This window comes from Prionailurus viverrinus, chromosome A3 (assembly GCF_022837055.1).
Source record: "Prionailurus viverrinus isolate Anna chromosome A3, UM_Priviv_1.0, whole genome shotgun sequence".
In the NCBI taxonomy this organism is placed as follows: domain Eukaryota; kingdom Metazoa; phylum Chordata; class Mammalia; order Carnivora; family Felidae; genus Prionailurus; species Prionailurus viverrinus.
Window position 1 is genome coordinate 67,174,647 of NC_062563.1, and position 138,758 is coordinate 67,313,404.

The window sequence follows — 138,758 nt, forward strand, 5'->3', positions numbered from 1 at the left end:
ATTTAAAAAAAAATTTAAATGAATTAAATAAATAAAAAGTTTAAATAAAATAAATTCTTAAAAAGAAAATTTAACACCCATTTATGATACTCCCAGGAAACTAGAATTAAAAAAAAAAGTTTTCAACCTGAAAAAGGGCATTCATAGTAAAAAACTCACAGCCAATATAATACTTTATATCAAGCAATTGAATGCTTTCTCTCTAGGATCAGGAATAAGGCAAGAATGTCTACTTTCATCACTTCTATTCAGTGAAATAAATAATATTTAAAAGAAAGAAGTAAAACATTTTTTGAAGATAATATGATTGTGTACATATCAGAGCCTAATAAATCTACACACACAAAAAACCTGCTAGATCTATTAATGAATTTAGCAAGGTTGAAGGGTATAACGTCAATATATAAAAATACATTGTATTTATGTATACCAGTAATGAACAATTGGAAAATGAATTTACAATACAATTGTCCCTTGATAATATGGGTTTGAACAGCACAGGTCTGCTTATAAGTGGATTTTTTACAGTACTTTATTAAAAAAAAAATTTATAGTACTGTACTTTAATTGCATTTTCTCTTTCTTATGATTTTCTTAATAACATTTCTTTCCTCTAGCTTGCTTTATTGTAAAAATATAGTATCTAATACATATAATTATTATAGTACATAACATAAAATTTTGTTAATCAACTGTTTATGTTACTGATAAGGCTTCCCATCAACAGTATGCTATTAGTAGTTAGGTTTTGGGGGAGTCAAAAGTTACACTGGGCATTTTTTTTTCTTTTTAAAAAACATTTTTTTTTTAATTTATTATTGAGAGACAGAGCGAGACAGAGCACGAGCATGGGAGGGGCAGCGAGAGGTGGAGACACAGAATCTGAAGCAGGCTCCAGGCTCTGAGCTGTCAGCGCAGAGCCCGACGTGGGGCTCCAACTCACAAACTGAGATCACGACCTGGGCCAAAGTCTGTTGCCCAACCAACTAAGCCACCCAGGCGCCCCTACACTGAGGATTTTTGACTGTTGAGGGTCAGCACCCCTAAACCTTGTGTTGTTCAAGGGTCAGCTATAATATCAACAGATGAAATGCTTATGGTTAAATTTAACAAACTATGCATAAGATCTTTACACTGAAAACGACAAAACATTTTGAGAGAAACTAAAGTGAATTCTAAATAAATGGATAGACCTTGACATAGACTAGAAAACTCAATATTACTAAAACGTTAATTCTCCCCCAAATTTGATATACAGATTTAATGTGATCCCAATAAAAATCCCAGCAGGCTTTTTCATAGAAATTGACAAGCGTAGTCTAAGATGTATATGGAAATTCAAAGGACCAAGAATAGCTGAAACAACATTGAAAAAGAACCACAACATTGGAGGGCTTCTGCTCCTTGATGTCAAGACTATCTTAACCAAGCTGGCAGAGTCCTAGAGCAAGGACAGGCACGTACGTCAACAAAACCAGAGAGTTCAGACATCGACCCCACACACATATGGTTAACTGAGTTTTGACAGGTGGCAAGGATAGTTTTTTCACTGTATGGTGCTGGAACAACTAGCCAGACATGTGAGTTAAAAAACAAAACAAAATGAAAAAAAAAATACGCACACAAAAACCTTGACTTTTAAAAAAAAATTTTTTTTAATGTTTAGTTATTTCTGAGACAGAGAGAGACAGAGCATGAGTGGGGGAGGGACAGAGAGAGAGGGAGACACAGAATCAGAAGCAGGCTCCAGGCTCTGAGCTGTCAGCACAGAGCCAGACGCAGGGCTCGAACTCGCAAATCGTGAGATCATGACCTGAGCCGAAGTGGGCCGCTCAACTGAGTTAGCCACCGAGGCGCCCCTTGACATTTTTTTTTAACATAAATTAACGTATTTATTATAGGCTATCAGTGTTTCAAATGGTGGAGCTTCTACTGGTCTTTCAATTTCTTCAGTCTCCTGATGGCAGATTTTCCTTGTGACGGCAGAAATGGTGTTTGTTATAGATCCAGGCTCCACCAGCCACCGTTTTCATGAAGGAACCACAGTGCCAGATCCCCACAGCTCATCTTTTCATCTTGGTTTTGCCACAGAGGGAGCAGGTGTACTCGTGCTGGCTTATTTCAATTTTCTTCACCATTTTCCTGAACGAGGCACTTGAACAGTTTCCTGGTGCAGTTAGCCATGTTGCCGCAGATGAGATCCCAGCCCAGTCAAAAACTTTGACTCTTATATCATACATAAAAATTGACTTGAAGTAGATCATAGATCTAAACTTAAAAGCTAAAACTATGAAAGTTCTAGAATAAAATGTTGAGAAGACAACAAAAAGTTGGATGATTTCCGCATAAATAATAATGGAGAGACGCGTGTGAGAGAACTTTGTAAGAGAGAACTGTCTTGTACAGTAGGATAGGAACATGTACCATGTGAAGGTGGGGAGAAAAAGCAGCTGACTGCCTCTAGTGGAACAGGAATCAGGGTGGGGAAGGGAGCTCCTGGTTTTTATTTTAGCGCTTGTAGTACGATTTGACTTTTATACTATGTACATGCATTTATTTGATAAAAGTAAAAATCTGTATTATTTTTAATTACAATAGATTTCACCTAATGAGTATCTACATATTAATGTAGGAAATAGTGTACTAAATAATTATTATGTAGCACTTTACATTTTATGAAAAAATTTCAAGGGCCAAAATATATAAAAAACAGTTTTTTCATGGTTAGGGGCTAGAAGTTTTGATTTGGAGACAAAGTTAACTTTTTTAATTACAGACAAAATGACACTTGATAAAAATTATACACATACATAGGTGTATATATTAAGGTGGGGCCCGAATATACAAATGCAAACTAGTTTTATAAACCTAAACCAAACTGAGTAATATGCCCATTTTATCAAGAGTACATCCAATGAGGGGTGCCTGGGTGGCTCATTCGATTAAGCACCCGTCTTCAGCTCAGGTTATGATCTCACAGTCCGTGAGTTTGAGCCCCGTGTCAGGCTCTGTGCTGACAGCCTAGAGCCTGCTTCTGATTCTGTGTCTCCCTCTCCCTCTGCCCCTCCCTCACTTGCACTCTGTCTCTCTCTGTCTCAAAAACAAACACAAAAACAATTAAAAAAAAAAAAGAGTACATCCAATGAAACCCGGTTCTTTAGAATTAATGAATACATGGCATCAAACTGTTTGACAATGATTATCTAGGAGAGAGAGAGGTTTGCTGGGTAGTGGTCAAGAAGAACTTTAATTCTTCAATCTTTTTTTTAAAGATTTTATTTTCATATAACCTCTGTAGCCAATGTGGGGCTCAAGTTCACAACCCCCAGATCAAGAATTGCATGGGCTACTGACTGAGCCAGCCAGGTGCTCCTCATTCTTCCCTCTATATAATGTACCTTTGTTTTCTACTAATATATTATTACCCATGAAATATCAAAAATTTTAAGAACTAATAGCCCATTATAGTAAACGTTTACACATTACACTTCCTTTTAGCCATCTGCAAGAATAACATTTATCCTATTTAAGGTTTCATTAAGTTCATATATTATGTGTGTGTGCAGGAGTGTGCACACACACACACACAGACATATACTCTAAACCTATGTGAAGAAACTAGTATAGGATATTAACTAGGTAATGTTCTTTTTTTTTTAATTTTTTTTCAACGTTTATTTATTTTTGAGACAGAGAGAGACAGAGCATGAACAGGGGAGGAGCAGAGAGAGAGGGAGACACAGAATCGGAAACAGGCTGCAGGCTCTGAGCGGTCAGCACAGAGCCCGACCGCGGGGCTTGAACTCACGGGCCGTGAGATCATGACCTGAGCCAAAGTCTCAGGTCATGATCTCCCAGTTCATGGGTTCGAGCCCCGTGTCGGGCTCTGTGCTGACCGCTCAGAGCCTGGAGCCTGCTTCACATTCTGTGTCTCCCTCTCTCTCTGCCCCTCCCCCCACTCATGTTCTCTCTCTCTCTCTCTCTCTCTCTCTCTCCTTCAAGAGTAAATAACATAAAAAATTTTTTTCAATGTTTAAATAAAAAGTACATAATACCTTGGATGTGTATTTAGATACAGTGAGTTAGAGATTAATGTGGTATTTTGTCAATTAATAATCATTGACTCAATTCTCTTAATTTTGATGAACAATTTAATAAACAGCCTTCAAGTTATAAGAAGATGAGGTAACAGAGTTAGATCTGGCAATGAAACATTTTGCAAATAAAGCCACAAAAATTAGTGAGATTATTCTTGGGAATAGTATGTATAGTTTGGGGGTTGGCAGTGTGCAACTTCCTGAAAATACCCAAAATGCAAAAGCAACAAAAATCAGGTTGATAAATTGTTCTTGATTTGATACTATTCATTTCACTTAAATTGCTGAACAGATCATAAAGTTCCAAAACCAGGTCTAGCAACTCAGATTTACAGATTTAAAAGACTGATAAGATTTCCTTATGAAGTCAATAATCAAATAGTTTTTTTAATTTTTTTTCAACGTTTTTTATTTATTTTTGGGACAGAGAGAGACAGAGCACGAATGGGGGAGGGGCAGAGAGAGAGAGGGAGACACAGAATCGGAAACAGGCTCCAGGCTCTGAGCCATCAGCCCAGAGCCTGACGCGGGGCTCGAACTCACGGACCGGGAGATCGTGACCTGGCTGAAGTCGGACGCTTAACCGACTGCGCCACCCAGGCGCCCCTCAAATAGTTTTTTTTAATGTCCTAGTAAAATTCAAATTATACAGGTAGCCATTGTAACACAGTGACTATTTACATTAATCAACTGACAATAATAGGAAGGTACAACTTAAATTATTGCTCAATAAAAGCATAAATTTTTACTTGATATATACTCGAAAAATCAAATTTAGTTGAATCTTAAAATTGCTTTTTCACCTTTCCTCTTTTGCACTTATTCTGATGATATCTAAAACAGAAAAAAAAAAAAAAAAGCCAGAAAAAAAAAGCCTCCCCCCCGCCAAAAAAAAGCCTTTTAAAAACAGGCTGTCATATTACAGCTAGTCCAGATAACATTAAAAACACTCGAGTCATTACAATTATTTTAAGACTGTAATAATAGCGTGTTGTAATTTGAATTCATTTGCAATGAAATTATTGTCCTTCGTTTCTCTTTCTCTGTATTTTGAAAGGACTATCGACATTGTTCTCCAATATTAATCAAAGCTGGAATCATCTCAGTTCTCAGCATTTGGCTCTTTGGGAACATATTTTCTTACATCTTCAGGTGCTAAAAATGCTTATAAAAATGGGGAAAGAATGAGAATAATTATAAAGAACACACGGATTTGTCATCTCCTGACAGCCAGGGAGAGTTTTCTTTTCTAGCTTAAAAGAGTAAACGGCCAGGTAAAGTTCAAAGGTCGACTTTTTTATTGTTGTTCCGACGGTTCTCCAGTTTCCCTTTACATTCCATTTTAGCTTCCGCCTTCCCAGACCCCTCACTCTTTCGTTCAGACCTCATTTCTTCAAGGTTTCAGAGTCGTGCTCCTTCTGGTAAAGGGAAGCCTCAGTTTTTTCAAATTTTCTCCGTAGCTACCAAGGCTCCCTGCCGGCTGTCAAGGTCATAGCCCACGGCCCCTCCAGCCCCATCAGCAGCCACTGCAGGAAGCACCTGCTGGCGGCGTGGGGCGGGGCGCCGCCCACGTACACCTGGGGACGGGGTGGCGCCCACCCCCACCCCCACCCCCGACGGCCTCGCCAGGGGTGGGGGAGGGGAGCTTACTCTTTCTCTCTCCCCCGCCTCCAGGCGGTGACTCATCGCCGGAGACCTGCGGCTGAGGTGTGCAGCCCGGGGCAGGGCCCGGGAGGCGGGGCCGCCAGGTCCCGCAGGTCTGCTCCGCCCCGCCGCGCGCTCAGAGTGAGCAGTTCCTCGGGGAGCTCGCACCGTCGGTGCGGTGCGGGTATAGCTCTCCGCCGTCCTCCCGACGCTGACCCGCGCAACCCACGCCCGTCCGCCGGCTCCCAGCGCCCCGCTTCCTCCGCACGCCCTCCCGCGAGACCCTAGCCCGCCTCGCGCCTCTGTCGCACAGTATGGCGCTCCCCCAAGTTCTCGCGTTCGGGCTCCTGCTCGCGGCGGCCACCGCGGCGGTGGCCGCGGCTCAGAAAGGTAAGGAGCAGAGTTGTGGGCTGCGGCCGGGTGGGGACGTCCCACGGCATCCGAGACGGAGATGGTGGGGAAGGGGCGGCCGGCCGCGCTTTCCCGTCTGGAGCGGATGGCGCGGGGCTGCAGCAACCCAGGCCCTCTGCGCTCTGCAGGCAGTGGGAAGGCTCCCGCTCGCACGGCGAGGAGGAAACCTCCTCACTATGCTGCTTTGCACCGCTCTCTAGGGAAATGGCCCGGAGCAGGGGCGGGGAGTCAGTGAACGAAGTGGCCTCGTTCGGTAACTCCTTGGCTTCGGAGTGGGCCAGGAGGGCTTGGGGAGGCGCGGCGGCCGCGCCACGTCTGGGCGCGCCCACCTACTCCCGCCGAGGCGAGCGCTTGGGGTCCTAGTGTGGCGGAACCAGCCGCGGCCGGGAGGGGAGTCGGTGGCGAAGATGGCCCTGCCCCTCCTCCCCCGGGCACCTGAGGCTGGCCCCGGATGTGGGTCTCGGGCGGGGGCAGGTGGCTGCGGAGAGGCCGTGGGGCCCGCTGCGCATCTGCGCGGGTAGCAAGTCGTCCTGGGCCTCGACTACCTGGGGTGTGAGAGTGGGTGTTTCCACTTCTTTAAGGATCGTGTAGGTAATGCCAAGTTTATTGTAGGAACCCAGAAATATCGGTAATTGTAAAGAGTAAAAAGAAAAACTCACAATCTGACCGCTTCAAGAGAATCTCCTAATAACCGACTATACTTTTTAGACATTGCTTTAAACGTTGCTGTAAACCGAAACACAGTTTTATATCTTGGGGTGTGTGTGTGTGTGTGTGTGTGTGTGTGTGTGTGTGTGTGTTTACTCCCACATAACATCCAGATTTTCCTTTTCTTTTAATCTTGGAAACCACAATTTAAGTGGTGAAGGAACAGTCTCTGGTGTGGAAGGTCACGCCATTATCCGAACATTGGACATATGGTTTGATTACATTTTTCTTTGTTATAAACATCTTGGCTGCCATCTCTTGATGGTAAGATGGTGGCCAGAAGTAAAGTGGCAGTTGGCGGACGCTTTCTGGAAAGGTCTTTAGACCTTCACCAACAGGGCCTGGGCTTAATTCATTACACTTTCAAACTATGCAGTTTAATTAACTCATGTTTTTCTAGCTCCAGTCTAAGGCTAAGTACTTAAATTGTTTTAAAGTGGTGATAGTTGCTATAGAGTATGTTCAGAAAGCCTGTACATGATTGGTCTGTTCTAAATTTCCACATCCCTTGGGCATGAAAATGGGCTTTGGAGCAGGTATAGTAGAGTGCTGCATAAGACTTTAACTCCTGGAGGACAGCCACTATCTCCTTTTGTGATCCCAATACGGAGTTTAGTGCTGGACCGATTATATAGGTGGTTCATATTAATTATCATTTAAACAGGGAATAATTAAAGCCACCTTGAGATGAAGGATCAATATAAAAATTCTTTGGTTTGTCACAGTAATTTTTGTTAATGATTGTATTCTCTTAGCTAGACAAATAAACGGAATTAGAGGGGCTTGCCAATTTGAAATTAAAATGAGGTTTTGAGATAGTGAAAGATAATGACTATTAAACTGGCACTAATACCCAGGATAAGCTGCTTAATATCACCTTCAAAATTGGGAACTTAGAATTCAGTTTAGTTAGGAAGCCCACAAACAAAAGTGACCCCTAAATTCACCGAAAGTATAATTTTTCTAAGATATAAAGTTGTCCAAGGGCTGAATATATTCCCACTAAGCTTAAATCTTTAAAGTTCAGATTTTAAGAAAATGGGCTGGGAGGAGGGAGGAAATGTGAGTTACTTACAGATCCTAGAATTGCAATTGTTGATTTTCGGGAAATGAGTCAGTAGCTGACAAGCAAGGGTTTATCTAACAGAACAGGAGGAGGGAAGGATCTGAGACTGAGAGTATCATCATGGAGATAAGGCTGAATATGATGTTTGGAGGGCTGTATTCTTGGTTTAAAAAAATCAAAATGGGAATGCATGCAAATTAGACTATGTGTCTGTATAATATATACAAACTATTCACCATGATATCAGCCACTCAAATTACAGCTGAAAAATAAAACATTCAGGACCATTTTTTAAGGCTTTGTGGCCCTATAACTTAAGCGTTATTATTAGAACATAATTTAGCTGGGACACTAGAGTTCATAGTTGGATCCACATTTTAAAGTGGGATTTTGTTTTGTAATTTATCTAGGATGTGTCTGTGAAAACTACAAACTGACCACAAACTGCTCTTTGAACACACATGGTCAGTGCGAGTGTACTTCAATTGGTGCACAAAATTCTGTCATTTGCTCAAAACGTGAGTAGAATATCCTCATTGCCTTTAAACTGTATTTTGGTTTAGCCTTCCTTAATCAATGTGTCTTGAGTTGGGAAGTGTGTTGTGTTTGTTTGTTTGTTTGTTTTTGTTCAAATTTGAATTATGTTATTTTGTCAAAATTATCTCCTGTAGCTGAACCATCTGAAAACTTAGAAAGTGAATATGGAACCATGTAAGTCTGCAATAATCTTTGGCTCTGGGAGTTTGGAGTTAAATTAAAATGTTTTTCCTTATGCATAAAACTGCAGTTACTTTTCAGTATGACATGAAGCTTTCTTTTCAGTGGCAACCAAATGTCTGGTGATGAAAGCAGAAATGACTGGCACAAAGTCTGGGAGAAGAGCGAGACCTGAGGGGGCTTTCCAAAATAATGATGGGCTCTATGATCCCGACTGTGATGAGAAGGGGCTCTTTAAAGCCAAGCAGTGCAATGGCACCACCACATGCTGGTGTGTAAACACTGCTGGGGTCAGAAGAACTGATAAGGACACGGAAATATCCTGCTCCGAACGCGTGAGGACCTAGTGAGTTGAGCTGTCAAATGTTCCTTGTTTTCATGCTTTTCAGATTCGTTTAATGACATTTATCTTTGAGTGTGTAATGTGATTTGGTGGTTTAGAATTCAAAAGGTAGAAAAGGGTATACAGTGAAAAGCTTCCATTTTTTTTCTCAAACCTCCGCCCCCCGCAGCTACCCAGTTTACTTCCACAGAACCGATGTCACCAGCTTATTATATAACTTTCCAGAGATACTTTTATGAATTCACTAGCAATATATTTTTGTTATTTTAAGAATTGTTTCTTATAGTAGCCTACTAAACAAGGATTTTCCTCTTACATTTTTACTTAACACTGTTCAGATTTTAAAGTTGGATTAGTGTTAAATGTATATGAAAAATTTAAGCTGTTTATGTATTTGCCTATTTATTGCGTTTTAAAACAAGGTGTGGTTGTCTCGGGCTCATGCAATAAAAAGGAGCGGAAGCATACTCAAGCTAGCTTAAGGAAAAAAATTAAATAAAAAAATTATTTAAAAAGTGACTAGAGCTGGAAAGTTATCAAGACCAAGGCAGGCACTCTCTCCTTTGGTGTTCTGAAGCCTCATGGTCACTTTTCTCTGTTTCACTCGGTGCCTTTTTGTCTGTTCCCTTGAACGTGACCCAGCGTGAGCAGCTAAGCCTTGGCTTTACGTGACCTTGAGTATAGTGGCCCAGCGCCAGAGGTTGACCTGTTGGAAGGGTGTTCTCTCCTGGATGAGTGCTTTATGAGCAACGTGTGAAGGCCAAGGAAGAAATTAAGGGCATACCTATTGCATAAACCCTTTTCTGTTAATTATACTGTAATTTCACTTGGGAATTTTCCTATTAGTCAATCAATAAATACTGTCTTTTTACTTTACAGCTGGATCATCATTGAACTAAAACACAAAACAAGAGAAACACCTTATGATATTAAAAGTTTACAGACGTACGTACTATTAAGTGCATTCTATTTGCACAGTTAATACTCAGATCTTCGTTCTACACCATTAGAAAAAGGAAAACAAGTCTTAATGCTTTTTCATATTTATGAAAAATAAGATACTATAAGTAATATTTTAACCTTATTTTGGAAATAGAGTTGCAAGAATAATACAGATTCCTATAGGAGTCTTCACTCAGATTCACCAGTCACCAATGAACATTTTGCCCCACTTTCTTTTTAAATGTGTATGTGTGTGTGTGCTTTTTATATCTATCTAAACACGTATAGATGTTTTTTTTCTGGAAGCATTTGAGAGCAAGTTGTAGATATCATGCCCCTTTACCCCTAAATACTTTAATGTATCTTTTCCTAGGAACAAAAGGCACTCTTTTAGTTTCTTTCTCTTTCTTGTAATCTCTACGTGCAATGAGGGAATCAAACTCACAACCTCAAGAGGAGAGTCGCATGCTCTACTGACTGAGCCAGCCAGGCGCCCCAAAAGGCACTTTTTTCTATAACCACTCTACAGTTACCAAATTCGGGAAATTTAATGTTACACCAAATTGTGCCACTTTTCCCAGTGTTGATCTTTATGGCAGTTGTTTCCCCCTTTGACCCAGAATGCAATCTGAGATCATGCATTGTATTTAGTTATGATTCTTCAGTCCTTTTTGATATGGAACACTGTCTTGGCCTTCGTTGGTCCCTCATTACATTGATATTTGTGAAGAGTATAGGCAAATTAGTTCATAGAATGTCCCTCAGATTAGGATTTATCTGTGCAAGCTAAACATTTTTGACAGAAAAACTGCATAAGTGATCTTATGTCCTTTTCAGTACTTCACATTAGGAAGCACCTGATGTCTTGTCCCTTTATTAGCGATGTTAACTGTAGTTAAGGGGATATATATATATTAGGTTTGTAAGGTAGAGTTACTGTTTACTTCTTTGTAATTAATAAATATAATATATGGGCAGATACTTGGGTACTGTGTAAATATCCCATTTCTAATCAAACTAGAACTCAATTATTTTAGCATCAATGGATGATTCTAGCCTGAATCAATTATTAGTAGTTGCAAAATGGCACAAAATTTTTAAAACAAGTTTGGTTAATGACAGTTCTAGAGCTTAAGCTACCTGCTTAGTTAAAAAGTAATGCTTCTTAATGTTGTGTAGTACACTTTTTTTAAAACACAGGTTTTTAATTATTTACAGTGCACTTAAGGAGGTAATCACAACTCGTTATCAACTAGATCCAAAATATATCACAAACATTCTGGTAAGATTTTTGTTTTTTTTTAAATGAGCTTTTGCAGAAAGTTGGTGGGATAGTATGGTTTGGGTATGAATTTTGATAGTGGTTAAACTGCACTTGAATACCAGTTTAAACCCTGGACGCTTAATTCAAATTTCCTGTTCTTTTCCTTCCATAGCCTTTGAAAACCTCAAGTTTACCCTTAAGGAAAATGTAGTATCTCTAATTTCCGTCATGCATGCCAGTCATTTTAGCCTGGGAAACCTCTCTCAATGATTGCTTTTGGTACATTTTCTTTAGGATGCCACCTAGCTCCCATCTTCTTTGGTTTAAGGAGCTAATTCTTAACCAGGTTACCCCTTCCTTGACTCTTTGAACTCTAGTTGAAAAATACTTGAATAGTGTAATGGAACTTTTTCAAGGCAGAAAAGTGATGTCATTTTTAAGGACAGGAAGGAATATACTTTTTTGCTCCTTAAAAGCAGAATGTGGTAAATGCATACTGCATTTTGGATTGTATTTCTTTAGTATTTTATTTTAAAAGTAGTTCTAACCAAATAAGGTGCTTTATTTTTTTATTTTGTTTTTATTTAAAGTTTACTTATTTATCCTGGGGGAGAGAGAGAGAGAGAGGTCAAGTAGCGGAAGGACAGAGAGAGAGGGAGAAGCAGAGAATCCCAACCAGGCTCCATACTGTCGGCACAGAGCCCAGTGCAGGGCTTGACCTGTGAGACCATGACTGAGTGGAAATCAAGAGTCAGAAACCTTTTTTTTTTAAAAATTTTTTTTTTTAATGTTTATTTTTGAGAGAGACGAGACAGAATGCAAGTGGGTTGGGGCAGAGAGAGAGGGAGACACAGAATCCGAAGCAGGCTTCAGGCTCCGAGCTGTCAGCACCAGAGCCCGACGCGGGGCACGAACTCACGAGCTGTGAGATCATGACCTGAGCTGAAGTCGGATGCTCAACCGACTGAGCCACCCAGGCACCCCCCAAGAGTCAGAAACTTAACTGACTGAGCCATCCGGGTGCCCCTTTGCTTTTTTAAAAGTAAGCTCTGTGCCCAATGTGAGGCTTGAACTCATGACCCTAAGATCAAGAGTCACATGCTCTATTGACTGAGCCAGCCAGGTGCCACCCAACTAAGATACTTTAAGATCTTGTTTGAAATCTTTTGGGCAGAAGAAAATTCTCTTTTAGAAACAAAATACGCATCATAATTATTTTTAGTTGTGTAGCTGTCTTACTTCCCTTGGATAGATTTTAAAACTTCCAAAGAGTTTTACATTATTAGTTATAAATTCAGTTACCCGCTAATGGAAAGGAACACTGACACATTTAGATTATAGAAAATAAAAAACTAAATATTCTGATTATTGACAGTAATATTTTTACATGATTTTGGTTGTGTTGGTATTAATTTGTATTTTTCATATTTTCCCCCAGTATGAGAATGATCTTATCACTATTGATCTGGTGCAAAATTCATCTCAGAAAACTCAGAATGATGTGGACATAGCTGATGTGGCTTATTATTTTGAAAAAGATGTGAGTATAATCTTCCTCATTTAATTCCTGTGTTTAGAAATGCAATGCTAGGGGCGCCTGGGTGGCTTAGTCGGCTGAGCATCCGACTTTGGCTCAGGTCATGATCTCGCGGTTTGCGAGTTCGAGCCCCACATCAGGCACTGTGCTGACTCAGAGCCTGGAGCCTGCTTCAGATTCTGTGTCTCCCTCTCTCTATGTTCCTCCCCTGCTCACACCCTGTCTCTCTGTCAAGAATAAATAAAGAAAAAAAAATTTTAAAAACTGCTTTATAAATGCAATGTTGTATGCCATGCTTCAATGGATTCAGGATCTTTCATCATCTTTTTTTTCTTTTTTAAGTTTATTTATTTATTTTGGAGAGCACGCAAGCTGGGGAGGGGCAGAGAGAGAGGGGGAGAGAGAGAATCTTAAAGCAGGCTCCACTCTCAGCACAGAGACTGACATAGGGCTCAATCTTACAAACTGGAGCTCATGGCCTGAGCTAAAATTAAGTCAGACACTTAACTGACTGAGCCACCCACCCAGGTGCCCCTTCTTTCGTTATCTTTTTCTTCACTTACATATATCAACCACACCTCTGTTCTCCACATGATTCTTGTGCTGCAATTAATAACATCCTCATCTCTGCCTTGCACCTTCTGCAAACGCCTTTCTGACCTGTTTGTTGTGTATGAGAGAATATCTTCTCTCATAATTCTTACCTGTTGTATCTTTGGTGGTTACTTAGTTTATGTAGATAGCCTCTTCTCCATTATAATGTCTATGAACAAGAGGTGATATAAGAAGTGCTATGTAACTAGTGTGATTAAAATAGTTTGTTTTGACTTTAATGTGTTATCAAAAAAATAAATTAACATAGTGAGCTATGTTTTTTTATTAAAAAATATTTTTTAATATTTATTTCTTTTTGAGAGAGAGACAGAGCATGAGCATGGGAGGAGCTGAGAGAGAGGGGGACACAGAATCTGAAGCAGGCTCCAGACTCTGAGCTCTCGGCACAGAGTCCAACTAGGGGCTCGAACTCACAAACTGTGAGATCATGACCTGAGCCGAAGCAGATGCTTAACCTACTGAGCCACCCAGGCACCCCTACACTGAGCCATTTTCTGATGAAACCTGGGATTTGCTTCAAAGTAATCTGGCCCAGGGGGAGGGGGAAGGGAGGAAAGAGAGAAGGAAGAATGGATTAAGTAAGGTTGGCCATTTGTTTATATTGTTGACTCCAGATGATAGGTACATGGGATTTCGTTATGTTGTTCTTTCTACTTTCATGTGTGTTTGAAAATTTGCCACAATAAAAAGTTTTTTTGAAGTTTCAGCATACGCGATTGTTACCGCTGAAACCAAAAAGACCCTTGACAGCAGTTCTTTCCATGTATAATTGGCATCTAATTCTATGTGGCCATGGTAGGTTTTCTTAAATATTTTAAATTGCTTTTCTCCTTCTAAATATAGGTTAAAGATGAATCCTTGTTCCATTCCAATAAAATGGATCTGAGAGTAAACGGGGAGCAATTGGATCTGGATCCCGGGCGAACTGCAATTTACTATGTTGATGAAAAACCACCTGAATTTTCAATGCAGGGTCTGCAAGCTGGTATTATTGCTGTCATTGTAGTTGTGACACTTGCAATTATTGCTGGAATCGTTGTGCTGGTGAGTGTAGAACAAGTCCACTTTCTTTTTTTCTTTTTTTCTTTATTTTATTTTAATTTTTTTTTTTCAACGTTTATTTTTGGGACAGAGAGAGACAGAGCATGAACGGGGGAGGGGCAGAGAGAGAGGGAGACACAGAATTGGAAACAGGCTCCAGGCTCTGAGCCATCAGCCCAGAGCCCGACGCGGGGCTCGAACTCACGGACCGCGAGATCGTGACCTGACTGAAGTCGGACGCTTAACCGACTGCGCCACCCAGGCGCCCCATATTTTATTTTATTTTAGAGAGAGAGAGAATGTGCAGGAGTGGGGAAGAGAGAGAGGGGGGCAGAAAGAGAGAATCCTGAGCAGGCTTTGCACTGTCAGTGAAGAGCCCAGTGCAGGCCTTGATCCCATGACCCTGGATGATGACCTGAGCCAAAATCAAGAGTCAGAGACTCAACCAACTGAGCCACCCAGCCATTTGAAGGCATATTTTTTCAAGAAAAGGTGACAACGTGAGAGAACTATCTCCATATTTTAGAACATATTAATGAAGCAAAATTTTCAGTTTTTATAATGCTCTATAGTGAATGAATCTCTTGCATCTGGCCCTTTTTTATAAAACGGTCACTTTATGAAGTAAGAAAGGATACTAATCTGAGAAAAGCTCATAGCTGAGCACCGCACGGGTCAGTTACGTTGCCATCAAGCAGCAAATGTCCTTTAGTTCTCTTGCTACAAACAGTCCAACAGCCCTGCCAGCATCAGTGCAAAATACCTGAACTCCCAAACCGTTCAATGAAATGAAACAACAGAACACCAATTATTAAAGTTAGCATGGAAAGGGTTAAAAGTGGTAAATATGAGGAACGATTCTAAACAAAAGATTAGCAAATTTAATTTAGCAGTGCCTCAGCAGAAGAAGGTACCACCTGGACAGGATTTATTCTAGAAATACAAGGATGCTCAGCATTAAGAAATCTTAACAACATAGCATAATTCAGAAATAGATTTGAGGGTATGTGAAAACTTAAATTTTCAGTTCAGTGGAATCATCATACTTGGCTATCCATCTGGACGAAAACAAAAGTTGAATTTCTATTTCACCCTCCCAGGGCAGGCCATATTGCCCAACACTGGGAATGGTACATTATGGAGCAGGGTGCCCATGTTCAAACAAATTCCCAATGGATTATAGTAACAAATGTTGAAAAATAGAACAAGCCTCAAAATTAATTTAGGAAATGTTTGTACAACCTTGTGGTAAAGGAAACCAAGCAAGGCAAGAAATCTAGAGTCCATGAATGAAAAGTTACATATTTGACTAAGTTGAAATTAAACATTTTTTATGGCAAAGATATTATAAAGTGAAAAATAGCCATGATATGCTGGGGGGAAATATCCATGATGCATAAAACAAAAAAGATAGTTATGCATAATATATGAATTCTTAGAGGAGAAAATTAAATCAAGAATAGCAAACGGCACAGATAGATGATTCACAGAAGAAATCCAGATGGGAAATAAACACGAGAGAATCCTAGAAATCAAATTGTCCTATAGAAATGAAAGCACAGGTACATAGGAAGGACAGTATAGGTTATGTATTGCACTGTTGCTCGTAAGGGTGAATCTGGAAACAATTTGAGTGCACCCCTGTAGGAAAATGGATGAGGAGATTGTGGAACATCTATGTTATGGAATAAAGCTGTTAAAAAGAATGAGTGCAATTTATAGCTTTTGCTCATCGGAAGGTTCCTATGATGTTGATATAGGCTGTGCAAAGAGGGAAATGATACTGTATGATCCCATTTTTTTAGACTGCCCCCTTTCCCAAAACTCATGTATGGTTTTGTGTATGTTTGTATTAGGATGGAGCAAAATGTGGAAGAATGCGTAACAGGCCGTTAGATTTTATTATTAAAGATTGTTGTTTTCTCAATGCGTTTTTTTGTTTTGTTTTGTTTGTTTTGTTTTGGTTTGTTTAACTGGTTGTTGTAGGCTTTTTGTTATTGTTCCAGAAGATTTTGGTGGGGGCTGGGCTCAAAGTTTTTTTTTTTTTTAATTGAAGTATAATAAACAGTGTTATATTAGTTTCTGGTATATAAAATAATGATGCAACAATTCTGTATATTAGGGGCACCTGAGTGGCTCAGTCAGTTAAGTGTCTGACTTCGGCTTGGATCATGATCTCACAGTTTGTGAGTTCAAGCCATGCATAGGGCTCTGCACTGACAGCATAGAGCCTACTTGGGATTCTCTGTCTCCCTCTTTCTCTTCGCCCCTTCTCTGCTCGTGTGCACATAGTATACTGTCCTTCTCTCAAAAATAAATAAACATTTTTTAAAAACCTCTTTAATTCTGTATATTACTTACGTCTCGTCATGGTAAGTATAGGCTTTTGTTTTTTTTAGTTTAGTAGGGAAATTTTAATTTAAGAAATAATATCTGTAGATTTTAAAATTAAATTTGTTCAGATAGGAATAATGTTCATTAAAAACATTTTATGTGTCAATTTTTCTTCCATTCAGGTTATCTCCAGAAAGAACAGAATGGCAAAGTATGAGAAGGCTGAGGTAAATGGATTACTTAATAAAAAGGCCCCTTTTTAAATCTCTTACTCCTGATAATCACTATACCTACCTAGACACTGATAGGACTCCATTATACTGGAGCCCCTTCATAGTATAGTCCTTAAGGGACAGTCTTTCCATGTTTCCTTAAATTCTCCTTCATGAGTTCCATGGCAGACCAGCTGATATTGAATTCTGCCTCAATGCATAGTGGGATAGGAAACCTGCAATTTTTCTTTGACAAAGTGTCAACTTTTTTTTTTTTTAAGGGTGGGGCCTACACATGAATATTTATTTTTTTATTTTTTTATTTTTTTCAACGTTTATTTATTTTTGGGACAGAGAGAGACAGAGCATGAATGGGGGAAGGGTAGAGAGAGAGGGAGATACAGAATCGGAAACAGGCTCCAGGCTCTGAGCCATCAGCCCAGAGCCTGATGCGGGGCTCAAACTCACGGACCGCGAGATCGTGACCTGGCTGAAGTCGGACGCTTAACCGACTGCGCCACCCAGGCGCCCCTAAAGTGTCAACTTTTAATGGAATCTTTCAGAGGCGTACTCTGTGGATTCACATTACAGAAACTTAATGTGGCTGATGACCTGAGTTGTTGCTTTTATTCCAGTGAAATAATTATTAAAAAAGAGCTTAATACATGTCCTAATGAGTCTCTTCCATGCTAACTAGTCACCTACATTAGTGTGAAGACAAAGTGTGAGATTGTTAGCGTGTCAGTTGCTTGGAGTCAGATGTGAACCACACTTGTTCCTGAACTCTGTCAATAACATTTTCAGTATACCCACTGATTTTTATATATTTATGCATTTATTTGTAATTGTGTATGTGCATTTTACTAATCTTCTACCAAGAAACACAGAAATGTAAAAGAGTATTGAAAAAAAATTGAATAAAACTAGAAAGTTGCAGCTTTTTTTTTTTCCTAAACCATAGTTGACCATCTGGCTTACCTGGTTTGGTGACCACAGGTCTGGGGGACAGACTCTCCCTGAACTGAAGCATAACAAAGTTGGAATGACAATGTAGTGTTGTGGTCAAGAGCAATATAGATGTGGGTTTGATTACTTGTTAGCTGGGCAAGTTATTTAACTTCTTTAAGCGTCCATGTTTCCTTATCTGTAAAATGAGGATATACATACAGACCCATTGTAGGATTAAACACAGTAGTCTGTATACAGTGTTGGTCCACTGCTTGGCACACAGCAGAATGTTTGCCAGTGGTCGTAGTTTCCATTCATCTTGTCTCAGTTCTGCTTGTAACTAATTGTGTGATCTGTGACAAGTCAATTCTGAGCTTCAATTTCCTCGTAAAAAGAAAATATATTGTTTCTTACTGGATGTAAAAATGGCATCCATTTAATAAAGACCTTATCCATTCTTAAAGATCTAACTCACCTGCTACTTCCCCATCACTTTGGCCGTCTTACCTCCAAATAGTAGTTTGGGTCGTGCATTCAGTGCATGCTTCCTTGTAGTACATTTTTTCTTTTTCCAAATGGAGCTCATAAACGTGGAGAGAATCATCTTGCTTTCCTCTTTTTTTTTTTTTTTTGTAACTATTTTAAGGATGAACAAAAGACTGGAAAATTATTTAAATTTGTTTTCTCTTTTTTTCCTCTATTTCAGATAAAGGAGATGGGTGAGATGCATAGGGAACTCAATGCATAATGACTATAATTTGAAGAGTAACTACAAGAAGGGAAGTTAGCAAACATTACAAATGTACAGACATGGGACAAAGAGATCTTTGAGGACTATTGTTTTGTTAGTTAACATCTGTTTGTAATAGTGAAACCTGTACTCAATATATAAGCAGCTTCAAATTGACTTTACTAATCTTAAAATTTGACCACAAGTGTCTTATTTATGCAGATCTGATACAAAACTCAGAACTTGGACTGCAGAGTTAAAATTGTTTCTGCCTAACATTGAAGTGTGTACCTTAAATATGCTTCACAGTAGAGATTTAATGACTAGTGTCTCATCCATTTGTGATTGAACGCTGCCTTTCTGTTTACTTTGAGTCTTGTACATACAAATTTTTTTTTTTACAAACTGAAATAAAACATTTTAAACTAAATTTCCTAACTTTGTTTGAATCATACAGAATCAAATTTCATAGTATACAAATAAGATAACAGGTTAAGAAATGCTCAGAATGCTAACTGCAAATTGGAGTTTTATAGGAGTATTTATAATTATGTGTATTCAGTATAAAGTGTATAATCTCTGTGTAACTTCTACACAGAAAAATCAGTTTTATTCTGAATGAATCTAAGTTTCTGTTTTAAACAAATTGGCATTTTGACAAACACACCTTAGGGCAGAATTGGTGGATAAATGTTGTGAACCATGAATGCTATGGTTGGTTGCGTTAAAGCACCAGACATTCAACATCTTACATGACAAATAATTACAGTAAGACACATTTTGTGTGAGTTAAGAGTATCCTGAAATTTTGCTTTTGATAGGAAATTTTTAAAAACACTATGAAGAGAACAGCATTAAAGAAAATGTAAAAGCTAGATTGAACATTTACCAACGATTTTTATCCCTTCTGTAGTAGGCAGACTTCTAGGATGGCCCCCAAGATTACTTATCCCTGATGTACATGCCCAAATAATCCTCTCCCCTAGAGTGTGGGCGGGGCCTGTGAATATGATGAGCAGTCACTCCCAAGATTAAGTTACATTTTATGGCAAAGGTGAGGGGATTTTAGATGTAGATGTGATTGAGATCCCTAAAGCTTGACTGTATTGAAAGAGAGATTACAAAAGAGTGCCTGAAGGTAGGAGACAAGAAGTAGAAACTACAGATGAGCTCTCCCATTAGCCTTAAAGCAAACTGCCATGTGGTGGAGAGGGTCACCTATCAGGAAACAGCGGGCTGAGAGGAGGGCCTCAGTCCCACAACCACAAGAACTGAATTCTGCCAACAATCACTGAGCTTGGAAGAGGACCCCAGCTCCAGATGAGATCACAGCCCTGGCCAACATTACCGCAGTCTTGAGACCGAGAAAAGGACCCACTTATGTGATGCCTAAACTCCTGACCCGTGGAAACTGATAATGTGTTTATTGTCTTAAAATGCTAAATTTGTGGTAATGTATTATGCAGCAATAGAAATTGATACAGTGAGTAGCAAGAAGGGAATAGATAATAAGGAGCAGCCATTACCGCCAGGCCTGAGACAGAGCACCCAAAGAAGAGAATCTCTACTTCACCTAAGCCCCACTCCCCGGGCTGAGATCTGGACCCTGTGGGAGAGGGCAGTGCAGCTCACTGAAGAGCAGGGAAGTTGCTATGATGCTACCCTGGAGGGACTTACTGAAAATCTGCCCCATGGAACTTGCTGGAAATAATGCCCTCTAGGACAGGAGTCCTCAGGAACTTGCTGGAAATAATGCCCTCTAGGACAGGAGTCCTCAAACCAGCCTGCAGCCTGGCCTACCACCTGTTTTTATATAGCCTGGGAAATAAGAATGGCTTCTGCATTTTTAAAGGATTGAATATTTCCTAGTATGTGAAAGTTACATGGTAAAAATGTCAGTGTCTGTAAATAAAGTTCTATTGGAGCACAGCTATGTTCATTTATTGTGTGTGGCTGTTTTGTACTACGGCAGAAGAGTAGCGTTGGACCCACTGGCTGGCAAAGCTTAAAATATTCATTCTGGCCCTTAACAAAAAGTTTGCTGAACCCCTGCTTTAGGGTGCTGGGGAAAAACTGTTCATAGGAACATGTCCTATTAGACACCAAAGGCACTCCGTAAAGCTGCCTCCCCCCGCCCCCTGCCCCCCGAAAGAGCACAAGCAGTAGAGAGGGAGAGAATTTTAAGCAGGCCCCATGCCCAGCTCGGAGACAGGGCTCAATCTCACAATCATGAGATCATGACCTGAGCCAAAATCAAGAGTCCAACGCTTAACCGACTGAGCCACCTGTGTGCCCTTAAAGCTGCTTTTTGTCATTTGGGTGTGGGAGCAGGTGCTCAGGGAAGCTGAGGAGCTGGAGAAGCCCTGGGCTCTGCAAACTGGGGAAACAGCAGGTGTTGCAAGGGGAACGCACTCCCCCTTTTTCTTGCACTGTGTGTCCTGCACCCTGTACTGACAAAGCTTCAGGTGCATTTTTACACAGAAGGCAAAAGGGTGAATTTGCATGGAAGAGGCAGTAATCAAGGCATATTCTTCAATCCCATGCCTTCAAGTGTCCTCTTTTGAAGCTACATTTCTAAAGACAACACTGACTACTAATTGCCAATGGCCTTTTTTCCCCAGTGTTTAATCATGCGATTCCTCCACAGCTTATCACTATGACTGTCCCATTTCCTACCTCAGTATGTTGCTTACAGATTTTCTTCTTTGGCAGAACTGGCATGAGTCTCCCCTGGTTGTTTTCATCTTCTACTGACTCTGAAGTACTGATCCAGGATTTAGCCTTAGTATTTTCTACTCTGGATGTGATCTATTTAAAAACTGTGCCCTTTCTTCTGTTAATCTGCCTTCTGTCGATTTAATTCACACACTCCCAAGAACTGAACCTAACAGGGTAGAGGAAAGTTTCTCCTCAACAAATATAACAGTTAATAATAGATACAACATGGGGCGCCTGGGTGGCGCCGTCGGTTAAGCGTCCGACTTCAGCCAGGTCACGATCTCGCGGTCCGGGAGTTCGAGCCCCGCGTCAGGCTCTGGGCTGATGGCTCAGAGCCTGGAGCCTGTTTCCGATTCTGTGTCTCCCTCTCTCTCTGCCCCTCCCCCGTTCATGCTCTGTCTCTCTCTGTCCCAAAAATAAATAAAAAACGTTGAAAAAAAAATAATAGATACAACATAATTTCACAACTCTTTTCTGTCATCCTGAAACATGGCCCCCAAGCCCTCTAAACATTCCCACTGACCTCCCTAAAAAGCTACCATTCCTTCTCTCTTTCATATCAAACTTCTAATTTTTTTTAATGTTTTAAAATTTTAATTTCAGTATAGTCAACGTACAACTTTATATTAGTTTCAGGTGTAAAATAATCCTATTACTCAGTGCTCACCACAATAAGTGTACTCTTTATTTTTAGGTTATCTCCATACCCAGCATGGGGCTCAAACTCAGGACCCCGACATCAAGAGTTACATGCTCCTCCAACTGAGCCAGCCAGGCACCCCACAATAAGTGTACTCTTAATCCCTGTCACCTATTTCATTCATCCCCCCACTCCCTCCCCTCTGGTAACCATCTGTTTGTGATCTAAAGTTAAGAGTCTGTTTTTTGGCTTGTTTCTTTTTTTCTGCTTTGATCATTTGTTTTGTTTATGAAATTTCACACTTAAGTGAAATCATAGGGTATTTGTCTTTCTCTGATTGACTTATTTCACCTAGCATACTCTGGATCCATCCGTGTTGTTGCAAATGGCAAGATTTTATTCTTTTGTATTGCTAATATTCCATTGTGTGTGTGTGTGTGTGTGTGTGTGTGTGTGTGTGTATACATACATATACATACCCACCATTTCTTTATCCATTCATCAGTTGATGGACACTTGGGCTGTTTCCATAATTTGGCTATTGTTGGTAATGTGATAAACATAAGGGTGTATACATCCTTTTGAATAGTGTTTTTGTATTTTGAGGGTAGTAGTGTGATTACTGGATTGTAGGGTAGTTCTATTTCTCCTATCCAAGTACTAACCAGGCCCAACCCTGCTTACCTTCTGAGATCAGATGAGATTGGGCATGTTCAGGGTGGTATGGCCATAGACCGGGTACTTCTATTTCTAATTTTTTGAAAAACCATAACTGTCTTCCACAGTATTTGCACCAGTTTGCAGTCCCACCAACAGTGCTTATGGGTTCCTTTCTTCTTCACATCCTTGCTAACACTTGTTTCTTGTGTTTTTGATTTGAGCCATTCTGACAGGTGTGAGGTGATATCTCACTGTTTTGATTTGCATTTCCCTGATGATGAGTGATGTTGAACATCTTTTCCTATGTCTGTTGGCCATCTGAATGTCTTCTTTGGAGAAATGTCTGTTCATGTCTTCTGCCCAATTTTAAATTGGATTCTTTGGGTTTTTTGGTGTTGAGTTATTTAAGTTGTTTATATATTTTGGATACTAACCTTTTATTGGATATCATTTGCATCTTCTCCTATTCAGTAGATTGTCTTTTAGTTTTGTTGGTAGTTTCCTTTGCTGTGCAGAAGCTTTTTAGTTTGATGTAGTCCTGATAGTTTATTTTTGCTTTTGTTTTCCTTGGCTGAGGAGACATATCTAGAAAAATGCTGTTACAGCCCATGTCAGAGAAATTACTGTCTATACTCTCTTCTAGGATTTTTGTGGTTTCAGGTGTCACATTTAGGTCCTTAATCCATCTTGAGTTTATTTTGTGTATGGTGTAAGGTATTGGTCCAGTTTCATTCTTTTGCATCTCCAGTTTTCCCAACACCATTTGTTGAAGAGACTTTTTCCCATTGCATATTCTTGCCTCTTTATCGAAGAGTGACCATACAATCATGGGTTCATTTCTGGACTTTCTATTCTGTTCCAATGATCAATGTGTATTTTGTGCAAATGCCATACCGTTTTGATTACTATAGCTTTGTAGTATAACTTGAAATCTGGAATTGTGATACCTCCAGCTTTGTTTTTCTTTTTCAAGATTGCTTTGGCTATTCAGGGTCTTTTGTGGTTCTATACAAATTTCATGATTGTTTGTTCTAGTTCTGAAAAAAATGCTGTTGATATTTTGATAGGGATTGCATTAAATTTGTTAATTGCTTTGGGTAATAGTAGATTACTTGTATTTGTCTTCTTTCCAGATTTTTTCTTGTGGTTGATTTCTAGTTTCATTTTGTGGTTGATTTCTAGTGTTGTGGTTAGAAAAGATGCATGGTATGGCTTCAATCTTGAATTTGTTCAGGTTTGTTTTGTGGCCTAAAATGTGATCCATTCTAGAGAATGTTCCATGTGCACTTGAAAAGAATGTGTATTCTGCTGTTTTAGGATGGGGTGTTCTGAATATATCTTGAAATCCATCTGTCCAATGTGTCATTCAAAGCCACTGTTTCCTTGTTGATTTTCTGTTTGGATGAGCTGTCTATTGATGTAAGTGGGGTGTTAAAGCCCCCACTATTGTTGTATTACTATCAATTACTTTATGTTCATTATTAACTGCTTTCTGTATTTGGGTGCTTTCAAGTTGGGTGCATAAATGTGTACAGTTTTGTATCTTTTTGTTGGATTGTTCTGTTTATGATTATATAGTATTCTTTGTCTCTTGTTACAGTCTTTGTTTTACAGTCTATTTTGTCTGATATAAATATTGCTACCCTGGTTTTCTTTTCACTTCTGGTTGCATAACAAATGCTTCTCCATCCCTTCACTTTCAATGTACATGTGCCTTATGTCTGAAATGAGTTTTATAGGCAGCATATAGATAGGTCTTATTATTATTATTTTTAAATCTATTCTGTTGCCTTATGTCTTTTGATTGGAGCATTTAGTCCATTTACATTCAAAGTAATCATTGATTAAGTATGGATTTATTGCCATTTTGTTACTTGTTTTATGGTTGTTTTTGTAGTTCTTCTCTGTTCCTTTCTTCAGTTGCTCTCTTCTCATGATTAATTGGCTTTCTTTAGTGATATACTTGGATTCCTTTCTCTTTATTTTTTTGAAGATCTATAACTGGGTTTTTGGTTTTTTAACTTTTTTTTAACACTTATTCATCTTTGAAAGACAGAGAGAGAGAGAGAGAGAGAGAGAGAATGATTGGGGGAGAGGCAGAGAGAGAGGGAAACTCATAATCTGAAGCAGGTTCCAGGCTCTGAGCTGTCAGCACAGAGCTGGACACAGGACTCAAACCTACAGACTGTGAGATTATGACCTGAGCTGAAGTCGGATGCCTAACCAACTGAGCCACCCTATAACTGGGTTTTTGATTGATTAGGTTTATATGTAACATCTTCTGCATAGAGCAGTCTATATTAAGTTGATGGTAGCTTAAGTTTGAACCCATTCTTTACTCCTCTTCTCCCCACCTTTTGGGTATATGGTGTCATATTTTATATCCTTTTATGTTGTGAGATGGATATGCTTATTTTTACTGCTTTTGTGCTCCCTACTTTTCTTACTTTTACTTATGGTCTTTCCACTCAAAGAGTCCCCTTTAATATTTCTTGTAGAGCTAGTTTAGTGGTCCTGAATTTCTTTAATTTTTCTTCCTCTGGAAAACTCTTTATCTCTCCTTCTATGTGAATGATAGCGCTGCTGAATACAGTATTCTTGCCTGCAGATTTTTTTTTTTTGAGAGAGAGAGAGATAGAGAAAGACAGCATGAGTCAGGGAGGGGCAGAGAGAGAGAGAGAGAGAGAGAGAGAGAATCCCAAGCAAGCCCAAGAATCCTCTGTCAGCACAGAGCCCGATGTGGGGCTGGAATTCACAAACCATGACATAATGACCCAAGACAAAATCAAGAGTAGGACACTTAATTGGCTGAGCCAGACAGGCACCCCTTGGCTGCAGAATTTTTTTTCCTTCAACACTTTGAATATATCATGCCACTCCTGGCCTGCAAAGTTTCTGCTGAAAACTCAGCTGACAGCGTTATGGGTCATGTATGTAACTGTTTTCTTTTCTCTTGCTGCTTTTTAACGTTTATTTATTTTTGAGAGAGAGAGAGAGAGAATGAGGGGGGGGGGAGCAACTGGGACAGAGGATTCGAAGTGGGCTCTTTGTTGACAGCAGAGAGCCTAATGTGGAGCTCAAACCCACAAACTGTGAGATCATGACCTGAGCCAAAGTCAGACCAACTGACTGAACCACCAAGGTGCCCCTGCTCTTGCTGCTTTTAAAATTCTCTGTTTACCATTAATTTTTGCTACTTTAATTACTATGTGTCTTAGTTTGGACCTCCTTGCGTTGATTTTGTTAGGGGTTCTCTGTGCCTCCTGGTTCTGGATTTCTGTTTCCTTCCCCAGTTTTGAGAAGTTTTCAGCTATTATTTCTTCAAGTAAGTTTTCTGCCCCATTTTCTTTCTTTTCTTCTGGGATCTCTATAATGCAAATGTTATTACACTTGATGGTGTCACTGAGTTCCTTAAGTCTATTCTCATATTGCTTAATTTTTTTTTTTCTCTCACCTACTTAACTTGATTACTTTTCATTACTCTGTCCTCCAGGTCTCATTCTTCTGCTTCTTCTAGTTTATTATTTATTCTATTAGTGTATTTTTTACTTCATTTATTGTGTTCTTCATCTCTGATTTGTTCTTTTTATCTCTTTGTTAAGGATGTCATTGAAGTCCCTCTTAAATCCAGTGAGTATCTTTATGATCATTACTTTAAATTTTCTATCAGGCATTATTACTTGTTTTCATTTCACTTAGGTCTCTTGCTGTTACTTGGTACTGTTTTTTCATTTGGGATATATGCCTCTGTGTCCTCATTTTGTCTAACTCTTTGTGTCTGTTTTTTATCAAACTTTTTAAAAGATTTTATTTTTGGGGCGCCTGGGTGGCGCAGTCGGTTGAGCGCCCGACTTCAGCCAGGTCACGATCTCGCGGTCCATGAGTTCGAGCCCCGCGTCGGGCTCTGGGCTGATGGCTCAGAGCCTGGAGCCTGTTTCCGATTCTGTGTCTCCCTCTCTCTCTGCCCCTCCCCCGTTCATGCTCTGTCTCTCTCTGTCCCAAAAATAAACGTTGAAAAAAAAAAATAAATAAATAAAAGATTTTATTTTTAAGTAATCTCTACACAAAATGTGGGGCTTGAACTCACAACTCCACAATCAAGAGTCACATGCCCTACTGACTGAGCCAGCCAGATACCCCATCAAACTTCTTAAAAACAACAAGCACATCTTGCTTTCAGAATGAACTCTTCAATCCATAGAGCTTCTGTTCTCCACAGGAACTAACCAAAGAGCTTTCTCCAAAACCAGTGACTTCTTTGGGTTCTTTGTCCACTTTTAAATTGGTTTATTTATCATTTTATTATTGAAATGTAAGATTTCTTTATATATTCTGGATACAAGTCCCTTTGGATATATGATCTGCAAATGTTTTCTCAGAAGAACATTCAGAAAACATGAAAAGGTGCTTAATATCGGTAGTCATTAGGGGAATGAAAATCTAAATCACAACCACAATAAGATACCATTTTTTTTTTAAAGATATTCACTGAATTTGTTTTTTTTTTAATTTTTTTTTTAACGTTTATTTATTTTTTGAGACAGAGAGAGACAGCGCATGAACGGGGGAGGGGCAGAGAGAGAGGGAGACACAGAATCGGAAGCAGGCTCCAGGCTCTGAGCCATCAGCCCAGAGCCCAACGCAGCTCGAACTCACGGAGCGCGAGATCGTGACCTGAGCTGAAGTCGGATGCTCAACCGACTGAGCCACCCAGGCGCCCCGATACCATTTTTTTTTTGAAGCAACAAAACGTTCTAAAGTTAGATTGTGGTGATGGTTATACAACTCCTGATAATATAATCATATGCTTTATCATTATTTTTTAAATAGGTTCCACACACAATGTGAGGCTTGAACTCATGATCTTGATATCAAGAGTCCCATGCTCCAGGGGCACCTGGGTGGCTCAGTTGGTTGAGTGGCCAACTTCGGCTCAGGTCATGATCTCCAATTCATGGGTTTGAGCCCTGCAATAGCGAATTACATGGCTATACCATATTTTACATATACATTCATCAGTTGCTCCGAAGCAGTCACTACTTTTATTACCAAATAATATCGAGTTGCATGGCTATGCCATATTTATTCATTCATCAGACTGCTCTGAAGATGTCTCCCTCTCTCTGTGTCTCCCTCTCTCTCTCAATTGTTAAATTAACAATAATAATTTACTTTTAAGGTTAAAGCACCTTAACGTACACAATACTTTTCTATACTTGGTTGTTTTAAAATAGTAATTATTATTTCTTTAATGAGCCTCTTTGTTAGTACATGCTTTTTTACCCAACACTTATTCTGACTGTAAAAAGAAAATAGTCATTATTGTGAATTTGGAAAATATATGAGAAAATTAAAAAAACATGTTGGGGTCATGATTTTTTGCGCCCTATCAGTCATGTCATGTCTTCCAGTTATATTTGTGTGAAAGTTCTCTTACCAGTTATTTTTAGAAATGCATAGTTTCCTATGTAGGACTGGAAAACATGAAATTTCTGTAAGATGCCACTATTTGACATAACTTTAGAAATTTATCATAAATATTGTTGGGGAGAAGGAAATTACTTCCTTTATTCTCAGAAGTTCTTCTGGTCGGATTAATAATTGACACAGATTAACAGAAGAAAAAAACAAAATTACATGGGCACAGAGGTTCAATAAAAAAACTGAGACCAAAGGAAATGACAAATGTATGCAGTGTTTATACATTTTAGACAAAGAAACATAAATCTGTGAGGAATTGACAGGACAAAGAAAACATGTTTGGGAGTTTCAATTAGTAAAGGAATTCTAACCAGAATTTGGGCTGGGGAAGTAAATTAGTAAAAACGACAAGATTTGTTTATATAGGCTTCTTCAGCCCTGAATTCCCACCTCTGGTGATACGGATGCTACTCTCAGTCTCCAGGTGATGTGGGGGGCACCTTTCACATGGGAGACTTATTTCCTGCATTCAGGGAGATAAAGGGTCAAGAGGCCCTTCTTGCATTGCTGCTTTTTCAGTAACTTCAATTTAAAGCAATCAACATTCCACTGTGGCATATCTTGGGGCAGACTGCACTGAGCTCCAACAACATTGAATCCATGCACATGACTTAAAAAAAAAAAAGATGCTCTTGGGGCGCCTGGGTGGTTCAGTTGGCTAAGCGTCCAACTTTAACTTTGGCTCAGGTCATGATTTCAGGGTTCGTGAGTTTGAGCCCCACGTCGGGCTCCGTGCTGACAGCTCAGAGCCTGGAGCCTGCTTGAGATTCTGTGTCTCCTCTCCCTGCCCCTCCCATTTGCAGCCTCTCAAAAGTAAATAATAAACATTAAAAACAAGATTAAAAAAATAAATAAAAATATGCTTTTAAGACAAACTCTTAGACAAATTCATTACAAGTGCATGTCCAAGTTTTATTTCAAGCTTGTGTTTAAACAGGTTAATTTAAAGAACCCACTTCTTGGGGCACCTGGCTGGCTCAGTGGGAAGAACATGCAACTCTTGATCTCGGGGTTGTGAGTCTGAGCTCGATCCTCTTCTCAAAGACATTTTGTAGGGGAATGTCTGGGTGGCTCAGTCGGTTAAACATTTAACTTTGGCTTAGGTCATGGTCTCTCAGTCAGTGGGTTCAAGCCCCACATCTGGCTCTCTTCTGTCAGCACAGGACCTGCTTCGGATCCTCTGTCCCCCTCTATCTCTGCCCCTCCCCTGGTGTATGCTCTCTCTCTCTCTCTCAAAAATAAATAAAGTTTTAAAAAAAAAAGACATTTTGTAGGAAAAAAGCATGTTAGGATCATTGTTATTAGCCTGGATACAAAGCAAAGGATCATTAGGTATCTTCTATGTTTTGTTAAAAGTCACTGTCCTCTGCCGAGGCTGATAGTCCTCTGGAGGAATTTTCTGGACTTTATGCCCATTATAGTCTCTCAGAAATGGTTTTAATGGGTGCCTGGGTGGCTCAGTCAGTTGAATGTCCAACTTCAGCTCAGGTCATGAGTTTACAGTTCATGAGTTAAAGCCCCACATAGGACTCTGTGCTGACAGTGCAGACCCTGCTTGGGATTCTCTCTGTCTCCCTCTCTCTCTCTCTACTCTACCTGAACTTTCTTTCTCTCAAAATAAATAAATACACTTAAAAAAGAAACAAAGAAATGCTAATAATGTCTCAAAAAGAATGGCTAAAGACATCAGATTACAAAACTCAGGTTTCAAACACATTATCTTTTTCAGAACTGCTGGTAAAACTTCCCCTGCCCAGGAGCAACCACCACAGTTATGGTGTTTAGAAGGCTCACGCTTTGGAGATCCATCTTGATTAGCATGGTGCTTCACCCCTAAACTGTACAAATATTCTGAAATAGGGCTTTAGCTCACAATCTAGAGTGGATTTTTTCAATTTTTATTTTTTTCAATTTTATTTTTTAAAATTTATATCCAAATTAGTTAGCATGTAGTGCAACAATGATTTCAGGAGTAGATTCCTTAATGCCCCTTACCCATTTAGCCCATCCCCCCTCCCACACCCCCTTCCAGTAACCCTCTGTTTGTCCTCCATATTTATGAGTCTCTTCTGTTTTATCCCCCTCCCTGTTTTTATATTATTTTTGTTTCCCTTCCCTTATGGTCATCTGTTTTGTCTCTTAAAGTCCTCATATGAGTGAAGTCATATGACATTTGTCTTTCTCTAATTTCACTTAGCATAATACCCTCCAGTTCCATCCACGTAGTTGCAAATGGCAAGATTTCATTCTTTTTGATTGCCGAGTAATACTCCGTTGTATCTATATACCACATCTTCTTTATCCATTCATCCATCGATGGACATTCAGGCTCTTTCCATACTTTGGCTATTGTTGACAGTGCATACCCAATAGGTGCCAGGCCTTATGGCACACAGACGGTTAAGCATACAGAATTTGGAACAAGACAGAACTGTATTACTACCAGCTCTGTAATCTTGGGCCAGATACTTCACATCTCCAAGTTTCCATTGCTTCATTGTAAAATAAGAATAACAATAGTACCTAATACCTTGTGTTTCAAAGATTAAAAGAGTTAACACATGTAAAAATAAGAAAACACCTGTCAGTGAATGGTGATGAACATTAGTCGTTATCATTAACTATAAAAACTCATTGGTGTCCTTTCCAGGTGTTTAGTAAAAGAAGTGAACAGGTATTATAAAACAATGCAGAAAATATTGTTATAATATGAATAAGGTGGTAGGTACTCCAGAAAATAACGCAACTGACGACACCTGCAGAAACTGGGCAGGTTGGACTGAGGAGACATTTGGGATCGAAGACAAAATGATGACTGGGAGTTTGCTACACGGACAGGAAAGGGCCATTCTGGAGCAGAGAGAAAAATTTGTGTTGAAGCCACAACCCTTGAAAGGTAAAGGAAATTTAATTATTAAGTAAACTCTGTGCCCAACGTGGGGCTTGAACTCAGGACCCAGAGGTCAAGAGTCTCGGGCTCTACGGACTGTGCCAGCCAGGCGCCCTGGAAGAGGAATTTACTGGCCCAGATAACAGACCTGGGGTGAGAGGCGAGAGCACTGCAGGCTGAGGGAGATGTTAAGTCTGTGGGAAAATTAGTCAGCAGAGGATCCAAACTTTTTCTGTTTTCCAAGATATTTGAATTTTAACTGTAGGCCACTGGTTTCAAAACTGATTGTCGGGAATACCCAAGGATGTTTTTAAAAGGATCCGAAAACCCACCTTCATAAATTCCAAGCTTTTGTATGTGGGTGTGGCCCAGCTATATCTTTGAAAAGCCTCTGGAGTAATTCTGCAGTTGAATCAGGGTTGGAGCTGCTTCCTTGGGTAAAGAGTGAGCCAAACAGGAGAGCAGGATACCTTTCCTAAAGCAGGTAACTGTGCAGGATGCGTTCTGACCTCCTTCAGATCTTTGCTCAACATTAAAAAAAATTTCACCCTATCTTTATTTTCCACCTATACAGTTATCTTCTAATAATTTTCTTACTATACATTTACTTAATATATCATCTGAATTCATTCATGAGAATACAAACTGAACAAAGGCAGTGGTTTTTCTCTTTCCATTTCTAGTGATCCTCAGATTCTAGAAGAGGCTGGCACATAGAAGGCCACATAAATATGTTTTTAAATGAATGAATCAGTCAAGGAGAAACGAGAAAGAATATGGCTAATAAAGAACAATAAGGAGGTTGCGGAAGAAACCTGTAATCTTGATGTTGGCAGTTTGCTTAAAAAGGAAAAGGGAGACAGGGAAAGGGGGTGATTTTATTTTTTAATTTCAGTATAACTCCAGTGTTACGTTAGTTACAAGTGTACAATATAATGATTCAACGATTCTAAGCATTACTCCCTGCTCAGAGAGGGGTGCAGTTAAAAAAAATATATATTAGGACGGGAAGAAAGGCTAGTTTTTCCTTGTTTTCAAGTTTCTTTCTGATCTCACTCATACTTCCGGGTTCATAATAAACTCAAGAGAGCCAAAACGTCCCACCCGGCCGCCTTCCCTAGTTATCTATCCCCCTGGATTCCTTTCGGATGCAGCAGAAAAAGTCTCGAGGACCTAAAATCTTTTAACGATGGCTGTCTGCCAGGGTCGGCGCGCGACCTAGGCTCAAGCATGCGCAGTAGACAGTTGCCAGCGTGCGCGGGAAGCTGGGCCGCGTCCGTTTGTGATTGGCTGCCGCGGCGGACTCCCGCCCACCGAAATGCAGCGCTCGGTGCTGATTGGGTGACTCCGCAGAGGCCGGACGTCGCACGGGAGGGAGGGAAGGGAGGCGGGAAACAGCTTAGCGGGTGCGGGGTCGCGCAGTTTTTTTCTGGCAGGCGGTGGAGCGGCTCCGAAATGGCGGTGCTGCCGAAGGAGACGCTGCAGCTGGAGAGCGCGGCCGAGATCGGCTTCGTGCGCTTCTTCCAGACCATGCCGGAGAAGCCGACCACCACGGTGCGCCTCTTCGACCGGGGCGACTTCTACACGGCGCACCACGAGGACGCGCTGCTGGCCGCCCGAGAAGTGTTCAAGACCCAGGGGGTGGTCAAGTACATAGGGCCGCCAGGTGAGGGCGGGGACGGTGCGGGCCCGGGGGACCCCGCGGAGGGGGCTCCTCTCAGGCAATGGGCGGCGTGCGACTCTTGGGCGAGGAGGCACGGGGGCGGAGACGTCGGTGCTTCCCGGGGATGGCGCTTTCTGCGGCCGCTGCTTGGCCAAGTGGGGCGCCACCCGCCCCTGCCCTGCCTCCGTCCTGAGTCTGTCCCTCTGCAGCGGCCCTAGACCTGAACTAACAACGGACACAGGGAGAACGGACACGGAGAGAGCGTCCCGCCTGCCAGGCGTTGGGCGAGGCGTTTTAATACATTGTTCTTTCTTGATCCCCTGCAGTCGCGTGGGTGTCTGCCCCCCGCCCCGCCTTGGCCCTGTGGATCTTCTCGCAACTCCCGACCAGGAGTGAGATTTAAAATAGAAGGTGGTCTGGGAAACCGTTTTATGTCACCAGTGTGATTTTGCCCACACGCAGTGCAGGGATCTGGAATGGGTTACTGTTGATGGGCAGTAACTGTTGCCAAGTGGTCAGAACCTCGCTTCGCGCCAGATTGCCTGGATTCAAGTCGCGATCCTCCACTTAATAGCTGTGTGACCTTGGGCTAGTTACGTATGTCTGGGCCTCAGTTCGTCACTCCATGTCCTCTGTAATCCCAGCCCCATCTCTCCAGCATCATCTCTCCCTCTAAGGCTACATACAAACTTCACACCCTATGTGAGCTATATGTTCTAGATGTTGTGTGTTGATCTTTGCTGCCTGGCTCCATTCTGATGATGGAAAGAGCATTCTGGCAGGAGTGAGGAGTCGTAGCTTCTAGTGCTACTTTTGTCACATGCAGATGGGATGTTATTGACAAAAAGGATGTTTTATTCCTTAGACAAAAATTTGTTGAGTGCTGCTGTATCACGCAGGGTTATGGACACTGGGAAAGACGGCATCCCTGCCTTCACAGAGATCTTTCTGGTGGAGAGCAAGGCAGAAATAACAATTCACTGAGAAAAATTGTGGAGGTGTGCTCCGTAGCAAGTTGAAGAAACAAAGAGGCAGGAATGCCAAAGATTGGAGACCTCAGAAGCACTGCATGAGAAGCTGAATTTCACTTGAGTCTTGAAGGACCGGGTGTTTGCAGCAGAGAGGATCTGAAAAGAGGCAGATTGCTGTTGCTAGAGCAGAAAACCCTGAGGAGGGTGGCTCAGGTGGATGGGATCAGATGATGAAAGGCTCTTTATGTTGTACTGAGTTGTTGGAATTTTATGCTGTAGGTCCCTGAGAAGTTGGATGACTTACGTAAAAGGTGAAGTGATATGTTGGATCATTTGGCTGTAGGGTGGGGGTTGTTAGAAGGGGCAAGAGTAGAGGTGTTGGGATCAATGAAGACCAGCCAGAGATCATTATGGATGGCTTCATAGTTAACGGTGGTCTAAGTTGCTTTCCAGTTTTAAAGTTTTTCCAGGCTAGTGCACTTAACTCTCTTATTTTTGTATTATGCAGTGGAGAATAGTTTAAGCATTTAAAATGATGTAAAAAGTTCTAAACATACTTGTATGTTTGTCTACATTGAATCACTGATTTTTCTATGCACCTGTTAATGATTCTAATAGTTTTTCTATTTTAGATTATGAAAGGAATAATGGATATTAAGCATTATACCCATTTATTGGGAAGGAAGTTTAGTATAAATATCCAGGAATCTTTTATACTGGAGTGTAGGCTTTTAAAAAACAAAAATTTTCCTTTTATTGCTCTTGAAGGTTGAAATGTGTTTACTGGGCACATTTCTAAGAATAGAGTAACCTAGACTGTCATCTCCTCTTAGTCATGCTGAGAATGGCATTAAGGGTGAATTTAACTTGGGGCCCCTGGGTGGCTCAGTTTGGTTAAGTGTCTGACTCTTGGTTTCTGCTCAGGTCATGATCCCATGCCATGGGTTTTTGGGATTGAGCCCCGCATCTGGTTCTGCACTGACAGCATGGAGCCTGCTTGGGATTCTCTCCCTCCTTCTCTCTGACCTCTCCTGATTGTGTGCCTGTGCATGGTCTCTCTCTAAATAAATAAACAAACTTTAAAAACAGGTGAATTTCACTTTTCAGAGATTAGCAAGTAAATGTGTTATTCCTAAGGATCTAGTTCTTATGTTAGACATTTATGCCAAATATACATTTTAGGTAAATGATTGTCCTAATATATGTTTGTGTAGGATAATAGTTACAAAAAGATCAATCATTTGTTACTAGAAATCGGCTGAAATAACTGGAAGAGGGAGGGACTCAAAAGCAAAAATGTACTGTAGATCTTCAAAGCTGATGTCTTGCAGTTTTCACTATGCAGGATGCAGTGTAACTGAAGATCTTTTTAAATAATGTTTTATTTATTATTAAAAATTTTTTTGAAGTTTATTTATTTTGAGGCTCTCTGGGTCTCAAAATAAACTTCAAAAAAAATTTTTTTAATAATTTTTTGGGGGGAGAGGCAGAGAGAATCCCAAACAGACTCCATACTGTCAGCCCAGAGCCCAAAATGGGGCTCGGACTCATGAACTGTGAGATCATGACCTGAGCCTAAACCAAGAGTCAGATAATTAACTGACTGAGCCACCCAGATGCCCCTTGATTTTTTTTTTTTTTTAAAGTTTATTTATTTATTTTGAGAGAGAGAGAGAGAGAGAGAGAGAGCATGCATGTAAGCAAGGGAGGGGCAGAAAGAGGAGAGAGAATACCAAGCAGGCTCTGCACTGCCAGCACAGAGCCTGATGTGGGGCTCGAACTCATGAACTGTGAGATCATGACCTGAGCCAAAATCTAGAGTCAGATGCTTAACTGACTGAGCCACATAGGCCTCCCAATAATGTGTCATCGTTGGTGTAAGGCTGCCAATACTTGTTTCTTAGGAGGAATTTTCCTTCAATTTAATACTATGCATAATGTTAAAGGGTTAAAAAAAACCTTTTTCTTTGTTTCTCTGTTCCACCTGGAAACCTGATCAAGTTAAGGTTAGTTATGTTTCTAGGCATTATTGCTTATTGCAGAACTGTAAGGCATGATGAGGACCACGTGTACTTGCACTCTACAAATCTTGGACCCTGTGACCTTTTCCCATATTATTGAGCAGTTGAACTTGTTTCTGACTAGAGAAAATAGAAATCCTTAGACGAGAAGTCCCTCAATTTCCTGCCCTTAAACCTATACTTTAGGTAAAACAGATTTGTTGAGATATTATTAATATACAATATGATTTACACACTTAAAGTAAACGGTTCAGAGTGCTTTTATTTTTACAAATCTGTGGTTTTTGTAATAAGCCATTACACATGGCACGTTTTATGTATTTATATTTACTTTCTAAAGTAATGTATGGACCCAACATGGGACTCGAACTCAAGACCCTGAAATCAAGAGTCGTCTGCTCTACTGACTGAGCCAGCCAGGTGCTTCCATAGTAAATTTTAAAACATTTTTTGGGGGTGCCTGGGTGGCTCGGTCGGTTAAGCATCTGATTTCGGCTAAGGTCATGATCTCACGGTCCATGAGTTCGAGCCCCGCGTCGGGCTCTGTGCTGACAGCTCAGAGCCTGGAGCCTGTTTCAGATTCTGTGTCTCCCTCTCTCTCTGCCCCTCCCCTGTTCATGCTCTATCTCTCTCTGTCTCAAAAATAAAAACGTTAAAAAAAAATAAATAAATAAAAATTAAAAAAAAATAAAACATTTTTTGTCAGCCCCCAAAATAAACCTGTACCTATTAGCAGTCACTCCCCACCCCTTCCACCCTCTCCTGTTCTCCCAAACCTAGGCAACCACTAACCTGCATTCTCTCTAGATTCGCTTATTCTGCACATTTCATAAAAATGGAACCATAAAATATGTAGTCTTTCATGACTGGCTTCTTTCCCTTAGAAATATTTTCAAGATTCATCACTGCTATTAGTACTTCATTTCTTTTTATTGCCAAATAATAATCCATTGTATGGATATACTGTATCTTGTTTTTATCCATTTGCTAGTTCACAGACATTTGGGTTATTTCCTGAACCTATACTTTTTTAAAAATTTTATTCATTTTTGAGAGAGTGAACACACATGAGTGAGTTAGGTGCAGAGAGAGGGAGACAGAGAATCCTACTGACAGTGCAGAGCCCAATGTCGGGCTCGGACCCACAAACCACAAGATCATGACCTGAACCTAAATCAAGAGTTGGATGCTTAAGCTACTGAGCCACCCAGGCATCCCTTGAACCTATACTTTTTAATGTCATCTGTACCTTCTTTCCTTCCCTGTTGTGTCAGTGAGGAGGTGGCCTTTTGCTATGGTCTGGATCCCATCCCCACTTCTCAGATGTGGCTTTCTGTTGATCCTTTCTTTCTTCTGTCTGGTTCATTCTATTAGCATTTAGACTTAGTTGCATCTTCTTAGCTACTTTTAATTTTCAACATCTAGTGATAACATTATCGTAATAAAGCCCTGTGAGATGGGTTAGTACCTAGCTCCCAATTTGTAGATTAGGAATCTGAATCACTGAAAAAGAAAATTACTTAGCCTTTTGCCTCTTTTGTTGTCAGATCTCAGCTTAGAAAGCGTCTCCTTTTGGAAGTCTTTTTTGATTCCCACGTTAAGATGGTCTGGTTAGCTGTGCCTCTTAGGTGTTCCCTGACCTGAGGCTTTCTTCCTACCCTAGACACGACAGGTATTCTACCATATTGCCCATCTATCCCAGTAGACTGAAAGCTCCTAGAGGGCAGGAACTGTGTTTTAACCAGTGTCTTCCTCTGAACCCCAGCACCTGGCACAGTGCCCACGTGTAGCAGACACATGGTAATTGTCAGCTGAATGAGGTTGGGGGCTCCAAATTATTCCTGAAGAGAAGAATCTTGTATGAACATGACGCTGTTCCTTCTGCTGTATCCCAGGTGGAGGCTGGGTAGCTTTCTGTCCCTTATTTCATGCAAGGAGGTCAGTTTTACCTCCCATCTGATTAGTTGTGTTTATTTTATTTTTTTACAATGTTTATTTGTTTATTTTGAGAGAGAGAAAGCAAAAGCGTGAGCAGGGGAGGGGCAGAGAGAGAGAGGGAGACACAGAATCCGAAGCAGGCATCAGGCTCTGAGCTGTCAGCACAGAGCCTGACACGGGATTCAAACTCACGAACTAGGAGATCATGACCTGAGCTGAAGTCAGATGTTTAACCGAGTGAGCCACCCAGGCACCCCAAGTAGCTGTATTTTAGATGCCTGTCAGTAAATAAGACTTAAAATGCACTGCCACCCAGTATGTCACAAAAACTCCTTTGAGAGAAATAGTAAGTATCTTTGGAGGATAACCTTGGCAGTTGGGCAGCCCTTCTGTACCTTAGCAATGGGGGTAGGGGAGGCCATGGGGGGAGGGGAATTACCTCATTTGTCTCTTCACCCCACCCACTCTTAAGAAATTACCACTGTTGTGAACCTGTGTTCTGTTGAATTTGTCGGTTGAAAGAGGTTGAAAGACTTGACCGGATTCCTTCTACCCAGAGCCAAGTAGATAACATTGATGTGCAAAGTAGTTGAATGTAATAGGGAGTGGTGGGGCTTGTGGATCTGAGAGTGCTTGTTCATCTGGTGATAGCATTCAATTTCAGATGCTTTAAAAACCCTGTACTGGCCAGACAGTTCTGCTGACACATCGTACTGGGTTGATGATTTAAGAGCTGTTTCAGAATTTTGTCAGACTGATGATTTTTTTTCCCTCTCTTAGAATTATTTTTGCTGAGTTAGACTTTACATTTTGCCTTCTAAAATGTAAAGGAAGATTTGAAAAGCAGTATTTTTTAAATTCATTGTATTTATTGGAAGTTGCTGATAATCTTCACAGTGGTGTTTATAAGTGTCTTTGGGAGAAATTCCTCTGTGATTTTTATGTCAGTGCTTTCCTTGAGCAAAATTTTTTTCCTTATTTTAATGATGTTTCATCATGAATAATATTACTCATGTGGAATTCAACTGGATGGGTTGGTAGGGTGACCAATCATTCTAGTTTTCTTGGGATTGAGAGGGCTCCTGGAACATGGGACTTTTAGTATTAAAAATGAGAGGGGGGGCACCTGGGTGGCTCAGTCAGTTAAGGGTCTGGCTCTTGATTTTGGCTCAGCTCATTGTCTTCTGGTTGGTGGGATTGAGCCCCATGGTTGGGCTCTGTTGACAGCATGGAGCCTGCTTGGGATTCTCTCTCTCTCTCTCTCTCTCTCTCTCTCTCTCTCTGCCCTCCCCCCACTCATTCTCTCTCTCTCAAAATAAACAAACTTAAAAAAAAAAAGAGAGGGGTGCTTGGGTGGCTCAGTCAGTTAAGTGTCCTTCAGCTTGTGTCATGATCTCACGGGTCCGTGAGTTCGAGCCCCACATCGGGCTCTGTGCTGACAGCCTGGAGCCTGGAGCCCGCTTCTGATTCTGTGTCTCCCTCTCTCTCTGCCCCTCCGCCACCTGCATTCTGTCTCTCTCTGTCTCTCAAAAACGAATAAATGTTAAAAAGAAAATTAAAAAAACAAAACACCAGAGAGTTTTGGGCAAAGTGGAATGAGTGCTAGGCAAAACCAGGAAATAATTTAAATGGGACCTACCATTCCACTCAGGTTCTCATCGTGAGTGAGTGTTAGTTGGGAGATGTGAGTCTGTTGCAGGCTGGAGGCCTTCATTTTGGAGGATGCCTCTGGGAAGTGTGAGTACAGGCGTTGTTGAATGGGAGTATAGAGTAAACATAATTTTCATGCAACTTGCTTTCTAAATGCAAGCTAGAGAAACAGCAATCTATTCAAGTCTAAGAAAAATGTGACTGAGTTGAAGACTGGTGGCCTAAATAGTGTTTTGCTGTACGTTTGAACTGATTGCCTGTATTTTAAACATTGGGACATTTCATGAAAAAAAATCATATTTTGAGCTGCTTTTGAAAAGTCTGCCCAGTTGAAAACTCTGAGTGTGAATATCCCCGCTGCAAAGCAATGGGTTTGGAGCTGAGTGGCTGCTCTCTGATGTGTTCCAGATTCCTCCTTTACTCTCATGTGCTTTCCTTGTTTTGTCACTGTTCCCACCACTCTGTATGATCTCTTTTGAAGCCACTTGTCATGTCAGCTCCGTTGTTCTCTTCCTTTGGCTTCCTTTGCTCATTTGATACCTGGCCTGGTCCCTGTAAATACTTGTTTGTCAGTCCTGGATGAGATCACGAGGAATGTTCTAGGGAAGAACCTTAGGCAAGATTTGAACCCTTTTTGAGGGTGGCAGACAGTGGGGATTCTTATACTAATAACATAACTAATACTAGTACTTACAACTAATGAAGAAATGTTGGGAATATTAGCTGTGTTTAGGTGTACAAAACAGTTGAATTATGTCATTTAATCTTCATGCTTAATTATATTTGATATTTATACTTGACATGATCTATTATTTAAAAGAAATTTTAAAAAATGTTTATTTAGGGGCGCCTGGGTGGCGCAGTCGGTTAAGCGTCCGACTTCAGCCAGGTCACGATCTCGCGGTCTGTGAGTTCGAGCCCGCATCGGGCTCTGGGCTGATGGCTCGGAGCCTGGAGCCTGTTTCCGATTCTGTGTCTCCCTCTCTCTCTGCCCCTCCCCCGTTCATGCTCTGTCTCTCTCTGTCCCAAAAATAAATTAAAAAAAAAAAAAAAAAACAGCAATCCTTTAAATAAAAAAAAAAAATGTTTATTTATTTTTGATAGAGACAGAGTGTGAGCTGGGGAGGGACAGAGAGAGAGAGAGGGAGACACAGAAACCCGAAGCAGGCTTCAGGCTCTGAGCTGTCAGCACAGAGCCCAACATGGGGCTTGAACCCAGGAACTGTGAGATCATGACCTGAGCAGAAGTCGGATGCTTAACTGACTGAGCCACGCATGCATCCCTATTATTTTTTAAAAATACTTCTTTTTAAGAGAGGGAGGGAGGGGCGCCTGGGTGGCGCAGTCGGTTAAGCATCCGACTTCAGCCAGGTCACGATCTCGCGGTCCTTGAGTTCGAGCCCCGCATCAGGCTCTGGGCTGATGGCTCAGAGCCTGGAGCCTGTTTCCGATTCTGTGTCTCCCTCTCTCTCTGCCCCTCCCCCGTTCATGCTCTGTCTCTCTCTGTCCCAAAAATAAATAAACGTTGAAAAAAAAAATTAAAAAAAAAAAAAGAGAGAGGGAGGGAGAGACAGCACAAGTTGGGGGGGGGGCAGGGGGGGTACAGAAGATCTGAAGTGGGCTCTGCTAAGAACTGAGTGCTAGATGCAGGGGTCGAACTCATGAACCGTGAGATCATGACCTGAACCTAAATTAAGAGTTGGATGTTCAACTGACTGAGCCACCCAGGCATCCCTATTCTGAATTACTTACTTTTTAGTTTTTATTTGAGAGAGAGAGAGAGAGAGCAGGGGAGGGAGCAAAGGGAGAGGGAGAGAATTTTAAGCAGGCTCCATGCTCAGTGTGGAGCTTAATGCAGGGTTTGATCCCTCTGGGGCCTCTGGGATATTGACCTGAGCTGGAATCAAGAATCGGATGCTCAACTGACTAAGCCACCCAGGGGGTCCCTTAAATACTTTTAAGTGGTATTATCACTGGTATTACCTGTTATTATAAGAAAATTGAATTTTTATTCAATTTGATGGTGTGAGTGATTTTATTAATTTTGTAAGAAATTGACAATTGCAAATCAAAACTAAGGTGGGACACTTTTCTAGTAAGAGTTCTTAACCTTGGCACTATTGGTATTTTGGACTGAGTATTTATTGTTGTGAGGCGCTATCCTGTGCATGTTAAAATTTTTTAAAAAATATTTTTATTTTTGAGAGAGAGACCTAGTGTGAACAGGGGAGGGGCAGAGAGAGACAGAGGGAGACACAGAACCGGAAGTAGGCTCCAGGCTCTTACCTGTCGGTGCAGATCATGGGAGATCATGACCTGAGCTGAGGTTGGATGCCTAACCAACTGAGCCACCCAGGTGCCCCTGTATCCTGTGCAAGTTTAACAGCACCCCTGCCTTACCCATGCGATTCCATTAGTACTCTGCTGTCCTCCCTCCCTCAGTTGACAACCCAAATGTCCCCAGGCTTTGGCAAATGTCTGCTAGAGAAGCAAGATTATTCCTAGCTCAGAACCAGTAATCTGAGATGAAGACCAGAAAGTTTGAAAACTCTGTGTTGCTTGGATAGGGGAAATAAAGGCACTCATACTTTATGGATGATAGTGTTAATTTACACAGCCAACCAAAGGGAATAGTCTGGCAATATTTATCAAAATCACTGTATTCTTTGATAAAATCCAGTTTTGGGGCTTTACCTTACAGATGTACTCATATTGGAGAGTGAAGCATGTACAAGATTATTCATACAGCATTGTAATAGAGACTGGAAACAACCTATATGTTCATCAGTAAGAGACTAAATTATAGTACATCCTCAGAGTCAATGGAATGTTTGTAGCTATAAACAGAAAGAAGCGGATTATGTAGTGATGGAACAATCTCCAAAATAGGTTAAAAAAAAAGGCCAAGATACAGAGCACTGTTTGTAGTTTGCAACCATTGATGTAAGAGAGGAACAAAGTAATGTTTGTGTATGCATGGCCTGTGTTTGGAAATATATTAAAAAAAATTTAATGTTTATTTTTGAGAGAGACAGTGTGAACGGGGAGGCACAGAGAGAGGGAGACACAGAATCTGAAGCAGGCTCTAGGCTCTGAGCTGTCAGCACAGAGCCTGACGCGGGGCTCAAACCCACAAACCATGAGATCATGACCTGAGCTGAAACTGGACTCTTTTTTTTTTTTTTTTTTTTAAATTTTGAGACTCTCTTCATATATATATATATATATTTTTTACGTTTATTTATTTTTGAGAGAAGGAGAGAGACAGAGCATGAGTGGGGGAGGGACAGAGAAAGAGGGAGACACAGAATCGGAAGCAGGCTCCAGGCTCTGAGCGCTCAGCTCAGAGCCCGACGCGGGGCTTGAACTCACAGACTGTGAGATCATGACCTGAGCCGAAGTCGGATGCTTAACCGACGGAGCCACCCAGGCGCCCCTGAAACTGGACTCTTAACCCACTGAGTCACCCAGGCACACTGGGAATATATTTTATAAACTGATGGTACTTGGCTGAACTCTATGTGTAGGGGATCAGTGTGAAAGGGAAGTCTCCTTTTTGCTGTACTTTTTTTTCCTTTTTTTAAAATTTAAACCAAGTTAGTTAAAATAGTGTAATAATGATTTCAGGAATAGAATTTAGTAATTCATCACTTACGTCTAACACTCAGTGCTCATCCCAGGTGCCCTCCTTAATGCCCATTTAGCCCATCCCCTCACCCAACACCCCTCAAGCAACCCTCACTTCTCTGTATTTAAGAGTCTGTTATGGTTTGTCTCCCTCTCTGTTTTTTATATTATTTTTGCCTCCCTTTTCTTATGTTCATCCGTTTTGTATCTTAAATTCCACACATTAGTGAAATCATATGATTTTTGTCTTTCTCTGACTGGCTTATTTCACTTAGCAAAACTCTACTTCCATCCACATTGTTGCCAATGTCAAGATTTCCTACTTTTTGATTGCCGAGTAGTACTCCATTGTGTACGTATACCACGTTATCTTTGTCCATTCATCAGTTGATGGACATTTGGGCCCTTTTCCATACTTAGGCTGTTGTCGATAGTGCTTCTATAAATATTGGGGGTGTGTGTGCCCCTTTGAATTAGCATTCCTGTATCCTTTGGGTAAATACCTAGTAGTGCAATTGTTGGGTCAAAGAGTAGTTCTATTCTTAATTTTTTGAGGAACCACCATACTGTTTTCCAGAATGACTGCACCAGTTTGCATTCCCACCTTGCTGTACTTTTTCGAACCTTTGAGTTTTGATCTGTGTTACCTAGAACATTTTGCAATGAATAATGACTAATTTGTTTTTATGGACCTTTTCGGAAAAGTTTAATTTCATACAAATACGATATAGTTATAAGACTCTTTGTTTTTAATGTTTATTTATTTTGAGAGAAAGAGAGCTAGTGGGGGAGGGACACAGAAGGAGAATCCCAAGCACGCTCTGTACTATCAGCACACAGAGCACAACGCGGGGCTCAAACCCACAAACCACGAGACCACGATCTGAGCCCAAACCAAGAATTGGCTGCTCAACCAGCTGAGCCACCCAGGCACCCCATGTAATTATAGAACTCTATTCAGACCTCTGAGAAACTAATTATAAGAAAGGACAAGTAAGTTTATCTATATATGTATTTACTTATTCTTTTATCTTTCTTAATTTTTTATTTTGATGTGTAGGTTCCATGAAAGCAGAAGAGCCATATCTGTTCATTTTATACCCTTCAACTACCAAAGTCCTTCAGATATGTAATAAGGGCTTGATAAACAGTTTATTGAAGAAATGAATTACTGAGAGAAGAATGTGGCTTGGGGGAACCATTGTGTTACTATTTAAATCCTTAAATCTGTAACATGTATTTTTAATATTTTTCTTTAGGAACAAAGACTCTGGAGAGTGTTGTGCTTAGTAAAATGAATTTTGAGTCTTTTGTAAAAGATCTTCTTCTAGTTCGTCAGTATAGAGTTGAAGTTTATAAGAATAGAGCTGGAAATAAGGCCTCGAAGGAGAATGACTGGTATTTGGCATTTAAGGTAATTATCTTCCTTTTTAATTTGGTTATTTTTAAGAGTAGAAAAAATAAAGATGTGAGGGAATTCTGTGTGCTTTAATATTTTAACCAGGTTGTGATAATAAAATATTTGAGAAACTAATATTCTTTAGCATATGGTTTTTAAAATCACAGTTTAATAGCAACTTTGAAATTCACATTATGAGTATGACTACTCTGAGCATTGTCAGTATTCCTGAAACCTAAATAATAAAATAGATTTTACATAAAGTTGAGTGCCAGCATTAGACAGATTTGATTTTACTGTTTTTAAAGTAATAACGTCCAGATTTACTGTATCCCATATATCTCCTACACATCTGTAACATGTTTGTATCTTTGTATGTGCCTTTCTCTTCCATTAAGTTTATAATTTTTGTAAGTCAGGGACTTTGTTTAATGATGATCATTTTTTGGTGTCCCTGGAAAGGCTTATTTCTTTTTTTTTTTTTTCCTGGAAAGGACTATTGACATGCATGCTTCTGTGCCTTCGTGGAGATAGCACTATTTTATTTTATATAATGACTGTCTTCATTGCCATTCTGTAAGGTCCTGTTTTTGGTTGTTCAACTGCAGGTTCTGTAACCTGCAGAGTAGGTTCTCAATAAATACTGCAACGAATGGTTAAAATGTTGGGGAGTTACAATTTATTCTTGAAAGGGAATAAATGTGTGGTAAGGGAGACAGTGCTTTGGGCTTATAGTCAGCATATTTCATTTCTTTTCTCCTCTGCCCTTCTGGGTGTCCATGGTGTATTTCCCAACCATCTCCTGTATCTGTTTCTCCATAAACAGTAAAATTAGAAGGTTTTTAATGATGTTTTCCAACTTGAAAGTCCTGTGAGTTTTTTCTTGTGAGGTTTAATAGAATATCTAAACATCTGATCTTGGTACTACCTCAAATATAACATTCAGTCTATGTTCCATACTGTGTCCTCCTTCCCCCACCTGCCTTTGTAAGTATGTCTGTATTTACTGAAGATTATATCTGGGAGAATTTAGCATTCTACATTATGGAGTTTTCTGGGAATTTTCATTTTTGTTTTACTGAGAAAAGTAGGGCTTTTACTAAGAGTTTTAGTCTGTGTCTTGAAAGATTTTAGTAGAAAATTGAGGTACCACAAAGTGATGTTTTTTCATTTTTCACAGAACTCAATTAGTAATAACACCAAAATGTAGAATCCTAAATTTAAGAGGTTACCATGATTATCATCCCATCATACCTCACTCCTCTGTGTCCTGTCAGAATCCTTCAAGATGAATTCACTTTAATTCCTACCTTTTAAGTCAGGGGGAGATTTTTTCAAATATATGTCTATCAGGTTAAAAAGGTGGTATCTTAATCCTGACATTTTAAGAAGTTCAGATCTAAAGCTGCAAAAACTGATTTATCATGACATTTTTTAGCTTTAAAAAAATTTTTTTTAAATGTTTTTATTTATTTTTGAGACAGAGAGTGACAGAGCATGAGCAGGGGAGGGGCAGAAAGAGAGGGAGACACAGAATCTGAAGCAGGCTCCAGGCTCTGAGCTGTCAGCACAGAGCTCGACGCAGGGCTCGAACCTATGGATTGTGAGATCATGACCTGAGCTGAGGTCGGACACCTAACCGACTGAACCACTCAGTTGCCCCAGACATTTTTTAGCTTTTTGATTCTATTGTAAATATTAGTGATATTTAAAGTAGTTGGTCTCTTATGATTGATTTCTTTCCCATGTTCTCAATGGTATGTACAGAGTGGGAAACGATCTTGGATACAATCTAGTTTATAGATTAACAGTCTTATGTTGAAGGACCCTTAAGAACCCAATTTTATTAGCTACTATTCCCTTTTGAAAGTTTAAAGGTGTGCTTTGTAACCTGTATGTGCAAATCTGAAAAATGTATGTAAAAATATGATGTTTACATTTACAATTGAATCAGTGCTTTTAAAATTTGAATGCAAGATAACACTGTTTTTCCATTTCATTTTTAAAAAAATTAAACATTTTATTTTAAAGTAATCTCTACACCCAATATGGGGCTCAAACCACAACCCCAAGATCAAGAATCACATGCTCTACTCACCGAGCTAGGCAGGCACCCAGCCCTCCATTTCATTTTTTTTAATTGATTTTTTTTTTTTTTATTTTAGAGAGTGAGGGAGAGAGAGTGCTAGCAGGGGAGGAGGCAGAGATAGAGAGAGAAAGAATCCCAAGCAGTCTCCACACTCAGCATGGCTCCCGATATGGGGCTTGATCTTGACCTTGTGATCATGACCTAAGCCAAAATCAAGAGTCAAATGTTCAACCGACTGAGCCACCCAGGCATCCCCTTCCTTTTCATTTTTGATCCAGATTTTAATCAACAATCCATAGTTACAGGATATTTAGAGTCATTTTATGGAAAAATCAATGATTATCATGATTATGATGCTAAAGTCCTTCAAGAACTGTTGGGGCATCTGAGTGGCTCAGTTGGTTAAGTGTCCGGCTTCAGCTCAGGTCCTGATCTCATGGTTCGTGACTTTGAGCCCCACATCAGGCTCTGTGCTGACAGCTCAGAGCATGGAGCCTGCTTCAGATCCTGTGTCTCCCTTTCTCTCTGCCCCTCTTCTGCTCGTGCTCTCTATCTCTCAAAAATGAATAAATGTTTAAAAAAAAAACAAACTATTGAACTATTGAAGGCTATTGGTTGCTTAAGTTTGGTTGTCACCGTGGTCCTTGGACTCTTGGTGACTCTCCTGTTTAATACCATGGGTGGTCAGTTGTCTCAGAAAATGCCTCATGTTAACGGCTTCCTATCAGCTTCTGATCAGGTTGAAATATGTAGTGTCACCCACTGACTTGACACAAAAGTGAAGAAACTTGACCCTTTAGTTGACTTGTGCAGTCTTACAGAGAGATTTCTAATCTTTTTGAAATATTGAAAATAGGCCAAGGATCCTTTATTTTGAAATGACTGATGTAGAACAGTCTCTACATTTTACAGATAAATATATTGATAGAGAATTAACTTTCCAAGGTCAGTATTTGTAGCTAATAATACTGCTCTCCTATGTGGTATAGCTAGTCAGAGAAAATACAATGTGCAACCAATAGGTAGGCATTTTGGCAGGATGTAGAAATTTAAGTTTACAATTGACAGGATTATCAATTTGGATATCTTAATTATTGTGTGTGTATAAATCCAGCTGCCAAATTTCAAATAGGCTTCATACCTGGTGCAGAGCCCAATGTGGGGCTTGAACTCAAAACCCTGAGCTTAAGACCTGAGCAGAGATTAAGAGTTGGATGCCTAACTGACTGAATGACTTAGGCGCCCCTCCAGCTGTCAGATTTCAAACTGAAAGTCTTTTTTGCCCAAGTGTCCTGAAAATAATTGGAAAACTAGGGAGGATACTTTATAGAAAATAAGGTAATAGTAATTGGAATATATTGTTATAAGCAATTTTTTTTCCAACAGTAATTGGAATATATTATTAGGAACAATTTTTTTGGGTAACTCTTGTTTGCTATGAAATTTTTTAAGTGCATTCAACAATTCTTCAAATTTTTGTTTATTTTTGTTAAGGCTTCTCCAGGTAATCTTTCTCAGTTTGAAGACATTCTCTTTGGTAACAACGATATGTCAGCTTCCATTGGTGTTGTGGGTGTTAAAATATCTACAGTTGATGGCCAAAGACAGGTCGGTGTTGGGTATGTTGACTCCATACAGAGGAAGCTAGGACTTTGTGAGTTCCCTGATAACGATCAGTTCTCCAATCTGGAGGCTCTCCTAATTCAGATTGGACCAAAGGAATGTGTTTTACCAGGAGGAGAGACTGCTGGAGACATGGGAAAGCTGAGGCAGGTAAGGGAATCAAGTCTAGTGATGGAGAACCTAAGCTTAGGAAAGGTTCTAATTAACATGCTATTTTATTTAAGAAAAAAAATAATTTTAAAGTCAAATATTTTTGTATTTAATTACAGTAATGTTTTATATTGAGGATTATCTTGATGTTTATCTTTCACAGAAACTTTGTATATTTAAGAGGATTGTAGGACAAGTTGTTTCTTGTTTTACTTCAGATCCTTCCTCCCTCCCTCCCTCCCTCCCTGAAAGAGTAACAGAATGCCATCTTGAAGGGATCACAGCTGATGAAAGGAATGCTTTCACAGTTGTGAGGGGAGGTGATTGAGGTCCACTTAAAAAAAACCAATTTATTACTGTATTTAGCATGGATTTATCAAATAAATAAGATGCAGATCTTCAGTTTAAGATAGTTTAAGTGGGACCTTTAGCCTCTTATTTCATTGAGTCTTTTTAGAAAATTCTGATTATACTGTTTGATTATACTGTTTGTGTAAGTATATGATTTATTTAGGTATTTAAGGGATATTGTATCCTTGAAGGATTCTTTTCTTTTTGTGGGCTTCAGATACCATAAGAACTGCTTGGGAAATAGGAAATATATAATGGGCATTGTTAGCATAGATAGTATCTAAACAACTTTCCACAAGTATTATTCTGTTAAGAGGTTTTTACTATTGGGACTATTTTTGGGGTGGGGGTGCTATTTTTAAAAACCTTTATATGAACATACTTTTAAATTACATGACAACTTAGTTTATAGATTTTAAAAATATGTGTTAGTATGTATGTCTTCCCAGTGTCTTGCACATTGTATAGAAACTTAATGTGGGTCAATAATTTAAGTTGTTCTTACTATACTTGTCAGTGATATGATTTTTTCTCATTTCTTTTTTTATTTTCCTCAAAGTAATTTAAATTATTTTTTGTAAAATAGGTTATTCAGAGAGGAGGAATTCTGATCACAGAAAGAAAAAGAGGTGACTTTTTTACAAAAGATATTTATCAGGACCTCAACCGGTTGTTGAAAGGCAAAAAGGGAGAGCAGATGAATAGTGCTGTCTTGCCAGAAATGGAGAATCAGGTATGTGGATTATAATGTGAATTTACTCTTAAATTATAATCATGGCTTTTGGAAAGCTACTTCTTTCATATCTCTCCAAAGTGTTAACTGTGAATCACTGATATTAATTAAGCTTATTTTTACTGTGATTAAACTTTTTTTTAAAAAAAAATTTTTTTTTTTCCAACGTTTATTTATTTTTGGGACAGAGAGAGACAGAGCATGAACGGGGGAGGGGCAGAGAGAGAGGGAGACACAGAATCAGAAACAGGCTCCAGGCTCTGAGCCATCAGCCCAGAGCCCGACGCGGGGCTCGAACTCACGAACCGCGAGATCGTGACCTGAGCCGAAGTCGGACGCTCAACCGACTGAGCCACCCAGGTGCCCCATAAACTTTTGAAAAACTTGAGGAAATGACTAGAAAAACTGAAACATAACCTTAAATATAATTGCATTATATTTACATAACGTATATCCTTGGACCAAGAAAGAGTTTTATTGATTTCACAGGAAAGAGCCTGATTAATGTCATTTAAGTGGATGAGATAGCATAGTGGTTGTAGGGGGGAAAAAGACCTTTCAGAGCTTTATAATGTACAAGTTGTAGAGTCTTTAATAAATTACTTCATCTTTCTTTTTTTTTAAGTTTTTTAAATGTTTATTCATTTTTGAGAGACAGAGACAGAACATAAGCAGGAGTGGGGCAGAGAGAGAGGGAGACACAGAATCGGAAGCAGGCTCCAGGCTCTGAGCTGTCAGCACAGAGCCTGACACGTGGCTCAAACCCATGAACCATGAGATCATGACCTGAGCTGAAGCCTAATCAACTGAGCCACCCAGGAGCCTCAATTACTTTATCTTTCTGAGAGGCAGTTTCATTATTTGTTAAATACATAATAGGTCTTATAGGATTGTTGGGGAGATCAGGAATAAGAGTGAAAGTATATATATGTATATAGCACATAATGCATAATAAATACTACATTTAAACAGTTTGGCTAAAAAATCGGCAGATTATATATGTGTAGTGGTAGAAATGAATATGGAAACAATGTAACTTTTATGGGATTTTCAGTGGTTGATGTGTTTCTTTGTTCAAATTTTCAAGGTCGGTGTGGCTTGAGATGTATTTTTATGGTAAAATATTGGAAGCTCTTCACAGGATATTTGTGGGTCACTGATAAGTAACATGGAAAATTCTGTTGTATACTTAAAAAGACAGGACAAGCTATTAAACTTAGAATTCCCAAAGTAGATTTCAAACTAGAATGAACTGGGACTGTTAATGACTGTCATGATTTTGTGGTTATTGCTTATCATGTAATAGTTTAATTCCTATAAACTCCGTAATTCTTTTACTTTTTGTGTGTGTAACATAATCAAAAGCCAGTATGTATGAGCAGTAACACTGGTATTAGAAACTTACCTCTTGAAAATGTGAAGACGCTTTTAGGGCTACAAAAAGTTTTTATCTGTGCTTCCTGATGACACTGCAGGAAGTGCAGTGCTGGAGTTTGTCAAGGACAGGTAGATGACTGTTTTCAGTTAGGGAAAGCAGGTACATTTCACAAGTCTAGTATCAAATACATTTTAATATGTAGGATTTGTCGTTGGGCTATTGGTTTGATGTCCTGAACTACTTATGTTACAATAATAACAGATTATTTAAATTTTTTATTATTTAAATATACATGTAGGAAAGTGCATATATCCTAAGTGTATAACTGAATTTTCATGAATTGCAGATCCCCAGATAACCAGCACCCGTGAAGCAGAATAGAGTATCAGGACCTCAGACCTTTTTTAGGCTTCCTTTCAGTCATTACCCCAAGGGTAACCATCGTTCTTACCTCTGCTAGCATAGACTAGTTTGGCCTGTTTTTGTAGTTTACATTAGTGGAATCATATGGTTTATATTCTTTTGTGCCTGGTTTCTTTTGTTCAGTATTGTTTGTAAGTTTTACCCATATTGTCATGTGTCACGGTTGATTGTGCTTATATCTTTGGTTGTGTAGTATTCCATAGGGGTGAACATGCCAAACTTCATTCATTTTACTCTTGATAGGCATTTCAGTCATTTCTACTTTTGGCTATTATAAATAATACTATTCTAACAGTAAATTTTCACTTTCTAAAACTCATTTTTTAACCTTAAGAGATTTATTTAAACTTTGTCTGATTTTCTTGGTTTGGATTGAGAAGGAACACAAAGGGAAATGATAGTGTTCAGAATTTATTTTCATTTTGCCATTTGTTTTTTAAATACCTCTAGGATTTGTTTATATATGTTTTTATATATACTCTAGAGAGTGAGGGAGACAGAATCCAAAGCAGGCTCTAGGCTCTAAGCTGTCAGCACAGAGCCCGGTGCAGGGCTCAAATCCACAAACTGTGGGATCATAACCTGAGCCGAAGTTGGGACACTCAACCAGCTGCACCCCTAGAATCTTTAATTAAAAAAATTTTTTTTTTTAATTCTTAATCTTAGGTTGCAGCTTCATCATTGTCTGCAGTAATCAAGTTTTTAGAACTCTTATCAGATGATTCAAACTTTGGACAGTTTGAACTGACTACTTTTGACTTCAGTCAGTACATGAGGTTGGATATTGCAGCAGTCAGAGCCCTTAACCTTTTCCAGGTAAAAAATAACATGTCTTAAAAAACTTAATGCTTAAAAAATGTTTCCTTTATTCTATGCTGAGGAATATTATTAAGGAGCTTAAATATTTTGAAATATTATATGTAGACATGCAGCTTTAAATTACTATATTTTTCTAGGTACAAGCTATATAAATAGTATTTGTCCTGGCTTTATGAATAATTTTATTATATTAATAGCAGTTCTTAAAAAATTAATTTTAGGAAGTTTTATGTCTAAAACTACAGTAATTACAAAGTAATTTTGGTTTGGGGGAAAATACACAGCAGAAAATCTAGATTAATAGGTTGAAAGTTTGATTTTAGGAAGAGGAGCTTTTTTTTTTTATTTTTTTTATTTATTTTTATTTTTTACGTTTATTTATTTTTGAGACAGAGAGAGACAGACCTGCATGAACGGGGGAGGGTCAGAGAGAGAGGGAGACACAGAATCTGATACAGGCTCCAGGCTCTGAGCTGTCAGCACAGAGCCCGACGCGGGGCTCGAACTCACGGACTGTGAGATCATGACCTGAGCCGAAGTCAGTCGCCCAACCGACTGAGCCACCCAGGCGCCCCGAGGAGCTTTTTGTTTTAAGAAAAAATTATTTTATACACATTTTACTTAAATAAATTAAAAAATATATTTTTTTAAGTTTATTTTGAAAGAGAGAGGCAAGAGAGCATGAGTTGGATAGGGGCGGGGGTTGGGAGGTGAGAATCCCAAGCAGGCTCCACACTGTGCAGAGCCTGATGTGGGGTTCTAACTGTGAGATCATGACTTGAGCCTAAACCAAGAGTTGCACGCTTAACTGACTGAGCCCCCCAGGCGCTCCCCAGAAACCTTGTTATTAAGTTTATTTATTTTGAGAGAGAGGGAGAATGTACACAAACGGGGAGGAGGGGAGAGGGAATCCCAAACAGGCTCTGCACTGGCAGCGCAGAGCCTGATATGAGGCTCAAACTCACGAACCATGAGCTCGTGACCTGAGCTGAAACCCAGAGTCAGATGTCCAACTGACTGAGCCACCCAGACGCTCCTGCACATCTTACTTTAATAGCCACCAAGACAACTGTTTCATTTCCTCTAATGGACTCTGTCTACCAATTATGTTGACCTTCAACATATGGCCATAGCAATACATATGAGTATGTATCATGCATTTATACACACATGCACACATTCTAAAGCACCATGAGACACAGGCTACAGTTTCACACAACTGGGGGCCTCTCATGTGCAATTGATCACTGGTTTGCTTTACTCAAGACTTTAATGGGCTTGGTCTGGCCGTTAGTTCCAGTTCTCCAGAGAGGAGTTAGGATGACATAATGAGTCACAACACTTTGGACATCATAAAAGAATGGAAATAGGCTAAATGTGAGATGGCATCTTGAAGCCTCCACTTTGACCATGTGGATTCAAAATACTCAGGTGCTGTAGTATAGACTGACCCCCAGCCTGACAGTAAGCCGGCTGAGGAAGAGGAACTTCTGTGCAAATTTCTCATTTAATATCTGAAGAATATAAGTGTTCTTGTTCCCAAAATTATTTAATTATTTTTCGTAGCACAGTAAAGTTTTCACTAATGAGCATGCTATTCTTTTTTGTTTTTTGTTTACTAGGGTTCTGTTGAAGATACCACTGGCTCTCAGTCTCTGGCTGCATTGCTAAATAAATGCAAAACCCCTCAAGGACAAAGACTGGTTAACCAGTGGATTAAGCAGCCTCTCATGGATAAGAACAGAATAGAAGAGAGGTATATTACTAATGTACACTTCTGTAAGCTTTGGGTAACTTCTAATTACTCCACAGGATTATGCCATTTACTCTAATATGCAAATTTGCTCCTGTATTTTTGCATGTGACTGCACAGAGAGCTAGCTACATAGTGATAAGAGTAGTAATGATTTAGATTGATTTGATAACTTATTTTACTATTTTTTTTTTCACTATAAAAAAGTAAAGTTTTATCAGAGAGATGGATGGATAGTGTTTCAGAACATAAACTTAGGAGCGTGAGTACCTTGATGCAAGTTATGTCTCTAGCGCTTATTAGCTGTGTTATCTTGGGACAGTTACTCAACCTCTGTGTTGCAGTTTCTTCCCTTTTAAAATGACAGTAATGACACACCTATTTTGTAGGGTTGTTATGAAGATTGGATAATTTAGTATATATAAAGTGCTTTGATGAGGGTGTAGCACATAGGAAGCACTTCCTCTTAATTATTTTGGAAAGGGTTTTAAGGCAACCTAAACATTTATTTCAGAAAGTCACTTTAATTGAAAAAATGAAAGGTTCTATAATTCTGCTACTTGAATATGATTAACATTTGGGTATATTTTATTTTTATCTTTTGTTTTATATGTGGGTTATAAGACTTTAAAAGAAGTATACATAAGAATATAAATGCTAAGTGTTGCAGCTTGGTGGATTTTCACAAAGTGAACACATCAGTGTAACAACAGTCAAATCAAGAAACAACATAAGTAGCATCCTAGTGACTCTCCTGGAATCTCCTGCTAGTTACTACCCCTCCTCACTTCGAAGTAATCACTGTCCTTCTAACATCATAGATTAATTCGTTTTGCCTGTTTTTTGAACTTTATATAAATGGAGACATTTTAAATGACTTTTTTTTTTTAATGTTTATTTTTTGAGAGAGACAGAGCACAAGGGGGGTGGCGGCAGAGAGAGAGAGGGAAACACTGAATCTGAAGCAGGCTCCAGGCTTGGAGCTATCAGCCTAGAGTCCGACGTGAGGCTCGAACTCACAAACCGCGAGATCATGATCTGAGCTGAAGTCAGATACTTAACCAACTGAGCCACCCAGGCACCCCTAAATGGAGTCATTTTAGATGATGCACTCTTGTATTAATCTTTTTTTTTAAACATAGTTGTAAATCTTAATATAGTTATGTGCCCCAATTTTTCCCACTTATACGTCAATTTTCATAAGCATTTTTTACTGTTGCTGTTTTATCTTCTCATTCAACATTTTTTTTTTTTTTTGAAGTTTATTTATTTACTTTGAGAGAGGAGAGAGTGTGAGCGGGGAGGGGCAGAGAGAGGAGGAGAGAGAATCCGAAGCAGGCTCATACTGTCAGTGCATAGCACAGTACTGGGCTAGATCTTGTGAACTGTGAGATCAACCTGAGCCAAAACCAAGAGTCGGTTGCTTAACTGACTGAGCCACCCAGACACCCCTCATTCAATCAACATTTTTAGTTTTTACTAAGTACACAATATTTTATTGACAAGATGTACTTTATTTTACCTTTATCCATAATTAAGTTCTTTTTTTTAATGCATTTATTTTTATTTTTTTAGAGAGAGTCAGCAGGGGAAATTGGCAGAGGGAGGGAGAGAGAGAATCTCAAGCAGGCTCCACACTCAGCACAGAGCCTGATGGCAGGGCTGATCCCATGACCCTGGGATCATGACCTGAGATGAAATCAAGAGCTGGATGCTCAACTGACTGGGCCACCCAGATGTCCCAATAGTTAGGTTATTTCTAATGGCCTTATTTTGTACCTAATGTTTTCCATTTGGCAAATTAAGTGACACTGCCAGAATGGGTAAAAGATTCAATTTTTTTATGGCTACGATGTCAAATCATTCAAGAATTTGTTGAATACCTACTGAATGCTGATAATATACAAAAGCATAATGATCTTTTGACTATTTGGGACATTGCCAGACATACATAAAATAGTTGATCGGTATCATAAGACACCCTGTAAATAATTACCAAACTGAGTGTTAATCCTGTGGATTCAAAGAGCATTACAATAAAAATAACTCAGGAGGTTAGTGGTTTGTGGACGTGCTGGTATTTTATTGAAAATGCCAAAGTTGAGGGGTATCTGGCTGGTTCAGTTGGTAGAACATGTGACTCTTGATTTCAGGGTTGTGAGTTCAGGCCCCACACTGGGCATGGAGACTGCTTAAAAAACAGACAGACAAAAAACAAGGAAATGCAGAAGTTGAGATGCTATGGTGACTTTCTGAAGTCAGGTTTACTGGGAAGAAGAGTGGGATTTAGTAACTTAAAATAAGAAATAGGAAGGATTAGATAATTGCAAGTAATTAAAGCGGTTTACAGTTTTTAATTTTAATTATTTGTGAATAAGTAATAACATGTATACGTTTCAAGATTCAAACAGAACAGAAGGTTACACAGTGGTAATTCTTCTCCTCTTGTCCCCCAGTTCCCTGGGATCTCTTTCTCAGGGCCTCGATGTTCGACAGCTCAAGGGACACATTTCTTACTGTACTGTATGTGAGTTGCCATCGTTGCCCTGGGAGCAATCAGTCTTAATCAGCTTTTGAGTATCATTTAATGGAGAGTCTTTCTATAAACAAGCAAAATTTTATGCTATTATCTCTCATCTTTTAGTGTTTTGTTTTTTTAGAAAAATTAGGTAATTTAACTCTCAAGCGCTAGGTCATTGGTTATATTTTTAACCTTGGTCTCCTGTGAACAGAGCAAGTGACACTTGTCCCCTTCTGGCTTAACAACTAGAGCACGTATGTATTAAGACTCTTCTGAAACCTGAGATGTCATTTTTATATTATTTACCACAGTAACAAATTACTTTAGAAGATATGAAAATTAGATTTTTTTAGAGGATAAAGGTTTCTTCACAGCACATAGCAATAATTTCCAAAATCTGGTAGTCTATAAGGCTTATTAATTAGAAATAGGAGGGGCGCTTGGGTGGCGCAGTCGGTTAAGCGTCCGACTTCAGCCAGGTCACGATCTTGCGGTCCGTGAGTTCGAGCCCTGCGTCAGGCTCTGGGCTGATGGCTCAGAGCCTGGAGCCCGTTTCCGATTCTGTGTCTCCCTCTCTCTCTGACCCTCCCCCGTTCATGCTCTGTCTCTCTCTGTCCCAAAAATAAATAAACGTTGAAAAAAAAAATTAAAAAAAAAAAAAGAAATAGGATTTGCAAGGATGCCTTTATGAGTCAGAATATGATCTATTTTTCTGCACCTGTAAGGTGAGAAGAAATATTTTCTCCTTTTCATCTTGGTGAGAAATTTTTTGTTTGCCAGCAAGTATAAAAGCCCTTGGTTTTCAAGACCAAATGCTGAAATTCACAGATTAGGAGGAGAAAGTTATACTCCTTATACAGGTTCTTATTTGGACAGTCCCCTTGTTTTATTTCCCTTTCTCAGTTCTGTCTGCTGCGATACCTCTGGCTTCCTAGTTTACACCTTCAGGGTTCTCAGGGCGAATTCATTACCCCCTTCTCTGAGCATGTAGGATTGATCTCTTCAGGGTAACAGTAAAATCAAATTTTCTGTTTCTTACTGTCAACATTGTTATGGGATGATTCACAAAAGAGTAAGTAGTGGAAGTCTGTAAGTGAAGAGTTTATTTAATTTTCTTTTTTCAATACATTTTATTTTATTTTTTAATAAACTCTACCCCCATCATGGGGCTTGAACTCATGACCCTGAGATCAAGAGTTGTATGCTCTACTGATTGAGCCAGCCAGGCGCCCCAAGAGTTCATTTTAGGGGCACCTGGGTGGCTCAGTTGGTTGAGCGTCTGACTGTGGCTCGGATTATGATCTCGGGGTTGTTGGGTTTGAGCTCTGCATTGGGCTCTGCTGATAGGTCAGAGTCTGGAGCCTGCTTTGGATTCTGTGTCTCCTTCTCTCCCTGCCCCTCTCCTGCTCATGTTCTGTCTCTCAAAAATAAATAAACGTTAAAAATTTTTTAAAATTTTGTTGCTGTTGGGTGAATTCTGTTAAGGAAGGAAAAGTTTTCATTTTTCTTTTTTCATTAGAGGAGAGGTAGGGACAGATGTGATAAGATCTGAGTTTGGTGCATACATCTTATCAAGGACAGTAGTCCAGTTGATAGGTTCAGGAATAATGATGAAAATGGGATTACTTTTAGGTTATTACCAAGCTCTTAGGAGAAGGAGGATGATAAGACTGGTATCTGCTTTGTGTCTGGCACTTTGCTAAGCATCTGCTATTCATCAGCTCTGATGTGGTGGGATTGGTTTTAAAGCCAGGCTGGCCTGACTCCAGAGCCCTTGCACTTAATTGCTATACTGTATTTATTGCTTCTATCAATGGTATTTAATTTGATCCAAATTGGATTTTAACACCAGAAAGGAAGCATATTATTTTGGTTTTTATTTAAATTAAATCCATGGAATTGCTTTATATGTTGTCATGCTCATGTTTCCATTCACTAAAACCTACTTGCACAGAGACTACAAATGCTGCTTATTTTTAGCTAATGGCTTAAATACTTTTTATCTCCAGTGAGAATGATAAGTTATTACTTTTTAGGAGTGAGTATCTAGGTGTTTCTTCTTTTTTGTACTTTATCTAACAAATTAGGAATTATAGTAACTGCCATCTTTTGCCTTGTTGCTTCTGAGAGAGCAAGAAGGGTCATCCTACTGGAGTCATCTAAAAAAAATTGGCCAGGGATGCCTAGCTGGCTCAGTTGGTAGAGTGTTCAACTCTTGATCTCAGAGTAGTGAGTACTAGCCCCACATTATGGACAGAATTTACTTTATAAAAACACAGAAGTGTATATATAGAAAAAATTCAGCCAGGATTCTCCTTGCCACATTTGCATAAACCTGCCTGATACAGTCCAGAAATACGGCCTCAATATGTGCCAGTAGTGTTTCCATCAGTATGTAAAGGATACTGGCTTCATTAAGTTGGGTTAAGTGAACTTCCTTGAGTGTGTCATCCAAGGTACCCATCTTACTGCAGATGTTCAGGATACCTACCCTAGTGCTAGCTAGCTCTTTGTACATAAATTAAAAATACTTGAATTAAAAAAAGAACTATTCATATTACTATTTTTTCCACTTGTTTTCTTTCTTTTCTTTTTTTTTTTTTTTTAAGTTTATTTTGACAGAGAGAGGGCATGTATGTGTACAGGGGAAAGGCAGAGAGGAGAGAGAATCCTAAGCAGGCTCTGCACTGCACTGATAGTGCAGAGCCTGACCCGGGGCTTGATCTCAAGAACTGTGAGATCATGACCTGAGCCAAGATCAAAAGTTCGGATGCTTAACTGACTGAGCCACCCAGGTGTCCCATCACTTGTTTTCTGATATGTCCCAGAGTCCTCACGTTTGCTCATATACTAGGACTGTTGCTCTTAATCTTCTAGGTTTTTGGTTTTTGTCTTTCCATAGATTCATATGAAGTCTTGGTAGTTTTCAAGTTAGAATTCTCTAAAGAACATTGAATACATGATAGTGAGCATATGAAATAGTTCACTCCTAAGAAATTGCTGATGGGGGAACCTGGGTGGCTCAGTCCGTTAAGCATCTGACTCTTGGTTTCAGTTCGCATCCTGATCTCAAGGTTGGTGAATTCCAGGCCTGCATTGGGCTCCATACTGATGGTGCAGAGCCTGCTTGGGATTCTCTCTCTCCCCCTCTTTACTCCTCCCCTGCTTGTGCTTTCTCTCTCTCTCAAATAAACTTAAAAAAAAATTAAATTGCTGATGAAAAATTTTGTTTATATTAAATATGGTATTCTTACTGCCTTCTAATTTAAAATTGAATTACTTCTTTTTATATAAAATTTAGTATGATTAATGTAACAGTCTTATTAGAAACCTAAGTCTCTGAATAAAAGTATTGGTCCTGTAAATTTAGATAAGCCGTGGGGATGCTTAGGTGATAGTATATCATGCTTTTTGAGACAGTGTACTCCTAAGGTCCCTAGACTTCTTTCCAGGTTATATTTTTGTGCCAGGGCAAACTAGTTAATAGTCCATATTTTGTGGAAACAGTGGTTTGGAGGTCATACAGTGAGTGTAGTTTCGTTATAACGGTGAAGCATTGCTCTAACCTCTAAGGAAGAGCCGGAAAGCTTACATTCCATTGCTTTCCCACCATTATTTTCTTTGCTTCTAAATCAGGTTTAGTGGCAAGGCTTTATTCTGCTCTGAGCTGATCTGCTCAGCCCTTTGAAGTTCATTTGCCTCCAATTCAGCCTGCACCACAAAGGCACTGCCTTTCCAGTGCTTTCAAAGGCACCATAGAATTTCTTGTGCTCCATTGGCCCTTTGTCATGCTGGCCTCTCTCCTTAGCTGTCTTTCTCAATTAAGAGTTGCTGGCTTTCATTGCTACTCAATTCTTACTTTTTTTCTTCCTCTGACCAGATTTATTAAACATATCAAAATTCTGTGTACAAAGTGACTTGGACCTCCTGCTTTAAAACATGATCCTTTCTTACTAATATCTTGATAAGTCAGTCCATTGAGTGTCAAAAAGCAGCTTAAAATTCTAAAATTAATAGAAAAGTGCCTAATGCACACCAAATAAATGGTCTAACTACTGGAACTTGAATAGTTCTACAAGATCATTAACGTAGGTAGAATCGAGCCTCTATGACAGTCTGCTGGAAAACTGACGTGAGATGTCAAGAGGCCATTTTGTGACTGCCACTGTGATCCTGTCCTGTTTTTGGATCATAATGTTCCCATTATCTGATTCTAGACGCACCACAGGAGTATCAGTGGGGTCTGAGGTTAGCTCGCTACTTGTTGGGCTAAAATAGATAGCACCCCAGCATGCTCATCTGACAGGGTCCCATGGCAGCCCAGATTAAGTCCTTGTGAACCTGTGCACAGGACTCCCAACAGTGGATGGATTCTTCACTGTTTCCTTGAAGTGCTGCTCCAAGGTCACTTCTATCCCATCCATGGTCCACCTGGCCCAGGGTCCCGTAGCATTTTGCGTTGTCCTCTGGCCCAGACCTGGAGCATGTCTCCTCTTATTTTACTACATGACAAGTTACAGTGACCAACCCCCAATTTTTTACTTTCCTTGAAAGCCTTCAGCTGCCTTCTGCCTCTGAACAGATGATCTCCTCCTTAATCCTTGTAATCTCAAAATATATCTGTATTTTCAGTCTTTAGTCCATGGCTCTTAAAAGAAGAGATAGTGCTTTTTCCTTTCCAAAGCCAACCTTTTCATTTTACCTCTGGACATAGTTTTTTCCTATTTCTTCTCTGCTTCAGTTTTCCAGTGCATCCTGTACTTTTCTTCCTTCAAGTCTCTGCTGTGGCCTCCCATCCCAAGTCGTCTCCCCCAAGTCTTAGCTCTGTAAATCCCAACTTTTCAAAATACAGGCAAATGAAATACCCCAAAGTGAAGTTTCCTAGCTCCCATAGGAATCCTTACTTACTTATCCGCATCACATTGCATTGCATTTTGTATCTCAGTTGTTACTCAGCACTAACTGTAAGATGGAGCATGTCCTTCTCCACTAGATTGAATATTCCTTAAAAGCATTTCCTCTCTTTATATCTTGCCATACTCTTTCTTTTTTAATCTTCTCAGGCCTACCAGAATATGCATCAGATGAGTGGCTCTCGCTGCATTTAACCATACCAAATTTGTTCTCAGCCATATAAATATGCTGTCGTGAAATTCTAGTCGACTATTTTTACAACGAAAGATCAGAAATGCTAGTTTTAAAGAAAGGACAGAATGTGGATTTTAACATACGAAAACATTTCATGATTAATTTCATGATTTATTCTGTCCGAATTTTACCCTAAAAAATTGTCTTTATTCCAGTCAGTTTGCAAATTAATGTGTCAAATTGTGTATAGCTGAGTAATTTTATTGAGGATTGACAGGTATACTATGTTATGCCAACAGTAACTTTGGAGCTTCTAAAATCGTGATTCTCTAAGAGTGGCATTGTCATAGAAACAGTTAGCAGAGCAGTCCTTTTTAAAAACTTTATTAGCCAGAACATAAACTGACACTGTAATTATTTCTGAAATGGTGTACTGAACAGACTTGTGAAACTAGTAATTTATTGGGCTTTTAATGATACCTGGGCCAGAAACTGAGGGGGTGGTGTATATTGCCTGTACTATATGTTTCAGAAGTGGTTTCATTCCTGTACTGTTCAACTTCTTAATATTCTTACTGAAATTTAATGTTCTTAAACTGTTATTTATTTTTTAAGGACACAAAGGTTGCTTTAAATATTTCTTTGGAGGAGGGGATACCACACTTATACTCAATGAAGAGAAACATTTTTACAGTCTAGAGGGTGGTCTGTCTTTCTTTCTCTTCCTTCCTTCCTTCCTTCCTTCCTTCCTTCCTTCCTTCCTTCCTTTCTTTCTTTCTTGATTCTTCTGTCATACCATGAATTCATAGGGAATGGGTTCCAGCAGTTCAGGCTCTTTTCCATTAGTTCTTACAAACGTTTCTGTGCAGCAGGTTGGTGCTTCATTTGGACCCATGTATCTTTCTCTTGGCTTCCTTTTTTCCTCTGATCATTTTATTTCACAGGCTTCAGGAAGCTGAATGCTTAATATGCTCAATATGTACACTAGTTGTCTTGGCAAGAATCTTGCCCCTGTTTGTTTACAACATTGTTAACAGCATGCTGGATGACACTGGAGACTCTTCCAGTTTTGCGATGGTAACATTTGTGGGGCGTTCCTTTTTGAACAGTGACATTCCCTTGATGTCTGCAGTGTCATTATCATCTCTTGTACATGTGCATGTATGTGGCTAAAGGACCATCTCTGTTTTCTAAAAGGCCTACAGAACATAGCAGGTGCCCCTCTTGCCCTTTGTGTTGGTCATTTTGGCAGATTACTGGAAGATGGTGGTATGGGCCAAAAGGTGGTGTTGATGACGTAAGACCCATTCCCTGGTGAGTTTGAGAGGAAACAGTGATAAAATAGTTGGAATAAGGAAGAAGCATGGGAAAACTCTTTTTTTCTTTTTTTATGTTGATTTTTGAGAGAGAGAGTGAGCAGGAGAGGGGCAGACAGAGAGTGGGAGACACAGAATCTGAAGCAGGCTCCAGGCTCTAAATTGCCAGCACAGAGTCCTGATGCAGGGCTCGAACTCATGAACCGTGAGATCATGACCTGAGCCGAAGTCTGTCGCTTAACCGACTGAACCACCTAGGTGCCCCAGCATGGGACGATTCTTAATCAGAAATATCTTCTCTGTGGATTCTTAACATTTACCTGAGAGTAGCCTAAGAGTCTTGGGAAAACAAAAGAAAAAGAAAGATGAAGGGTGGGTCAGCCAAGCATCAGGTTTCTTTTATCCTTTCCTCACCCTCTTAACACTGCTTTCCCTGCTTTATCATGAGAACTCAGAGATTTCTTGTGATTGTTAAAACTGAGGCTTTATCAAACTGTTGGTGCATAAGAAGCTCGTAGAAATTTCACTGCTGAGTCCCACCCCCAGGAATATTGTACTATCCACCTCTAAGTAACTTCCATGCTGGTGATCTTAGACCAGCCTTGGAGATGCTCAGTTAGAGCCAGAGGCTTAGGTAGGAAGGCCCATGTTTGTTTCATTGGATTATGGGACTTGACTGTTCAAATTCTGGTTTGTCTTTTAAATTTAGAGTACAACCATAGAAATCTTTTCTGGAGTAGTAAGTACTTAGAGCCCCAGTGACTAGTACACAGTATAATACCGGCTTGGTAGCAGATTTTTCCCCCCACTAATTTGACATTTGCCAATTTACCATAGCACGTATATCTGCTGCCAGCTGCCTAGATATTATCTTGGCATTCTATAGAGTTTCAGTTATTTTTCTGTTAATTTTCATCTTTTAAAAAGTGAACTTTTATTCAAGTTTAAACCAGTGGTTCTCAACCTGGGGCACTTTCCCCACAAGGGAACATGTGGCAGTGCCTGGAGACATTTTGGGTTGTCACTGGAGAGTGTAGTGTGTAGAACTCAGAGATGCTATTAAAGAGCTCAGAAGAGCCCTCTCACAACAAGGAATTGTCTAGCTTAAATGTCAGTATTGTTGATGTTCAGAAATCTTGCTTTAAATATATGTTGTCATCATGTGATTACTGTGGGGGCAGGATAATTTTCCCCTCATATAATATGCTGGATGAGCATTTTGGTGGTAGAGGAATTATAAATGCTGATGGAGAGTTAAGTAAATACTTAAGAAATTTAGAAAGCTGATTTGTTTCCTTTCTCTGTCCTTATGTAATTTGAGGGTTAATTTACTGCTCATATAGTTTACAAATATAAGGAAAATGGTTGCTCATTGATAGCCTTCTGCACCTAGGACCATCTGTTATACCCATGGCTATTTTCCTTACCTTTTTTTGTAGGCTCCACATCGAATGTGGGGCTTGAATTCACCACCCTGATATCAAGAGTTGCATGTTCTACCGACTGAGCCAGGCAGGTGCCCCTTCTCTACCTTTGATTACTCAAATTTACCTTTTGGCTATACTGAAATATGTGTTGTTGCAATAACCTCTACAACATAGTTTTTCAAACTGCACGTTGTGACCCAGTGGTGGGTTATGAAATTAGTGCATTGGGTGAAAACTAGTATTTTTGACAAATTAAATATAAGAGAAAAATGAGTCCATTACATATAGTAGGAGTAAGTATTATTTGTGAAACCTGTTTATGTATTTATTTTTAATAGTTTATTTATTTTTGAGAGAGACAGAGACAGTGTGAGCGGGAGGGGGCAGAGAGAGAGAATCCCAATCAGGCTCCCTGCCATCAGTACAGAGCTTGATGTGGAGCTCTAACTTATGAAACTGTGAGATCATGACCTGAGCCAAGAGCCAACCAAGAGTTGGACACTTAACCAACTGAGCCACCCAGGCATGCCTGTTTATTTATTTGTTTATTTTAATGTTTATTTATTTTTGAGAGAGAGAGAGGGAAGAGACAGCGCATGAGCAGAGGAGCAGAGACAGGGAGACAAAGAATCTGAAGCAGGGTCCAGGCTCTGAGCTGTCAGCACAGAGCCCAGTGTGGGTCTCCAACTCTCAAACCATGAGATCATGACCTAAGCCAAAGTCAGACACTTAACTGACTGAGCCACCCAGGCATCCCAGACCTATTTTAATTATATATTGTAGGTAAGGAAAATTTCTTTTTTCCTACTACCCTCTAGGTTCTCTGGCAGAGACCCTATAAATTAGACTGACAAAAGACAGATTAACAAGAGAAAAACACACTGAAATTTATGCTTATACGCAGGAGCACTCAGATGAGTGACTCGGGGTTGATTAGAACTTGGGCATATATAGCATCTTAGCAAAAAGGAACAATAAATTTTCAAAGAGACTAGACAGAGGAGAAGAATTTTGAGTTCCTAAGGCGAAGTGATGGGAAACTAATGATAGATAAAGGCTAGTAAGTAAAATTTGGTGTGTGGATTCCTCGGTACCGTTTCCAGGCTGATAAGGATCTAAAGTTGTGGTTAACTTTTGTCCTTTCTGGTAAAGAGAGAAGAGAGGACATCTGTAAATTATGTCCTGCTTTTAGGCAAATGGGGAGAAGGCAGAGAGCTTTTCTTTCTGCTTCTTAATTGTTGTCAGCTCAAAACAGTCCTTAAGGACACTAAAGTAGCATGTTTTGAGGTGGCGTGTTATGCCTCCTACGATATCTATGCATGCATATGCTGGATCATGATGTAAAAACATTTCTTGCTGTGAGTTACAGGGAAGAAAATGGAAAGCCACGGATTACAATACATTGCAAAAGTAATATGAGCTGCATGTTTTATAGTTCTTAGAACACACCAAGATTTTATTTATTGACTTGGGGAAGCAATAAACTTATTTGCTTTTTAATTAGAAATTTGGGGCTTTGTACTGTCAAAAGGTAATTTTAGAATGCATTCTGAAAATTTATAAGACCTTCTGATAGAATAAGTATTGGATTTGGCAACATTCTTGAATTGTAATTCTGTTTTATTGAAGATTATTGTTTACATGTTCACTGATGTGTCAGTAACAACGATATCCCAATAATGAAATTCTTCTGCTTAAAAAATGGCAATTCGATGAAAGGCAAATGAAATGGGTATGTGTTATATCTTCTGATACTAGTACTTAACTAAACATTAATTTGGTTATTAACTAATCAGAAACTGCTTACATTTTCTATTATGGAGCTTTCCATCCTAGGAAGTTTACATTTCAGAATAGATTCAAGCTTCCTGTGTGGAATTTTTGAGTTAATTTAGTTGATTCTTATGTACATAGTAGACAGATTTTAATTTTAAGCCAAAATATTTAACATTAATTCTAATGTAATTTATTTCAGACTAAATTTAGTGGAAGCTTTTGTAGAAGATGCAGAATTGAGGCAGAGTTTACAAGAGGATTTACTTCGTCGATTTCCAGATCTTAACCGACTTGCCAAGAAATTTCAAAGACAGGCAGCAAACTTACAAGATTGTTACCGACTCTATCAGGGTATAAATCAACTCCCTAATGTTATTCGGGCTCTGGAAAAATATGAAGGTAACAATGATTTTGTTATTGTTTTCCTTCACTCTCAATATACTTAGCAAATGTACTGTCCTTACAAAGTTGGGTCTGGTAACTCACTTCAGGTTTTTCTAGTAACAGGTTTGTATTGACCTGTAGCTATGTTGTAGAAGTCCGGAATCATGAGACAACTTATAATTTTTGCTTTTTACAAGTGAATGTCAGAGTAAGTGGGTTTATTGGACTAGCAGGGCTCAGTTGCCATAGAAGACTCAAGGGCCCAAAATGACATTGCTTTCAAATCTACAGTTTATTGAAGGAAAGGGGTGCAGTCTAGCAGCAGCACTAACGTAAGGATAATGTATCACAGCCAAAGTTTCACAGCAGGGGTCCAGGGAGGTCAGTTGTAGGCTCCTATTGTCCTTCCTTTTCAAAGGTCCTTGGTGAGGTGCACTTTTCTCTCACATTAGGAACCACCAATGTATGCAGAACACCTTGGAGCTAGGGAGCTTAAAATGGAGTCTTGCTAGACTTTTTTTTTTTTTTTTAAGTTTATTCTGAGAGAGAGAGAGAGAGAGAGAGAGAGTACAAATGGGGGAGGGGTGGAGAGAGAGGGAGAATCTCAAGCAGACTCCGAACTGTCAGTGCAGAGCCATATGTGGGGCTCAAACTCATGAAACTGAGATCATGACCTGAGCTGAAACCAAGAGCCAGGTTGCCTCTTGCTGGACTTTTCATATATTTTCCTGATCTTGTGGGCATTTTCCTGTTCTATAACTAGCCTGTATAGCAGAACCTTCTAGTGCAAGGAGGCCTCATTGAGACTCTTGCAAATCATCAATCAAAAACAGTGCTGACAAGCTGAACAAACAATCTTGAATTTCCTCAGATCTATGATTACAGAACAACAGGATATGTTTGATGCCTTGACCAGGGAACGTTGCCATAAAGAAACTTTAAGAAAACCGTTCAGGCTAATTCCAGGCTTGCTGGAGTGAACCTTTCCAGCATACCTATAAAATCAAGTTAAGACGAAAAGTTTTGATGATCTCTAACAGGTGATGTCACAGTGAAGTTACCAGAATGAAGTGAGCAAAGTTTTACATACTGATATAGTATGGATAAAATCATTTTGCTCTTACAAGTGTAGTTTTTAACTTTTAAGTGAATCCTAAATTTCTACAACAGTTCAGTGATTATGAAGTTATATGTCTCATACATAAAGCATTTTAAATTTTAGAGTTAAAAATCACCATCCCTTAGAACTGTTAAACTATTCAGTATTATGAGAAAGCTTTTTCTGCAGACAGACTTGAAAAATTCAACTCTATGATGACAAGCTATAAAATAAGCATAGATTTAATTTAAATTTCATGATGACCTTTTCCCTTAAAGTGTAGAAGATACCTAAGTGCTGCTTATTTTAAAGTACCACTGTGGAAGAAGCATTCCCACTCAAGCCAAGGCTCCTCCGCAGACTGATGAGACTTAAATGCTCTTGCATTTTGTTCCACTAATGTGGAATTAAAGGAAATGGGTCTTTATCTTTCCTGTTTCTGCATTCCTTTAGTGTGGCTTAGGCAGCCATTTACCTTCCCTGTGTTTCAGTTTCCTCGTCCATTAAAAGAATATCTTTTATAGTGCTGTGCTTTTCTGATTCCATATCCTCTGGCCCCATTCCAGTAGGATCCATTGGAAGCACAAGGGGATTGACCAGTATTAGGGCTATGATAATCAGATTATCATGGGGGTAGGCTCTGTAAACAGTTAATTCACTCTTAACCACTTGTAGCTATTTTGAACCTTACATCTTTTCCTTCCCATAGTAAAAAAAAATAAAAATAAAAAAAATCCTTATTCCTGTACTCTTCTTGTACCTACACCTCTTTTTTGCTTTCCATTCCTAGTCAAGATTCTGAAAGCCTACATTTCCATCTTCCATTTACTCAGCTGCCTTTCAGCCCTGACCACAGCACTGAAATGGCATTTGCTAAGTTACTTACTATTGCTAAATCCAGCCAGCACAGTCCAGTCCTTATCACACCAGCTTTAAATGCTGAGTTTGACAATTTTTTTCCTTCTAGTTTTATTGAGCTGTAACTGACATATAACACTTTATAGGCTTAGGTGTGCAACATGATTTGATATACGTACGTATTGGAAAGTAGTTACCACAGTAAGTTTAGTTAATATCTGTCACCTCACATAGTTACAATTCTTTTCTTGCAATGAGAACTTTTAAGATCTAATCTCTTAGCAGCTTTCAAATATACAGTACAGTATTTTTAACTGTAAGTCACCATGATGTACTTACATCTCCAGAACTTAAATCTTACAACTGGAAGTTTGTACCTTTAGACCCCCTTCCCCCTTTTCCCCACCCCAGCTGCTGGCAACCACCATTCTTTTCTTTTCTTTTCTTTTCTTTCTTTCTTTCTTTCTTTCTTTCTTTCTTTCTTTCTTTCATTTTTATTATTTATTTATTTATTTTTGAAGGAGAAAAAGAGTGTGAACAGTGAAAGGGCAGAGAGAGAGGGATACACAGAATCTGAAGTAGGCTCCAGGCTCTGAGCTGTCAGCACAGAGCCTGACACAGGGCTCAAACCCACGAGCTGTGAGATCATGACCTGAGCCGAAGTTGGACGCTTAACTGATTGAGACACCCAGGCACTCCTCTTTCTTTCTTTCTTTCACTTTTAAATGTTTATTTTTGAGAGAGAGCACACATGAGTGGGGGAGGGGCAGAAAGTGGGGGCGGACAGAGGATCTGTCTGATGCAGAGCTTGAACTCATGAACCGTGAGATCATAACCTGAGCTGAAGTCGGATGCTTAACTGACCAAGCCACTTAGATGCCCCTCTTTTTTTCTTTTCTAAGTTTATTTTGAGAGAGAGTAGGGGGGGAGGAGCAGAGAGAGAGGGAGAAAGAGAATCCCAAGCAGGTTCTGTGTTGTCACTGCAGAGCCCAACACAGGGCTTGATCTCACAAACGAGATCATGACCTAAGCTGCAACCAAGAGTCAGATGCCTACTATTTTCTGTTTCTGAGTTCAGTTTTAATTAGATTCCACATATAAGTGAGATCATACAGTATTTGACTTTCTCTGTCTGACTTACTTCACTTAGCAAAGTGCCCACCATGTTATTACAAGTGGCAGGATTTCTTTTATTTTTTAAAAAAATTTAAAACATTTTAAAAGTATTTTTATTTACTTTGAGAGAGTGCAAGTGAGCAGGGTAGGGCAGAGAGAGAAGGGGAGAGAGATTCTCCAAGCAGGCTCTGTCAGCATGGAGCCCAGTATGGGGCTCGAACTCATGAACTGTGAGATCATGACCTGAGCTGAAATCAAGAGTTGGTCGCTTAACCAACTGAGCCACCCAGGCCCCCCAGTATTTCCTTTTTTTTTAATGGCTGAGTAATATTCCATTGTATATATACACCACATTTTCTTTATCCATTAAAAAAATTATTTTTAACGTTTATCCATTTTTGAGAGACAGAACTTGAGTTGGGGGAAGGGCAGAGAGAGAGGGAGACACAGAATTTGAAGCAGACTCTAAGGCTCTGAGCTGTCAGCACAGAGCCTGACCCGGGGCTAGAACTCACACACGGTGAGATCATGACCTGAGCTGGTCAGATGCTTAACCGACTGAGCCACACAGGTGCCCCATTCTTTATACGTTTATCCATCAGTAGAGCCTTAGATTATTTCTGTATCTTGTTAGTTGTAAGTCTACTGCAGTGAACAAGGAAGTGCAGATATCTCTTTCAGATAATGATTTTGTTACTTTTGGATATATACGCAGCAGTAGAATTGCTGGGTCCTTCTATGTTTTGCCTTTCCCTTAAGACTCCTCCCACCCCAGTTCGGTTTTTGGCACTTTTTTCGTTCAATACCAGGAACTTTAAAGCTGGGAGTTTTGAATGAATTCTTAGAAGTGTCTTGACATTTCATACAAGATTTTGTGTATGTGTCTTTTCTGGGAAAAGATCTGTAATTTTCATCAGGTATTCAAAAGCATATATAAACTACTCCTCCCCCTCCAAGAGAAAGGGTAAGAAATACTCTTGTGCCCATTCTTTGGTGAATCTTTTTCATTGCCTGGGATAAGCACAGAAGTTAGGAATTGGTCTTGAGAGTAGCTTGGCTCTCTTCCTCCTGCATATATGGGGCTTCATGTAGTCAAGGAGAGTTTTGCAACAGGTCAGTAATTTCCTACTTTTTTGGGGCTACACTTAAGTTATATAGACCTTTGAGAGATCGTAACATTATCTAAATCAAATGCTTCACATTATCCACTTTGGCAACTGATGTCTGCTTTAAAGTATTTAAGTCACCTAGCCTAGAGAATATTAGGGGAGGAAGACTATTCCAGATATTGTGGTACCAAGGGCCACGTTCTTTTCTTTCTATAACATGGAATATTGGATACTCCAGGTGTGCCCTAGTCATTAGGAACTTAACTAATCTGAGTTTTCTCTAAAAAAAAACCCCCAACAGAATGGAGGTGCCTGGTTGGGTCAGTCGGTGGAGCATGCAACTATTGATCTTGGGGTTATGGTTTGAGCCGATTGTTGGGTATAGAGATTGCTTAAAAATAAAATCTTACAAAACAAAATAACAGAATGACATTTTGATGAGTTTAACATAGGTCCTAGTTTACTGATTTCATGGAGAGAGCCAAAACTGAGGCCAACTTATGAGTAAAATGAACCAAATTCACTATTTTTAAAAGCAGAGTCATGACTTAAAAAATTTTTTTAAGTATGTGAGTATATTGCTAGAAATTGAGTATGTTCTCCTATCACCTTGTGATGTTTTTGTTTTTGATTAAGTCTAGGTTTAAAGTTATATTAATGTTATTCCTAAAAAAAAAATAAAAGTAAATTCTGAGACAGCAGAGGGCAGCAACAGTCTACAAAGCTGACTTGGATTGAGTGATAGAAGCTCTACTCTAAATCATCTTTCTCCTGTAAGAAATAGTTATTTGAAAAATATACTTGGCTTCCCTTCTTCCTTGTATCTTTTTTTTTTTTTTTAAATGTTTAAGTTTTGAGAGAAAGGGAGGGGGAGAGACAGAGCATGGTCAGGGGAGGGGCAGAGAGAGAGAGAAGAGAGGGAGACAAAGAATCTGAAACAGGCTCCAGGCTCTGAGCTGTCAGCATAGAGCCTAACATGGGGCTTGAACTCACAAACCATGAGATCATGACCTGAGCCAACATCAGACAGTTAACCAACTGAGCCACCCATGTGCCCCCTTGTATCTTTTAAAATTAAAAAGTTGAGGCAAAATCTAAATAATATTGTGCATTTAGGGCAAATTTCTGATAGTGCTTAAAGCAGCTCCTATAAGTATCCAGATGATTTTATTGATAAATTTTATTGTAACAGCACTCATGCTGAGGTGCATAACTTTTCCCTCTTCCTGTATCCAATTAATCATCTGTTTCTGTTTAATATACTTCTTAAAATTTTCACATTTGCTATTTTTCCTCCCCTGCTCTGTGCATCCTCCTCAATGAAACCATAGTTACCTTTTCTAGCTCATCTCATTTGATCATGTCATTTCTTCCCCTTCAGAACACGTTAATTGCTTCCTGTAACCTATAGGAAGAAGTCCTCTGGTCTGCCTTTTAACAGCAAGTAATTCTATACTGACAGATTACTTTTCCAAGAAGGTAGTACTCATTTATGGTTCCAGTCACAGGATTTAGAAGAAAACTTCTTTGCATCCTCACCAACACTGTTTGCTTTCTGTTACGGTGATTAGTTAGTGTATTTTAGTGGTTAGTATATTTTGTTGCAAATGTTTAGTGGGATCTGGGTGGAAGTAATTTGATGGAGGGACAGAAATACAAGGGTAATATGACTCTTAACCCAAGAATAGATACCAAAAGATTAAATGAGAAAATTGCTATAATAAGTGATGGGTGAGAGAAAGGAAAAATAATCTTATGAAGTTGGGACTGTAAAGGGAAACTCAGTTTTTCTCCTGTGAGTCGTTTTCCTATATCTCTCCTTTGCTCTCATACAGAACAGTGCACTTCTAGTCACCAGATGTTTGGAACTTTTCCCTCCACACCAAACAATTTTTTGTGACACCAGCTGTGTGTCCTACAGTGTAACTCAGCTCTGATATTGTCTCCCTGGAAATAACACCAGATTCCAAGGTTAAGGGTATAGTCCCACAAGACACCAGACCAACTGACTATAGATTAAAGATTCCTGTGATAACCTCCTTGGATTTTTTTTTTTTTAATGTTCATTTATTTTTGAGAGAGTGAGTACGAGTGTGCAAGGGGCAGAGAGAGGGAGACAGAGGACCCAAAGTAGGCTCCCCCTGACAGAAGGGAGCCTGGTGTAGGGCTTGAACTCATGAACTGTGAGATCATGACCTGGACCAAAGTCAGACACTTAACCGACCGAGCCACCCAGGGGCTCCTGATTTGCTAGAGCAGCTCACAGAAATCAGGGAACCATATTTACCAGTTTCATTAGAGGATACAGATGAACATCTAGAGCTTTAGTCATGGTTTGGTCTGTCTGGTAACCAGCCTTCATCCAGGAGCCCACCTTTATTTTTATTTTTATTTTTATTTATTTTTTTTAAGTAAACTTTACCCCAATGTGAGGCTCAAACTCATGACCCTGATAGGTGCCCCTAGAGTCACCCTTTTAGAACAAGAGATGCTCCTAGTGCTCTTAACACTTAGGAAATTATGGGGGCTCCTGGGTGATTCCATTGGTTGTCTGACTCTTGATTTTGCCCCATATGATGATCTCATGGTTTGTAAGTTCGAGCCCCAAATGAGATTCTCTGTCTCCCTCCTCTCTGCCCCGTGATCACCTGCTCTCTTTCTCTCTCAAAAATAAACAAATATTAAAAAAAAAAAAACCACTTAGGAAATTACAAGGTTTATAGGAGCTCTGTGCCAGGAACTGGGGGCAGAGACCAATAGGTTTCTTTTGATCTCATAGGGACTAGCACAAGTATAAAATGATACTCATAAATAATCCATGAAATCAGAAGAAAAAAATATAGAAAAGTACTATTTTGTCAAAATGACAGTAGTCATAAAGGAGAATGAGGATGGTGTCAGAGAAGGTATTACTTGCATGTGGGGGGACTGAGACAGGTGGCTGTGCTTAAACAAAAGGGATGACGTGGCTGGAGAAGCTGACAAGAGAAGATGAGTGAAGGAAGGGGGTGGGGCATGAGGAAGGATGAGAGGCCCGTACTGTAGAGTGCTGACCAGTGCTGATAGCAGTGAAAGAAGAGCGGGAATGGCCATGTGCCAGAGGTCGTCATTCAGAGCTATCTGATTACTTAGACATTTTACCATGATTCACCTGCGCTTGGCTTTTTTGTTTAATTTGGTAATTTATTGGCTCCAGCCTTATATTTGTGTGAATACTTAAACTTTCATTAGCAGTATCTTACTAGTATTTATTCCACTTACCTGGACTTTTAAATCTATTTCATAAATCTATTAAAGGGATCAGGTAAAGTTTAATTATGCTTAATAAAACTTCTAGTTTAGAATTGATAATACAAAGAATTTGTGTACAATTAGTCAAGGAAATGTAGGCATAGAATAAATTGTTTAAATCTTTGTTAATCAAAACTCAGGTCTTTTTATTACCATTTACCAAAATATTTGATAGAATAGGCTAACTTCATAATTAATATAGATTTTGGGTTGAGTTTCTCAGTCATGGACTATTTGAACAGTCTGATTTAGATGACCTGTGACTAGGGCCAGGCATGGATCTGAGGATAGTGTCACAAGGGCATGTGTAAGGAGGGAGGTACCTCCTATGTGCTGTCCAGAACTGTCCTGTAGTTTGTTTTGATTTTTAGTGTTATTTGCTCATTTAACTTGAGATTAGATAGTCTTTCTTTATTTCACTTAAAATTTTTTTGAGTACAGTTGACACAATGTTACATGAGTTTCAGGTATACAGCATAGTAATTCAACAACTCTGTATGTTATGCTATACTCAAAAGTGTAGCTGCCGCCTGTCATCGTAAATACTATTGTAATACCGTCGACTATATTCCGTATGCTGTACATTTCATCCCTGTGACTTATACATTCCATAACTGGAACCCTGTATCTCCTAATCCCCTTCACCCATTTTACCCATTTCTCTACCCCTTACCCTTCTGGCAGCTATCAGTTTTCTGTATTTATGTGTCTGTTTCTCCTTTTTGCTTATTTGTTTGTTTTGTTTTTTAGATCCCAAATATAAGTGAAATCATAAAATACTTGTCTTTCTCAGTCTGACTTATTTCACTTAACATGATACCCTCTAGATCCATCCATGTTGTCACAAATGGCAAGATCTCATCCCTTTTTTTTTTTTTTTTTACGACTGATACTCCAGTGTTTGTGTGTGTGTGTGTGTGTGTGTGTGTGTGTGTGTGTGTGTGTACATCATACCACATCTTCATTCATTCATCTATCAGTGGACACTTAACATTGCTTCCATATCTTGGCTATTGTAAATAATGCTGTACGGGTGCCTGGGTTGCTCAAGTCGGTTGAGTGGCCTTCAGCTCACGTCATGATCTCAAATTTGTGCGTTCAGGCCCTGCATCGGGCTCGGTGCTGACAGCTAGGAGCCAGGACCCTGCTTCAGATTCTGTATCTCCTTTTCTCTCTCTTTTTCTCTGCCCCTCCCCTGCTGTGTGCTTGCTCTCTCTCTCTCTCTCTCTCTCTCTCTCAAAAATAAATAAATAAAACTTAAAATAATGTTGCAGTAAACATAGGGATGGGTATATCTTTTCAAATTAGTGTTTTTGTTTTCTTTGGGTAAAAAATGACCAGTAGTGGAATTACTGAACCATACAATATTTGTTTTTAATTTTTTAAGGAACCTCCATACTGTTTTCCACAGTGGCTGCACCAGTTTGCATTCCCACCGATAATGCATGAAGATTCCTTTTTCTCCATATCCTTGCCAACATTTATTTTTTATCTTTTTTATTCTAGCTATTCAGCAGGTGTAAGGTGATTTCTCATTGTGGTTTTGATTTGTATTTCCCTGATGATTAATAATGTTGAGTATCATTTCATGTGTCTCTTGACCATCTGTCTCCTTTGGAAAAATGTCTATTCAGATCCTCTGACCAGTTTAATCTGATTGTTTATTTGGTCTTGAGTTGTGTAAGTTCTTTATATATTTTGGATATTATTCCCTTAACGAATATATCATTTGCAAATATTTTGTCTCATTCAGTAGGTTGCCATTTTGTTTTGTTGATGGTTTTCTTCACTGCAAAAGCTTTTTATTTTGGTGTAGCCCTAATAGTTGATTTTTGCTTTTGTTTTCCTTGTCTTAGGAGACATATCTAGGAAAAAGTTGCTATGGCCAGTGTCACAAATTACTGCCTATGTTTTCTTCTAGGAATTTTCTTGTTTCATGTCTCACAGTTAGGTCTTTAATCCATTTTGAGTTTATTTTTGTGTATGGTGTCAGCAACTCCAAGAAATTAAAATCTTTTGGTGGCTGGCAGCAAATCTAGTGTTCCTACAGAAATTATTTAATGATGTAATTTCTTAAATATTTCACATTTTGATGTACTTACGAAGCTAACAGTTATTTCTTTGTGTCATCTCTGGTATCCTTGCTAGATGAGTGTTGTGTGTATCAAAACTAATGACCAGGGGCACCTAGGTGTCTCAGTTGGTTAAGCGTCTGACTCTTGTTTTCGGCTCAGGTCGTAATCTTGCGGTTTGTGAGTTTGAGCCCCTTGTGGGGTTCTGTGCTGTCAGTGCAGAGCCTGCTTGGGATTCTCTCTCTCCCTCTTTCTGCCCCTCCCTTGCTCACTCAGTCTAAATAAATAAATCAATAACCAACCAGTGATTGATTGCCTTATCAGGCCCTTCCTTCCTTCAGTAAGTCATTCAACAGATGATTAATTTGTGCCAGGCCTTATCCTAGGAGGTACAATAGTAGATATGGCAGATAAGATCCCTGTTCTTATGGAGGGTCAGTAATAGTGGAAGATTAGAGGGAGATAGACAATAAATCAACGAGCAAGAATTTAAATAGTAATAATACAATAAAGAAAGCACAATATATTGATAGGATAGAGTGACTTGGCTGGGTCCAGGGGAAACACTAGGTCTTTTGGTCAAGGATAACCTCTCGAATTGCTTCTAAGGTGGAACTTGTATGATAAGAAGTTGCCAGCTGGTAAGATATAGGGGGAGGCTAGTGGGACCAGCCAGTACAAGTGTCTAAGGCTTGAATTGTTGATGGAGTGAAGGAGAGCTAGAGTGGTCAAGCACAGAGATAGAGAATAAGGGCCTTGTTAGGAGTAGATGCCAGAGAGGTAAGATCTAGCTGAGGTTTTTAATTTTTTTGTGCTGTGGACCCTAAATAAAGCCTATGAACCCTTCTTCAAAATAATGTTTTTAAATGCATTAAATGAAACACATAGAGTTGCAAAAGAAACCCAGTTATGTTGAAATATTGTCATCCAAATATAAAACAAAAATTTTTAACTTTAATTTGAGAGCTAGAGTAAGAGAGAGAGCATGCACTAGTGAGGAGGGGGCAGAGAGGGAGGGAGAGAATCCCAAGCAGGCTGTGTGCTATCAGTGCAGAGCCAAATGCAGGATTTAATCCATGAGATAATGACCCAAGCCAAAATCAAGAGTCAGTTGCTTAACCAGCTGAGCCACCTAGGCACCCCTAAAACAAATTCCTGACAAAGAAATAAGTCCTTTTTATTAATGCATTAAATAACATGATTGGAGTGAAGTTCTAACATCTTTAATGGTGGTTTATTGCCTACATTAGTAATGAAAGTTAATGCCAGATACCAGTTAGACGTTAGAGAAAATAAAGGTGGAATTTATTTCTTTTCTATGTTTATGTAGTATTTTATTTCAAGGGTCTGTAGTCCTTGTGTTAAGACCCTAGAATATTGTATAGGGCTTTCTAGACTGTGGTAACTAGTGAAAAATGGAGGTTATAAAAAACCAATTGATGCCCATCACTAGATGAATGGATAAATAAAATGTGCTATTTTTATGTAATGGAATATATTTGTCAATAAAAAGGAATGAAGTACTGATGCATGGTGCAGCATGGATGAACCTTGAAAACTAACTGAAAAAAAGGCAGTCACAATATCATATCCATTTATGTGAAATAGCCAGAATAGGCAAATCTATATACCAAAAGTGGATTGCCTGGACTTGGAGGAGTGGCAGGAGGTTGGAGGGGAACTGAAAGTTACTGCTAATGGGTATGGGTTCCCAGTGTTTTGGAGGGCAGTGACAGAGTTCAAAAATCAATTGGCAGTGGTCCCACAAATCTGTGAATAAATAAAAACCATTGATTGTACCCTTTAAAATGGAGAATTGCTTGCTATGTGAATTATAGCTTAGTAAATTTAATTAATTTAATTAAAATATAACCAGTTGGGGGGGGGGGGAAACTCAGTTGGAAATCAGTGCCTGGGGCTTAGTACAAAATATAGGTAGGGGAAAGAATTCAAGATGTTAGTGAAAGTTTGCAGGATAGGGAGCCAGTGAGCTCAGAAGGGGCCTATTGACTCTGAGAAGAGCTGCAGTAAGGTGGGCCTATATGCTTGAGGGACTAGATGACATGTTGAGAATGACAGGTTCTGAAGTTTATACAGATATTTCTGTAATAATACCACATGTTTATTCTTGGCATATTTTATTTCAAAGTCGTATTAGAAAACATAACAGAACTTATAGAAAAAATAGAGTTAAGGTGGACCTCAAAATACATGAAAAAAATTTTAATATTACTAATTGGGCATCTGGGTGGCTCAGTTGGTTAAGCGTCCAACTCTTGAATTGGGCTCAGGTCATGACCTTGTGGTTCATGGGATCGAGCCCCGCATCAGGCTCTGCAGTGACAGCATGGAGCCTGTTTGTCATTCTCCCTCTCCCCATCTCTGCCCCTCCCCTATTTGTGCACATGCATGCTTTCAAATAAATAAACATAAAAAAATTGTTAACAGAAGCAGTAGTAAACTTTAATAAAACAGTTGCCTACAGAAGTCTCCATTGCATTTGTACCCAGCAGCAGCATCATGTGACTCTTTGCAGCGTTAAAGTCTAGCGTTCTTGTTACCTCCTTTGAGATGCCCTGTGAGGGCATTTGCTTCTAATAAAGGTCATTTTCACAAAAGTTAAAAATCTGAACCAGGGTAAAGAATTAATAAAAATTCTAGTAAACACCAGCAGATGTTTTTGTGCTTCTCGTGTATTCTCTGCTTTTCCGTGTATCTTAGCATAATGACAAGTACACTGGCCATTAAGCCAGCTACTCTGAGGTCTTCATAGGTTGCTAAGTTTACTCTTCCATTGTGTGACGCTTGCCTTGATCACTTCAAAACATTAATGGGATGGGAAAAAGATGATTTGTGAACCAGTGCCACCTCCACACTTTGCTTCCATCATTCCCCTATTTACCAATAGCATATGAGCTAATTCAGAATAAAGAACCAGGCGTTGAAGCACAACAGACATTATGTGGGCAAAGTGTTGGTTATAGACTGTCTAAATAATGTTTCACACATAGGTACTATTTTCTAAATGTGTGTAGATGCTGTTGTGATTAATAAAACATGAATTCTTAAAACAATTTTGCTGACTTCATAGTAACTTTTCATCATTTTCTCAATCAAGAGCTACTGATATTTCTAGAAAAGGTTGAAGCAAAATGCAGTATGCTAGAGATCACTTGCAGAATTCTTGTAAAAGAATTTATTGGAGATCAGAAAAAAAAAATCCTTGCAAGGTAACCAATTATAGCTGGGCTTCTGTTAAGTGTCAAGCATTATGTTAAGTGTTGTGTAGCCTTATCTCATTTATTCCTCTTCTGGGTAGCTATTGTCATTACTCCTATCATAATAGATAAGGGAAAGGGGCTCAGAGAACATGCTGTAGATCACAGAGCCAGGAGATAACAGAGTTGGGATTGGCACCCAGGTCTGTACTCAGGCCTTTCACACTATACACTTTGTTGCTTCACTTACTCCTTCTGTAATTCCCCAGCATGTGCTCTTAAATAGCATCAAGTAAAGTGCCAGTGTAAATACTTGACCTGATTTAACCTCTGTTAATTGGAACACTGTATTATTAATGGAAATTAGGGATATAAGGTAAGTTAGAGACATTTTTAACGACTTTGGCTTTGGGTTATTAAATCTACGAAGAAATGCAATTCATTTAGTTGTAATTAATGTCATGTTTCTGCATCTCTAGTGCTCTTGATGAAGGAGATTACAGACAGGCAGGGAAGGTAGTGTTTTATTAGTAGGAAGCTTAGAGAGCCAGATCATTTCCCTTTCTATAAAATAAATACTTAACACATTTGACTTAAATTTACAGGAGTAAATAGTAACTTTGGAGACCCGCTGCACTATTTGCGCTTTTTGGATCAAATGCTGTTTGTTATCTTAGACGAAGTTTTAAAAATGGGACCATTTTGGGGCGCCTGGGTGGCTCATTCGGTTAGCCATGTGACTTCAGCTCGGGTCATTATTTCGTGGTTCGTGGGTTCTAGCCCTGTGTTGGGCTCTGCTGACAGCTTAGCCTAGAGCCTGCTTTGCCTTCTGTGTCTCCCTCTCTCTTTTTCTCAAAAATAAATAAACATTAAAAAATTTGTAGATAAGAACGTTTTATTATTTTTTGCTTTCTTTTAGGAAAACACCAGAGATTACTCTTGGCAGTTTTTGTGACTCCTCTTATTGATCTTCGTTCTGATTTCTCCAAGTTTCAGGAAATGATAGAAACAACATTAGATATGGATCAGGTATGTAATGTACTCTTTTTTTTTTTTTTAATGTTTGTTTCTTTTTGAAGGAGAGAGAGACAGATTGTGAGCGGGTGAGGGGCAGAGAGAGAGAGAGGGAGACACAGAATCCAAAGCAAGCTCCAGGCTCTGAGCTGTCAGCACAGAGCCTGATGCAGGGCTCGAAACTCACAAGCTGTGAGATCATGACCTGAGCCGAAGTCGGATGCTTACCGACTGAGCCACCCAGGTGCCTTTGTAAGGCACCTTTGAGACAGTGGATGTAAGATTAAGTGATGAGGAAAGTTTGTTTTTGTTTTTGTTTTTTTTAAGAATTGTTTTAGTGGACGAAGAAAGATTAACAGAGGCAATGAATATTGGGCACAACTGGCTTTGTTAAAGGAAATCTCACAAATAAAAGATTTCACATATGCAATCTAAATTTTGCTTTAATTTCAAGAGAGAAGGGAGATAGTCTCTGGAAAAGAGAAGAGGATAAATGTAGATGTGGAACATAAGAGAAGGCAACTTCTCTTTTGTTTATTTTCCATGTAGGAAAGTCTTTGGGAGAAGAGGTTAGATTATACGTGTGTCTCCTGAGTAGCTGTTGATATAACTAAAAAGTTAACTGTAGTTTAAATACTGTTTAGTTCCAAATTTCTAATTAGTTGAGGAGAGCTTTTAGATTATAAGTGACCTGTACCTCGGGTCTTTAACAATGTTAAATAGTAATTTATATATATAAGTATAAAATAGGAATAGTTTTTGAAGTAGTTGAAGATACCTTTTATGAAAATGAATTTGAAAGCAAAATTTATGAAATGGTAATTTTTACTGTTAAAAGTTTATTTATAGAACAAATTTATTATGGGGCCACTGAATGTAGTGTTTTCCAATTTTGTGACATTAAAAATAATATTTAAAATATTTTCTACACTACATTTCCTGTCAAAAATGATCATGCAGGGAATATGTGCTCTGATATTATTCATATTAAGGTAACAGTTCGGTTTGCAAATTGTTAGATTCTTTGCGTTCTTAATAACTGGATTTGAGTTGTTTGTCCCATGTGATGTCGATTTATTTTGTTTTTATTGAATTGTTAACTGAGGTTTAAAGAAGTTAAACCTCATTTACTCTGTGTTCTTTGGATTTTAGAAGTACATGAATATGTATATATAGGTGTAAATGCTTCACTTTTCTGGGACTGTTTTGTCAGTGATGGGCCTAAACAGCCAAAAGACTTGCATTGTTTACCCCTCATTTGGGAAAATTTGCATTTTAGCTATTGTTACCTCTGTAATGTTGCTGTGAGTGGAATGATTTAAGGTGTGCAACTTTCAGATCAATGGGAGGCAGAAATACTGCTAAGAAACATCTAATCCCGAAATACCACTGCCTCCCAAGCGGAAGATGTGGCCTTCCCGGTGATTGGGTGGGGTTGGATATTTGTAAACGATGTTTAAATGAAAGCTTGTAGAGGCATAGTTCTTGGAGGTTAACAAAAACTCTTACTAGCTTAGGGATGTGGGGAGGCAGGAATCTAGAGCCCCTCATTGTCACCACAGCTTAGTTCTGATGAAATGCTGCCGTTGATTTTGCCCTTTGTGGCCAGCTTTATTCTTCTAAAAGTTGCCATGCTTTAATATTGTGGGTCTCAAGCTTAAGCATGTATCAGAACCACTTGGTGGGTTTGTTGAAACAGGTTGCTGAGCTTCATCCCCAGAATCAGATTCTTTTGGTTCAGGGTGGGGTGAAAAATTCACATTTCTCTTTTTTCTTTTTCTTTCTCTTTTTCTTTTTTCCCTTTCTTTTTCGTTTTCTTTTTAAATACAAGTTAGTTAACATAAAGTGTAGTAATGGTTTCAGGAGTAGAATTTAGTGATTTGTCACTTACATATATCACCCAGTGCTCATCCCAACAGGTGCCCTCCTTAATGCCTATCATTCATTTAGCTCATCCCCCCCGCCCCTCAACATCCCTCCAGCCACCCTCAGTTTGTTCTCTGTACTTAACAGTCTCTTATGGTTGGCTTCCTTCTCTGCTTTTATTTTGTTTTTCTTGTTTCCTACTCTTTTTTTTTTAAATTTTTTTAACGTTTATTTATTTTTGAGACAGAGACAGAGCATGAATGGGGGAGAGTCAGAGAGAGGGAGACACAGAATCTGAAACAGGCTCCAGGCTCTGAGCTGTCAGCACAGAGCCCGACGCGCGGCTCGAACTCATGGACCGTGAGATCATGACCTGAGCCAAAGTCGGCCACTTAACCGACTGAGCCACCCAGGCACCCCATCTTGTTTCCTACTCTTGTGTTCATCTGTTTTGTTTCTTAAATTCCACATATGAGTGAAATCCTATGATATTTGTCTTTCTCTGACTGACTTACTTTGCTTAGCATAATACACTCCAGTTCCATCCACGTTGTTGCAAGTGGAAAATTTTCATTCTTTAAAAAAAATATTTTTAATGTTTATTTTTGAGAGAAAGAGAGAGTGAGAAGGGGAGGGGCAGAGAGAGAGAGGGAGACACAGAATCTGAAGTAGGCTCTAGGCTTTGAGCTGTCAGCAACAGGGCCTGATGCAGGGCTCGAACTCACGAACCGTGAGATCATGACCTGAGCTGAAGTCGGATGCTTAACCAACTGAGACACCAGGTGTCCCAAGATTTCATTTTTTTTTTATGGCTGAGTAATACTCTAGTGTATATACATATCACATCTTCTTTAACCATTCATCAGTCAATGGACATTTGGGCTCTTTCTATACTTTGGCTATTGTTGATAGTGCTATTATAAAATTGGGATGCATGTGCCCCTTTGAATCAGCATTTTTGTGTCCTTTGAATAAATGTCTAGTAGTGCAATTGCTGGGTCGTAGGTAGGGCAGCTCTAATTTTAATTTTTTGGAGGAACCTATACAGTTCTTCAGAGTAGCTGTATCAGTTTGCATTCCTGAAAATTTGCATTTCTAACATGTACCCAAATGATGCTGCCTGTCTGGGGATCACACTTTGAGAACTACTTGCTAATAAAATAAATTACTCCTAATAAATTAGGAGTGTAATCTCATCTCAAAGTGAGATAAGTGTGCGATTTCCTTTCACCAATTTGCATCCTACTGCAAAGGCTGCGCTCTTGGGCAATCACTGGGCATTATCTGGCCAAAAGTTGGTGTATATAAATTGAGAATGTTCGAGTTTCTTAAAATTTGTAGCCCCTCTGTCAAAGTACAGATCTTCTATTGAAAACCCTGTGCAGCTATCTTTTTATCTGGGTCATCACACTGACAACCTGTCCAGTAGATGTGGAGGCCTGCCTTTTAGGACCTGTCTTCCTCTCCTGCTCTTGGACAGTTTTAAAAGCTGTCTCTGGCAATGAGCTGTTTGTTTTCCTTATACTCAAGATGTGGGCCACTACTATGATAATTACAAGAAGCAGCAGGATGATAAAATGTTGGATACTTTTGGGGCACCTGGGTGGCTCATTCAGTTGAGCATCTGACTTTAGCTCAGGTCATGACCTGATCTTGCTGTCTGTGAGTTTGAGCCCCACGTCAGGCTCTGTGCTGACAGCTCAGAGCCTGGAGCCTGCTTCGGATTCTGTCTCCTTCTCTCTCTGTCCCTCTGCTGATTGTGCTCTGTCTCTCTGTCTCTCAAAAATGAATAAATGTTATTTAAAAAAATTTTTTTAAATGTTGGATACTTTTGGTTCATATTTTGCCTTTTGATTTATTCCCTCTCTCCCTCCCTCTCCTCTTTCTTGCTCTCCTTCCCTCCCTTCATACAATATTCTGACTGCATAGGTCCAGCCCTTGAGATACATAGCTGCTTGACAGCAAATAAGCCAAAACATTCCCTCACAAATGATGATGTACCAAAATACCAAGATGTAAATTTTTAAAGTATTTTGTTTATTTGAAGCTTTTCTACTTAATAAAGATAACACATCTGTTAGACAAGTGGAACGGGGCGCCTGGGTGGCTCAGTCGGTTAAGTGTCCAAGTCTTGATTTCAGCCCAGGTCATGATCTCAGAGTTGTGAGATCAAGCCCTGATTAGGGCTCTGCACTAGGCATGCAGACTGCATAGGATTCTGTCCCATTCACTCCATCTCCCTCTCTTTCTCTCTCTCAAAAAAACACCAAAAAATCAAAAGCAAGCGAAACAAAACTATACGAAGAAGTATAGAGGCGAAAGTGACCATTCTTCCCTCTTCAGATGAACAGTGTTAACAGCCTAATGTGCTTCTTCCAGCTCCATCTTCCTTATTGTGGGTTAAGATGTACTTTTATCTGAAACACTTGATACATATCTGTTAATTTAGACCTTACTGTGATTGTATAAAATAGTTTTTTAGATTTTTTTTTTTTTTTTTTAAGAGAGAGAGAAGGAAAGAGAGAATCTTAAGCAGACTCCACTCCCAACGTGGAGCCTGACCTCAACTCGGGGCTCAGTCCCACGACCCTGGGATCATGACTTAAGCCAAATTAAGAGTTGGACCCTTAACTGGTTAGGCCACCCAGGCGCCACTTTTTAGTGTCAATTTTTGAATGGTGCTATGGGATTAGAGTGTTGTAAGATTTTGTGTCTGGGAAGAGGAGATTTTAGGAAGGCAAGCAGTGTAATTATATTGATAAACCCTGGGAAAGGAGAGGTCCTTTGTCCTAATTTTATTGCTGTCACTTAAGATTATGACAAAACTTGATTTCTTAATCTGAAAGTAGTTAATTTTATGGGGGAGAAAAAACTTTTTTTTTTTCTGCTTTCTTTGGTTCATTGTTTGGAAGTCTGCTAGTTAAACTGATAAACAGATTATTAGCAAGAGAACAGATTTTTGGGTTCACAGAAAAATGTGACTCAAGGAGGCTATTAGAATTTGGGGCTTATGTATTATCTTAGTAGGGGAATGGGAGAGGGAGAAAGGGTACTTCCAGGAAAACAAATGACTTTTACAAGTGATTAATGAGCCCTTGAGAGAATAGATTGAGGATATGATAATTTTTACTTCCTTGGTTATGAAACTCCCTGGGAGGGGATTTAACAACAAATTAGTTCTTTTGGGAGCCTCTGTTTTTAGGGAGATAAGAGAGTGCAGAAACAAAAGTCTATTCTCAGATGCTTTCATCTTAGAATAATTTTTATGCCACTATAACATATTCTGAACCCCCCTTCACTGTTAAGTACTGTGTCAATAAGTGAGCTGTGGATTTCCTCCCTGCCCCCAGTAGATTATCTGAGGTTAAACTTAGTATTAGTTAGGACTCTTTATTTTTCACATAACCTAAAACTCACTACACCCTGGCTCATGAAATTAAAAGTCTAGAGATAGGGTAGGCTTTAATTTAGAGTTGCTTATCCACCAGCTCAATAATACCATGCAAAGGACCTAATTTCTTGATCTCGTCTATCTTTTGTGATTTTAATACCAACCTAACGCAAGTTCCTCTTTTGGCCCTGCGTTGTAGTATCTACCAGTAGTAATTCACATAACATTCCTAGGAAGAGTCCTGCAGTTTGTTCTGATGGGACCATTTAAGCAGTGCTTTTGGCCAGAGATCCTAAAATGTGACGATGGGCCTAAGATAGCTAGGGGTGGGTTATCCCTCTGTTGCAGGTAAACAAAATGAAAGCTCTACTGGGAAGGGGAAGGAGGGAATGAATGACTGTTGTGTAGACAACCAGCCTTGTCTGCTAAGATAGGGTCCTGTAACTGAAGGCTTTCATGTTTTATGGTGTGATGCTGTCTTTTAAATAAATACAATTCCTACTTAAAACCTTCTCTGGATTCTCTAGGGAATTGACCTGATACAATATCTTCTTTATTCTCAGTTACAAACCTTTAAACTTAGCTCGGGGTTATAAAGTGAATTCAACCCTTCACTGTCATTGTGGATATTTGTAGTGAATTTAGGCATTTAAATTACGTGACTCAGAACTACTTTGAGCAAACCTCAGAGGATAGCAATCATTTCATGTATGATTCCTGAAAGCTTTCCTCATGTTTTCCAGCTGTGCACTTAGGAGCTCATGTGATGAAGGGAACAGTCATTTATTTATTTATTTATTTATTTATTTATTTATTTATTTATTTATTTAAAAAAAATTTTTTTTTAACATTTATTTATTTTTGAGAACCAGAGTGAGACAAAGCGTGAATGGGGGAGGAGCAGAGAGAGTAGGAGACACAGAATCTGAAGCAGGCTCCAGGCTCTGAGCAAGCGGTCAGCACAGAGCCTGATGTGGGGGTCAAACCCACGAACTGTGAGATCATGACCTGAGCCAAAGTCGGACACTCAACCGACTGAGCCACCCAGGCGCCCCGAAGGGAACAGTCATTTATATGAGTAGTTGCATTATTTCTCTTTTTTTTCTAGGCTTAGCTTCGTATGTAATACTTAAGGTATTTTTGTGTCTACTTTCCATATATCTTATGGAAAGATTTTCTATTTCTGAAGTACATATAAATGTATCTCTACCACCCCCAGGACAAGGTTCAAAATGGCAATGATTTTTCACAAAAAAGTAAACAATTTCAGTTAGATTGGATGATTCAATGAAATGTATTAAATTTTAAAATTCATTTTATACTATATTTGAGTATTTCATCTTTGAATATTAGTTTTCTTTTTTTAAAATATAATTTATTGTCAAGTTAGCTAACTTATAGAGTATACAGTGTGCTCTTGGCTTTCAGAATAGATTCCCATGATTCATCACTTACATACAACACCCAGTGCTCATCCCAACACATGCCCTCCTCAGTGCCCATCACCCATTTTCCCCTTTCCGCCACCTTCCCCCACCTCCAGTCAACCCTCAGTTTCTTCTCTGGGGAAGAAACTCTATGTAAGAGTGTCTTATGGTTTGCCTCCCTCTCTGTTTGTAACTATTGTTTTTCCTTCCCTTCCCCCATGGTCTTCTGTTAAGTTTCTCAAATTCCACATATCAATGAATGAAAACATGATATCTGTCTTCTCTGACTGACTTACTTCACTTAGCATAATACCCTCCAGTTCCATCCATGTTGTTGCAAATGGCAAGATTTCATTCTTTTTCATTGTTGAGTCGTATTCCATTGTTTACATATACCACATCTTCTTTATCCATCAGTTGATGGACATTTGGGCTCTTTCCATAATTGACAGCACTGCTGTCAACATTGGGGTACATGTGCCCCTGTGAATTAGCACTCCTGTATCCTTTAGATAAATTCTTAGTACTGCTATTGCTGAGTCATAGGGTAATTCTGTTTTTAATTTTTTGAGGAACCTCCACACTGTTTTCCAGGGTGGCTATACCAGTTTGCATTGCTACTGACAGTGCAAGAGGGTTCCCCTTTTTCCACATCCTTACGAACATCTGTAGTTTCCTGAGTTGTTAATTTTAGCCACTGTGACCAGTGTGAGGTAGTATCTCATTGTGGTTTTGATTTATATTTCCCTGATGATGAGTGATGTTGAGTGTCTTTTCATGTGTCTGTTGGCCATCTGGATGTCTTCTTTTGAAAAGTGTCTATTCATGTCCTCTGCCCATTTCTTCCCTATTTTTTTTTTTTTTTTTTTTTTTGCATGTTGAGTTTGGTGTTCTTCATAGATTTTAGATACTGACCCTTTATCTGATATGTCATTTGCAAATATCTTCTCCCATTCCATTGGTTGCCTTATAATTTTGCTGATTGTTTTCCTTTGCAATGCAGAAGCTTCTTATCTTGATGAGGTCCCAATAGTTCATTTTTGCTTTTATTTTCCTTGCTTTCCGGCATTTGCTGTGGCCAAGGTCAAAGAGGTTGCTGCCTGTTTTCTCCCCTAGGATTTTACTGTTCCCTGTCTCACATTTAGGTCTGTCATCCATTTCGAGTTTATTTTTGTATATGGTGTAAGAAAGTGGTCAGTTTCATTCTTTTGCATGTTGCTGTCCAGTTCTCCCAGCACCATTTGCTAAAGAGAGTATCTTTTTTCCACTGAATACTCTTTCCTGTTTTGTCAGAGATTAGTTGGCCATATATTTGTATGTGGGCCCAATTCTGCATTCTGTATTCTGGTCCATTGGTCTATGTGTCTTTTTTTGTGCCAGTACCACGCTGTCTTGATGATTATAGCTTTGTAGTATGGGCTAAAGCTCAGGATTGTGATGCTTCCAGCTTTGGTTTTTTTTTCAACATTACTTTGGCTATTCGGGTCTTTTGTGGTTCCATACAAATTTAGGTTTGTTTGTTCTAGCTCTAAGAATGCTGGTACTACTTTGATTAGGATTGCATTGAATGTGTAGATTGCTTTGGGTAGTATTGACATTTTAACAATATTTGTTCTTCCAATCCATGAGCATGGAATGTTTTTCCATTTCTTTGTGTCCTTTTCAATTTCTTTCATAAGTTTTCTATAGTTTTCAGCATACAGATCTTTAACTTCCTTGGTTAGGTTTATTCCTAGGTATTTTATGGTTTTCGGTGCAATTGTAAATGGTATTGATTCCTTGATATCTTTTTCTTTTTTAAATGATTATTTATTTTGAGAGAGACAGAGACCCAGCATGAGTCAGGGAGGGGCAAAGAGAGGGAGACACAGAATCCCAAGCAGCCTCCAGGCTCTGAGCTGTCAGCACAGAGCCAGACGTAGGGCTTGAACTCAAAAACTGCGAGATCATGACCTGAGCAGAAGTCAAACACTTAACCGACTGAGCCACCCAGGCGCCCCTCTTGATATCTTTTTATGTTGCTTCATTATTGGTGTATAGAAATGCAGCCAGTTTTTGTACATTGATTTTATATCCTGCGGCTTTGCTGAATTCATGGATCAGTTCTAGCAGTTTTTTGGTGGAGTCTTTTGGGTTTTCTATGTAGAGTATCATGTCATCTGCAAAAAGTGAAAGTTTTGACTTCTTTGCCACTTTGGATACCTTTTATTTCATTTTGTTTGATTGCTGAGGTTAAGACTTCCAAAACTATGTTAAACAACAGTGGTGTGAGTTGAATATTAGTTTTCACATACACTTACTATTGGTATATCTTCTATTATTGGAAAAGTAGTAATATTAGATAACTTTTTTAAAGTGTATTTATTTATTTTAAGAGGATAGAGAGAATCCCAAGCAGGTTCTGTGCTGCCAGCACAGAGCCCGACATGTGGCTTGAACTCATGAACTGTGAGATCATGACCTGAGCTGAAATCAAGAGTCAGATGCTTAACCGACTGAGCCACCCTGGCACCCCTAGATAAATTTTTATTGACAATACTGGGACAGAAAAAATTGAAATAGTTTTTAAAAAGCCACAGTTCCATGATCATACTACAACTAAATGATTATTGTATATGTAAGCTGTAAAGATACTAATAGTATATAAGTGATTCAATATTTTTGTTCTTGGAAATAAATATACATGTAATATATATATAAAGGAAGTATTCATGGGGCGCCTGGGTGGCTCAGTTGGTTGAGCATCCAACTTCGGCTCAGGTCATGATCTCACGGTCCATGAGTTTGAGCCCCATGTTGGGCTCTGTACTGGCAGCTCAGAGCCTGGAGCCTGCTTCTGATTTTCTCCCTGCACCTCCCCTGCTTGCTCTTGCTCTCTCTCAAAAATAAATAAAACAGTAAACAAAATTTTTTTAAAGGGAAGTATTCATATTCTCCTACCTAGATTTAATTCTAAATACGTGTTGACATTTTTTGCTTATAGTTATCCTTGTTTTCTGTTTTCTATTTTTATATTTTGATTAAACTATAGTTGACACACTATGTTAATATTAATTTCAAGCATACAACTCAGTGGGTAATGCTATGCTTACCATACAGTGCTATTACAATACCATTAACTGTATTTCCTAAGCTGCACTTTTTGTCATCCCTGTGAGTTATTCGTTCCATAACTGGAAGCCTATACCTCCTACTCCCCTCTACTCATTTTGCCCATCCCAGACACCCCTCCTTTCTGGCAGTTATCAGTTCTTTGTAGTTATGGGTCTGTTTCTGCTTTTTGTTTGTTGGTGGACCTTTAAGTTGTTTTTAACTCTTGGCTATTATGATTAGGACTTTCATGAGCAGTCATGTACGAGTATTTGAGTATCTGTTTTCAGTTCTTTTAGGTATATATTTAGGAATAGAAATGCTGAGTCATATGGTAATTTTATGTTTAACTTTTTGGGAATCACTAAATTGTTTTCTAAAGTGTCTGCACCATTTAACATTCCCATCAGCAATATAGGAGGAATCCAGTTTCTTCACGTTGCTGCTAATAATTATTATTTTCTGTTTTTTGGGGTGTTGTCTTAATAGTGGGTGTGAATGGGGCGCCTGGGTGGCGCAGTCAGTTAAGCGTCCGACTTCAGCCAGGTCATGATCTCGCGGTCTGTGAGTTCGAGCCCCGCGTCAGGCTCTGGGCTGATGGCTCAGAGCCTGGAGCCTGCTTCCGATTCTGTGTCTCCCTCTCTCTCTGCCCCTCCCCCGTTCATGCTCTGTCTCTCTCTGTCCCAAAAATAAATAAAAAACATTGAAAAAAAAATTAAAAAAAAATAAAAAAGTGGGTGTGAAGTGATACTGTTTTTGTTTTTTAAGGTTTATTTATTTTTGAGAGAGAGAGAGAGACAGAGACAGAGACAGAGTGGGAGTAGGGGAGGGGCAGAGAGAGAAGAAGACACAGAATCCAAAGCAGGGTCTAGGCTCCGAACTGTGTCAGCATAGAGCCTGACGTGGGCCACAAACCCATGAACCAAGAGATCGTGACCCAAGGTGAAGCCGGACACTCAACCAACTGAGCCACCCAGGTGCTGCCATTATGGTTTTGATTTTCATTTCCCTGGTGGCTAATGATGTCGGGCATCTTTTCATATGTTTGGTGCCCATTTATTTGTAATCTTTAGGAAAATGTCTGATCAGATCCTTTGCTCAATTTGAAATTGGGTTGTCTTTTTGTGTTTGAGTTGTAAGAGTTCTATATATATTCTGGACACTAGACCCTTTTTCTAGGAAATAAATACTTCTTTCTGTGTTTTCTACTTGCCACAAGTTGTTTGTAGTGATTTGCTTTTTTTTTTTTTAATTTTTTTTTTAACGTTTATTTATTTTTGAGACAGAGAGAGACAGAGCATGAACGGGGGAGGGTCAGAGAGAGGGAGACACAGAATCCGAAACAGGCTCCAGGCTCCGAGCTGTCAGCACAGAGCCCCACGCGGGGCTCAAACTCACGGACTGCGAGATCATGACCTGAGCCGAAGACAGATGCTTAACCGACTGAGCCACCCAGGCACTCCATTCCCTGTTTATTTTTAATATAATTTGTGCCTCCCCCAACATTTCCTCCCTTCCATAGTTTGTTTTTTAAGAGAATCATCTTATGACTTTTAATTTTTATTTTGTATTAATTTTTTTAAAGTAGGCTTCACTCCCTGTGTGTAGCCCAATGACCCTAAGATCAAGACCTGCTCAGAAATAAAGAATCTGTCTCTTAACTGACTCAGCCACTCAAGCACCCAACTTGTGATTTTTTTTAAATCCCCTTTTGTGTCATTGCTTTTTTTGTTTCATTAATTTCAGTTCTTATGCATTTTTTCTATCTACTTTTTTTACTTTAATTTAGTGTTCACTGTTTTTCCAGACTTTTTCAGTAAGCATTTAAGATTACACTTTTTTTTCTATATATTTAGCTGAATGTATCCCATAAATTTTAAAGGTAAAATCTCTTACTCAGTTTTAAGAATTTTATTCCCATTATCATTTTTTTAGGAATATATGTTTTTTAATTTGTAAGCTTTTAGTACATATCAGTTTCATAAAAGTTCTCAGTGTACTTGAGGATCACTTGTGCTCCCTAATTTTGGTTGCAGAGTTTTCTATATGTCTATTAGGTTAGATAGAGCTTTAGTTGTTTTGTTCACATTGTCTGTATGCTTGCTAATTTTTGATCTGCTGAGTTACTAAGAGAAGTGTGGATTTCTTATAGTTCAGTCCATTTTTGCTTCATATGTTTTTAAGACACAAAGCTATAGTTTCTTTGTGGTGAACTGAACCTTCATCATTCTTTAGAGACAGTATCCTTAGTAATGCTTTTTGCCTTAGATATAGTTTGTCTGATAGTAAAGGGCTATGCCAGAGTCCTCCTTTTTAGTTTTTTTACATGGTATATATTTTTCTGTCCTTTGTGAGTCTTTATGGTTAGAAAGCTTATAGCTGGATTTTATTTATTTTAAATTTATTTTCATCTTAAACAATTTTTTAATGTTTATTTTTGAGAGAGGGAGAGACAGAGCACAAGTGGGGGAGGGGCAGAGAGAGGGGGGGAGACAGAATCCGAAGTGGGCTCCATGCTCCGAGCTGTCAGCACAGAGCCTGATGCGAGGCTTGAACTCACAAACTGCAAGATCATGACCTGAGCTGAAGTCAGATACTCAACTGACTGAGCCACCCAGGCACACATTTCATGATCTTTTTTTTTTTTTTTTTTCAACGTATATTTATTTTTGGGACAGAGAGAGACAGAGCATGAACGGGGGAGGGGCAGAGAGAGTGGGAGACACAGAATGGGAAACGGGCTCCAGGCTCTGAGCCATCAGCCCAGAGCCTGACGCGGGGCTGGAACTCACGGACCGCGAGATCATGACCTGGCTGAAGTCGGACGCTTAACCGACTGCGCCACCCACGCGCCCCTCATGATCTTTTTTAAGTGGCAACCTGGATTTATTTCTACATTATTTTGTGATTCCTATTCTTCCTGGTTCTCCTTATTGCTCTTTCTTTTTTGTATATTGATTGGGCTTTTAAAATTCCATTTTGCCTTTCCTTGTAGCCCCTCCCCCATCCTACCACACATGCACTGGTTTGGAATTTATTCACAAATTTTTACAAAATGTGTATACATAACTCAAACTCTGTCAGTATCTTCTCACTTAACCCCCCAAATACTAGGACCTTAGGATATCTGAGATCAGAATATATTTTTCTTCATTATTGGCTGGTATTTTAGTTCTGTCTTTTCCCCCCCTTAAATTTCCATTCTATACAGTCAGTGTTAAATTTAGATTTGCCCATATGCTTACCAGTTTCTTAGCTATTGATTCCTTCTTCCTGAATATTCTTTAGGAGTTCTTTTATTGGCAGTCTGTTAGTCAGGTTTTGTTTGTTTGAAAATGTGTATTTCACCCATGTTCTTGAAGGATATTTTTTGTGGGTATACATTCCAGGTTGAAGATTAACAGTTATTTTTCCTTAATATCTATGAGATTGTATTGTGCTGTCCTTTGGCTTGCATTATTATTGTTTAGAAGTCTTGGTTCCAGATACTGATTCCTTTAACTGCTCCGTGTCCAAAAGTGGATTTCTTTTTCTTTTTCCTGTTTGGATTTACTGTGTTTTCTTAATCAGAGAATTCATGTCTTTTATCAATTTTGGGAAATTATCAATCATTACCTCTTTGAATGTTGTGCTCCTTCATTCTCTTCTCCTAAAACTGTGTTTGGACATATGTTACACTTTCACATTTTTTTTTTTCTGCCATGTGTCTGTGCTGCTCTCTTTGTGATTATTTCAGATGTTCCAATTCACTGAGTGTCTCTTCAGCTCTGATATGATGTTTAACCAGTCCATAGGGTTTTTTTTTTCAGTGATTACATTTTTTATTTATAAAAGTTATTTGGTTCATTTCTAACTCTGCCTAGACCTTTTTTTTTTTTTTAAATATTTTGTTCTTTGCTCATGTGTTCCATTCTCTATTATATTACTTTAAACACTTTAATATACTTAAAAACATTTTTTTAATGTTTATTTATTTTTTAGAGTGAGAGAGAGAGCGCACAAGTTGGGGAAGGGGAGAGAGGGAGACACAGAATCCGAAGCAAGCTCCAAGCTTTGAGCTGTTCGCACAGAGCCCGATGTGGGGCTCGAATCCATGAACCCACGAGATCATGACCTGGGCCGAAGTCGGTCGCTTAACTGAGCCACCCAAGCGCCCCAACATTTTAATATACTTAACATTCCGTGTCAAAAATTTCTTGGTTTAAATCTGCTCCTTGTTTCTGCAGAGGTTTTTTTTGTTTGTTTTGTTTTGTTTTTTGTGTTTTTACTCTCACTGTTGGTGGCTTCTCTCCTTGTCCATTGTTTATTTTAAATGTTTATTTATTTATTTAGAGAGAGTGGGGGAGGGGCAGAGAAAGAGAGGAAAGAGAAAGAATATGAAGCAGGCTCAGTGCTGTCAGTATAGAGCCCAGCGTGGGGCTCAATCCCCTGAACCTTGAGATCATGACCTGAGCTGAAATCAACAGTCAGACTCTTATGCCCCTGTTATGTATATTTAGATTACGAATTCTCATCTATTTGCGTTCTGTCTGTGGAGATTATACACCACCCCCCATATAAAATTTGCCCTTTTGCTTTTGCCATATGTCCCACATTGTAATTAAGCCAGGAACACTTTTCTTTTTTAAGTGTATTTATTAATTTTGAGAGAGAGTGCAAGCAGGGGAGGGATGGAGAGAGAGGGAGAGAATCCCAAGCAGGCTCCATGTTGTCAGTGCAGACCCTGACACTGGGCTCAAACTTCAGAACCGGGAGATCATGACCTGAACCAAAATCAAGAGTCGGATGCTTAACAGATGCTTAACTGACTGAGCCACCCAGGTGCCCCTGGTACAGGTAATTTGATTCAAAGGTATCTCTTCTCTTCTCTGGTATATTGTTTATTCATATTTAAATGATAATATGAGGATCTTTCTTTCTTTGTTCTTTGATCTTTTTTCTGAATTTCATCTTCCCATTTTGGAGTTCCAAGCCTGGGTTTCTTTTCCTCCATCTTTTTTGTGTAGTCTGATGTAATGAGTGTGTGGGTTTTCCTGGTGATAGGTGGGTGATGTTGTTGGAAAGACAACTAGAGACTAAAGGTCATATGTCTTGGTTCTGGGTTAGAATACTGAGTTTGGTGGTATATTTTAATATCCCAGATTGTTTGGGAGGGGTGATGTCTTGCTGAAGGGTACCCTGTTTGGAGTGTGGGCCTAGAGTGTTTTAGTGCATTAGGACCCGGTCATTCACTTACCCTGTTTCACTCCAGTCTCCTCAGCAGTGCTTTCACAACAGTATTTCCCCTTCCCGAGGAAGGAAAATGGAAGGATACCCATTCAACTTTCTTCTCTCCAGATTTGGGATTACTAGTGATGATTCTCATGGTTAATTTACCAATGAATGGGCTTCTGGAAGGTGGGGGTGAGGAAAGGAATATGATTTGGCTCTGCGTCACTTCTTTTTAAGTTCATTGGAAGAGGCAAATTCTTTAGCTATGTCAATCCACCCTTGTTGCATTATTTTCCCTGAAATTATCCTCTTAGTTCTTGTTTCTGCATCATCTTCACTGTCTGTTTGAATAAACTGTATAATATTACTGAGGTACCATTGTGCAAATATTGTGATGTTTTATCATTTCTGGGTTCTGCTGTAACAGATAAATCTGCAGAGATCTTATTCATCCCTGTGTGGCTTTGCATCTGTTGCATTATTCCTTAGGTTGAATTCCTGGGAGTAGAATTGCTGTGTCAAAGGGTGTAACAAATATCTCTGAATCTTGTTGAATATTGCTTTTTTTCTAAAGGTTATAACAACTTAGGTTCTCACCAGAAATGAATGAGTACACTAATTTCACTGTAGCCTCATTAGTATTTGATGGTAATATTTTTCTTTAAAAAAAAAATAGCTGTAGAATAAGATCTTAAGGTTGCTTAAATATTCATATCTTTTACTGTTGAGCTTTAGCATTTTCCTGTGGTTTAGTTTACTACTTATTTTACTACTTACTTTCTCATTTGTGAGTTGTATGTTTTCATATTTGCCCATTGAATGACCTTGATATTTTTCTCATACATGCAAAACCAAGTTCCTTTATAAAAGAAAGTGTTTAACCTTTCTATTTTTACATTTTTTTACAAATATAATTAAATCTCTTATCAGTTTCAATTGAGAAATTTATGTGAATTTATGTGATAAACTGAGAAATTAAGCTAACTTTTTTGGTTAGCTTTTTGTAATTTTAATTCCTTTTTCTTGTGTTTGCCTTTGGTATGTGAGGAAGGCGTGTTCTCATTAATTGGAAAGAAATTATATTAACCCCATGTACTAAGGTGTTTTGTTTTTTAGAGAGAGAGAGAATGTGGGGAAGAGGGTCAGTGGGAGAGAGAGGGACAGAGAGAGAATCTTAAGTAGGCTCCACACTTTGTACTGAGCCTGACAACCCACGGTTCTGATGCCAGGACCCTGGGATCATGACCTGAGTCAAAATCAAGAGTTGGATGCTCAACCAACTGAGCCACCCAGGCACTCCGCCAACCCCGCACCCAATTTGTTTGCTAAATTAAAATAAATCTCCTTGGGACACCTGGGTGACTCAGTTGGTTAAGCAGCCGACCCTTGATTTCGTCTCAGGTCATGATCTCATGGTTCATGAGTTCCAGCTCTGCACTCACAGCGCCTGCTTTGGATCCTCTGTCTCCCTCTCTCTGCCACTCCCCCATGTGTGTGCCTACTCTGTCTGTCAAATATAAATAAATGTTAAAAAAAAAAAAAAAGAATATCTCCTTGTCTTCAAGTAGGCTCTATACCCATTGTGGGGCTTGAATAGGAGTCGCATGCTGTACTGACCAAGCCAGTCAAGCGCCCCTAAATTTTTTTTTTAAGATTTTATTTTTAAGTAATGTCTATAGCCAACGTGGGGCTTGAATTTACAACCCAGAGATCAGGAGTTGCATGCTTCCCCAACTGAGCCAGCCACACACTCCTCCCCTAATCCTTTTTAATAGTTCTTAATGGCTGTAAGGATATGCTTCATTCATTTTTAAAAATATTCTAATTGTCTCTGGTTTTTAGTCATTTAGTTTCAAAAAGGGATTCCTATTGGACTGTCACTAGGAATGAGGAAATGCTAATGTTTGATTTAGTTTCCTCTTTTCATAGTTTACCTTTTTGCTTACCAATCGTTTTAAATATTCCAATAAGCAGTTTATATATATATAAGTCCTCTATAGTGGGGTGTGTGGGTGGCTCAGTGGGTTAAGTGTACAACTTTTGATTTCGGCTTAGGTCATGATCTTGAGGTTGGTTGGTTTGGGCCCCATGTCGGGCTTTGCGCTGATTGTGCAAGGTCTGCTTGGGATTCTCTCCCTCCCTCCCTCTCTGCCCCTCCCCGCTTGCTCTCCCTCTCTCTCAAAACTAAATAAACAAAAATAAAAAAATAAAAGTCCTATATAGGGCACCTGGGTGGCTCAGTCCATTGAATGTTGGACTCTTTATTTCGACTCAGGTCATGATCTTATGGTCGTGAGATCATAGCCCGAAGTCAGACTCTGTGCTGGGCATGGAGCCTGCTTAAGATTCTCTCTCCCCCTGCCCTTCCCCAACTTGTGAATCTGCATGGGTGTCCTTGCTCGCGAGCTCTCTCTCTCTCTCCCTCCCTCCCTCCCTCCCTCAAAAATATATAAATAAGTAAATTATGAGTTTAACATAAAAGTCTTATATAATTAAGACTTTGTTTCTAAATACCTTGTGTATACATTTGCCATTGTAAGTGAGATCTGTCTTTCATTATGATTTCTTGCTGGCTGTTATTGATAAGAATTTAGGGGAAACAAAGTACTTGAGAGATTTTGATGAACTTACCATTTTAAGAAATAAAATTCTATAGTTTTTTTTGTAAACTTTGAGATCTTAAGATGCATCCTTGGTTTGGGTAAAAACTACACATTCTGTTATAGGCTATGAACATTGAACATTGTTTAGTAATGTTTAGGAAGAATGTAGTGAACATTGTTTAGGGGGAACTGTAATTAAAAATACTGAATGCTGCTAGTGAAAGAAGCACTGCATTTTTTCATCCAAGTAACTTTTGGACATCTAGAGCTCTATAAGCTCCTTATAAACAGGATTTTACATCTCCTAATAAATAGAAACTCTTTAAAGTATTGGCTGAGTAACTTAAAACATAAGTTTAACTCAAAACACAGTGACATTTAAATGAAAGAAAAGAAAATACATTGGGATTCTTTACCCATCATTTATAAAGTGTAGCTATTCTTGGGGCTATTCTCGGGGCGCCTAGATAGCGCCTAGATAGCTTAGTTGGTTAAGCTTCCAACTTCAGCTAAGGTCATGATCCCACATTTGGTTTGTGAGTTCCAGTCCCGCGTCGGCCTCTGTGCTGACAGCTCAGTCTGGAGCCTGCTTCAGATTCTGTCTCTCTCTCTCTCTGCTTCTCTGTCTCAAAGAATAAACAAACATTAAAAAAAAATGCTGCTCTTTGTTCTGTCCGTAGGTGGAAAACCATGAATTCCTTGTAAAACCTTCATTTGATCCTAATCTGAGTGAATTAAGAGAAATAATGGATGAGTTGGAAAAGAAGATGCAGTCAACATTAGTAAGTGCAGCAAGAGATCTAGGTAAGAAGGGTTCATTGGAGGTTTTTGTCTATACAGTATCCACACTGGTGCCGGAATTACTTCCCAGGAGGACACAGTGGATCTTGCCAGTTCCTTGTTTAAATTGCCAGGCCTTTCTTCTGCACAGTAAAATTACAAACACTTCAGGTTAACATACAGGAATACTTTGCATTCAGAGCCACACCCTCTTCCAGACTTCTCTCTTACTAACTCGCTAACCCAAGGATGATCCCACATTCCTTCCAGACAGTTCAACCAAGAGTCCCTTGCATCATTTCCTTTAAACAGGATCTGCATTAAACGTCACCTCCACTACAAGCCTAATTCTACTAGGAATAGTTCGTTGATTTGGCTTTGAGGTTCCCTACTACTTCAGTAACTTCAGCTTTTTTTTTTTTTTAATGGCTGCCTTTCCTACCAGATTATTAATTCCCCCAATTAGTCTCAGACTATTCACACAGATTTGTTCTGAATTTGTAAACCTCTTTGCTTTGAGCATCTCTCACATGTATGTTAAATGAATAAATAAATCTTAGCATATTAGAAGACCCCTTGAGCAGTAGTACTTAAACTTTTGAAGAATCTGATGAAAGTTATGAATCCTCTTTCCTGAAATATGTCCATACCTACATATACAAAAAGTTTTGCAAATAGTTTCCATGGATAATTCATGTATGGACTAGACCCTAGGTAAAGAATCTTTGCCTTACTTTACTTCTCGTTTCATAGCGCTGTCTACATTTTTTCTACAGTCTCTTTCCTCTCCAGGACAGTGATTTCCTCCCCAGTCCAGTGAGGTCTGTCTTTAGTTGTTTGCTGCTACTGATATTTCATAGCCATGCTTTAGCAGTTAAATTTGTAGGTATGATCTCTCTTCTGGTTTGTACTCTTAAGATCACATCGATGTGCAAGATGATGAGGACAGACTTAGAGAAACTTAAAAATCTTAGGTGTACAAACTCTAGCTGATTGATAATTGCTTACTTTGTGAAGTTTCCTACCCTTAACAGAAAATACATGTTATAGTTTTTCTAGAGTTTCATTGTCAAGAGTCTTAAGTTTTTGTTTGGAAAGTGTATTTGTTCACTTTAATCATCCTTTATAATAGTTCCAGAGAAATGCTTTAGTGAAGTAAAGAACCCTGGTGCAGAACTCTCCAAGGGAAGGGGCCATATCTTAGCCCACTGCTGTACTCTGCACCTTCGGATGGGTATACCCAGAAAGCGCTTCGACATCAGAAGCTAATAACATTAATGCAAGAGTTTAAGGATTTTATAGACAGCCTTCATTCATGTAGTTTTTGAATGAAGTGAAGTTTGACTCTTTCCCAGTTAATCTTAATAATTTCCGCTATACTGTCTTGCCATAAAAGTATGTTTTTCACCATTTAGAGTTAATTATTTTAAACATTTTTTTAAAAAATGGCTCTAGACGTCTGTAACATACTTTTTCTTTATTTCCTTATCCTGAAGGCTTGGATCCTGGCAAACAGATTAAACTGGATTCCAGTGCACAGTTTGGTTATTACTTCCGTGTAACGTGTAAGGAAGAAAAAGTCCTTCGTAACAATAAAAACTTCAGTACAGTAGATATCCAGAAGAATGGTGTTAAATTTACCAACAGGTTTGTATTTATATTACTTAATATTAAGTCTTCAGTAGTTCCATGGAACTAAATTGTTCTGTGAAACGTGAATGCTGTATGATAAGGAGGTTTTACCTTATTAATTGATACAAGGCATAAGGTAAGAGTGAAACATTATTTTCTTATAAGTGCCTAGTCAGGTGTTCCAACACCCCCGTGTTAAATAACTCTTCTCTTCCTCATTGACTGAAGGGACACTTTGGATCTGTTTTTAAGATTCTTTCACATGTCTGTCCCATAATTCTGTTGTCAATATGAAATAGATTAATTATATTACAGTTATTTATACTATACTTCCATATCTGTTAGAGTTAGTTCCCCATCATATCTCTGCTTTATAGTTATTTTCATGTTTGGTTTTTCTAAGAAAACTTTGCTATAATTTACCAATTAAAAAAAATTCTGCTATATCAATTGGATCTATAAATTAGTTTAGGGAGATGCCTACCAGCCTTAGCAAGGTCACTCATTAGATTATTGCTTTTTAAAAAATTTCTCTTTCTGGGGACGCCTGGGTGGCTCAGGCAGTTAAGCGTTTGACTTAGGCTCAGGTCATGATCTTGTGGTTCGTGGCTTCGGGCCCCACGTCAGGTTCTGTGCTAATAGCTCAGATCCTGGAGCCTGCTTCAGATTCTGTGTCTCCCTCTCTCTCTGCTCCTCCCCTGCTCGTTCTCTCTGTCTCTCTCTCTCTTAAAAATAAACATGGACAAAAGATTTTGCGAGTTTTTCTTTTCCTTCACTGATGTTAAGTTTCTGAGGCAAATTATGTATGGGTGAAAAAAGAATTATTTTAAAATAAATCTTCTGTGGAGCTCCTGGATAGATCAGTCGGTTAAGTGTCCAACTCTTGGTTTCAGCTCAGGTCATGATCTCACGGTTTGTGAGTTTGAGCCCCGTGTTGGGCTCTGTGCTAACAGGGCATAGCCTGCTCTGGATTCTTTCTCTCTCCGTCTCTCTCTGCCCCTCCCCCACGCTTGCTCTCTGTGTCTCTCTCTCAAAAATAAACTTAAAAAAATTTGTTTTCATAAAGAAAATAAATCTTCCATTACTTGGGTGGGGGCATTTATCTTTTTCCTTCTGTACTATATTAGAATTTATGGCAGCCTAACACCCACCCCTCTTCAATAGTCCCTGTACTTTACAAGTAGTTTTTGTATATGTGATCCCCTTTTATCCATTTATTTAGCAAGTCTTTGAGTGCCTCTTATGTGCAGACATTATTCTAGGTGTTCAGACACCCCAGGAATGAAAACAATCCATCTGTTAGATTTCTCATTACAATTCTGAAATAAATAGGTTTATTTCTCTCATTTTTTACATGAAGCTGAAACTCCCAATTTCCCAGGGTTAGACAGCTAGCAACATTAGATACTCACTCCTAGATCTCCTGTCGCTAAATTTAGTAGTAGTTGTTTTTCCAGTAAACTATCCCTGACTCAAGAAATATATATGTATATTTTGGCTTAGATAAGGCAGAACTTGTGGGGTGTTATAACCGTCTTTGAAGCACACCATTGATTAATTTATAATATATGTAGAAGAGATAGAACTGATTGCATTTATTCCAAAAGTTGTGGAAAATTTATTAATTCATTTTGGTCAACAAATGAAACGTTGCTGTGTATCTGAGTCTTTGATCATATAATTTTCCTTCTTCCTTTTTTTTGTAATGTTTATTTATTTTTGAGAGAGAGAGAGTGAATGTGGGGGAGGTACAGAGAGAGAGGGAGACCGAGGATCTGAAGCCGGCTCTGCGCTGACAACTCACAAACCACAAGATCATGACCTGAGCTGAAGTCCAACTGAGCCACCCAGGCGCCTCTATGATTTTCCTTCTTAAAAACTTCCAGTGTCTGTCTGCCATCCAGAAAAATCTGGAACTTGTATTGTAACCTGCACAGTCTTGTCCCTGGCCCCCTCCACTTTCCTCTCTTGCTACTCTTCCTTCACATAGTGGTCTCACTTTTATAATATCTTTGCCTCTTGATTTTCTTCCTTTAATTCTTTCTCTTTGCCTGTTTCATGGTCTGCTGCTGCTCCTTGCCTGTGCACTGTTCTTGAGCTGTGTATGTGTATTATGCCATTGGCTAATCCATCAACTTCACAATTATTGCCTTGGTTGATGCCCTCCTTCATCTAGTGAATGCTTCCCCCTTTTTGTCTTTTCTGTGCCCCCCATCTTGTTTTTTTGTTTTTAAGTTTATTTATTTGTTTGTTTTGAGAGAGAGGCAGCATGAGTAGGGATGGGGCGCAGAGAGAGAGAGAGAGAGAGAGAGAGAAAGGATCTCAAACAGGCTCTGTGCTTTCAGCACAGAGGCCAATGTGGGGCTTGAACTCACGTAACTGTGAGATCATGACCTGAACCGAAACTGAGAGTCTGATGCTTAACCGACTGAGCCCCTCAGGCACCTCATTGTCTTTTTGTTTTCAATGTCCTTCCCTTCCTTTGACATTAGTGAATGTTTTTCCTTCACTTTATTATCTTTCTTCACTTTATTTCAACCTATAGTTTCATTTTTTCTTAACTCAATGAGATCTGGTTTTCAAAACATTTTCCTTACTTTGACAGCCTTCAGTATCAAAAGAAGGGCTCTTCTAAACAGCGTAAATGTTAACATAGTGAATTCCAGCCACATCTTCTCCTAATGAGTTGCCCATTTTCTACTCACATTTTCATTTTAATTATTGTTTTGGTTCTTTAGAGGATAGATACTCTGTATATATTTTATGTAGTACGTATTACCTCCAGTAGATGTTTTGATATTTTTAATAATATCATTATCTTGATTTGCAGTAAACTGACTTCTCTCAATGAAGAGTATACCAAAAATAAAACTGAGTATGAGGAAGCCCAGGATGCAATTGTTAAAGAAATTGTCAATATTTCTTCAGGTAAATTGAATAGACCAGTACATTAACTGTTCTGAATATAATCTGGTTTTTAGTAATAGAAACATCAGGATGTTTGAAAAGTGGTTTTTTAACAGCTGTTAAATGTTGTGACTGTATTATGTTAGACTGCGTATAAGTATTTTATAGGTATTGTGGTGGGACAAGTAGCTGGAAGTTACTCTTGTAAGTAGAAAGATAAGTTAGTGCAGGCTAAGGAATGCAATGGGAACAGCCTGAAAAACAGATATACATAAAAGTGCAATTTATTGTTTTGTTTGTTTTTTTGTTTTTAAAGCACAAATTTATTGTAACAAGGAAAAGAAACACCAAGGCTACAAGGCACTAATAATGTTAGATTATCTATGGGTTCATGCTCTAAGTTTTGGAAATAAGTACCACTGAAAAACAAATAGAAATTACACATGAGGCAAGAAACCTTCTTTTGGGTTTTGTGTGCCGTTTTGCAGATTTCCAGAGTTTATTCTAGAGGGCACTGTTGAGCAGACTGCATGACGTGACACTGGTATTGCCTGTAGTACGGAATGAATGTGTGGTTAGCACAGGGTAGGGCTGATATGTTAAACTGGAAGGCTTTGCCTGTCATCACGGACACCTTTATCGTACCTTTCAAAAAGATAACCAAAGAACTGCTTCAAACAAGTGATCAAAGTTGGCATCATCAATAATGGGACAAATGACATCATAAATAATGCTTCCTGATGTGATGTAGAGGGAAGAGCACGGTACTGCCCATGAGGTATTCTTGACAAAAATGTTTAACGTGATAATGAATGAGAAGGGAAAAACTTAGATAAATTTCGATTTGTGAGACACTACTTTTAAGGCCTGTACTCTTTAAAAATGTGTGTGTCGTGGAAGCAAAAAAGGAATGGGCAGGATCTGTTCTATCTAGATTAAAGAGACACGGCAAGCAAATGCAGTAGACAGTCCTTGATTGGACCCAGGACTAGGAGTTGGAGGTAGGGAATAGCTATCAAGAACCTTGAGACAAATTGGCGAAGTTTAAAAGGAAATAATACGGTATTGGTGTCCTATTTCTTGGGTGTGTATTCTGAGTAAGTAGGAGGATGTCCTTGTTTTCATGCTGAATTATTTAGGAGTAAACAGTCATTTGAAAACTGTGTGTTTATATAATTCTGTAAATTATTTTACTATTAGCAATTTTCATAGTAAATCAGAAATATAAAACTTAAAGGGTTCTAATACACTTTATATATTGGTGTTGAGGTGAGTGAGATTTGTAAAGATTACATTTTTGCTTGGCAGTATCAGATAATCGTGGCATGACAGTCTCAGTTGAATTACATTCCTGAGTCTAGATTGCGTTTTTAAGGATGCTGTAAATACTATATATTCACACTTCCTTAAAAAAAAAAAAAAAAAAATTACTAGCTCCTATTCATCAAGCACCTACTAGGTTAAAGCTGCTAGCTTTAAACATTTAAATGGAAGGTTTTTTTTATTTAGAGTTACCTTGAATTTAAATGAAGCCTTTTCTTGTCTAATATATGCATTATTTTTATTTTAAAATGTAATGGATCATTTTTGTAGTTTTCTATCTTGGCTATTACACCAGAAAAGGTAATGCTGTTAAGAGCCAGATGATGTAAGATACCAAGTATAGGCTTAAATAAGAGGCTTCGGTTTTCCTTTTTTAAAGTAATTACAGTAAGTACTCCATTAATATTTAAGTAATTTCACAGGTTCTTGTTCCTACATTATAGAATAGTGTGAGCTGTTTCTTTTTTTAAAAGAAGTACATGTTAGGTAAAACGGAATAAATTTGAAAATGGTGAAACAGTAAGAGTTATTTGTATTCAACCATTCATAAGTTAATTTTTATTTTCAAAACATTTTATCACTTTTATGGGAAACAAGGGAATCAAAGATGAATTATATATCCTGCCATTTGATTAAACTCATAAATGTTTTTCTAAAACACTATTCTCTTGAATGTCCTTTGAAGCTTTTGACACACCGATGCCCGTGTGATAGTTCTACATAATGTGTGTGTGTTATGTTACACCAACTCCTCCAAGCTATTAAAATTTAGAACCTATTCTATAAGTTTTGACCATTTTTATTGCTTAAACATGCATTGCCTGGCATGTGTCAGGGACTTTTTAGTGTACATAATAGCTTTTAGTATTAATGTTCTTGGAGAGGAGAATCTCATTGAAAGTGTTTTAAGTGACAATTAGGGATCTAAATTATGCTAAATTTCAACTGCATGTGGTACTGGTGGGAAGAAAAAACTCAAGTAACAGTTATATGGTCAAGTTTATACATGCACAGGCCTTGATGGTCACATTATTATATTTTAAACCTAGTATTTGTATGTTTCCTAAGATAAGAAGCTGTGTGCTTTTTAATTTTAATGGATTTCGGTACGGGAAGGCATCACATTCTATTTTTGAAATCCGTTCATACTAGGGGAAGATGTAGTAATACATTTTAAACTCGTGAGGTTTTAGGTATTCCTTTCAAATTTAGCATGGCAAACTTCTGTTAATATTTTAAGTATATAAATTAGAAAATGGATTTTAAGTTCCCAAATAGGGAAGTTAAACATATTTCTGTGGCTGTTTATGTGTATTTTTTTTTCAGTATTCCTATGCTCATTTTCTGTTTTTATACAGGTTATGTAGAACCAATGCAGACACTCAATGATGTATTAGCTCAGCTAGATGCTGTTGTCAGCTTTGCACATGTGTCAAATGGAGCACCTGTTCCATATGTACGACCAGTCATTCTGGAGAAAGGACAAGGAAGAATTACGTTGAAAGCATCCAGACATGCTTGTGTTGAAGTTCAAGATGAAGTTGCATTTATTCCTAATGATGTTCACTTTGAAAAAGATAAACAGATGTTCCACATCATTACTGGTAAAACAAAAAAAACCCCCAAAAACATCTAATTTATGGGCTTTTTGGGGGTGGGGTGGGTAATGTTTCCTTTTTTTTATTTTGGAGTAGAAATATTTAAGACTGATGAAGCAAATTCTAATCCTTGATGTTAGAAAGACAACATTAATCATACTGGTTAGTAATATATTCACATTTGGGTTACAGGGAAGATTTGGAAGGAGGGGGAGGCCCGTATGAGAGAATGTCATCTTTATATAAAACTTTTGTTCCAAGGGGTTTATTAGTGTATTTAAAAATGAATTTTCTGGAGTGCCTAGGTGTCTCAGTCAGTTAAGCGTCTGACTCTTGATCTCAGCTCAGGTCTTGATCTCACAGTTATGCCTTCAAGCCCCACATTAGACTCCACTCTGGGCGTGAAGCCTACTTAAAAAAAAGAACATCCCTTCAACCTAAAGATTACCGTTAGCCAGAGGTCATTGAAGGTCAAGTAGAATGGACTGCTGAATGACCTCAGCTTAAGGTAGCAGTTCTTTTAAAGACATGGGACTATATTCATGTGAAATTTGAGAAAAGTTTGCTTATAGACTAATGTAGCATGTTTCAAACTAAAGTGTTTTTACATCTTAACCAGATTCTAGAAAACAGAAGTGGAGGATGGGTGGGAGTCTTTGGACAAATATATTGGGGGAATAGTCAGTGATAATATTCTAGTTCCCCAAACAGATTTTCAAGTTGTTAATACAATCTAACCCAAACAAAGAAATTGTACTTTTGCAGAAAATGGGGTTGTTTCTTAGGGCTTTATTGTGGAGTTTAAGTAATTTGAAAGATTTGACCATACTAATCCATTCACTAATAGCCTTGTTTATTAATGAGTTATAGTGTTTAGTTAATCATTTAGGTGTGTACTACTTCTCTGGATGACATCAAATTATCAGGTAGGCGGTTCTGTGAGCTGTGAGAAAATCTATGGTTTTTCTAGGCAAATTACAGGTAAGGTATATTTTTCATGGGTCCTCTTGATGAAGGGTGCAGTGTAGGTTTGACTGAAGAGAAAATACCATTACTTAGGTAGTTGGTGGTTCTGCTGCTTATATGCCATGTCATATGACCTAGGTGATTAGTCATAAATGTGCAGTTGAATACTAAAAATTTATTCGCAGAAATAAATTTAATGATCTTGCTTTTCAATGTAATTTATTTTATAGGCCCTAATATGGGAGGTAAATCAACATATATTCGCCAAACTGGGGTGATAGTTCTCATGGCCCAGATTGGGTGTTTTGTGCCATGTGAGTCAGCAGAAGTGTCCATTGTGGACTGCATCTTAGCCCGAGTAGGGGCTGGCGACAGTCAGTTGAAAGGAGTCTCCACATTCATGGCTGAAATGCTAGAAACTGCTTCTATTCTCAGGTGAGTGAATTTCCCAGTCCCCTCAAAATGAAAATGAATGTCCCTGTCCTGTGAGAAGTGCATCTGTAGATTCATCTATAAAACATCTGAGAACCTTCATTTAGTTTAATAGTTTTCTTGTGAACTTTTGTCTTAAAGGGTGATTGGTAATAGTTGGGGAAAGCTTTGATTTTTAAATTTGTCTTCTTAAGATTTCTGGCAGTTGTTCACCTTATAACCTCCGCCACTACTATGCTTTTGCTTGTGCTGTTCAAAATTATGTGGAGTGTTTACCCATGTCCTTTCCAATCTTTAAAGGCCTTAGTGACAGACATTCTACTTCTCTGATGTCTTTCCTTGTCACATAAGCCTCAGGTCATGGATATTTCTTCTGTGAACTCTTCAACATGTCTTTAACTTTATTAGATTTTTTATTTTAGAGGTTACTAAAATCTCTTTGTTTCACTTTTAGGTGCTTCTTTAAAGGTAGGGAAGCTGTGCCTTCTGTTTCTTAGTATCTTCTAAAGTACATCACATATAGTAGATCCCTAGTAAATTACTATTGATGATTAGAGAGGTGGTACAAATATTTGGTATAGTAATTAGTCAATAAGCTAATATTTGTAATTTAAAAATTAAAGAAATAAGCAAAAGATGCCAGTGGCAATTCACAGAAAAATAAATGACCAGTAAGCACATGAAGAACTGTTACATTCTCTGATTGAGGGAAAAAAATTCCCCTCCTTACATCTAGTTAAAAATGAGAAAAGAAAGAATGCTAATGTCTGATTGGTAGGGCTGCAGCAGGCACAGGAATTTACATGACCACCAGCTGTGCGTACATGCAGGTGTCCATATGCTGACAGCCTTTTCCCATCCTCTTGTGGTATTAATCTCTAAAATCTTGGTTGATTTGATTGGCAAGAAATGAATGATAGCTGATTTATTTGGAAATTGATTACTGCTAGTGAGATTGGTAATTTAAAAAATATTCACTGTTTCCTTTTCCATAGTTGTTTATTTATGGCCATGCCCATTTTTTTAAGTTTCAGTGCTTTTTATTCACTGTTAAATTTTTTATATATTAAGATAATCTGTTATGTGTGTGGCGCATCTTTCCTATTACATTGCCTTAATTTTTTTTTTTTTTTTTTTTGGAATTACCACATATTATATAACGGGGAGTTTTCATTAATTATGTGTTTCAGGTCTGCAACCAAAGATTCTTTAATAATCATAGATGAACTGGGAAGAGGAACCTCTACTTACGATGGATTTGGATTAGCCTGGGCTATATCAGAGTACATTGCAACAAAGATTGGTGCTTTTTGCATGTTTGCAACACATTTTCATGAACTTACTGCCTTGGCCAATCAGATACCAACTGTTAATAACCTACATGTCACAGCACTAACTACTGATGAGACCTTAACTATGCTGTATCAGGTGAAGAAAGGTGAGTGTGTACTGCTAGTGTACCGTAGATTCAGGTGTGACAGTGAGAAACTTACTACCCTTGACATCATCAGTGATTGCCTTATTCTAAGTATGAATTGTTGATATTTGTACAGAACACATTTACCTTTGAATTCATAATCTGGGTACAAGGATGTGGTACATTATTTATATTTCTGTGTCTCATAGTAGACATTCATCATAACACAGTTGCAGAAAGAATAACTCTTCAACATTATCACAGAGGGTTTTGTACTATCTCTATCATGGCAGCATGATTTCTTATCGGATTACCTACGGCTAATGACAATAATAAGCTTTGAAGTTCCAAGGCTTTTTAACAAACTATTTATTATATTATAATTATCTAATTGTATTTTTTTTTTTTTTTAAGTTTATTTCTTCACTTTGAGAGATGGGGGCGGGAGCGGGGGGAGAGGAACAGAGAGGTAGAGAGAATCCCAAGCAGGCTCTGTGCTGTCAGCACAGAACCCTACTCGGGGCTTAATCTCACCAGCTGTGAGATCATGACCTGAACCAAGATCAAGCATTGGACGCTTAACCAACTGAGCCACCCAGGTGCCCCTAAAGAGTGTGTTACATGAACAGGTTCATTTAAAGGTAGGGTTTCCACAAATCCTGAAATTGTTGGTAGTTCTCACATACAAAATGACTTATTTGTTAGCATTTCATCCTTTCAGAAGAGTTTGTCATTTGTGGGTCTGGCAGCTAATGAGCTTACAGGGTTGATGAGATTAACATGCTGCCTAAACATTTCACCAATCATTGGAATAGTTTTTTCAGATGACTTTCTGATTTTCCAGGAACACATTTTCCTGCATCAGTGGGTTGCACATAAGTGAGATATATTTTTGGTTCTTTTATTCTTTGTTGCTTATGCTTCATTGGGAATCCTTTTGAGTTATTATTGATAAAAAATAAAGATACTTTTAGTTGGACCTGGAATTTAGCATGAAATTGAGGTTTCGTTTTGTGTTTTGTGTGATAAAGAAAGGGGTTCAGAATTTTAAAAGACCAGATGATGTGAGGAGATGATAGGAATAAACCCATCCAATCCATCTCCAGCCCCAGAACGTCAGAGATAATGTAACTAGGCAAAAAAATTTTATAGTTGAGGCAAAAATGGAATCTCCATCTTAACTGTCTGCGAGCATCACTTGTATTAAACGTCTGGAAGGAATGTCTTAAGTCAGTTTATTTTCTGCAAATGGGGATGAAGATAAGCTACCTAATCAATAAATTTACTAGTGACTTGGGTCAAAAATTCCGTTTTTTGGAATTTTTGCAGTAGTTTAGAATCAGTAGTCATGTGTTTGCAGTAGTTTAGAATCAGAATAAGACTATGTAAGAATGGTAAGTAACTTTTCTAAGACCAGTATTGTAAATATTTATATTTATCTAGCCAATTTTCTGAAGTCCTTATCTCTAGAAAATGATGTAGGGAGATCTAGAGGATAGACCATTGAGTAATAAGTCTGTATATTTTAAATTAAATGCTCTTAATTAGTGACGCACATTTATCTTTTTTTTTTCTTAATACTTTATTTAGTTCCTCACTTATGAAATGAGAAGACCTCAGGAAGATTGAATTGATTAATTTTTCTTCAGAATCTGATATTTGTGTAGACCTTTGAGGGTTCTTACCAACCTTTTTTTCCCTGAAATTTTTCCTACTACATTTGTTAAGGATAGAATATAACATTTTGTGACAAGTCCTAGTTACTTTCCATTAAGACCTAATTAAAATTCCTTCATCTAAGTTACTCTGAAACATTTGGCTAATGTATTTGAAATACAAAATTAAGCTTCCTAATTACAGGGTGAGATGGATAAGTTCTCTTTACATTAATTGCTGTCTTTTTCTACCCTGTTCCTCACGATCCCCAAATTTCATAGGTGTCTGTGACCAAAGTTTCGGGATTCATGTTGCAGAGCTTGCAAATTTCCCTAGGCATGTAATAGAGTGTGCTAAACAAAAAGCCCTGGAACTAGAGGAGTTTCAGAATATTGGAAAATCACAAGACTATGGTGAAATGGAACCAGCAGCAAAGAGGTGCTATCTGGAAAGAGAGGTTTGTCAGATTGTTTTTGTAATTATTTAATCCTGTATTATATCTGTCAGGTCACCAAGATGAGTTATTTCTTCCCTATGTGATTCTAATATTTATTTGTTGATCATTCACTTAGATTTCTTTGCATGGCAAAGACTTCATTCATCTCTATTATTTTTCTTTCTACACTATGTGCATGACCAAAGGAGAGCATTTCAAAGTACCAGATTTAAAACCTATGACGACAGGAGTATTAGTCTAGGTGTGTGTTTGTTTAGAGAGAGAGAGAGTGCACCTGTATGCACAAGCTGGGGAGGGGCAGAGGGAGAGGGAAAGAGAATCTCAAGCAGGCTCCAGCCCAGTGCGGAGCCCAACACAGGCTCGTCTCAGGACCCTGAGATCATAACCTGAGCTGAAATCAAGAGTTGGATGCTTAACAAGACTCAGCCACCCAGGCGCCCCCTTTAAAAGTTTGTTGTGTGTGTGTGTGTGTGTGTGCTTGCTTGAACTTATGATCCTGACTGAGATCAAGAGTTGGAGGCTTAACTGACTGAGCCACCCCTAGTCTAGGTTTGAAGTAAGTAATTCAAAGGAGTAAAAGATGTCTGAGCACTTTTTTGATTACTTCATAAACAAATAGATCAAATCCAGTTATTTGCATATTTACTCAGTGCTTAGTTAAGATGATAACAAAGAAAGAAACATAGTTCCTGCCTTCCAATTGTTTAGAATCTGGCTGGGGAGATAAGAATAATGAATATGTCATAGGGTTCCTGGCTGGCTCAGTTGGTAGAGAATGTGAGTCTTGATCTCAGGTTTGTAAGTTCAGGCCCTATGTTGGGTGTAGAGATTACTTAAAAATAAAATCTTAGGGGTGCCCAGGTGGCTCAGTCAGTTGAGCATCCGACTTTGGTTCAGATCATGATCTCATGGTTTGCAAGTTTGAGCCCTGTGTCCAGCTCTGTGCTGACAGCTCGGAGTCTGGAGCCTGCTTCAGGTTCTGTCTTCCTCTCTCTCTGCCTCTCCCCCACTCATGCTCGTGTGCTCTCGCGCTCTCTCTCTCTCTCTCTCTCTCTCATAAACATGAAAAAAATTTTTTTTAATCTTAAAAAGAAAAATATGTCATAGAGATTAATTAAGTGGTATATGACAAATGTTTATTCTGGAAAGCTCTTTGTGGGCAGAATGTTTCAGTTCTCATGGGAGAAGTTCATCTTAAGTTAGGCCTTATCTCTAAGTGATGGGTGAAATTTAGATACTAGCACAGGAAGGTACAAGTATGTGCCCAGTGTATTTTTTAGACGTTAAAGGATTCTCTGCAGTAATGAAAATAAAAGAATCTTAATTCACTGCTAGGTCCTGGCAGCATTTACTGTACTTATACATTGTGAACTTCTTGTCATGTCTTTAGCTTTAACCAGTGAGTTTTTGGTGGTGTTCTTTATTGAAGCATAGATAATTGTTACAGTAGATTATTGTGTATGACTTTTAAGCGTTGAAAAGGCCTAGTTTCATCTGTTGTACCTATACTGGCAAGAGAAACGTATTCTATCTCGTTGCCAGTTTTAAGTGTGGAAGGTTGCTGTGAAATGGTCTTGGTGTCACCAGCACACCTAGTGGTGATCTGGGGTTACATAGGTTCCTTTATGTAATTCCTGGTTTCCAATTAGAACAGAAACCATGTACTTTTGATAATATTAATTACACTTTTTTGAAAAAATTTTAAGCTAAAGAAGATGCTCAGTCTAGATTTTATCTTTACTTGAAAAAGTGCACTTGTTATTTAATAGAGAAATATTTCTTCATTTCTTACCATTTGAATATCTACCTTTCAACCCTTAAGGTACTTATCACCAACTAGCTCCCTGTATGAAAAACAGGCTTTTTAGTTCTGCTTCATATGTGATGATAAACATTTATATAGTACTTACCTTTGCCAGGCATTGTTCTAGGCACTTCTAAGCACGCATATTCACTCTCCATTTCTCCTAACAGCCCTGTGGAGGTTGGTAATATTATCATCCCATTTTATGGATGAGGAATGTGGGTTAAGGGATTTGCCCACAAATGACATGGCAAGTAACAGCCATGTTTTTTAGAATGGCAATAAATGGCCAGTAAAATAATACTGATTTTAAAATTCTGTATGTGTATGAGTACTGAATTTTCAGTGACTATTTATGCCTTACAGTATTTATAAACCTTGAGTTCTTTTTCTCCCAGAAGACTGTTTATGCATCGATTATAAAAGGTGAGGGATTTGGAAACTATTAAAATATTCAGCCCCTTTCATTAGCAGCTGAAAAGATATTTATAAATGTCTTTTAATAACTTGCTATTAAGAAATATGCTCAACTAAGGCCTTTGTGTGTATTCTAGATAGTGCACACTTGTAGTTTAAAGAATATTCTTTGAATATCGGGTGGTGTGTTTAGATTGAAATTTAAAGAAACAATTCATTACAGTTCAATGTGACTTTTTAAAAAGACATTTTAAAGACTAATGGATCATTCATATGTCTTTCAGCAAGGTGAAAAAATTATTCAAGAATTTTTATCCAAGGTGAAGCAAGTGCCTTTTACTGAAATGTCAGAAGAAAACATCACAAAAAAGTTAAAACAGCTGAAAGCTGAGGTAATAGCAAAGAATAATAGTTTTGTAAATGAAATCATTTCACGAATCAAAGTTACTACATGAGGAAATCCCATCAAAGGAACGAAGATAATATTGATAAGCTATGGTCTGTAATACTTTTGTATTGTTTTTATACTAACCCTTTTTTTCATAGTGTTGGCAATTTGATGCCCATGGGATATCACCTTAATAAAATATTTAGTAATACTTTGAGTACAATTTCAAAGATCTTTATTTTGAAGAATGAGAGCTGTAACTGAGGAATACATAAATGGACATGGGCAATAGTAGTCAGTGTGTGGAATTTTATAAATAAAATCATGTAGTTTGTGAAATTTGATATGTGTTATATTTCTTTGTAATAAGACTTTCTATTTAAACATTTATGTTTTTGAGAGAGAGAGTGAGAGTGTGGGGGGGGTCAGAGAGAGAGAGACCCATGTAGGCTCCACACTGTCAGCGCAGAGCCCCACACAGGGCTTGAACTCACAAACTGTGAGATCATGACCTGAGCCAAGATCAAGAGTCTGATGTTTAACCAACTGAGTCACACAGGCGCCCCTGTAATAGGGCTTCTATATGTGTTTATTCCCAAATGGTATGGAAGAAACAAGTAGCACCCAAAGACTTTGTAAAAGTAAAGGATCTTCAAACTAGAAGGAACCATGGAAATTATTTCCCTTGATTCTCCAGAGTGTCTGTTTGTTGGCAGGAGCTAGGGTAGCTGGATACACATTAGCCAAGGAATTTGTTACAAATTCCTTATTTCCTTATTTTACAGGAAAGAGGTGGAGTGGTTAAGAGTCAGTGGCTAGCTTGCTGAATATAGGTGGGGGGGATGGGAGGACCATCTTTTCAATAAATAGTGATTGGATGATGGGGTATCCATATAAAGAACAAAGTGAAACTGGATCTCTACTCCATATATGAAAATAAACTCCAGTGAATTTTTTTATCTAAATGTACAAGCAAAACTGCAAAGCTTTTAGTGTTTAGTTTTGTAGTTCTACAGAAAATAATATAGGGAAGTATATTTTCATGATCTTGGCTTTGGGAAAGATTTCTTAAGTCACAACACCACCCACTCAGCTGTATTGAAACTAAGCACTTTTTTTCATTAAAAGTCATCACAAAGTGAAAAGACTTAGATCCATGATGGGAGAATATGTTGGTACTACATAAGATATCAAAAGATTTATTACCAGAATATATAAAGCACTACTATACGGTTACTAAGAACATGAGCACTTAAGAGTCTTATTACAGAGTCGGTCGTGCAGGAGCCATCGCTCAGGGGCAGGTCCGGTCTTGGGGCTGGCAGGCTGAGTGGAAGAAAGATGGCAGCAGCAGTGGTGGCTGGTGGGGCTCCTGGGCTGCCGGGTCCAGTGGCACAAGGATTGAAGGAGGCATTGGTGGCTACGCTCACCTGGATCCTATCCCCAGTGCAGGAGGTGCAGTTTAAGTTGCTCGAGGTGACAGGGATAGCATAAGCACGGTCACCTGCAAAGGTTGCTCCTCAAGGATTCAGACACATCATGTGTCAGGCACTGAGCTGAGTGGAAGGCGGCCACACTTGGAAAAAAGCCAGTGGTGGAGTTTTCTTTTTTTCCTTTTAGCTGTGGTTTTTGTGGTTCTTACCAACCCCCATGAGGTAAGGGGGGCTTCTTCAGAGCTCTACTCAGAACTACCTCCTTTCCCAACCAAATTCTATTCGCAGTTCTCCCTAGTAGTGGTTTCCATGACTATCAAAGCACTGCCAAGTCTCCTGTCTCTCTAGTAGACACTTAAGATGGTAGTGTATGTTTCTTAACTTATCCTTTGTCCTCCGTGCTCTCCTGTGGATCTTTCCTGCTAAGCCAGGTTTTAGATGGATAATGTTTTTGCACAGTGGGATGAAAGAGAAAGGGGAACAAGGATAATGAGAGAGAGGAGCAAAAGACTAAAACACCAGAGAATGAGTTAGGGAAGGAGGGCAAAAGCTTTCTTAGAAAGGAAGTCCGAGGATACCATTTTGGACTGGATAAAGGTATGCTCAAGAACCTACAGTCAGGGTGAAAACCCAGATTGACAGAATGGGTCTGTCTTACTTCACCTAAAAACGTCTTAATACATCTCAATAACAAAAAGATAATCCAGTTAAAAGCCAAAGGATCTGAAGAGATATTTTTTCCAACTAAGTTATGCACATGGCCAATAAGCACATGAAAAGATGCAGGGTATCATCAGAAAAATGCAAATCAAAGCCACAGTGTGCTACCACTTCCCACCCATTAGGATAGCTAAAATCAAAAGTCATATAGCACACTTTGATGAGGGAGTGGAATTCTCACACACTGAGAAAGTGTAAATGGTGCGGTCCCTTTGGAAAACAGTCTGGCATTTTCTCAGTTACTGTATGACTCAGCATTTTAACATCCCTAGGTATATATACAATAGAAATAAACATGTCCACACAAAAACTTGTACACAAAGTTTATTAGCAGGGATTGTTCATAATAGCCAAAAAGTAGAAGCACCCCAATTAGCCAGGGCCAATGGATGAATTAATAAACATAAAAAATGTGGGATATCTATACAGTGGAATATTATTTGGCCATAAAAGGAATGAAAATGATACATGTTACAACTTGGATGAGCCTTGGATGGATATGAGTTGATGAAGCCAGGCACAAGAGTTTATGTATTACATCATTCCATTCATATGAATGTATAATACCACGGAAAGAGGGGTTTAGCAGTTACACAGGGCTGGTGCGCAGAAAATGGGTAGCTAGGGAGGTGATATGATAGCTAAAGGGTATAGTTTCCTTTTGAAGTGAAAATGTTCTACAATTGGTGGTGGTTGCACATATCTGACTATACCAAAAGCCATTGAATCGTATACTTCAAATGGGTGCATTGTATGCTTTGTGAATTTTACCTCCATAAAACTTGGTTTAAAAAAAATCCAGACACTTCACCCAAGAGAAATATAAATGGTCCATACATGAAAGGTTCTTCATTCACCATGTAGAAAAATGAAAACTGCTGTATTCCCCCTTCCTGTCTACCAGATTGACAGTCATTCAAAGTGTGACAGTGCCAACTGTTGGTGAGGATGTGGGACAACGCTGCTGGTGGGAATAATTCTCTAGTACAGCTGAAAATATGCATGTGACCCAGCAGTTCTCCTCCTAGGTGAATACTCTAGAAATGCTTGTGCGTGTACTATGATGAATATACAAGAATGTTTGTGATGGACCCTAACTGGAAACAACCCAGCTATGGGAATGACATGGACGGAATCTTAACAGTAAGCAAAATAATGAGAGATAAGGAATAATAGTTTTTCCCCATTCATATGGAGGTGAAAAATAGGTAAAATACTGTCTATTCATAGAGGCTGAGAACATTGAATATGTAAGTTGGGAGAGTAGTTGTCTCTGGAGACCCAGGTGCCGATGGGAAGACAGCTCCTATAGGGCTTCCAGAGTGCTATGCCGTTCTGTCACCTGGGTGGTGGTTATACAGGTGCTTGCTTTAGAATTCTTGTTAAACTGCCATTACGTTTGGTGTGAGAACAAATGAAAATTTAAGGCCAGTGGGCCCTTTAAAATGCTCATTTTTATTTACCATGCTCTTTTTCATCATCGATAGTTTAGAATGAGTTCTATCAGTTTTCTTTTTTTTTTTTTTCTGGATCCCAGAAGCTTAGAAAGAAGGTGAACTTAGAGGAAAAATTTAAACGTGGAAATTTTTATTGGTGACAAAAGCATTTAGTCATTTCCAAGTGGAAGACTTTTATATAATTCAAAAGCAATTCTAAAATTCCAGTGAAATATTTCACCCCCTAGTTAGCCCTGAAAGTGTTTTTAGGTTGCTACACAGAAACATGCATAAAATGGAAATCAGCCCATGGTTTTAGTTGTTAGCCCTACAAGAAATGGAGGGAGGGGGGGTGTTGATGCTACGAAAACGGAGTCTATTGAACTCCGATAAATCAGGCTGCTTTCATTTCTCTAAAAGAGATTTAGTGTTTAGTTGTAAGATGTTTTTGAAAATGAAAACACATAATAGAGCCCTTTAAGATATTTCAGACTTAAGCTGAGCTTATTACATGAATATGCTAATGAAGCAACCAGGCCTTCTAGTAGAGTCCCCTTCCTTTTGGAATGGTGGATGTAAAGCAAAAGAGAGTTGCACTTAAAATTTTTAATTGTAATGTGGTTTGGTTTTTCCTCCCTCAGACATGAACTTGGATAATACCAGAGTAAAGCCGAATATATATTTTCCAAGATTTAGAACTCAGCCATACTGTTACCAAATGAAATCTGTTGGCCACATAACCACGTTTCTGAGAAAATCCATGATTTTTGCATTTTTTAAAAGTTAGCACTAAGAATCCATCCAAGATGCAATTGTTTTTGTAATTAATTTGATTTCTTTCCCTAAAATACTGTTTTGAGGATAAAAATTGTAACAGAACAGAAGAAAGATGTTTTAGGATAGATATATTTAAAGAATAACTTTTTCCCCTTAAAATCTCAATGTTCCACATACTAAGCACATCCTGTTAGACTCCTTAAGTATTAAATGCATCTTCTATCCTTGGTCTTTCTGCATTTAGCTTTTTTGGGAAGTATGTTTTTACCCACAGCATATGGTATGAGCTGCTGATTCAGTATTGAGTGGCTCTTTTAAGCTCGTTAGCTACATTCTGTTGATCAAAATGGTGCGCCGAACAGTCAGAAGAAAAACCAGTTCCTGATCTGAAATAAATTAAACACCGCTAATCAGCTTATGAAGAAGAAGAAATGAGTAAAGAAGATTTTGTAAGGAAATGTATCATTGCCTTCCTAGGCGGGTGTGTTTGGGTTAAGGGGGTAGGGTGTGGCTGGGGACGGGGGATGAAAATGCCCAGAATGGTACGTATAGTTTTAGGCTAAAACTGGAAGTGGAGCCCAAATTAAAATAATAGTTTTCTGCCTGATGTTCTCCCCACTCCACTTTTCCTTGATAGATAGAGCTGCTGCTTTCTCTTAATTCTGCTTCAGAATTTACCCATTTTGCCTTCAGATGTCTGTGATAATTCTCTTGCTTGGGTGTCACGGAGAAAGTAGTCCCTTGTAGAAAACGTCACATTGCTGGTAGCGATGCCTCCCTTTCTCTGAAGAGGGAAATGGGGAGCCCTCGCCTTGCCTTTGACACAACAGCTTCCCCGCGTCCCTGGAAGCAGTGTTTCATGGTGTCAGACAACATTCAGAACATGGTCCAAATTCAATGTATGTTAGCATATTTTTGCTTTGGCTTGTGGTTTGTCCAACAGAAGTGCCCACACACATCTTTCATCCAGCTATGTGGGAAATTCAGCAGTGGCATGAACAATATGAGATGTTGGACAGCCTTCACTGGACCATCCTGATCTTATTTCTAGACTTGGTGAATAGAAGACCTGCTGTTTCCTTTGGTTCACCTCAAAGAGGTAAAGAGAAACTATAAACTCCTTTAAATGGTTAAATTTAGAAGGAAGGAATATTCTGTCAGTGGACACTTAATTAGTTCTAAAGAAAGAACAATGGCAGTGAATTCCTTGGTGTTCAGAACCAACCAGTAAATGTAACCATAGCAATTAACCTGTATTATCATACTATTACTAGTGTGTTTATTTCCTAGAATTTTGGTGACACGTAACTAGCAGTTAGTTTGATTTTACAAATAGTCTTGAATGGAAGTAGTTTAAGACCAAATCAAGCATAGTTAAATCTAAGACAGTGCAACTATTTTCAGTTCAGCCGCTGATCTGAAAACTTAATATGCACTGTCCAACCAGTGAGTTGTATTTTATCCATCCTCTCTTCACATAATGATCAGGACTTGCTATTTAGTATCAATTTTCATGGGATATTTTATTGTTAAACATTGTGTGGCTCAGCCAAATCAATCATGAAAGTGACCTTACACATTGAATCCTTAGTATTACAACATGGATGAACAATTTGGCCACATTGAATACTTCGTGAGTATCTGAAAAGGACAAGGTACTGTGCTGGGTTCCTCTCAAAGCTCTTAAAGGTCAACACTTCAGTCTGCGCTCCACAGAGGACACCTAGGCTCGGAGATATGGTGACTTGTCTCGGTCACACAGCCAGTAAGTGGCAGAGCCGGGATTTGCACCCCAGGAGTACACGTGTCTCCAAAATCTGTGCTTTTCCCCCTTTCCATTTAGAGCCTTAAAATATAGTTAGGAATCTGAAAGGCACACATGTGATAAATTTAATCTTTCTAAATATTATTTAGTGTCAAAATGAGTGGTGTAGGCAATGGAACAGGAGTTAAGGAAAATAGAGGGAGGTGTGGTGCAGATGTTAGGTATTTCTAATTCTGTTGTGGAAGCTGACATTCCTGTGGAAGGCTTCTCTCTGGGCTGCTGCAGACACAATAAGAGGTGTCCAAGCACTGAGGCCCTGCTGCCCACCTGGTTTCTGGCTACTACAAGGTGACTCTCAGGGGCTTATTAACCCAAAGGATGCCGAGAAGCTAAGAAGCTACATTCTTTCAGAAGTTTACCAGTCACCAAATACTGACATCTAATTAAGTGATTGCATTGTACTCTGGACAAAAGATTGTTTGAAAAGAGATGATCAGCCAGAAGCTTGCAAAATGGGAGGATGAAATGAAAAGTCAGCAGTGTTTATAGCAGGACACTGAAGCTGGTGCCCTCAAATGTTCTGATCACTTGACTTGGAGGTTATGTATGTTCCTTCTTGAGCCAGGAATGTTTTATCCCGCCTATGGGGAATAACCCTGGAGGTTCTCTCAATCGCTGTGCTCTAAATATGTTCCTAGTGAGTAAACTGATGACTAAGCCTGCACAGGCCAGGACATGTGGCTGAGTTACAGTGAGCGGCAGTGTGGTGTATCAGGAAGGCTGTTTGGGTTGCTTAGTCCCTGCTTCACCACTTAGCTGCGTGACTTGAAACCGCCCCACCTTGGATTCCCACCCTCCCCCCCCCCTTCTGTGTTTTAAGGGGTTGCATTGTTAGAGTCAAATGGCCACACCAGGGCCAGGCAGGTGCAGGGTATGGAGGGTAGCCCGGTGATGGTGAACGTCCAATGTGAAAGCATTCAAAACTTTAGAAACACTGCTGGCCAAGAGAATATGTGTGTAGGTCTGACTTTGTCCAAGGGTCACCAGTTTGTGTCCTCTAGGGCGGTCTAGTATTTCCTGATGATATGAAATTATTTTTGCATACCTGCTAAAAAAGGACTCAAGCCTCTGTTGCAGCTTGTCTATGCTGGCATCCAAATAGCTACCCTGAGGTGGTCCTTGTCCTCGTCCTTCTCTCTCTAAGCACCACGCTTCTAATCCAGCTGGCCATTCTCTCATCAGCAATGGCACACGTGGCTGCTTTATTTTCTATGACTAGCTGTGATCTTAACATCCAAGTATGTCGAGTAGAAATACTCATTGATGATGTTTTTCCCTGAAACTCTTCTGGAGGTCCCTTCACTAGAATCAGACACAAAGAAAAAAGACCCAGTGAATTCTAAGCAGGTAGAATGAGGGAGGATGTCTGGTTACCTGTGAAAGGAAAGGCAAGGTGTCTGGATCAAAACAGCACCTCCAAGTCTCCATGAGCTTAAGTCCAGGCTTTGGGGAGAGTGGGGGGTGAGGAGATAAAGCAGGCTGTAACCTTTGGAATTGGCTCTGACTTAAGTAACCTTCATGATTGAAAAATAGTAGCTTGAGGGGTGCGTGGTCGCTCAGTTGGTTAAGCGTCTGACTTCCCCTCAGGTCATGATCTGACAGTTCATGTGTTTGAGCCCCACGTCGCCTGCTTTGGATTCTATGTCTGCCTCTCTCTCTTTCTCCCACTTTTTCTCAAAAATAAATTAAAAAAAACATTTAAAAAAATAAGGAAAAATAGTAGCTTGAAGCAAATCCAGACACCAATCAGCTGGGCGACAGGAATCCCTGGAAGGGTGGACCTGCTGAGTCTGAGTATAGTGGAGGAGTATGGGTTTCAATTAATAATAGCAACAAAGAAAAAGAAGCAAGGTGGCTTGGATTATCAACTCTGGAGACATCAAGACTCAATTTTAAAAAAGTAAATATGATAGAATACTGCCCACTTCAACTATGAATTTTGCTCAGTTATAATAAACAAGCAATTTAAGAAAAATAGTAAAAAAAAAAAAAACCCATGTATTTTAAGAGCATAAATCCGCCACGCTTTCTGTAAGATAATGTCTAAAGTTGCAAAATAAAGAAGTAGCAGTGTAAGCATGTTATTATAAAATGTGGAGACAAATGCCACCAGATTCCAGGAGCTGAGAGTGGCTACCTCTGGACAATGAACAGGGCAGTACTGAGAAAGGGACTGCAGTTTTCTATTATAAACCTCATGATAATCCAATTTCTTTTTTATTAAAAAAATTTTTTTTCAACGTTTTATTTATTTTTGGGGGGGACAGAGAGAGACAAAGCATGAACGGGGGAGGGGCAGAGAGAGAGGGAGACACAGAATCGGAAACAGGCTCCAGGCTCTGAGCCATCAGCCCAGAGCTCGACGCGGGGCTCGAACTCACGGACCGCGAGATCGTGACCTGGCTGAAGTCGGACGCTTAACCGACTGCGCGACCCAGGCGCCCCAACAATTTCTTTTTTAAAAACGATGTAGTTTTTAAAACTTTTAAAACTATAAGGTTTTAAAAACTTACTTTCATGTAAAAGAAATTCAGAGGTAGGAAGTCTAGGTAAATGTAGGTGGCTCTGCGGACATCAGGGACCCTGGATCCCTTGAGCTTGTTTCTCCGCCGTGTGCAGCTTCTCTTCTCAAGGTCCCCTCATGGCCCAAGATACGACCAGGGCTCCAGCCATTGCAACCCACATTTCAAGCAGCAGGAAGGAAGAGCTTGTAAGGATGTTCTTCCTAGCTTTAAGGAAACATGGAATTTGTACGCACTGCTTTCACTAGCATCTTCTTGGCTGGAACTGAGTCGCATGCCCACGCTGAGGGGGCTGGGAAATGCCGTCTTTTAGCTGTTCGCCGCCCCCCCCCACCCCCCCCCAAAGGGCAATTGAGCAAAATTCATTCTGTAAAGTGCATTTTGGGCATGGCAAGGGATTTTTAATTTGGTGTTTATGTTTCTGCTTCTGCCCACCATCTTCGTAGCCCCACCTTTACTTTAATATTTATTTCCTCTCAAAGCATCATTTGGCTTCAGTTCTTTCCTTCTCTTTCCCATGTAATAACTTCTTTGGACTCCACTCTGTTCCGTAATCCTGTTTCCACTGAATCCAACTAACCTACAAACTCAGGACTTTGTCTGTCTTCACCCCAGTTCTGAACACAGTAGGCATAGAGTACGTTTTTAGGAAACACCTATGCACGGAGTGTGAACTCTGGGGGGACCTGGATTATTATTGACACCTTTGAGCCTGGACTCTGGTGTGCCCCAGTGTATATACCTCACCCTCTGGGCTGTCATGAAGGGTTGTGGAGGACTTGGACATCGGCTTGGCTGGAACAAAATGACCCTGCATAGAACAGACTGGTAGAGTGTTGAAGCCAGCATGCAGAGTTGGGGTGATGGGCCCCGGGTCTCATGGCTGGTTGGTGGCGGAGCTTCCTGGATGGTGGGCCTCCTGACCCTTAGGCGGCGCCTCCCACCACAGAACTCCATCAAACACTGAATTCAAGGCAAAGCCTCATCCCACGGGGTCGCTAAGAAGACAGAAATGGATAATACATTTTTACGTATTCAGAAATTGTTTCTCTCCTCCGCTCATCTTGGGATTGATTAAGTTAGCTGGAAATAATGCACCTGGACTGATTTTTGAGCACCAGGTCTAAGTGGTAATTACTGTTCTTATACCTTGTTTATAGACTTTTGGAAGACGATAATACTTATTAAGATGATCCTTTTCTCTCCCACACACCCCCACCAGTTTTTCGCTTGGTGTAGAGAACTGAGGAGCCAGAACATAAATGAGCTGGAAGAAAGAACAGTTTCTTTTTTCTAGGAGTTGTGTCATATTTCTAAAGGGCAGTGCTGTAAATACCGTCCTCCCCTTGGGGAAGAAATCGTGCTTCAAGGACACCTAACCGGAGAGCAAACTCCAGGGGAAGAATGGCCGGTTTGGGATTTACACAGTCATTGGCCAAATTCCTGCCTTCCCAGAATCTTGCTGACAGAAGCCCAGAAGCCCAGCCCAGGGTCACCTCATAGGTTTGGTTTTGTTTTTTGTTTTTTGTTTTTTGTTTTTTGTTTTTTTGAGGCCGTTTCTTTTTTCTTCTGACTTTTCTCAGTAGATATTTGTGGCTTTCTTGAGGACACTGTCTTTTAGACTGCTTGAAATCAATCCATGCCTGTCTCTTGGTTCCTTCTTACATGAAGTAGACTCCTATTTGTCCTCAGCTGGCCTCATGGTTTCCCAGGCAGCCCTCCCTCCAAGTCTCTCAGGGATTAGAGGGCAATTCCATCTACATGAGTGGGAACATTTAGTGAGCTTATAGGCGCATCACAGTGCCCCCTGGAGCTAGTCCCATGATGACTCCTGCCCAGGTTCTGTAGTCACACTTGGTGAGGTCCCAGGTGACAGCTCAGAGAGGGAACCACTTCCTGGGAGCCCTGGGGACTCAGCTTCTTATTAGCTTTAAGATGTCCTCTTGTATATCCCACCTGGGCCCTGGCAGCCCAATGGCCAAGTAAGAAAAGTCCCAACCTCCTTGGCCTGAAGCTGAGTTGCTTCCACTCCACATGTAGCTTTTACCCTCTCTGGTTCCTCTTGTGGAGCTTCCAGATCTCTGCTGTTCTGGCCCCAAATGCTCCCTACTCATCCAGGCAGCCGAAGGACCGAGTTCCTGGAGCACTTTCACCACTCTGAATGTCTCAGGCCAGTTCTCCTTACCACACACAATTCAGTTTTCCCTTTGTGCCCAGGCCTAGCTGCTTCCTGCTCTCAGCTTTGCCTGGGCTGGCTCCTGCTGTCTAGCTTCACCCCTTTCCCTGCCTTGGGGAGGACATGTTCCCTAGAGGAAATGGGGAGCATGTTGACCCAAAGGAGTGAAGAAGGGGTGCTGGGCTGAGAACAGCATGTCCATACACTTCCTTACAGGAGGCAAGGATTTGAAGAGATATGGCAGGAGAAAAACTGAGCAGTGTCTGCTGGTCTCAAGCCCTCAGTAACAATCAGCTGCTGCTGACTGGTGGTGGTGGCGGCGGTGGTGGCAGTGACAGGGAAGAGGAGGAGCAGGAGGAGAAGGAGGAAATGGAAGGAACAGGAGCAGGGCTCTGCTGTGCTCTGTGCCTTGCTTCAGGGCGGCCAGCTGGTGGCTGAGTGGGATGTATGCCAGCCTTGGCTGCACTGTGCCCTGGCCCAGGCTTTGTCTGCTCGGAGGGCCGCCTCCTTCTCATTCCCACAAAGGACCTGTATGAGCAATGATGGCCTCTAATGGGGAAGAAAAAAAGTGTCTTTGTGTCGGGACACAAAGAGCTAAAATCCCTGAACTCACAAAGGCCAGAGCTGGAAAAATGATTCTGAAATCTTGTAAAGGAATGCTGATTGGGAGTGTGAATTTCTGGCTGGTGGTGTAGTGAAATGAGGAAGGGTTTGGGAAAATCACTTTCTAGAAGCCAAAAGCTACTGAGCCTGTGTTGGTTTCCAAGTGGAAATCAGCGTAAGGCATCAGAGGTGTTACTCAAGGCCTTAGCAGGGGGACCCAGGGAGACCCTGACCTAGGCTGAGGGGAACTGAGCGTGGACAATAAAGGTCTAGAGGAAAGGAACTAAAGCCAATGAGCACCCAGTCTGCGCCATGCACTCTGCACACAAGCCTATAATTGATGCGGATGCAGAAATGGAGGCTCTGAAAAGGGAAGTTACTTGCTAGAGGTCACTGAGCTGAGTGATGGAAGGATGGCTTCCCCCCATACCTCCTGCCCCTGAGTGCTCACCGAAGAGCACTGTCAGAATGAAACCAGCCGCTGCACTCCCCCTGCACCAAGCAGGACACAGAGATTTGAGAGCTGGAGGACTTTGCCCAAACGTGCTTGGCTGGCAGGGTTGGCGGCCATGTTGGCTCCTCAGCGTCTTTGTAGAGATCTTGCACTCAGATTCCACCTGCAGGGTGAGTAGTGGTCTGCTGAAATTTCTGAGTGTTTGATTTATCGTGCTGATGGGTCCTTCTTTCTCACTGTGGCAACAAAATTTGTCACATTTTCCTCTTTCATGTTTGAGAAATGCATCTCCAGGCTGTTTACTGGGCACTTTTATAGCAAGATACTTTCTCTCTAATTCTTCCTGGGGTTGAGGACTTAGGTATGGGCCAGACTCCCTTTGTGGGGAGAGGTGTCTAAGGGGGTGGAGGTTGGCTGCTGATGCTGAGCCACCCTTCACCCACCCACTCACTTGCGCCCTGCTGTGGAGGGACCATCAGGCCTGAGGCAGCTGTCTTTAACATATCCATCACCTTCTCATTTAGCTCATTTTGCTGGTTTCAGAATCCCTCATGGAGGGTTCAATTAAGATCTTGGAAGGAATCTGGGCTGTGTACATTGTCCTCAGTGGAGCAACTAAGAGATGAAAAGAGTAAAATGAAAAGCAAGACAAAGCCATTGCTCAGGTTAGGATAATTAGAATTCGAGGCTTCTTCCTTGGCAAGGGGAAAAAAAGGGGGGGAAAAACCTGTCCTGGTGGTCTCCATTAGAGAAAGAAGTGTTTTATTAAACAATATGTAATCCTGCCAATTGCTTTCTATTGGAGCTTGAAGAGAGGCCTGGGAATGTTTCATCTCCCAGCACTTTTTCTGTACCTCCCTCATGACACTCTTCCCTTTCTGCCAAGTTATTTACGTCTGGCCTTAATGTTTAATTTTTGCCTTTAGATGGTACATCCCTACATTTACTTCTGTGGCAACTTGCAATGGTTTGTATGTGGAAGGTGCTCAATACATGATGTAATATAAATACATGGTGGGTGGATGGATGGAAGGATGGGTGGCTCCTTTCCTATAGGGAAAGTAGAACTTGTGGATTGAGGAGGGGATGGAGAAGGGGAACTGATATCCATTGTATGTCTCTGTCCTTGCTAGATACTGCATTTGGCACTTTATAACCATTCCAATTCCTTCCATCAATGCAGTTAGATGGGTTTGTTTTCTCGTTTCAAGGTGTTTGATGCTCAGAGGGTTCCAGAATTTGCTTAATGGGACCGTCATCTAGACCAGTCTGAATGGAAAACCCATCACACTGTAAAACTCAATCCAGCACCAAGCGGGCACCAAAAGTTGACTTTTATGGTGTTGTTTAGTCAGTATGCTGACCCTGAAATTATGTGAATGCAGATTAATGTGGAGTGGATTTGGGCCTGACTGAGGGTCTGCTGTGGGGGCTGAGGGAGCAGCTGGCCTCCCCAGGGCCTGGGTGACTCAAGTGTCAGCCCCAGAAGACTGCTCCCCTCTTTGGTTTCAGAGGAGTCAGGACAGCTGTGGCCATGTCCTCAGCATACCTGTCTTACAATGCTGTATGCTGGGACAGATGGCCTTCTCCCCTTCTGTGTCCCCCAGCCCTGCCTTCCCCGCTAGGTAGCAGACTGTACCCTTCTCAGTGCCTACTGCGGAGTGTAAAAGCTAAGAGCAAATGTCACCTGAATGGCAGCCTCAGAGGAGGAGAGAGAGGAGGCCTCATTCCAGGAGCCGGGGGCTGCCCTGGAACAGTGTTGGCCAGCCCTGGCTCCACTGATGTTATTATCAAAGAAGACAGGGCTGGGAGCCAACAGGCAGCAGGGTTTGGGAGCCTACACTGTGGGTTTTGTTCTGGAGATTGAATCCTCTGTGTAACTTCCCTGCCTGATCGTGGTCTGCCCTGAGGAAGCATCCTGGTTCCAAAACCTATCCCCACCAAACTGAGTGGGCCTGTCCCTCACAGATGCCCTGTCTTGTGTGGTGAGGGGCAGGACTTCCCTCAGCAGGCCCACCCCTTGTTCAGTTGCCCTCATTGCTCTGTCCTCTTTGAGGTGGGGCTTCTGAACTTCTGACAAACCATGAAGCTACTCAGCTTTTGTGAACTCCCCATAAGCCCCTCTTCCCACCCCCTCCCTTGAGGTACCAGGGAGGCCTACTATTTCTTCCTTAAGCTTTGCCATAAACCACCCTCTACAAGGCTTCTGTTATCAGTCATTTACTGGCAAGCGAGTCTAAGTGGAAACCACAGTATCTCCTTTCTCCCTGGTTATTTACACTTCAAGATCATATTGTGGAGAAAAAAGTTTGTCAGTCAAAGAAGACTAATCATTTTTATTCATAAGGCCTTTAATAGTACACATTATTTTTTCATGTATGTCGTCTTTTGGGGTTGTTATAATGCCGCTTTATTGCATCCCTGGGGGGACTCATTTGCTTACCTGACAGCTCTGGTAGGCCCAGGCTGTATTGGCGCATATTGTACAGGGTGGCCTTGTGACCTTTGGAGTGGGTGATTGGCTCCTGGAGCACATCCCCCAGGTGGATGAAGAGATCGCCCCCTCCCCTCCATCAGGGAGTTGATAAAGTAGAGAAGAAAGTCCCCATGAGGTTGAAAAGACTGGAGGCCCTTGTCCTGGACCTTGTGATGCTAGGGGGAGAGGCACTTTTGGTTAGGGTTCTAGGTAGGGCCCTATGGGTGCCCTTTGACCCTGCTTGTCCCTGGCTTCTTGAGCAACAGGGCTATAGGAAAAAGAGTCAGCCAGGCCCCTTTTGAAAATAGTCTTAGGAACTATAACATTGTTTGGGAGAGAACCCTCAACCCCCAAAAGAGTAGAAAATGAGATGTGTGTGAAAGTGATACAGTAGAGGGGTGTCAACAGTAGCCATGGGTGAGACATGTGTTGGCCCCCCACTCACTGCAGGGCATCAGCAGGTAGAAGGGACAAGACATAGGCTTCCACAGGGTAGTGAAGGTCACCACTGACGGACACAGGGGGACAACTGAATGGCCACCAAGGAGAACGCATCAGCCCCTGAGGTCCCTGTTCAGGAGAAAGAGTCTTTGGGGCTGGGGTCTGGGCTGATTCTGCTGGGGAGGCAAGGAGCCAAGGGCAGCTATGTTCCATTGTTCTCCTGGCCCACTTTGGCCACTGGCCTCTGCTGGCATGACCCAGAGAGGCAGAGGCTGCCTATCAGTGAAGAACTGGGCCTGAGCACAGGCATGTGCAGGAGAGGGTCAACCAGCAGGCCTGGGGTGCTTGCACCGTACACATACCGAAGAACTGGCCCTTGACCTGCTCCTGGAAAATAACGTCTGAGCCCCTGGAAGATCTTGCCTTATAGAAGTGTCCTTGTACACCTGAGCCCTTGTGTTATGACAGATAGTATACGCTCGCAACATGATTCATGGTCAACACCTGTCTGTTCACCTGGGGCTCTGGCCAATGCCATATCAGTTTGATCTCTGGAGGGGCTGAATTGTGAGTAGCTACGGTCAGTTATGCGGGTGCTCCATGGCTGTGGGGCTGACCCCCCACCCCCAATAAAAACCCTAGACATTAAAGCTCAGGGGAGCTTCCCTTGCTGGCAAGACTTTACATGTCTCACATCATTATTGGGAGAATACATGCCCTCCATGTAATCCCACTGGGGAGGACCACTGGGTGCTTGCAGTTGGTTTCTCCAGAATTCTGCTCTCTCTTCTTTCCTTTGCTGACTTGAATCTATACCCTTTCTCTGTAATAAGCCACAACTGTGAACCCTTCATTGAACCTGAGGGTGGTCTCAAGGACCCCCAACGAAAGGGGACCTGAGCCCCATGTTTCTTTCAAAGGCCCTAGAGCATGTGGTCTTACTGATGCTCAGCTCTAAGAAGCTGGTGGGCAGTGTTATTTTTCTTTAAGTGGTGAATGAGGGAGAGATGTCCTGAAATCTCATCTCAGAGGCAGCTCTGCTTCTATTCTAGGCTGAGAAGCCTAGAATACAACCAGGAGGCCTGGGAAGTCACTTCCCTTCTCCAGCCAGCCTCCTGATCTGCAACACAGGAGGGCAAGCCAAACCGTGGCTAAGGGTGGCCAGTGCAGCCTCTGCAGTTCGGGCGCGGTTCTTGTGGCTCCCCCTTCCTTGTGTCACTGGCTTCCCGGGTGTGCAGTGGGTGAGCTGGAGTGGGGAATGAGATGCCAGTGATGCTCTGCTTGCTCCTTCTGTGACCAGGTGGCTTATGTCGCCACTGCCTTTAAGGGGGCACTGGGATCTGGTTTGCACAGCAGGAGTGAAGCTCTTGTATCACTGACAGTGGAACAGCCTGATGTGAGCCCAGCCTGGAGCCCGCACAAAGGCCCCGCAGGTGTGGTGCAGAGAGGATGGGGTGCTCACTGCGCTGAGGCTGTGGGAGCAGTGGGGCTTTGATGCCGTCAGGGGCAAGGGTTGCAGGGCTGTGACACCCAGGAAAAAGCTGCTCCCTAAGATGTCTCCAGGCCAGAATGCTTGATTCCGCCTCCAGTGCTTTTGCATTATTCCTGTTAGCTTGTTTAGGATGAATAAAATTGCCATAATAATAAAATCCTCCCCGTTTTATTATTTTGACTTTTAACCAATGGCAAGAGAAATCTCTTACTGGGGAGGGTGAGATGAGGTGAGAAGTGGGCTGTGGAGGGGCAAATGTTCCCAATTTCTGGAACAGAGATGCTCTCTAGCCAGTAGAAATCTCCCTACAGCCCTCTTGCCCCAGGCTCTGGAGGCTCTGGAGAGAATCTAGAGAAGGTGGAACATGGAAGAAGGAGACTGACTGAGAGACTCGTGCACTTGGAGCATTTCGTTAATGTATTAGAAGCTGGGCTGGCAGAGACCCTGTCACAGAAACATTAAGTCAACACTGGAGATAGCATTGTTAGAAATGTAACGAGGAATGGCTGGAAATTTGCCTCTCTCTCTCTCTCTCTCTCTCTCTCTCTCGACAGAGCATGCAGAGGAGGGGCAGAAGGAGAGGAAGAGAGAGAAACCCAGGCAGGCTTCATGCTATCAGCACAACAACGTGGAGCTCAAACTCACAACCATGAGATCATGACCTGAGCCAAAATCAAGAGTTGGATGCTCGGGGACACCTGGGTGGCTCAGTCGGTTAAGCATCCGACATTGGCTCAGGTCATGATCTCACCACGGTTTGTGAGTTTGAATCTTGCGTCAGGCTCTGAGCTGTCAGCCTGCCCTAGATTCTGTGTCTCCCTCTCTCTCTGCCCCTCCTCCCCCACGCTCACACTCTGTCTCTCTCTCAAAAATAAATAAACATTAAAAAAAAAGAGAGATGCTTAACCGACTTAGCCACCCAGGTACTTCCAGAACTTTGTTTTCTAAGGGAAGGAGTGTTAGTTGGGGCATACATTCAGCTTCAGTCCTCTGAAGCCCAAAGTCAGCAAGGTGGCTCCATGATGTTCTCAAATGGCCTTTACTGTGGCCTTTATCTGATTTGTAGGATTCCCTTCTCCATCTGCCAGGAGCCAAGGCTTTCCTCTCCTGCTCCATCAGAACCTGGTCTTGGAAGAGGCTCTGCTACTGGTCATTTACACTTTAGTGTGAATATGTCATTGTACTCCCTGTCCCGGAGATGTCTGCATTCCAAGACTGAACTTTCCCATGAAAGTTGCTATTGCTACAAATGGCATTCCAGTTGTCCAAGAGCAAGGAAGGAGTTAGCTTAGGTGTAGGGACAATGTTAGCTCACATTTTTTCAGTTGCAGGATAACCTAATTCAGCCCGTAGACGAAGGGGAAAATTATTGGCTCACCCTCATGGGAAGAAAGCTGAGAAGGCTCCCAGATTTGGAGGAAGAATTGTAGGCACCAGCGTTGGGGAGCGCAGCTGGGCTGCCTCTTCTTCCCTTTGCATAGTGATTTTCCGCTCTCTTCCTGCAGAGAGGGAGGACAATTACCTCCTGACCGCCCCTGCAGGCAGGATGCAGTAGACTGGCACTCAGCACCTATCCCACCCTCCTTCTAGAGGGCTGTCCTATACTGCAGAGCCTAGAAAGCTGAAAGCTATATTCCCCAGACTCTCTTGCAGCTACCAATCGGATGAGATGTGGATTCTGCATGTTAGATGCATTTGGACAAGATTTGAAAGGCAGATTGGAGGTAGAGCCTGGGCCTCTGCTGTTTGCTGCTGGCAAGGGGGTCTGTCTGATTTTTCTGGAGTGGCTTCTTCATCATGGTGGCCTTTATGAAAACAGCTGCTTCCCCAATCATAGCAGATGTAGCAACCCCCTTAGTGCCCTGGCTCTCTGGGTGTGTCTGTCTTGAGAGCCTTTTTGGCTTTCCCAGTGATGTACAGGCTGTTTGCTAGCCCAGGGTAAATACAAAGTAAAGCCCATCGGAGACTAAAAATAGAATGAATAAGTTTTACAGCCAAGCAGAAAACCTGATCGAGGAAAGGGTCTGGGAGGGCTGTTCAGATGAAGTTTGGGGAGGGGAAATGGAGTAGGTCTTTTTTTAAAAGATTGCAAATTCTCTGTGTCCCACAGCAGGAAAGCAAAGTCTCCTAGTGATGCTGACTGGGTCTGTCAGTTGTGTAAGCACGGAGGGTTGGACGGGGCCTCCTGGCTGCTTGTGGTGCCCGTCTTAGGATTATGGTGCCCAAGTGTCTCTCCCAAGCACATAAGACCCTGCCTGGGGGCTATGGCAGCAGTGCCCTGGAGCATCACTGAGTCAGTGTCAGTGACCTAGGTGGCCAGGTCAGAGTTTACCACCTATAATAAATGTGTTATGCTTAAACCAGGTGGACTGCATTCTACTGCATTAACTTTGCCTTGACTGGTGCACCAGGCCTAGCTTGTAATTTAAAAGAAGAAAGGGCCACTCCATCACACCCGATCCTTGTAAAGCCAATGGGGTGCTCCCCTGGCCTGCGGCGTGTGCCCTCCCTTATACCAGTGAGGATGTGGAACCATGGGTGATCCAGCCTAGAGGGAGGATGCCAGGTCCAGTATGTAGGTGGTCTCACTCCTTACCATCCAAAGGCTCTCACCCTTGCCATGCTCCTATAAAGAGGATTGTTCTGGCTCCTGGCCTCCCTTGTAGGTGATGATGAACATGTGACACTCTTCCGGTCAATGAGATGCCAGCAGAAACTCCCTAGGAAGGCCTGGGCAAGTCACTTACCAGGAAGTCGCCCCTCCTACTGCCTGCTGGTGGCAACATAGACATGAAACTTGGAGGTGTGGCTGCCTCTGGCACCTGAGGTGATCAGCATGAGGACTAAAACATGCTGAGGATGGTGAGCGGGAGAGAAGGCGAGCTGGCCTTACTGCCTTACTATGGCACCTGCTCCCAGACCTCTGGCAAACATCAAATAAAACCCTATTTCTGTCTCTTTGTTCCTCTCTGTTGGATTTTCTGTTAATTGCAGCCAAACACATTCCTAATTAACACAGGAGGCACCCTATGATTGACAAGTCCGCTAGACCACAGGGAGGTGGGGCAGGTTTTTCAAAAGGAAGGACAGGGATATCAGTCCCAGAAGAAAGGGACAGGAGAGTATCCTGGGCAGACAAAAGGAAAGGCTCCAAAATCTACTTTGATGGGCCTTCTCAACACCCCTAAACCCTCACCTTCAGGCAGCACTCAAACTGTGGGTATGTGCTTACTGAGTGAAACTCAGCAGGATTGTGACCTGATTATGAGCAGAAGGACTTTAAGAACATTCTGGATCTGGAGAAACAGAGACGATGGAGTATAGGTAGAAAAGGTCTATAAACTTGGGTGTTAATTGGCCGCCGAGATTAAAAAAAAAAATTTTTTTTAAATGTTTATTCATTTTTGAGACAATGCGAGAGACCAAGTGCAAGCACTGGAGGGGCAGACAGAGGGAGACACAGAATCTGAAGCGGGCTCCAGGCTCTGAGCTGTCAGCCCAGAGCCTGGCGCGGGGCTCGAACTCATGAACCATGAGATCATGACCTGAGCCAAAGTCAGACGCTTAACCTACTGAGCTACTCAGGTGCTCCTAATTGACCACTGAGATTTTGATAAATACCACCCCCCATCCCAGGGTGGCCCTGGAGTTCAAGCTCTCTGACCCAGAGCTACCTAGAGCATCCTTTGTAATAGCCCTTGCTGCAGTGACAGAAATAGTTTTTAGCTGTGCCGTCCAATGTGGTAGCTGTTAGCCACATGTGAGTATTGAACACTTGAAATGTGGCTCCTGCAACTGAAGAGCTGAATTTGTAATTTAATTAAAATTTAATTTTAAATTCATTTAAATTTAAATAGCTGTGTGTGGCTAGTGGGCACTGCCTTGAACAGCAAAACTCTAGAGAATGGTCCTATATTTGTCCTGGAGGAAGCAGAGACACATGGAAACGGTGACCTGAAGCTCACAGAGGTTCTCACAGGGTTGGGAATGTGTGTGGAAGCTTCAGCTTTCGGCAGGAAGCTGGCCAGCCTTCAGTGGGCATATTTCCTTCCATCCTGCATCCAGATGGCCAGTCCTGCTTAGCACAGCCCATGGAGAAAGAGCTGGCATAAATTGTCCATGTTGGGTTAGCCACTTGGCAGATGTTTGCTAAGTATGGTTCTTAAAGGAATCCTCATGGACACTTGCATTTCTCCCCCCTCCCCTCCTCTCCTGAGCCGCAGTGACAGAGCCCAAGGGCCAGCCCTCACTTTGTTGATGTGGAAGAGGAGCCTCAGTGAGAGCAAGAGGTCTGCTGGCAGGCAGCCAGAGAGGCAGCAACAGGGCAGAAGGGAGCGCTCATCGCCTCTGGTTAAGTGATTCCACTGACCGTTTCCTTGAAAATGGAGTAGGAAGGGGCCAGGGAGTAATTTGCTTTGCCCACACTCCAGTTCTTCCAGGCAAGAGATCATTTCCCCTCCCTGGTCCCCACCCACTTCCCCTCCCTGGTCCCTCACTTGCCACTCCCCCTGCCTGGCTCACTTCTGTCCCTCATCAGCATGCTCACCTTGGACACCCTGCCTCTGAGGGCCTTCTCCACCTGGATGAAGAGCTGGCTGCATCCCCCTGGGCACTCCCACAGCCCAGACTGCCCCGTGGATGTGTGGCTCCCATCCTGCCATACTGCGGGGCCTGGTCTCCCGGATGGTGAGGGCTGTGCTGTCCTTTTCACCCTTGTCTCTCCAGCCCCTAATATGACGAGACGGGGGGCTGGCCCTAAACTAGACAAGTTACTTAACTCTCTGACCCAGGACAAAATGGGGGAAAATACCAAATTCCTAGGGGAGGTAGGGGATAGTGAGATAAATATGCAAGGGCCTGGCTTGATAAATGTAAGCTTTTCTTCTTAGGCGAACTGAAGGGTAACCTACCACAGAAGGGAGAGGGTTGGCAGTCCATTGGGCATGGCTGCCTGGGGGTCTAAAACGTCAGAGGAATCATAGGCCTCCAACTTGGAAGGAAGGCAAGTACTCCTTTGTGCAGCTAAATCACCTGCCTGAGCAGATTATGCAGCTGGGGCATGGGGTCCAGAGAGAAAGGAGGCTTGCTGGGCTCCTCCACTACCACAGTTAGCTAATGGGTCTTAGCTGGAAGCAGGGTGATAGGAAGCTTTCATTCCAGAAACACTGTAGGCCAGTGTTTTTTCAAACTGCTGAGTGTGATTCATCAGGAAATCAATGTAATAGCTTTGACCAGCATTAAAACAAAACAGAATAGAAAATAGTACACTGTGTCACACTACAGTCTGTGAAACTTTTGGGGTAGGGGGAGAGAGTGATTTTGTAGACTGAGGGGGACGGGACCCATCCTTGAGGGACCTGTCAACTACTTCTCATCTCTAGGGAAGGCACCCTGAGGGAAAAAGATGACCTCCATGAGGCTGTGGACTTTGCACTAATACGCTGATTAAGGTGGTGCCAAAAAGGCAAGGTTTGCAGAGGCCAGAAGCAACCATCTAGATGGAACCTCCTTCTCCAGCTGGCACTGCAGAAGCAGTGGGGACTGCCTGGTCCCTCTCAGGGTGACACCTTGTGTTTATGGTGAGCTTATACTTTTCAGAGTTCTCAACCTCTCATTGAGTTTTTAGAAGACTCCTGAGAGGTGGGGGGGGGCACAATATCATTATCTAACCATTTTAGAGATGGGGAGACTGAGGATCTGAGCCAGCACAGTGACTGCCTGAGGCAGAACGAGAATTCAGACTTCCTAGCTTCCAAGTGAGTGCACTTTCCACACTGTGACGAGAGTGCTCTGTGTTTAGAGTGTGGGTTCAAGGCCCTGGATGTCCATTAGGAGCACCAGCATTCCTGAACAAATCTTGGGAGTGAGGGGATGAGGGTGGGGGGCAGAGGTGGGGTGGGTCCTGGGCATCAGTATCTTCTCAAGTGTCCTTTGGAGAATCTGGCGCACCACAAGGGTTGAAAGCCCCTGCCACAATGAGGCCAATGTCTTCTGTGCCTGTCTTCCTTCCAGACCTGGCCCTTGGACACTGGCCCAATTCAGCCCAGTTGCCTGCGAGATCCTTTGGTGCCCCCCACCCTCCAGATGGATGTCACTGTTGTTTTGCTGAGTAACTTCCCCAGGGAGCTGCTGCTAGGGCCTGGATCCAAGAAACAGGTCTCCTGGGGCCCCCTGAGAAGAGGTGTGATCAGGGAGGTGGGGAGGCAGGAGACTCTGACAGACAGACCGCAAACAGCTCAAAGAGGTGGCAGGCTGCATTTTATTCATCGTTAATTTAAACACCCTTCAACTCCTGTCTTGGAGTTACTGCTCAGAAAAATAAATGTATTGTTTAAGAAACCCTGCAGGCTCACCCCGCATGCTCTAACCCCCTCCTGAGAGAACACAGTAGCATAGAAAATGATTTGTAAAGCAAGGTGGAGCTTCCCTAGGGAGGGGAGAGAGGAGGAAGAGGCTGAAAGAGAGGGGAAGAGGGTCTTGGGCCAGGTTAGTACAGAAATCTCATCGCTTCTCGGCGCTTAACGAGGTGCCTGAAAGTGCCAGGCCTGCCCCAGGGGCAAGAGTCCAGGCCCTGAGTCCATGCTGAGGAGCCTGCCCTGGGTCGGGAATGGTTCCAGCAGCCCTTCCCCCGCCTCCCCTCTCCCCGCCTAACCCCCACAGAGTGTGCAGCCTTCAGTGGCACCGGCACCGCGATGAGCTCGCTGTACAACAACCCCTGCAACAGAGAAGCCCCAGCGCCTCTTCTGGACTCAGAAAGGCCCTAAGCAGTCTGTCTGGATGTGCTTTCCAGACAGTGTGTGTGTGGAATTGTGCTTTTTGTTAAGAATGTAAGAAATTACAGTAAGACGGAACCACCTGGCCCACAGCTCCTGCGGTCTCCACCTCTGTGGACTTCCATATGCCTCAGCTCCCCAGAAGCTTCTCCTTCGGCTGTGAGGGCTCAGCCACCCTCACCCCCAAAGCACACAGGAAGAGGGCATTTGCTAGGAGGCCACAGGGATGGAGGAGCCCTGCTGTAAATTTAGCAGCTATTTTCCAGGGTTTGGCTTGGGTTTGGACGCTGGCTTCTATGTAAAACACAGATTCAAATTCATGCAAAGTGTACGTGAAACTCCCCCAAGGAGGAGAGGAATTTTCCAGGCCCTAGAAGATCTCCAGGGAGTTAAAAATGGGGAATCTTTCTTCTCAACGTGATCTAGACTGGGATTTTTCCTTGGGGGAAGGGGCTAGTAGCTCTGTGTAAGGCTGGTGTGTGAGTGCATGTAGGTGCACATGATGCTGTGATGTGTGAAGCTCCTGGACAAATGCCCAGGACTGACTGGCATTTTCCACAAACTGAGGGCATGACACTACCTGAGCCTTCTGACTCCTTCTCCAGGCCCAGAGGCTCTGGCTTCAATCAAAGGACAGAAGAGCCTGACCACCTGGCCTTATTAGCAAGCAAGGACATCAAGGGTGGCTTCTTTATTTGCCTGCTCATCTCTGAGAAGTCCCAGCTGCTCACTAAGATCCTGGCCTCTGTGTGGCCACAGCGGGTGTCAAGGGCTGCTTAGGGCCCCATAGCCCCAGCCTGGGAGGGGTGAGTAGGGGCCTAAGGTGAGGCAGCAACCTGAGGAGCGGGGACAGCGGCAGACTGCGGTGAGCTACCAACTTTGGGTCAAACTGGAGAGTCCTGCATGGTGGGATGGGCCACAGTATCTAAGCGAATGGGGAGCCCTTTCTTATGGGGCCTGAGGTTCAGAAGAACCTGCACCAAAGAAAGGGGTCCCTATCAGTGTCACTATTCCTGAAATGATGGTAGGACCCCGGTCCTGGTTCTCAGGGCTCACCCTCAAGCAGGATGCCACATAAGTCTGTAGGTATGGGTCTAGGCTCCATCAATCCCCCTAATTTTGGGAGCCCAGCTTTTCCGGAGAAGCAGCCCCTGGCATTTGGAGCACTGAGCCCTCTGGCTTGAAGTGAAGGACAATGACATACTAAATTTGGGTGGGGGACTAGGGGAACATGGGCAAAAATATGAGCATGCCCCTGGATCCTGAGCTACCTTAGTATGCTGGAGGCTGGTGTTTCTCTGGGAGGTTGGTGAGAGGGGAGGCTCTCTTCCCGGCCCCCATAAGCCATGCTTAAGGCTCCTTCAGCAGCTTGCTCAAGCTGCTTACAATGGTCTCCTTCCAAAGGCAGAACATAGGAGAAGAAGTGAAAACAGCTAAGGCTGCAGCATGAGCAATTTAGGATAGACTTTAGGAAGCACTCCTGACAGAGAAGACTGCCAAGGAAGGTCTTGAGTTCTTCTCTGTAGCCAGGTCCTGCTCCTCCTGCAGAGACACGGTTCTGTGCAGTCCTGAGCACTGGTCAGGGGGATGGCTTGGACACGTCTTTGGCCTGTCTAGCTCAAAGAACCTCGATAGCTAGGTCTTAAGCTTCCTGTGCCGTTGCTGGGGCTCACTTCCTCTGGGTTGGCTTCTGTTTTGCCTGTTATTAAGTCCTCATGATCTAGATGCCTCTATCATGGGGATCTCTCACCCCCTCTGTATGCTTCAGATCCCCAAGTTATTGCTCGTTGCCTGGGTGACACCTCTAATTGGATGCCTTTTCAGCTTTCCTTCATTTGGAGGGATAAACATGACACTTTACTTCTAGATCCTGTGAGAGGGCCTTGGCCTAGAGCACTTGTGCCTCTGAGTGTGCAGTCACTGCAGTGGGACTAAAGCCACGGCTCAGGTGGGGCAGGGGTGGGGTGCTCACCAGCGGGCCTGAGTGACAGTCATGGCAAATCCTCTCTGGAAGCCTACCCTTCAGGATCTAGCAAGACTGTCCTCTCTCCTGGCTGCTCTGTGTCATTGGTTTACCCTCAGATTAGGAGCTGTGTTTAAGTCCCAATCCTAATCTGAGTTAGAAATTAGCTACCCGAAGTAGCTAGAGAATCATTCAGATCCCAATGCATTTTTCCCTTCTTGTCATGAACGGGAAGGAGAAAGGGGAGGCTGACATTCAAGCATGACTCTTAATGCTGTGTGTGTGTGTGTGTGTGTGTGTTCCAGGCACATATGCTTTCTTGGAGGCCAGGGGGTGCAGATTTCACGGCTTTCCATGCCTCTCAGGCAGACAGTGTGAGGTGTCCTGGTGCTTTAGGAGTCTTAGAAGTAAGACTTCCTATCAGAAG

General features: G+C 40.4%; 2 protein-coding genes and 1 pseudogene across 3 annotated transcripts; 2 read left to right on the forward strand and 1 right to left on the reverse strand.

The window, feature by feature from the left end:
• The first annotated feature begins 5,852 nt into the window (after positions 1–5,852).
• EPCAM (epithelial cell adhesion molecule) lies at positions 5,853–19,039 on the forward strand. Its single transcript, XM_047853888.1, has 9 exons — positions 5,853–6,131; positions 8,337–8,444; positions 8,749–8,989; positions 9,866–9,931; positions 11,147–11,210; positions 12,631–12,732; positions 14,188–14,388; positions 16,902–16,946; positions 18,586–19,039. The coding sequence occupies exons 1-9, from the start codon at positions 6,056–6,058 to the stop codon at positions 18,625–18,627; spliced, it is 945 nt and encodes a 314-aa protein (XP_047709844.1). The 5' UTR covers positions 5,853–6,055; the 3' UTR covers positions 18,628–19,039.
• A 13,352-nt stretch (positions 19,040–32,391) lies between these two features.
• MSH2 (mutS homolog 2) lies at positions 32,392–113,584 on the forward strand. 2 transcript variants are annotated; one of them, XM_047853134.1, is made up of 16 exons: positions 32,392–32,664; positions 44,128–44,282; positions 47,851–48,129; positions 49,067–49,213; positions 51,681–51,830; positions 53,456–53,589; positions 65,914–66,113; positions 79,781–79,890; positions 98,144–98,267; positions 99,740–99,890; positions 102,706–102,803; positions 105,464–105,709; positions 106,900–107,104; positions 108,292–108,539; positions 110,456–110,631; positions 113,137–113,584. In XM_047853134.1, exons 1-16 carry the CDS (start codon positions 32,454–32,456, stop codon positions 113,305–113,307), a joined length of 2,805 nt encoding a protein of 934 aa, XP_047709090.1. In that variant the 5' UTR covers positions 32,392–32,453; the 3' UTR covers positions 113,308–113,584. The 2 variants fall into 2 exon arrangements, with proteins under 2 accessions (XP_047709090.1, XP_047709091.1); XM_047853135.1 differs by lacking the exon at positions 51,681–51,830.
• On the reverse strand, positions 60,214–60,531 carry LOC125162036 (ragulator complex protein LAMTOR5-like; annotated as a pseudogene).
• Positions 113,585–138,758: the final 25,174 nt, after the last annotated feature.

What these genes read in the sequence shown, in the direction of transcription:
- EPCAM (XM_047853888.1), top strand. Translation starts at nt 6,056, where the DNA reads ATGGCGCTCCCCCAAGTTCTCGCGTTCGGGCTCCTGCTCGCGGCGGCC. An exon ending in GGTGGCCGCGGCTCAGAAAG is followed by an intron (nt 6,132 to 8,336) that starts GTAAGGAGCAGA and finishes TAATTTATCTAG; the next exon opens with GATGTGTCTGTGAAAACTAC. An exon ending in AATATATCACAAACATTCTG is followed by an intron (nt 11,211 to 12,630) that starts GTAAGATTTTTG and finishes ATTTTCCCCCAG; the next exon opens with TATGAGAATGATCTTATCAC.
- MSH2 (XM_047853134.1), top strand. Translation starts at nt 32,454, where the DNA reads ATGGCGGTGCTGCCGAAGGAGACGCTGCAGCTGGAGAGCGCGGCCGAG. An exon ending in GGCTCTGGAAAAATATGAAG is followed by an intron (nt 66,114 to 79,780) that starts GTAACAATGATT and finishes GCTTTCTTTTAG; the next exon opens with GAAAACACCAGAGATTACTC. An exon ending in GGTGTTAAATTTACCAACAG is followed by an intron (nt 99,891 to 102,705) that starts GTTTGTATTTAT and finishes CTTGATTTGCAG; the next exon opens with TAAACTGACTTCTCTCAATG.